This window comes from Vulpes vulpes, chromosome 1 (genome assembly GCF_048418805.1).
Source record: "Vulpes vulpes isolate BD-2025 chromosome 1, VulVul3, whole genome shotgun sequence".
Classification (NCBI taxonomy): domain Eukaryota; kingdom Metazoa; phylum Chordata; class Mammalia; order Carnivora; family Canidae; genus Vulpes; species Vulpes vulpes.
Genome location: NC_132780.1, coordinates 178,425,090 through 178,569,268, shown reverse-complemented (window position 1 = coordinate 178,569,268; position 144,179 = coordinate 178,425,090). Strand labels below are relative to the sequence as shown.

Below are 144,179 nucleotides of genomic sequence, written 5' to 3'. Positions count from 1 at the left end.
ACAATGATGAGGAAAAGCGAGGCTTTGAGACAGTAACTAATTTGCCTATGGTCACATTGAGAGCACATGACAAAGCCAGGATTCAACCCAAACTTGTTTGACTCTAACTCTTATGCTATATCATCTCCAAAACAATACAGGCTTCTTCTGTGCCCTAAGGAAGACCACATTCTCTACAGAGCCCTGGCCTCCGCACTACAAAAGCCTTAAGTTCATTTACCAAGGCAAAATTTATTTGTAAACAGAGATAAACTTGGTTCAACTTAAAGTGTTTGATTCCCTAATTCAATAAATGCTTATTAGAGTGTGTACAGCTTGCCCAGGCCATCTGGTAGACGCCTGGAGTGACACCATGGAAAATGATATGAGCCTGTCATTAAGGGCCCTAGAATCTAATCACAGTGTATGTCACCATTGCTGCTAAAACTACAAAGACGCAGCATCTCTGTGTTTCTGAATCTCTCCTCTATTGTCTTCTGGACACCCAGCACCAGCTCATTTGCACTAAAATTGCTCTCCATGACCATATGACTTACATTTAACACTTGCATCTTCTCTCTTTTTTGGTAATTTTTACATTGTTTGTGATTATTTGTGTTGTTGTTTTTTCCTTCTTTTTTTCTCTTTCTCTCACCACTACCATTTTTATCTGTGGCTGTCAGTATCAGTAGGTGCCACGTAGGATCACCAACAGGACTCAGATTCTCTAAGCCATGCATGGCCTCCCTTCTTCCCTCCACCTACTATGTGTCCTCAGGCTCTCACTGAAGAGATTGCTTAGCAACCTATCTCAGCTTCCCTGGTAACATAAGCAAGAAATGCAGGGTAATTAATGCCCTCTGGGATAGAGGAGAACCAGTGAGAACAAGAGATGAAAGACTCCATTGATAAATCCTTCATCCTTCCTTCCATCAAGACTGTCCTGAACTGACTGGTTCTTCATGACCCCTACAGAGACACAGTATTACCAAGCTGTGTTCCTCCTGAAGCTCAATAATGCACCTCCTCCCACCCAGCCTCATTTCCTCTGCCCCCTCATTCTTGGTGCCTTGGTATTGCATCTCTCTCTCCACAGTACATGTCAGCAATTGCTTTCACCTTAGATGCTTTGTTTTCTAGGAAAGATGACTAAGATAGTTACATATTTCCCAAAAGTTCTATGCAGTCATCTCTAGATCAGTATCTCTTCTCAAAAAATGTTTTCCCAGAGCAATGGTATGCCTAAAAGAGAATTGTCCTCAATATCTCTTTCTCCAGAATCTCTCCAGGTATTTTCATTCCAAAGATGAATTTTGCAGTGAAAATTTTATTCACAACTCATTTAAGCACAAACACTTCTTCTATTTGGCCATCATATTTAGACTTGCTCCTTTGTATAAGCATTTATTGTTTTAAAATTTTAAATATCTTTGAACATTATAGTATTCAACATAGTTCATGTAAATTAAATTATCTGAATCATTTATTATAGTTGAGCTAATCATTGCATTGCAGCCAGCAAAGACCAAGGCAAAGACAGTAGGTATGCCTGGGTAACATAAGAAACCTGTAAAGCTGAGGTGTCAGCAAAGAGGAAAGGTGTGCAGGAAGATAAGATTGTAAATAACAGAGGCAATAACATATCCTTCAAATTTTACCTTGGAACAAAACCTATATTTACAAAAAGATAAGTAGGTTTCATTTCTTCATTCTCAATAACTAGTTTTTTTGAGAGACTTCTGTTGGCTATTTTAAAAATATATTTGTTATAAAACAAATCAAGATTCACAAAAAATGAATTCCTTTGTTGTACCTTCATTGCCATATGGAATACTTGACTGGCCAAGACCTTCTTGGTCTTCACCAGCTGGATCAAGTACAAAACAGGACCAGAGAGCACTTCTAGAACAAGGAGAGGGAGAATCTTCTGTAAGAGACAATGGTACTGTAAACAGTCATTAAATACTCTGTCTATAAATTATAGATCATCATGTGAATAGAACCAAATTTTAGGTCCCATAAATAACAGGGTTATGACTAGGGGGCATGGTAGAAATCTGAGAACATGTAAATGACGATTTACTTGGCATGACTCACAACACATCCACGTGGGCATAAAATTTTAAAAAGATAAATCAAAAAGTGCATCCAATTCAAGATTTCAAAGCCACTCACTATTATAAACATTTAGTTAATCTTCACTGATTTATAACTCCCATATTATTCCCAAACTAGTTATGGTATCCATATATACACTAAGAGAAAGTCTTGGTTTTAGCAAGCAATGTTTCTTTAAAACAAAAAACAAACAAACAAAAAAAAAACCTGTGTATTGTTTCTTTTTGAAACAGCTCTTGAGCCTTCTCTTTTTTGTGTCACTTTTTTATTTTCTCATTCACTTCATTTTAACTAGCCTATATGCTATCATACTCAGACTACTCATTTCTTTTGGCAAAAGAAAGCTATTTAACCTCTTGGTCACGGAACAGCTTTCACATGATACATACTTACTCTTCAACATTTCTTCATGACCCTTCCCTAGAAACCAGCCTTCATTAGTTTTAAGGTATACCTACAGACATAACCTGTTTTGACGCTTTGACTGACTTGGCAGCTCATGTCCCTGGTTCATAGCCTTTCTGCCTTCTGGAATTTCCAGAAAGAATTTTGCTGAGTGTCTTGATTGCATAGAGAGGGGTAGTTTCATTGAGCAGATGTAGAATACATCTGTTTCAGACATAATCATAATACTTTATGTTTGATTTCCTTCTAACTTTTCAAAACACTTTCACATCTATCCTCTCATCTAGTGTCTCATTTGATGTGGGAAAATGAAGGGAAGGCAAGAGTAGAAAGAATGAAAGTTGAGAAACTCAGTGGACCCAGGAGAGGTTAGCTTTACTAGAGTATATGGGAAAAAGAATTTAGAGTCCATAAGGGAACATAAGTAAGGCAGCCATGTGAGGAAACCTACTAGATGACAGGAAATATTTCAATTTGTAGATGGAGGACAATGAGGAACAAATTAATTATATTGGAAAGTGTACTTATTTTATATGGTATGTTTCCATTTAAAAGCCCAAAACCTTTGTTCTATGGTACACAAACTAACACAGGTATTTGGAGCACAGTCTCTGATCCCAAACAAATCAGAGTTTGGGTGCTAACACTACCATTTACAAACTGTTTGACCTAACATATATATTAAGTGATTATTGCATATTAAGTGTTCAGTAAATGGGAACAATTGTTACACAGTAAAAACAAATATTTTAGTATTGTCTTTTCCAAAAGAACCAAGAAAAAGAATGACTAGATTATAGCCGTAGCGAAACAAAAACCTCATGATGAAGAGCTTCTCTTTACTGAGTCTTATTAGTTTTCCCTATGTCTTCAGCAACTCTCCTTTCTCTTTATGGAAATAAAACTAAAAGGTGACAAAGTAGCTAAATTAACTAGATGATTGTAACATGGATGACCAACTCTGGATACCGGGATATACTAACTCTGCAACTAACTCTACCACTGAAGAGCAAGAGGCAGTGACATAGTTGACTCTTCTCACATCAAAAATTGGTGATGAATCCCGAAAGGATTATTTATGTATAAATTAAAATTTTCATCCTATAGAAACTTTCTGCTCTTTCCTCACTCCATCTGACCTCCTTCAAAATATAACCCATGCTTTTCATGAGACAAGTTGATGTTTAATTAGCACTGTAAATTTGCTAAGAACTGTTCCCTCATGTGCTTGAACAGCTTGCAGAGTTGATCGATACCCAGCAGCAGCTACCTGACTCTATAGGCTTCTGCTCAGTCTATCTCTTGGATGTTCCCTTTAGCAAATAGGTGCAGTACTACGTACGGATTTGTATTATACGTACTAATCATGGTCACTCTTACAAAATTTGACCCTTTCTTCATTTAAAAATAAACTGCTATTGGGGGTCAGGGAACAGAGAAGACAATGCTATGTCTCTGTGCATTCTAGACTGGGGCTCATCTGCAGAATTCAAAGCCTTTCTTTCTTTTTTTTTTTTTTTTCTCCTTAAACAACTTAGTTACAAATAGAAACAGCTCTGTACTTATTTCATTAAAAGAATCCAGCCTCCAAAGAAACTTTATGTTTCCTCATCCTACAAAGACAGGCTTGGTGCTTGAGTCTAATTTATAATTAACACTGCCCAAAGACTAAATTGGTCTTCTATTTCCAGATAAAGAAAGCTTACAAAATAGTATGTAAAATGAGATCAGGCTTAATGCATGCATTTCTCTATCTGAAACTAAGTGCAACCATAAGAAGTAAAGTGCCAGATGTAGGGTTAGGATTAACTTTTCAGTTACTAATTTCAAATATGACTAATTCTATTCTGAGGATGAGGAGGTTGGATTTAAGTTAGCTTAGGACCAAATTTTTTAATTGCTTCTGAAATGAAATCTTCCTTATAAATTAACATTTGTAATTTTAGCAGGCACAATGTCAGAAGCTAAACAATAATTTGGCCTATAATACCAAAAGCTTGGCCTGGACTTTTTTTTTCTAAAGATCTTATTTATTTATTCATGAGAGACACAGAGAGAGAAGCAGTCTCCCTACAGGGAGCCTGATATGGGACTTGATCCCAGGATCCCAGGATCAGGACCTGAGCCAAAGGCAGATGCTCAACCACTGAGCTACCCAGGTGCCCCTGCTTGGCCTGTACTTTATTTTTTTTTCTAAGATTTATTTATTTACTTATTTATGAGAGAGAGAGAGAGAGGCAGAGACACAGGAGGAGGGAGAAGCAGGCTCCATGCCGGAAGCCCAACACGGGACCCGATCCTGGGACTCCAGGACCGCACCCTGGGCCAAAGGCAGGCGCCAAACCCCTGAGCCACCCAGGGATCCCCTTGGCCTGTACTTTACAAAGCTTCTTATTTATGTTGTATTTCCAGTAATCATTGAAAATGTTAACTATAAATAAATAAATAAATAAATAAACAAATAAACAAATAAATAAATGTTATTGTCAGATGCAATAGTAGTATGCCCAAGAAACTATTAATTTCTGTGTTAAATGGAATGGAAGCAAAGAGATTGATGTGATTTAAAAATGTCAGTGTTAGAGGCCAAACCACCTGCGTTAAGGAAAATTCCTATTAAATACAGATGGGACCAATCTATTCCACTGTATCAGTTTACGGGTTTTATCGACCAAGCCTTTCTTTAAAAAAAAAAAAAAAAAAAGTATTTATTTAGGGACTCCTGGGTGGCTCAGCGGTTGAGCGTCTGCCTTTGACTCAGGACGTGATCCCGGGGCCCGAGATTGAGTCCCATAACCGGCTCCTTCAGGGAGCCTGCTTCTGCCTCTCTCTCTCTCTCTCTCTCTCTCTCTTTCTCTCTCTCTCTCATAAATAAATAAAATCTTTTTTAAAAATTTATTTATTGGAGAGTGTGGAGGGAGAGGCAGAGGAAAGAGAGTCTTAAGCAGACTCCACACTGAGCACAGACCCTGATGTAAGGCTCAGTCCCTCTCTCAGACCAAGAGATCACAACCTGAGATGAAACCAGAAGTGGAACTCGTAATAGACTGTGCCACCCAAGTACCCCTCGACAAAACTCTTCTAACCATAGATTCCCCTCAACCTCTTCAGCTTGCCTGTTTTCCAAGCATGGCTTTCTTTCAGACAAAACAACAATCATTTCTCTATGCTATCTTCTGGAAGCTGCCTTTCTACTCATATCTCCTATCTCCTCCTTCTATCTTCCCTGGCTCTCTCCTCACCTCTCTCTCCCTACCCATACTGCTTGGTGGCTGGCTCCATGAAGGTGCTCTCAAACTTGCCCATTTCCAAATCCCTGGTATCACAGGCTGACTGTTCTTACCTCCCTTTCCCTGTCTTGATTCTATGAATGCTCACAAGCACTCACTCACTCACCTGGACCATCCTGCTTAGCATCACTTCTCTTCACCACACCATCCCCAATCTACATTCACATCACTGGCATAGTGCTAAGGTCTCACCTGTCCTGGACCAGGTCTGACCCTTTCTTTAATGTCAATCAGCCTCATACTCCTCAAATTTTAATATGCATACAAATCTTCAGGATCCTGTTAAAAAGCATATTCTGACTCAGTGTATCTGAGATGGAACCTGAGGCTCTGCATTTCTAATAAGCACTCAGGTGATGCTAATGCTAGTACAGGAAGCACACTTCGAGTATCAGGGATTTAGCATTCAAGGCAATGTTGGCATGTAGACCAGACTGCCTCTAATTGTGTCCACCTCTTGAGCCACATACCTCTGGATTTACATGAATCCTTCTCTTTATAAAACAAGTATAACATTGAACCTCGATAGATTTTGCTCCAGTAATTTCAGTTTTCAAAAAGCATACTCAAAATAGCTCACTATACCCACAAGCACCCTTCAGTCCCTTAACTCGCTCCAAGACTTGTGGAATCTATCACTGCTGTAGGGGGAAAAGCTTTTGAAATGGAATTGAACATAGGGTGCTGCCTGGCATATCAATGAATCTAGTAAGGGCTTTTCCCTCCTTTTTTGTTAGCCACTGAATTTTTTTTTTGAGGTAAAAACAGACTAGAAATAAAATAAAATTTCCAGGTGCTCTTAACCACAGCCATTTGCTTTTTAAGGTGCTGCCTCTGAGCCTCAGTTTCTCCAAACAAAAAAATAGAATATTTTCCATTCAGCTCTGTTAGAGTAGGATTTTACAGTCTCCAGTGAAACCTAGTATGGAAAGATGCTATAAAAAATGTAGAGTGTTCTTTTGATTGTAGATCACATCTGCACTAAGACCAGAAACTTTTTTTTAACAGAAGAAGGACTTAGTGTTCTCCATTCTCCACATTTTTTCCCTCTAATGAGGTATGGAACTATGTAGACCATAATGCCTACAGCCTAAGGTTTAGGTTGAGTTACTATGTAATTTCATAAATCTCTCTTAGCTATAAGTAACAGCTAACCTCTACTTCCTCTGATATTTTATTTACCCTGTAAATCAGCTCTATTCTTTCACTTCACACAAAGGAAGCTGGGAACCCCAGCTCTCTCAGGAATGTGGAGGCAGACAAACCACTTGTGTATGCCCCTAATACAGGAACCCCCCCACCCCTAGGGCGGGCCACCCCCCAGATACAGGGCATGGAGTCCCATCAATCACTAAGGACAGTTATGCCAGTGGGGTCCTGAAAGGTGAGGAAAATACTTAGCTAAAAACTGCAGCTGCCTGAATTTCAGCAGCACAACCAGCCAGAACAGAGAATAGAATTACAGAAGGGAAAACATTAGCAAAAAACAGTTGTTGGGCATCAAAGTGTGTCTTACTCTCTTTCCCTTTGATTTCAGTTAACTTCAGTCACACAGGTACCTGTGTGGACACAATGTGAGCAAACGTGTATTTTTCTCCTTTTGTGCAGTTTTGCTCCCTCATTGGAGACTAGCTGGAGCGAGCTACTGTGGCTTCCTCCTTCTCTGGAGCAAGATACCCAGCAGCTAGAACTGACGACCTGCTTGATAGAGCAAGTGAGAAGGTTTGATGCCCCTTCATTTGTCTTTCTTCACCTTCTGCCCTACTCCAAGCATAAGATACAGAAAGGTATGACATTTTTGGAATTCTAAGAAGAAACACTTAAGGTGAACCTATTTGTTAGGAACACACAGACAAGTTTGATTTTAGTCTATTGATGGAAGGCAAAATCTCCCCTAATCAATTTAAAGGAGTATCTTTTGGGCACCAGTATAATGAAATCCAGTACCCTTTAATTTCTTACAGGTCATTTAGTGTCCAATTTCACAGACTTCAAAGGCACTTTAATCACACAATGAAGAGAAAGGTTTATAATAAAATGATTTACATGACTCCTCCCTGCTGCAACTATGCAGAGGTGAATAGAGAAGATAAAAAGCAGGAAAACAAATTAAAGAGGAAAATTAAAGGTGAAGATGAATAGTAGCTGAGGTCAAAGGTGATTGTGAGGTCAAAGACAATATAGAACAAGTCTCAAGATGTATGGGATCTGGAGCTGGGTTTTGAATTAGAACCAAAATGAACCTGGAAGTTAGCCATAGGAGCTCAAAATTAAATTTATCAACAGAAAAAGGAAAAAAAAAAAAAAAAGACTGATCTTCTTAGCACACTTTCTTTAGATGCTCTAAGTTTTAAGCAAACTTTGCCTATAGTATTAAGGTCCCCAGAATGTTTATTGTATGCTTGTGTGTGCACATGATGGTTTTGGAGAGATAAAACTCTGATGTTCCCATAAGTTTAAATCACTGACTCGTGCTATTCCTACATGGATAATTTCTAAACGGCATTTTCTAAAGACCAAAACAAACATAACTGTACTCTGCAAAAAGCATCCCAGATCACTTGCAGCCTACTTATCTTCTACTAAGGTAAGAAAATTCCACTTTGTTTGTCCATATCACACAACCTTGTATGCTGTGAGCTGACTCACAGATGCCAGCTTCTCTCTGCTTCTATGATCTATACTGCATAGTACACTAGAACATACTGAGTATACTTTCAAATCTACTATGATGTATCTTTTCAATTGCCTACAAATTGAAGAAAACCCAGCTTTGCACTATTGAACTGAGATTTGAACCACTGTATCAGACCCTTCTTTTAAAAGTCACAATTCCATGTCTCTTTTCTAACCCCAACATCCTTTGTGTATAAGCCAATTTAAAGAGGCTTTTATGCTTTTCCCACCTTTTCTGTGTTTAAATGAATTATTTCTTATGCAGTCTTTGCATAATTTTTTAGCTTTGGGAACACTTAATCTTTCTTCATGGGAAAGGGGTAAAATGCTAGTAAAAATACAGATACAGATTGTCTTACCTGATACCAGTATTCATTCATTCAACACACATTTTTTTCTTTGCTGAGTGTCTGTAGACACTTGATACTGATGAGTATACAAAAATAGGGAATGAATTGCAATATTGCAATATAGTTATATTAGATGTCACCATTGGAAGAAGCTGGGGGAGGAGTATATGGGATTCTGTACTATTTTTTTTTCAATTTCCTGTGAGCCTATAATTATTTCAAAATATATACAGCTAACCCTTGAACAATGTGGGCATTGGGGTACCAACCACCCACACAATTTAAAATCCACATATAACTTTTTTTAAGATTTTATTCATTTATTCATGAGAGAGAGAGAGAGAGAGAGGCAGAGACACAGGTAGATGGAGAAGCAGTCTCCATGAAAAGAGCCCGATGTGGGACTCAATCCCGGGTCTCCAGGATCACGCCCTGGGCTGAAGGCAGGCACCAAACCACTAAGCCCACCCAGGGATCCCCCACATATAACTTCTGACTCCCCAAAAACATAACTACTTTAACCTACTCTTGACCAGAAGCCTTGCTAATAACATAAACAGTAGATTAACACATATTTTGTATATGCATTATACAGTGCATTTTACAATAAAATATCCAGAGAAAAGAAAATTTATTAAGAAAATCATAAGGAGGGATGCCTGAGTGGCTCAGCAGTTGAGCACCTGCCCCTGGCTCAGGACGTAATCCACGGTCTCAGGATGGAGTCCCACATTAGGTTCCCTGCCTGGAGCCTGCTTCACGCTCTGCCTACGTCTCTGCCTTTCTCTCTGGTGTCTTTCATGAATAAATAAATAAAATCTTTTTTAAAAATCATAAGGAGAAGGGAGGAGTGGGTGGTTCAATGGTTAAGCATCTGCCTTTGGCTCTCAGGGCATGATCCTGGAGTCCTGGAATCAAGTCCCACATCGTCCTCCCTGCACGGAGCCTGCTTCTCCCTCTGCCTGTGTCTCTGCCTCTCTCTCTCTCTCTGTCATAAATAAATAAAGAAAATTTTTTAAAAAATCAAAAGGAGGAACAGCGATGGCTCAGCAGTTGAGCATCTGCCTTCGGTTCAGGGTGTGATCCTGGGATCCAGGATCGAGTCCCACATTGGGCTCCTTGCAGGGAGCCTGCTTCTCTCTCTGCCTGTGTCTCTGGCTCTGTGTGTGTGTGTGTATGTGTGTGTGTGTGTCTCATGAATAAATAAGTAAAATCTTTAAAAAACATCATAAGGAAGAGAAAATACATTTAGAGTACTGTACTATATTCATTTTTTAAAAAAAAACACATAGAAGTGAATCCATGCATCATAAATCCATGTTCTGAAGAATCAGCTATAAAAAATAGAATGATGGTTGAATCACTTTATTGTACACCCAAAACTAATATTATGCTTAATATTATGTTAACTAATTGGAATTTTTGAATAAAAACTTTAAAACTTTTTAAATAATTTTTAAAAAGAATATTTAGAGCTCTCTCCCCTGAAAACAAACAAACAAACAAACAAACAAAATATAGGGTTACCAATTGTCTAAGATTCTATCTATTTTAGCACTGAAATTCCCACATCCTGGAAAACCCCTCAAACCTTAAACAAACCAGGACAATGATCACTCTATAAAATGAAGTAAGCATTGTTTCTGTCTCCAATGATTTCATATGTAATGAGAACATTATAAATTAGTAGGGGGAAAAAAACACTAGTTAGCGGAGGAATGAAAGGCACATGGGTGAGCATGCCCAAATCTTTCACCCATAGGAGACAGTGTTAATAGATCACAGCCTTCTTTCCCAAGCTCTGACATAGCCTCAGAATCCTTCTCAACACAGTGCTTTTCCAGATAGCAACTATTAATGAACTGGAGTTGGCAACAGAATTCAAACTCATTTGCTATCATTGCAGTATTCCCTCACGCCAAATAATTTTTCAGTCATTTTACTGAATAGACAAGCTTCAAAAAAAGCTCCAATTTCTAGACAATGCTCTACCCTTGACTGCAAAAAATAAACATGTTAAGAGTTGCTATGCATGGTTTTGCATTTCTTGTTCAAGGTCCTCTCAATATTGTACAAGGCAACCAAAACTAGTGTAGCCATTTATTGTCAATCCTAAAATCACAACATTTTTTGGAGATAACCTATAAACTCCAAGGTATTTCTATATGATATATAAAGACAGCAGTACTTTTTTTTTTCAGTGAAAGAGGTGCTATAATTTAATAACACGTGGTTCATAAAACAAATTTATAAAATAAGTACGCCCCCCCAACAGCATCTGTGTACTTTTAAGAGTAAAACTACATACAGACTCATAGAGACATTGTTTCTGTACCCGCCCTTCCTCTTACCCATCTTTTAGGCAAATGAGTGGGCAAATAACATCTACTCTAACTTATTAAATATACTTGTGCTTAATAATAAAAGTGAAAGCTTTCATTCGGATATATGTCATGCTCCAGGCTGGAATCTACCTCTGTAATATCTGTCAACATTTAACACAGGAGAGCACTAAAAAGGTTTTAGAGTCATACTGGGTTGAGTTCAAGGCATGTCCCTGCCAATTTCTAGTTAAGTGATACTACTCTTTCTAGTATTTGGCTTCATTGCCTAAAAAAAATCACCTCTGATTCATTAGGTTACTATACGCATAACTCATAAGACAACGTGCATAAAATACAACATATAGTAAATAATAGCATTCATTTATTTTGTTATATTATTATTACTGCAGTAAATTTCTTTTTTGTTGTTTTTAGTAACAAAATCAAAACTGCTTACATTACTAGGCCATCAAAAATTATTTCGGAATTTTAATTTCTTTTTATTTATTTCTATTATAATTAGTTTGGTTATACAGTACATCTAGGACTAGTGCTTACATGCCATACAAATATAAACCATTATATATTTTTAAAAGATTTTATATATTTATTTGAGAGAAAGAGACCACACAAGCAAGAGGAGGGACAGGGACTAGCAGACTCCACACTGAGAATGAAGTCTGACTCAAGGCTTGATCTCACAACTGAGATGACCTGAACTGAAATCAAAAGTCAGGCGCTTAATTGACTGAGCCACCCAGGCACCCCTAAATCATTATCTTTTAATGAATATTTCTAAATGTCTACTCAACTGTCAGACTGTGTATATGGCACTAACACACTGTTAAGAAGATGCATACCACTTCGCATGATTGTACCACCTTAGAAATAAACTCAAATTTTAATAAAAGGTAATATTCTAAACTACCAAAGTTTGAACTAATATCTTAGCAACACTTAAGTTGGGTGGTTGCATTTATTTTCTACTTTTAAGTCTTTTTGTTAAACAAGCAACAATTATTTCAAAAAGAAAGAAAAAAAGACAGACTAAAGGATTGGGATTTTTCCTTCTTCACTCTTTACTTTTGTCTAAGACACAGAAGATTTTCCATAAATGCTGTTGCCAACTGGCTGAAAAGCAAATATCATCGTATGAAAATTGTACCACTTATGTATATTTGGTAAATGTTATAATTTCTAAGTTACTTGATTCATTTAATCACCAAACATTCAGTAGTGTGATAGCAATACTCTTATTACAAATAGTGTACTATTTGAGCCTAGTTTCCTTTGATCTTATAGAGTATTTGAATTTCTTGACTAATATACATATATTTTTAAACTGGATTTATATTCCCAATATGCTGTTTGGCCTAATTAAGAATCTTGAAATGTGGGGGCACCTGGTGGCTCAGTGGTTGAGCATCTGTCTTCGACTCAGGGCACAATCCGAGTCCTGCATTGGGCTCCTTGCAGGGACCTTGCTTCTCCCTCTGCCTATGTCTCTGCCTCTCTCTCTTTCTGTGTCTCTCATGAATAAATAAACAAAATATTTTTTAAAAAAAGAATTTTGAAATGTGAACTATAGAAAGGTTCTAAAAATAAGAGTTAGTCTATATTATTAATTTAAATATGGTCTCAAGTAGCACATACACAAAGGTTAAAAGGATAATGTACAAACAGACAAACTTAGTCAATCTGATCATGTAGGCATTAAAGGTTCCCTCTGACTTGCCCTCCAGTTGAAAAGATCAAAGTGAGGCCTGGAATTATCATGTATTGGTTTCAGTCATCCCAGTTTCACAGCATCCCGTCATTTTGTGTGTGCTATATTCAGTGCAGCTGTTGTTGTGGCTCTTGATAGGTTAGACTCACTAATAAGTTATTTTCCAGTCTTTTGGCAAGAATGGAGCTATAAGAGAAATGGCTTGTCTTGATGTGTTCCAGCTGGAAGCAAATATGTTCTCCCATTGAAAAACAGGTCGTTGCCTGGAGGTTTCCAAGTTTTGCCTAACTGAGAACTGGATTAGGACTTGCTAAGGAACCCAATGGGTATACGTGATTAAGAAAATAAAGGGACATAGTGACCCAAGCCCCAGGAAGAGGCTAAGAACTCTTAATTTCAATCCCAGGTTTCCTTGCTAACATGTTTTACAACCTTGAAAACTCCACTCAGCCTTTGGCTGTGCTTCCATAGCTATAACCCTAATTACTTAATATTTATTGAATACTCATAAAGAACTGGTTCCTGTTAAGAGAACATAAAGGAAAAAAAACTAGTTCTGTTACTCCAGTGTTTATTTTATAAGGGCCATATTAGCAGTATTTCACAATCTACCACTTTGAAAATGCATTCTGCACTAGATTAGATAACGAGCACTCAATATTTAGAGAATACAGACAGTCTTCCTATTTAACATGGTTTGAATTCTGACTTTTTACTTTACGAAGCTGTAAAAGTGATACACATTCAGCAGAAACCATACTTTGAATTTTGCATTTTGATCTTTTCCCACACTAGCAATATGCAGTATTATACTCTCATGATGCTGGGCAGCAACCGAAAGCTGCAGCTCCCAGTCAGCCACATGATCACAAGGGTAAACAACCAATTCACAATCCTTCTGTACTCACATAATCATTCTGTTTTTCACTTTTAGTACAGTGCTCAATAAATTACATTTACTATTTAATACTTTATTGATATTCAATACTTTGTTAAAAGTATTCAATACTTTCAATACTTTATCATAAAATAGTCTCTGTGTTAGATGATTTTGCCCAACTGTATGCTAAACATTCTGAGCATGTTTAAGGTAGGCTGGGCTAAACTAAGATTCTTGGTAGGTTAGGTATATTAAATGCATTTTTGACTTACAATATTTTCAAGTTACAACGGGCTTATTAGGATGTAACCCCATCATAAGACAAGAAAGACCAGTATTGATTAGCAATTTTCAACAAGACGAAAGACAGTAGGTGGAATCACCTGCATTTTTGACCCAGGACACGGGCCCAAGTCCTTGGTTTGGAACAAAGTAAGGCTTTCATTCTGATAATAAAATCTGGACTATGAAGATGGACCAAAGGAACAGCCAAAATATGGGGGCAGTAGTGAGGTTTTATTTCTCTGGCTCTGACTTAGTTGGGATTTGAAGTTCTTTTGGTTGTTTTGTTAAAGACAAGTTTGTGCTGAAGCCAAATAAAAATAGTGTTCTAGACAGTGTGGTACTGGCACAAAAACAGACACATAGATCAATGGAACAGAATAGAGAACCCAGAAGTGGACCCTGAAATGTATGGTCATCTAATATTCGATAAAGGAGGAAAGACTATCCATTGGAAGAAAGACAGTCTCTTCAATAAATGGTGTTGGGAAAATTGGACATCCACATGCAGAAGAATGAAACTGGACCACTCTCTTTCACCATACACAAGGATAAACTCAAAATGGACGAGAGATCTAAATGTGAGACAAGAGTCCATCAAAATCATAGAAGAGAACACAGGCAACACCCTTTTTGAACTCGGCCACAGTAACTTCTTGCAAGATACATCCACAAAGGCAAAAGAAACAAAAGCAAAAATGAACTATTGGGACTTCATCAAGATAAGAAGCTTTTGCACAGCAAAGGATACAGTCAACAAAACTAAAAGACAACCTACAGAATGGGAGAAGATATTTGCAAATGACCTATCAGATAAAGGGCTAGTTTCCAAAATCTATAAAGAACTTATTAAACTCAACACCAAAGAAACAAACAATCCAATCATGAAATGGGCAAAAGACATGAAGAGAAATCTCACAGAGGAAGACATGGACATGGCCAACATGCACTTGAGAAAATGCTCTGCATCACTTGCCATCAGGGAAATACAAATCAAAACCACAATGAGATACCACCTCACACCAGTGAGAATGGGGAAAATTAACAAGGCAGGAAACAACAAATGTTGGAGAGGATGCGGAGAAAAGGGAACCCTCTTACACTGTTGGTGGGAATGTGAACTGGTGCAGCCACTCTGGAAAACTGTGGGGAGGTTCCTCAAAGAGTTAAAAATAGACCTGCCCTACGACCCAGCAATTGCACTGCTGGGGATTTACCCCAAAGATTCAGATGCAATGAAACGTCGGGACACCTGCACCCCGATGTTTCTATCAGCAATGGCCACAATAGCCAAACTGTGGAAGGAGCCTCGGTGTCCATCGAAAGATGAATGGATAAAGAAGATGTGGTTTATGTATACAATGGAATATTACTCAGCAATTAGAAACGACAAATACCCACTATTTGCTTCAACGTGGATGGAACTGGAGGGTATTATGCTGAGTGAAATAAGTCAATCGGAGAAGGACAAACAGTGTATGTTCTCATTCATCTGGGGAATATAAATAATAGTGAAAGGGAATATAAAGGAAGGGAGAAGAAATGTTGGGAAATATCAGGAAGGGAGACAGAACATAAAGACTCCTAACTCGGGGAAACGAACTAGGGGTGGTGGAAGGGGGGAGGAGGGCGGGTGTTGGAGGGGAATGGGTGATGGGCACTGAGGTGGACACTTGACGGGATGAGCACTGGGTGTTTTTCTGTATGTTGGTAAATTGAACACCAACAAAAATTAATTTAAAAAAATAAAAAATAAAAAATAAAAATAGTGTTCTCCTTTGTAATGGTCTAGAAAAGGCTCCCTTGTGTTAGAATGCACACCCTATTTCTCTTGACCCATGTCACTAACACACTTTGTCCTAATCTAACAAATTGTTTGCATAGATACCATAAGAGTTACTAGGAACTATTTGGAATTGCCACTGTGAATTGTCACTAATGGTCACTTGCTGTATTCAAACATGATACCATGATGCTACAGCTTATTTATGGATATGTATGGCTGTTTGGTTTTCCTTGCAGTAAGGAACTGCAGATCATACAGACCAGGGTCTTTAAAATAACTACTTTACTGCCTACCACTTTGAAATGCATTCTGCACTAGATTAGATAACGATCACTCAATATTTAGAGAATACAGACAGTATTCTGCTAAAGTGCAGAGTGGGGCATTTTTTTCTATTTTGCTTTGAATCCTTGTTTCAAAATGAAGTGCCAAGACCTAAAAATCCTTGGAAAATGTCACATCTGAAAGAGATGACAGAAGTTGGAAATCACTTAACCAGCTAGGAGAATCATTCTTAACCTCTTTTTTTAATTCAATGTATAAGTACAGTATAGAAGAAGATATTTGTCTCTCATTTTCTGGGCACACTTTGAATTTTTAAAAGAAATCTGCCATGTAAAGATGGAATTGATAAAGATAGGAAACAGTTAAAATATCTCAAGCCATCTAACTACTTTTGTTTTCAAAATTATCAATTTAGTTCCTACTACTTTAAGATTATTTGTGTAAGAGCTATCTTAAAGTTTACTTTAGGGTTATCTGTGAAAAAATAATAGTAATAATAGACTGCAAAGTCAAAAAATTTATCCAGTGTTATTAGAGAATAAGAAGTTCTACACAGATATATTCACTCTCTTAAAATCCCTAATTTTTACTGAACACTATTTCACATGTCCATGATGACTCTGTGTTAACATTGTAGAAATAATTATTGTGCTATGCTTTAATATAGTTGTAACCTCATGACTACTAGATGTTCAGGCCATTTACCCCTACACTAAATGGCCCCGGGCTGCTTCATAATGGGAAATCCTATAGCATCAGACTTCTCTACCTTTCACTGTGAGCTGTCATTTTACAGTATTTGGATTCTCACACCCCTACCTCAAAGCCACCTTTGCTTCAAAGGTAGAGATGGGGAAGTAAGCAGATTCCTTAGAAGTTTGGGCTACCATCTGGCTTGATTTCCATTTGAAGAAAGCTTACCAGAAAGCATGCTAAATTATGAAATGATGGAACAACAGAACAGAAAATAGTGTGCAAATTGTTTTCTGCTGATAGTGTATACCAGCTGTTATTTCCTATCCAATCTTTGTACAAATTGTTTTCTCTACAGATTTAATAGTATGATCATGCCTTTACCAGACCTCTTCTGCTTTATTCTATTTCTACAGTTTACCAATAAGATTTTTTTAAGACTTTACTTATTTATTCATGAGAGACACAGAGAGGAAGAAACATAGGCAGAGGGAGAAGCAGACTCCCTGTGGGGAGCCTGATGTAGGACTTGATCCCAGGACTCTGGGATCATGACCTGAGCCAAAGGCAGACAACCAACTATTGAGCCACCCAGGTGCTCCTACCAATAATATTTTAAAACCTAAGGCTGCCCTCAAAGTTCTGCCCACTATCCTATTGACATCTGGTAGTGGAATGGGTTTGATTTTATATTCTAGTCCTACAGGTCTTGGATGAAATTGTAATAGTTTCACTGGGTTCAAGCCTAGTTCATTTGGAATAGTTAAAACTAGTAGCTATAGCTTCTAATGTTAAAACTGATCCTTTGCAAACATCATTAGAGAAAACTTCATGATTTATCTATAAGGCCCTGCGATGGCAGAGAATTCAATTCTTAGCCTCTCATTTAGTCAAATGAGCCAAGACAGGCTACCCCTGATGAACATTACCACCACCTCAGCACACAGTATAACAGAGCCAAGGAAATTCCAAATTGCTATTCATCACATATGTGAGAGAAATACTTTATGACCTTTAAAGTGGGCCTTTGTACATTAATACAGCTTTCTGACAATGCTCAACACATTTACTCATGGTAGATTTGACTCTTGGCTCAATGAGATCTAAAGGAAGTTAACTAAAAATACAGAAGGGCAATTTTTATCACTTATTTCTTTGAGAGTGTAGAGAATTTGCTTAGGAATCCAAGTCCTATGGCCTGAAGTACTCAAACTGTCACTAACACACATAGTAAGTTCAGAGAGTGGCAGAGACTACACAGACCTCTCAGCTTCCCCCTGGGGGAATCAAATCTGTTTGCCCTACAGCTGTGCTGAGATATATTTTAATAGAAGCACTATTCTTTAAAATTAGTGTCTGTTTCATGACTAATTTTACAGGATTATGTGTGACCATTAAATCAATACACTCGTTTGCAGCATGTGGTATTCACTTCACTTTCAAAAGTTAAAGTTCTTTAAAATGTATTAGTTTTCTCTTACAGAATAACCAGTCAGTTAGAATTGTTAGAATCATTCTCAAACGATTATATTTTATAATGTGTTTTCACAGTGAGCAAAAGCAGAAGTGGAGAAATGAGCCAAAACTCTCCATCCATATAAAACATGAAGAAACCTAATTGAAGAGGTCATATATCCAGAAGCCAAAGTTGCTTCAGAGGGCTTAGATCAGAGCCCATCCTTTGGTCAACTATCGAGTGGGCTCTGTCTTCACCGGGGGTCAGGGTGTGCGAGGGGTCAAACCTGAAACTGAAAAGTAGAATAATTATCCATTCAGTACCCGACTTCACATGGTGAAATGTCCCACTAAATTATGACTGGGTAAACTGAAACCATATCCAGGTGCCCCCAGGGCTGCTCTGCTCAATACCTTCCTATCCACCTGCCTCTCTCCGAAGCCCTGCGCAGTCCATGGAATGGACTAGTTCGGCTCTATCTCTTCACTTACCTGTCAGTTATTCTGTCTCTACAGAATGGAAAGTCTTGTTTTCAACTCTAACACTCGCTCCCCACTTCCCTGTCCTTTTTCTTCGAAGCAATGTAATTTGAGCTGAAATACAGAGTTACTCACTCTTTTTTTGCCCCTGTTGCATAAAAACTGAAAGGGGGAAACAAAGGCTCATGTGAACTTTGGAGATTAATACTTCTGGTCCCAGCTGTCAGATTTATTTCTTCTTTGTAGCTAAATCGGGTTATTATACTACAAATCTTTATTCTAGATGCAAGATTTAAATCTCCACAGAATTTGAGGAGTTGGGGGTGCAGTGGGGGGGAGGGTGTGCATAATAACCCATACACAGTAATTGGCTGTAGTTTTATCTGGATGCTTGTATGGAGGCTGCTATCAAATTCTGATAAACTTTTACTGACCCCTTTCACTTTCCAGAGTCCCTGGGAATCCCAGCAACCAACTGCATTGTCCTGGCATTCAGACTTTTGTGCTCAATTATAAACTCTCTTCACATCTAAGACGTCATGTTTCGACAGAGCTACTTTAAGGAATCAAAGAAATTAAAAGAACTTTTGGGTTGCTTTGTAATAATAGTAATAATAAAAAGAAGTTTCTATAACTCAAGCATTTGTCCTTGACGTGTTCTGAATTATTTCTTCAGAATTAAAAAAAAAAAAAAAGAGGCAGACATAATGGAAGGCTTAGAGATTCCATTCAGCTGCTTTAAAACCAAAACCAAAGAACAGCAGTGGCAGCAAAAGTCTGAAAAGGCATTAAGTCATCAAAATCACCATTCAATGGAACAGCTTTGAAACAGATGTCTCTCCCATCATCTTTATCCAAAGAACCAGGGAGGGGACATTGAATATATTAATAAAGATAATAAATTAACCAGCCTTAAGTCAGTGCCCCTTTCATACAGGTATTCCTTAGGCAAATTTGTTAAATGGTCCCGAAGCACCCCTTGTAGATTTTGCTTCATGTAGCAACCTCTTATTTTCTCAGTATTTCAAAGGGTAAAAGGATGATACTGGGCACTGAGTCCTAAATCAGGATACCTACTTGCACTTACAGAAAATGGGAGAGTAAAAACTTATCTGTAGCCCTGATTAGGCTGAGTAGAACTCACTTGTGTTTAGGAGTCCCAAGCACAAATCAGGATTTCTGAAGAGCCTTTCATGTTCCAATCTCCAGGTGACAGTGATCATTGTGATTCTATGTGGATAGTCCCCTGGCGCTACGCAATGCAGAGGCCCTGGATTAAAGGCCTTTTGAAAATGTCCATTTGCCACATTTTTACTCACGTTTCCTTCCGAACAGCTAGAGAGGTTCTGTTTCCAATTGTTTCAAGAACAGTATACTCCTCTGAAGGAGGAAAGGTGGAGCCTGTCAAGGAGCAGGGGGAAATGTTCTTGGGTCAAAGTACTTATGTCAAAAGTCCTATGAAAACTGTTGGGATCCTGCCATAAATGTTTGAAATCCTGACTGAGAGAAAGGCTAGAAACTAGGGCTGCCCCTGCTCATAACCTCAAGGCCCCATCTGACAAAATTATCTTTGACCTGGTCCTGTCATAATGTCTGAAATTGCTCCCTCTGAAGACCTCTTCCTTGTTAAGTGCATCTCCTCCAGAAGGTCCCTATTTAAATGCTAATGTTTTGCTCATCCAATATCAGTCATTACTTTATCACATTAGCCTCAATCACCCTGGGAAAATGGAACTCAGTCAGGTAAACACTAATGAAAGACAAGGTGAAAGGGATGTTCCAGAACATGTGTGGGGAGCAAAGATGTGAGTGGTAGTGGTTAAACAGAGTATACTAGGGTCATCAGCTAGAGTGACAGGCAATAAACCAGTACTCCCCCTCACAAGTGGGGTACATAACAAGCTTCCTGGAGGAGAATGCCAAAAGAAGATTAGGGGATACTTTAAACAAGCCTTATCTCCTTCATAGTTTTATCTAAAGTTGGTCCTAGTTGGGTATAAGTAAATCCAATAAACAAGACAGAAAATACTAACACTAATCTTAACTAAAGCAATGGTCAAACAGTCCATATGCCGCCAGAAGAAATAACTCAAATGGGAATTTAAAATACGCATTTGGCCTTTGCCATTTAAGATGATCCACTGCAAAGTAGGCCAACTCTATTTGACAGAATGACAGCTATTCCCACAGTGGCTTTGGGATGTTATTTGAAAATCAGATTATTTATTTTTTAAAGGCAACATCCATTGTGAGGCTTGTTTTTCTTTCAGTTAATCTAAATGGGAACATCCTTATCTGCAAGGACACAGATACCTTTTTGTGGAGCCTTCTGCAAGATACAAATGTGTTGCATGGTAATGATCTTTCTGGTTAAATTAAGATGTTCTGTACTACAAAAGCCTATATGTACAAACAGCAAAGGTTGGATGTAGTAAAGAACAATTCATTGGGTGTCTAAAAGCATTAGACAAATAGCACAAGATGGCATAATATTTGTGCGAACCTATTTTTGAAACATATTTAAAATCCAACTTGTTTTATTAATATTTTAAATGATGCTTATTCTTAACATGCTTAAATGTCTCCCAGAGGGAAAAGTGGTCTGCAAAAAAGCTTTTGATCTTCATTTAGTTTCAAGCATCTGCAAATTAAAAGACCTGTTGGGGAGATATTTCACTCATTTGTTGGCTGAGAGGCACATTTGTTTTCAAAGGGAAGAAAGATGTTCATTTAAATTTGAAGGAATCTCCTTAAGTTTAGGAAATAGCAGTGTCTCCATGAAAGAATATATGACTTCTCAGGTATTTTTCAGTGGCTTTCTACTGTTCTCTATTGGAAGAGAAATTTCAGGATACTCAATTAATAGGGCAAGAATATATGTCCTTTAAAGTATATCTGTGTTAAAGAAAACATCTTTGCACTTATGACACCACCTGCTGAAGGTGAGGGAATTTGTTCCTAGCCAGAAAGAAGATGAGCTGGTGATATAAAATTGTATAGTGTTGGTGAAGACAAAGTTTTTTGGTCAATCTGACGTGGATTTGAGTTCTAGTTCTAACACTTCTTAATTTGAGGCTGGAGAAGTCATGCAATCCTAATGCCTCAGCTGCATTATCTACGAAATGGACACAAAAATAGAACATCCTTCATAAGACTATTGTTGAATATTAAAATAAGATAATGCCTATAAATGGTAATGAACATATAATGCACAGCACCTGGCACACAACAAGTATCCAACAAATAATAACAATCTGTCACATCATTATTCATCAATGAAACTTTAATTTTAGGCTATGTCTATATCAATTTGATAATAGAAACATTTTTGGTCAAAAAATTTTTGTGTAGTGAGGAAGGTTTAAGGTAGAGAATCATTTAGCAATAATACCATCATTCTCAGATACTAGTGTATACTTTTATAGATGAGTTCTTATAGCCACACATAAAATATTTGAGTTGGCCACTGCCCTAAACTCTGGGAAAGGGCTGGGGATATACACCCTTTCACATCAGATCTAGAAAATAGTCATCAAGTCTTTTTACTAATAGTTACTCCAGAGGTCTCTGAAATACCTGTGAACTACCTATGAAATGAAATCGCTTTGTCAGCAAGAGGGGCAGAGACAATTTGAAAAGGTTACTGTTATGTGTGGCTAGCATATTGGGAACATCTAAACATTCCACTTTCTATTGTCATGTGTAGCTAGCATATTGAGAACATCTCAACATTCCTCTTCCTACCAGAAGAGACATAATTTCAGTACAGTTTGTTCAGCATTGACAAAGATATGAAAAGTCTTTGATGTTCTTGTTATTCATTCATAAAGTAAGTCAAAGAACTTTCCAAACGGATACAGAAATCCATCAGTGTATCTTATTCAGATCTTATGGATTTTCAGGCATATTTAAATCATATAGAAAGATCATAAATTCCATCCTCTGTAATTGTATATATTAAAAAATCAAGTTGCTGAAAAGTTAAGGACTCTCCCTGAAGTCAGAGGGCTCATTACGGGCAAAGTTGTATTGGAAGGCATGGCTCATGATAGTTCATCCAGGCCTCTTTTCACTACCCACTTATGGCTTATAAGGAATACAAGAGGTTTGCATCTCTCCTAACTCCAAAGTACATGAGTCAAAAGGAAGGTTTTCATGGGGAGTTGCAAATCAGGTCACTCTAGTGAAACTAACAATTTTATCCAATATTTATTAAAACAAATTAGGGGGCATTTGGGTGGCTCAGTTGATAAAGCATCTGTCTTCAGCTCCGGTCATGATCCTGGGGGAAGCTTTGTGTTCTGCTTACTGCTCAGTGGGAAGTCTGCTTCTCCCTCTCCCTCTGACCCTCCCTCCTGCTTGTGTTCTCTCTCTCTCTCTCAAATAAAGAAAAAAAAAATCAAGTCATGCTACTCTATTAACTTTGCTTAGAATTCTCAATATACTATGAGCTAATAGTAACATATAGACTAGGAAATTGTTTAAGCAACAAGACAAGCTAAACCATGCAGCATCAGTGATTAATGCACAATTTAAGCGTTAAGGAACCTGAGTTGAATTCCACTGATGCGTTCAATGTAGCCATTAACTGGTACACTACAATGTTAACAGTCCTGTTGAAGATATAAAAGTTTTCCCTTAATAAATTGATAGACCCAGAATGAGTTTTATTTTTAACTATAAAGCCCCTATAACATTTTTTTTAAAAAATGACTTATTTGTAGTTTTCTACAGTTAGCCTAGTTCCTTCCTTAATCACTTTTGTGAGGTCTACACATGCACACACACACACACACACACACACACTCCCATTCCACTCCCCCATTCCACTCTCATTTCTGCCAGAAATTGTATACTGCACTAATTACTATAACAATTCCACAACAAGGATGGCTGGTTGTTTGTTTACAATTCTGATTTATTGTAAAAAAGGGAGAAGTCAGAAGCCTCTCTAGGTAAAGAACTACTCAGCTACTTCTCAGAGCTGGAAAGGTGTGTCTGTAGGAAGCTGAAGAGAATTGAAACATCAAGAAAGAATTTCCGTGTTCTCATTCAGTCTGAAACCAATATAGAATTGGAAATCTTGCTTCACGCTTCCTTACCCCAGTACCTGCAAAGCTCACATAGCACCCTATAATTCAAACAGAGAATGAGATGGCCTGGGGGCATTGTGTGAACGAGTCAGGAGCCAGCAAGGCAGACTGAATTCAAACTTCCCTGGTACTGATGACAACCGTTAGCTTCCACTATCTCTGACTTTTCTATGCTTGCTATCTAATTATGTCACATCTTGAAAATGTAGCAAGAGAAAATTCCATTTCAGCTCTAATAATAGAAATGGGTAATATTTACCACTTTAACAGATTGTGCTATGTTGTGAATGAAGGCTGACTCTTCAGTCACATTATATAGATGAAGTTGCTTTGGCAATAGTGGAGCAGATGGGAATTAGAAAACTAAGTAGACTATGGGAGTGATGTGATTTTAAGAAAGTAATTTAATCTAAATCATGGTGTTAAATGGAAATCTTATCCATAAAAAATTGTATGTTGGAAAAGCAACTAAATGTCCTAGTAGGGCGAAAAAGGCAATTTTAAAATGTTATTTTAAAGTATATTAATGGCACTGAATCCTCCACTCTTGAAAATCAGATCATTTTCCCAAACAAAAGCTTAGACTATAAACTTAGTAATAGCAATATGCAGCATTAGTGGACAATAGCAGGAAATGCCAAGATGTTCTTGAGCCACATATGAAAACAAAATGACTAAATAAACCATCTATATAAACCAATATAGGAGAGAATGAGGGACACTTGATGAAGATTCAAATAATAATGTGCGAAAAAAAAATGGTTCATACTCTCTATGTGGGGTTCCTCCTTATTTTAATTCCACTGGTCCTGAAATTCCAGATTTCCACCATGGTCAGCAATGACCATCGCTGGCAAACCCCATCAGTGTTTCACTAGCTGCAAGTAGATACTCCCCTAGAGAAAATTAGGGATGCTTTCAGCACATTTAAAACTTTTCCCTGGGGATCCCTGGGTGGCGCAGCGGTTTGGCACCTGCCTTTGGCCCAGGGCGCGATCCTGGAGACCCGGGATCGAATCCCACATCGGGCTCCCGGTGCATAGAGCCTGCTTCTTCCTCCACCTTTCTCTGCCTCTCTCTCTCTCTCTCTCTGTGACTATCTTAAATAAAAAAAAAAAAAAAAAAAAAAAACTTTTCCCTGGGTCACACTTAAAGACAAACAAAAACAACAAAGTCAACTAGTACAAAATACAACAGTTTCTGCTGAGGGGAGTGGGGTGGGAATGAGCCTAATAAGTGTGATAAAAGTTGCAGTCAATTTGCAGAGAATAAACCTCCTATGATGCCAGCAGACCTTAAGAATTGATAGAATATTTTCTAAGAAGCAAAGCAATACATTAAGTTCTGCGTTAATATTCAACAAACCTTTATTGTGCCTAACAGTTGGGTGGAGGCTAGCTAGGTAGCATATGCTTTGCCAAGACCTGAGGTCAATTAAATTAAGCGTTAGGTCCTGCTAGCTATCCTCAGTGGCTCTCTTATAAGATATGTGGGGTAAGTTCGATAACAGAGGATGGTGCACCTACACTAAAAAGTGCTCGCAACTTATCTTGGACTGGGATCCACTGCAGCCTTTTATAGATCCTCCTTCAGTCACTGAAGCCTCCCTGGATCTCTGGGACATAATACAGGCAATACCTTATTTTATCATATTTCACCTTATTGAATTTTGCAGATATTATGATTTTTACAAATTGAAGATTTGTGGCAAACCTGCATCAAACAAGTCTACTGGCACCATTTGTCTAGGAATATTTGCTCACTTTGTGCTATGTCACATTTCAGTAATTCTCACAATATTTCAAACTATTTCACTATTATATTTCACTGTGATCTGTGATTAGTGATCTCTAATGTTACTATTGTCATTGTTTTTGGGTGCTATGAACCATGCCATGTAAGAAGGCAAACTTAATCCATAAATGTATATATTCCAACTGCTCCACTGACTGTCTCTCTCCCTCTTCTCAGGCCTCCCTATTCCTTAAAACACAACAACATTGAAATCAGGCCAGTTAACAACCCTACAATGGCCTCTAAATGTTCCAGTGAATAGTTCCATGTCTCTCACTTTAAATCAGAACTAGAAATGATTACAAGCTAAGGAAGGCATGTTAAAAAATCAAGATGGGATAAAAGCTAAGTCTTTTGAACCAAACAGCCAAGTTGTGAATGCAAAGCAAAAGCTCTTTTAAAAATTTTTTTTTTAAAAATTTATTTATTTATTCATGAGAGACACAGAGAGAAAGGCAGAGACACAGGCAGAGGGAGAAACAGGCTCTATGCAGGGAGCCCGATGCGGGACTCGATCCAGGCGTCCTGGGATCACACCCTGAGCCGAAGGCAGACGCCCAACCGCTAAGCCACCAAGGCGTCCCAAAGCAAAAGTTCTTGAAGGAAATTACAAGTGCTACTCTAGTATACACCCAAGTGATAAGAAAGCAAAACAGCCTTATTGATGACATGGAGAAAATTTTAGTGGTCTAGATAACGTATCAAACCAACCACAACATTTCCTCCAACTAAAACCCAATCCAGGGCAAGGCCCTAAGTTTCATCAATTCTATGAGGGCTAAGAGAGGTGAGGAAGCTGCACAAGAAAAGTGTGAAGCCAGTAAAGGATAGTTTGTGAAGCTTGAGGAAAGAAGCCGCCTCCATAATATAAAACTGCAAGATGAAGAAGCAGAAAGTGCTGGCGTGAAAAGTACAACAACTTATCCGGAGATCTAGCTAAGATAATGAATAAAGGTGGCTACACTAAACAACACATTTTCAAGGTAGATGAAAAGGGAGAAGAAGGCTCTCATAGGCATCTAAGGCTCTCATAGCTGGAGAGGAGAAGTCAATGCCTGGCTTCAAAGTTTCAAAGAGCAGGTTGACTCTCTTGTTAGGGGTTAATGGAGCTGGTGATTTGAAGTTGATGTCAATACTCATTTACTATTCCAAAAATCCTAAGGGGCCCTTAAGAGTAATGCTAAATCTACTCTCCCTGTACTCTAGAAATAGAATAACAAAGCCTGGATGACAGCACATCTGGTTACAATACAGTTTCCTGAATATTTAAAACCCACTCTTGAGACCTACTGCTCAGAAAAAAATATTTCTTTCAAAATATTATGGCTTCTTAACAACGCACCAAGTCACCCAAGAGCTCCAATAGAGAATGACAACAGATTAATGTTGTTTTCATGGCTGCTAACACAACATCCATTCTGCAGAACATGGATAAAGAGTAATCCTGACCTTCAAGTCTTATTATTTAAGAAATAAATTTTGTAAGTCCATAGCTGCCATGGATAGTGATTCCTCTGATGGATATGGGAAAAGTCAAGTGAAAATCTTCTGGAAAGGAGAAACCATGCTAGATACTACTAAGAACATTCATGATTCATGGGAAGAGGTCAAAGTATCAACAGGAGTTTGGAAGAAGTTGATTCCAATCCTCATGGATGACTTTGAGGAGTTCAAGATTTCAGTGGAGGAAGTAACTGAAGATGTGGTGAAAACAGCAAGAGAACTAGAATTAGAACTGGAGCCTGGAGATATGACTAAATTACTTCAATCTCATGAAAAAAACTTGAAAGGATGAGGAGTTGCTTTTTATGGATGAGCAAAGAAAGTAGTTTTTTGAGACAGAATCTACTCCTGGTGAAAATGCTGTGAAAACTTTCGAAATGACATCAAAGGATTTAGAATATTACATAAATTTAGTTGATAAAGCAGTGGCACGATTGAGAGGATTGACTTCAATTTTGAAAGACATTCTACTGCGGATAAAATGCTGTCAAACAGCATCACATGCTACAAAGAAATGATTTGTGAATATAGGAGCCAATCTGTGTGGCAAACTTTACCATTGTTTTCTTTTAGGAAACAGCCCCAGCCACCTCAACCTTCAGCAACCACCACCCTGACTAGTTAACCTTTCACCAGCAAAAAGATAATAGAGAACTCACTGAAAGCTCACATGAAAGTTAGCATTTTTTAGCAATAAATTACTTTTTAATTAAGGTATATACTTTTTTAGACATAATATAATTGCATACATAATAGACTACAATATAGTGTAAATATAACTTTTATATGCACTGGGAAGTGACAAAATGCATTTAACATGCTTCACTGCCATATTCACTTTATTACAGTGCTCTAGAACCAAACTCATATCTCTAAGTTATTTCTGTATAGTGAGCAATAAAACTGTGCCTCATTATGAAATCTTAGGGAAAAGTGTTGCCACCATGATACCCAAAGGTATTTCAGGAGAAAATTTATAGATGTCTAAATCAAAATTTGTGAATGCTATTATCTTGCATGTTTTATTTTCTTTTATCACTGTAGCATAGCTCACACATAATGTTACATAGTTTCAGGTGTACAACATAGTGATTTGACAACTCTATTTTATGCTACACTTACAAGTATAGCTAACATCTGTTACCACACAACACTATCACAACCATTGACTATAATCCCTGTGCTATACCTTGCATCATCATGACTTATTCATTCCATAACTAGAAGCTTGTATCTCTTACTTAGTTTACTTATTTTACCCATCCCACCAACCACCATCACCTGCCCTCTGGTAACCACCAGTTTGTTCCCTGTATTTATGGGTCTGTTTTGGCTTTTTGTTTATCTATTTGTTTATTTGTTTTGTTAGTTTCCACATATAAGTAAAATCACATAGCATTGGTCTAGGTCTGACTTATTTCAGTTAGCATAATACCCTCTAGGTCCACCCACATTGTCATAAATGGCAAATGGTAAGATCTCATTCCCTTTTATGGCTGAGTAATATTTCAGTGTGTGTGGGTGGGCTATTTATATCTCACGTCTTCTTTATCCATTCATCTATTGATGGATGTTTAAGTTGTTTCAAAAGTTGGGCATTGCAAATAATGCTGCAATAAACATATGGATGCATATACCTTTTTGATTTAGTGTCTTCATTTTCTTTGCATAAACAATCAGTAGTGGAATTACTGTGTAATATGATATATTTTTTAAATTTTTTTAAGGAACCTCCATACTGTTTTCCACAGTGGCTGTACCAATATATATTTCCCCCAAAAGGCACAAAGGTTCCTTTTGCTCCACAGCCTTACTAACACTTGTTATTTCTTTCTTGGTAGTCATTCTGACAGATATAAGGTGATATCTCATAGTGGTTTTAACTTGTATTTCCATGATAATTAATGATTTTCAGCATCTTTTTATATGTCTATTGGCCATCTGTATATCTTCTTTGAAAAAAATATATTCAGATAATCTGCCTATTTTTAATCAGATTGTTCTGATGCCAAGTTGCATAAATTCTTTATAGATTTTGAATATTAACTCCTTATCAAAAATATCATTTACAAATATCTTCTCCCATTTGGCAGGTTGCCTGTTCATTTTGCTGATGGTTTCCTTCATTGTGAAAAAGCTTTTTATTTTGGTGTAGTCCTGATAGTTTATTTTTGCTTTTGTCTCCCTTGCCTGATGAAACATATCTAGAAAAATGTTGCTACAGTCAATGCCCAAGAAATTACTGCCTATGTTTTCTTCTAGGAGATTTGTGGTTTCAGGTTTCACATGTAGATTTTTAATCAGTTTTGAGTTTATTTTTGTGCATGGTGTAAGAAAGTGGTCCAGTTTCATTCTTTTGCTTGTCACTGTCCAGTTTTTCCAGCACCATTTAGTAAAGAGACTCTCTTTTCCCCATTGTATATAGTCTTGTCTCCTTTGTTGTAGATTAATTGACCATATAAGTATGGGTTTATTTCTGGGTTCTCTATTCTATTCCATTGATTTACATGTCTATTTTTGTGCCAATAACATACAGTTTTCATTACTATAGTTCTGCAATATATCTTGAAGACTCGGATTGTGAAATTACAGCTTTGTTCTTCTTTCTCAAGATTGCTTTGGATATCCAGGTTCCTTTGTTGTTCCACACAAATTTTAGGATTGTTTCAGTTCCATAAAAAATACAATTGCTCTTTTTATAGGGATTGCACTACAGCTTTAGATTGCTTTGAGTAGTATAGATATTTTTAATTTTTTTAATTTAAATTCAACTTAGTTAACATATATAGTATTATTAGTTTCAGGGGTAGAATTTAGTGATTCATTAGTTGCATATAATACCCAATGCTCATTACATCTAGTGCCTTCCTTAATGTCCATCACTCATTTACCATTCCCCCACCCATTTCCCCTCCATCCACCCTCAGTTTGTTCTCTATAGTTAAGAATCTCTTGGGATCCCTGGGTGGCGCAGCGGTTTGGCGCCTGCCTTTGGCCCAGGGCGCGATCCTGGAGACCCGGGATCGAATCCCACGTCGGGCTCCCGGTGCATGGAGCCTGCTTCTCCCTCTGCCTGTGTCTCTGCCTCTCTCTCTCACTGTGTGCCTATCATAAATAAATAAATTTAAAAAAAAATTAAAAAAAAAAAGAATCTCTTATAGTTTGCCTCCCTCTCTGTTTTCATCTTACTTTATTTTTCCTTCCCTTCCCTATGTTTTGTTTCTTAAATTCCACATATAAGTGAAATCATATGGTATTTGTCTTTCTCTGACTTCTTTGCTTAGCATCATACCCTCTAGTTCCATCCACATCATTACAAACGGCAAGATTTCATTCCTTTTGATGCCTAAGTAACAAAACTAATGCTTCCAATCTAAGAGCATGATAAAAACTTTCCATTTGTGTCATTTTTAATTTCTTTCATCAATGTTTTATGGTTTTCAGGGTACAGGTCTTTTGCTTCCTTGGTTAAATTTATTTCTAGGTATTTTATTTTAGTGTAATTGTAAATGGAATTACATTTCTGCTACTTCATTATTAGCATATAGAACATATAGCATATAGAACATATTACATCTTGCAACTTTACTAAATTCATTTATTAATTATAATAGTTGTGTGTGTGTGTGTTGAATCTTTAGCTATTCTATATACAGTACAACATCATCTGTAAATACTGACAGTGTTACTTCTTCCTTCCTAATTCAAATACCTTTTACTTATTTTTCTTTCCTGATTGCTATAGCTAGGACTTCCAGTTCTGTGTTGAATAAATGTGGTAAGAGTGGACATCCTTGTCTTGTTAAAGCTCTCAGTTTTTCACCATTGAGTAATTAGCTGTGGGTTTGTCATATATGGCCTTTCTTATGTTGATGTATGTTCCATCTAAACCTACTTTGCGGCATCCCCGGGTGGCGCAGCGGTTTGGCGCCTGCCTTTGGCCCGGGGCGCGATCCTGGAGACCCGGGATCGGGTCCCACGTCGGGCTCCCGGTGCATGGAGCCTGCTTCTTCCTCTGCCTGTGTCTCTGCCTCTCTCTCTCTCTCTCTGTGACTATCATAAATAAAAAATAAAAATAAAAAATAAAAAAAAAATAAACCTACTTTGCTTTTATCATAAACAGATGTTGAATTTTGTCAATGCTTTCTCTGCATCTATTAAGATGATCATGTTGTTTTTATCCTTCATTCTGTTAATATGACATATATCACACTGATAGAATTTGCAAATATCGAACCATCCTTGTATCGGTGGAATAAACCCCACCTGATCTGATCCTTTTAATATATTTTTGAATGTGGTTTAACATTTTGTTAAGGATTTTTGCATCTATATTCATCAGGGATTTGGGCCTGTGGTTTACTTTTTTTGTAGTGTCTGTCTGGTTTTGGAATCAACACAATGCTGACCTTGTACAATATATTTGAAAGCTTTCCTCCTCTTTTACTTTCTGGAATAATTTAAGGAAAGTAGATTTTAATGTTTGGCAGAATTTTCCAGTGAATCCATCTGGTAGGAGTTTTTTATTACCAATTCAATTTCACTACTAGTAAATGATCTATTCAGATTTTCTATTTCTTTCTAATTCGGTTTTAAAATATTGCATGTTTCTATGCACTTCTAGGTTGTCCAATTTGTTGGCATATGATATTTTTGTAGTACTCTTGTATCTTTTGTATTTCTGGGGTGGTGATTGTTATTTCTTTTCTCTTTCATTTCTCGTTTTATCTATTTGGGTCCTCTCTCTTTTTTTCTTCATGAGTCTGGCTAAAAGTTTATCAATTTAGTTGATCTTTTCAAAGAACCAGCTGGTTTTATTGAATTTTTCTATTGTTCTTTTTTACTATTTCCACCCCAATATTTATAATTTCCTTCTTTCTACCAACTTTGGGCTTTGTTTATTCTTTTTCTGGTTCCTTTAGGTGTAAGTTTAGATTGTTTATTTGAAATTTTTGTTGTTTCTTGAGGTAGGCCTGTATTGCTATAAATATCTCTCTTATAAATGCTTTCACTATATCTCAGAGATTTGGGACCATTCGGTTTCATTTTCATTTGTTTTTATGCATTTTTTAAATTTCCTCCTTGATTTCTTCATTGACCTACTGGTTGCTTAATAGCATGTTATTTAGCCTCCATGTGTTTTAATTTTTTCTAGTTTTTTTCTTGTGATTTTGTTGTTGTTGTTTCATACCATGGTTGGAAATGATGCTTGATATGATCTCAACCTTCTTAAAATTACTGAGACTGATTTTGTGACCTAATATGTGATCTGGAGAATATTCCATGTGCACTTGAAAAGAATGTGTTCTGTTGTTTTTGGAGGGAATGTTATGAATATATCTATTAAGTCCACCTGGTCTAATGTGTCATTTAATGACACTGTTTCCTTATTGATTGCCTCAATGATCTATCCATTGATGCAAAGTGTTATAGTCCCATGATATTATTGTATTACTGTCAATTTCTATCTTTATGTCTGTTAATATTTATGAATTTAGTGCTCCAATGTTGGGTGCATAGATATTTACAACTGTTATAGCCTCTTGTTGGATTGATCTCTTTATTATTATGTAATGCCCATCTTTGTCTCTTATTACAGTCTTTGTTTTAAAATCTTTTTTGTTTGAACACAATAGAGAACCTAGAAATGGACTCACAATTATTTGGTCAACTAATCTTCAACAAAGCAGGAAAGACTATCAAATGGAAAAAAAAAAACCAGTTTCTCCAGTGTTGGGAAAACTGGACAGCAACATGCAGGAGAATGAAACTGGACCACTTTCTTATACCATATATACAAAAAATTCAACGTGGATGAAAGAAAGAAATATGAGACAGGAAACCATAAAAACCCTAGAGAAGAACACAGGCAGCAACCTCTTTGACATCAGCCAGTATAACTTCTTACTAGACATGTCTCCAGAGGCAAGGGAAACAAAAGCAAAAATGAATTTTTGGGACTTCCTCAAGATAGAAATCGTCTGCACAACAATGGAAATAATCAACAAAACTAATAGGCAACCTACAGAATGGGAGAAGATATATACAAATGACATATTGGATAAAGGGCTAGTATCCAAAACCTATAAAGAACTTACCAAATTCAACACCCCCCAAAAAAACAATTCAGTTAAGAAATGGGCAGAAGACATGAACAGACATTTCTTCAAAAAAGTCATACAAATGGCTAATAGACACATGAAAAAATGCTCAACATCACTCATCATCGGGGAAATACAAATCAAAACTACAATGAGATACCACCTCACACCTGTCAGAATGGCCAAAATTAACAATTCAGGAAACAACAGATATGGCAAGGATGCAGAAAAGAAGGCACCCTCTTATACTGTTGGTGGGAATACAAACTGGAAAATAGTATAGAGGTTCCTCAAAGAGTTCAAAATAGAACTATTCTGTGATCCAGCAATTCACTCCTAGGTGTATCCAAAGTCTACAAAAATACGGATTCAGAGGGGACATGTACCCCAATGTTTATAGCAGCACTATTAACAATAGTCAAGTTATGAAATTGTGGAAAAATCCCACATGTCCATTAACTGATGAATGGATAAAGAAGATGTGGTATGCATATTACACACACACACACACACGGAACATTACTCGGCCACCAAAAGAATGAAATCTTGCCATTTATAAGACTTGGATGGAACTAGAGGGTACGATGCTAAGTGAAATAAGTCAGTCAGAGAAAGACAAATATCAGATCATTTCACTCACATATGGAACTTAAAAAACAAAACAAATGAACATAGGGAAGGGAAGGAAAAATAAAATAAGATGAAAACAGAGAGGGAGGTAAACTATAAGAGATTCTTAAGTTGGTTAGGCAAGTGGGAAAGAGGGTACTGGGAATCTCCATGATGGGATGCAGGGATGCCTGCTAACTCATTTATAGCCAAAGTGGTATCAGCCCGGAGTGTTCCAGGGTGCTTTCTGCCAGTGTCATCTTGACATCTTGGCTAGACCTGTAGTGAGTACTCAACAGGGGTGCCCCAGTTCTGCACTGTTCTGCACTGAGGCCACCTTGGTGGGATGGCTTGTGCTGGTGTGGGCTAGGGACTTGCAGCTCAATGAGGCAGTAGGCCAACTAGTGTGCTCACAACCTACTTCCATCTACACTATCAAGGTGGAGGAGGAACACAAAAACCAACACACTCCCCATCCCCCTACAACCTGGAGAGAGTTCCAGCAGTTCCCCTGCCATTTGACAGAGTTCTGAGCCTGGAAACCTTATGTTCATTCTAGTTGCTCTCTTAAACTGTGGAGGGGGGCGGTTTCTGTGCCCCACAGATGACAAATTTTCTGACAGTCCCTCAATAATATCCCTCCCCATTGCAGTTTGCAGCATTGGGTATAGGGGTTCCCTTAATTACCTTGTTTCTGTCTCTCTTGCCATTCTCTATGTGGCCTTCCTCTCTTTCATTGTGCAGAAACTGTTCACTCAGTCCTCAGTTCTTCTTCAGGAGGTACTGCCCTATAAATAGGTACAGATTTGGTATATTAGTGGAAGAGACAAGTTCAGGGTCTTCCCACGTTTCTATCTTGGATACTCTCCTATCTTGCCTATTTTAAATGCACCATAGTTGGAATTTAAATCCCAAATTGTCTAGGCATCACATACTGCCAAACATGCCTTTAAATAGACAAGAACTATACTATTTATAATCTACAGAACACCATGAAAAACCTAATTTTCCTAAGTATAAAATGTGGAAGCTAGGATGAGAGTTTCACTTGATTTATAAGCTTTAATAAGGACTTCCAAACCAAGAATTTGTGCGTGAGTGCCTCATTTTTTTACTCTTTTAGGAGATAAAAAAGCAAAATATTTAAAGAACATGGAATTTTGCTCTACTGTGAATATCAGATCTTTTCTAGGAACAAACTATTTTCCAGAAGTGGAAGATATTTCAAAGGCTTTAACTGAGTGTCCAAGAGGAGTAGGAAAGAAGCAACATTTTACAAAGGAAAAGAGATGTGGTGAAGAAAGAAAGATGGAGAGAATGCAGATTAAATTGTCTGTTTCATCATTTTGCCCATAATTTTGGTTTGATGTAGCAGCCATTCATGATGCAGATAGTGTATTAGTGAAATTGATCCGGGGCCCCAGCTGCTGGTCTATGAAATCCTTCTGAGCCTTTGCCCCAAGGCTGTAACTCCCACATGTGCAGCAGGGCTACTCAAGCAGATGGGTTCCTGGTCCCTGGGAGGTATAAGACTCAAGGCCTTGATGAACCTTCCCCAGACTGCACAGCAGTTCTACCAAGCTTTTCATTCTCTTTAACTCAAAGTCAGGTTTACTTCATGATCTAATGATTCTCTCGGCCTTTTCCAACACTCTCTTATTTTCTTTCATAGCCACCTCCCCTAATAAAATCACTGCATATTAATTTCCATCTTGCTCTCTGCCTGAAAAAAAGTACACAGTGACCTGATAGGCTGAAAGGATTTCTGTGCTTCCTTTAAGCCCTTATTTTGCCTCATATACACATCCTTGAGAGGATCTCTCCATTTTCTTTTTTTTTTTTTTACTTTTTTTTTGGTTCTCTCCATTTTTATCCAGAAAAACTGTGTGAACTTTTAAAAATTTATTTTGGTGAATTTCACTACCTTGTATACGACTCACACCTACTTGGAAGACAATTTTTTAGAACACTTTGAAAAAAATGTTTTAACTAGAATGAGGCAGTTCATGCAGAGAGAGAGTTTATGCAGTCAAATAAATACTCATCAAAAGTTGGAAGCCAGGTCTTGGTTTGGGGTTCCTTATTTATAACATTTTAAAGCTTATAAATCAAGTGAAAATCTTTCTTTCATCCTAGCTTCCACACTTTACACTTAGGAAAATGAGGTTTTTCACGGTGTTCTATAGGTTATAAATAGCATAGTCCTTGTCTATGTAAGGCATATTTGGCAATATGTGATATCTAGACAATTTGGCATTTAAATTTCAACTATGGTGCATTTAAAATATGCAAGATGACATAAGCCATAAGCTGGGCTTCTAAACTCTGGCTTTTTTATGACTGATATTTAAAATAATGTATCAAGAGGTTAATACCCCATTGAAATTGTCGCTGTGTCTCTTTTACACACAATTGGTTTGACTGTTATGACTGTCAAAATAAATTAGAAAAGAATTGAGCCAATGGTACCTTAGACACAGCTTTAAATATCTTTACAATAGATGAAAAATGAAAAGGTTAAACTAGAAAACGTCTAAGGTTTCTTCCAGCTTTAGTAACATAGGATTCTATAATTCTGTAGTTTATTGCAGTCAGGTGTATTTAGAGTTCTCCCTCCCTGATCATTAAGTTCCTTTTACATTATGTACCTTTACATAAGTTTAGAGAATTTCCTTCTCTAAACATTTTCAGCAACCATAACAATTCCAGGTCTAATATGTGGGCATTGCTGGGCCATTTCTGTAACTAGCATCAATCAGATGATCAAGAACCATAGCATTGTCTCTGAGAAAGCACAGATCTCTCTTGCCTTTATTCTCCTTTTTCTGTTGCTACTTTAGGGGAATAATGATGGAAAATTACTCTAAAAATATCCAGCTTTAGCATTTTAGCATACACTAAAAGCAACCCAACACAACTTTCCCTAAAGATCACACTTTCCACAACCAAAAGTTACTTGCAGTATCTTCTGACGGGTTCTAAGCCATTGAACAGGGCCAGTTAGTCATGCTTAGCCATTAAAATCTCTCAAAGCCACAAATACACAATTAAGTTCAACTTGAACTTGAATGATGAGAGAGTAAAAAACCATGGTTTGAGTAGGAGAAGCTAGCTCCCCCCCCCTTTTCCAATCAAAAATAAAGGAGAACCAATTAGATATTTGCTGTTATTACTTAAAGAAACTATAAATAATTCATTAATATTCTTGTTATCTAGTGTACCTGCATTTTATATATAAGTATCATTTAAATTATATATGTTTATATGTATAAATACATGCTCAGATGCATATATATATCTAAGCTTTGACACATCTACTCTCTATTATCCTTCCTATCTTGTATTTAAGTACCATGACCAAGAAATAAATAAAACTTTAGGAAACCCCTGCCATGAGAATTTTAGAAACCTAACCCTTACAGATGAAACAGGATTTCTGAATTGTAAATACCTATAAATTCAGAAAAGTGATTTTTTCATCTTTTCAAAGCCCTCAAATTCTTTTTTTTTAAGATTTTATTTATTTATTCATGACAGACACACACACACAGAGAGAGAGAGAGAGAGAGAGAGAGAGGCAGAGGGAGAAGCAGACTCCATGCAGGGAGCCTGACGTGGGACTCGATCCCAGGTCCCCAGGATCAGGCCCTGGGCTAAAGGCGGCGCTAAACCGCTGGGCCACCAGGGCTGCCCTCAAAGCCCTCAAATTCTGTTCAAAGTTACTGTTTTTCAAGTCTACGCACATAGTTGTTTTATAAAAATTAAATTTAAAAAAAGCAATGCTTACTATTCTCTTAATAAAAATTGCAACTAAAAAATTAATTCAATTACATTTGATAGCAAGATGTTAATAGTCCAAATGTTTTATAATGTGTAACATTATCTAAGATGGCAGAGGAGTAGGAGACCTTAGTTTTGTCTAGTGCCAGGAATTCAGCTGGATAGCTGTCAAATCTTTCTAACCACTGGTGAACTCAACCAGAGATCTAAGAAAAAAATTACTGCAATTCTACAAATAGAAAAGTGACCACTTTCTGCAAGGTAGGAGATGCGGAGAAGTAAATCCAAGGTGACATATCAGAAAACAAATCCCAAGCAGAAGGAGCCTCTCTAAACTGGCCACTGGGAAGTGATACAAAAGCAGAGCACAAAATCCCAACTTTAGAAGTCTGCTTCAGTGAAGGATGTCTCTGCCTGAAAGGCACTTAGGTGGCGAAGTGCAGCAGAATCCTAGGTGGTCTCAGGATCCACTGGGTCACAGAAAGAACAGGGGTGCCGGAGTGTGGCGGAGTCCCCAAGCATCAGAGCCAGGAAGCCAGCTGCAATCAGTGCACCCAAGGAGTGGGCTTTCAGCTTGGTGTTGCTATAAACCACAAATCAAGGCAGTCAGGTGACAGCTCTCCAAGCAGGGGCTCAGCAAGCAGTAGAACCACAGCAAGACCCCTCTTCCTCCCCAGGGAGGAGCGGCAGAAGAGTATGCTGCAGGAGTCTGCACGGTTTGGAGACTCAAAGCAAGTCACTGCCTGAGATGGAAATGCTCCTCACAGGCTAGGTGAGCATGGACTGACTGAAGACAAAGACCAGGAAGCAAGGAAAAGGGGAGTCATTGACTGCTTTTCCCTGAGGGCACACTGAGGAAGGGGAATCTGAGCTTTCAGCTCTGGCTTTGGAGATTGAGAGGCTGACATTTTCACTCTCATCCTCTAAAGCTGCAGGGAAATCCTCACAAAATAAAAGCCACCTAGAGCAAACTGGAGTAGATTATGTAGCCTGGCCCCCTGGCAAGGGCAGTGCAATTCCACCCTGGGGTGAGGACACATGAGAATCAGCATAACAGGCCCCTTCCCCAGCAGTCCAGCAAGAACATCCACTAAGACCAAGTTTACCAATGACACAGAACTGCAAAACTCAAGTGTTAGGGGAAAATAGTATATTGAATTCATGTTCTTTTTCTCATAATTCTTTAGTCTTTCACTTTAATTTCTTTCTCTTTCCTTTTCAATTTATCAACTCTTAAAAATCTTTTTCAATTTTCATTTTTACAGTTACATTCTATCCTTTCATTGTATTTAATTTTATTTTATATATAAATTTTACCTTTTTTGCAATTTTGGGATGCAATTAACAAACTGACCAAAATTCACCCAGAATCTGGTGTATTGCTCTGTTCCCTTCACCTGTCTGATTACATTCTTTCTTTTTTTAGAAGACTTAAATTTTTTATCTTTACAGTTACATTCTCCCCTTTCATTTTTAATTTTATTTTTGTATATATATAAGTTTTCTTTCTTTATAATTTCTTTAACAGATAAAGGTATGCCCAGGATATAGTGTATTGATTGCTCCGTTCTGTTCACTTATTTATATTCTTTCCTTTCTTTTCTTTCTTTTTTATCTTTTAATTTTCATTTTTATAGTTACATTCTATCCTCTCATTGTATTTAATGTTATTTTATACCCATATAAGTTTTTATTCCTTTACAATTTTCAGATCTAATTTTCTTTAAAAAAAAAAGATCTTATTTATTTATTCATGAGAGACACAGAGACGGAGGCAGAGATATCAGAGGGAGAAGCAGGCTCCCTGCAGGGAGCCCTATGTGGGACTCAATCCCAGGACCCTGGGAAAACAACCTGAGACCTGAACCAAAGGCAGACACTCAAATACTGAGTCACTCTGGTGCCCCTGGGATCTAATTTTCCAACAAACAGACCAAAATACACACAGGAGCCAGTGAATTGCTCTGTTCTGTTCATCTGTCTGATTATATTCTCTCTCTCTCTCTCTGGTTTTTTTTTTTTTTTTCCTGGTTTTGAGTCTCTTCTGATTTGCTTAGTATATGTTTCTCTGGTGTTATTGTTGCCATTTTATTGTTTTGTTCTTTCATATACCTATTCTTCTCTGGACAGAATAACAAGATGGAAAAACTCACATCAAAGAAAGGGTACAAGAGGCAGTATTGACAGCCAGGGACCTAATCAGTATGGACATAAGTAAAATGTTGAAACTAGAGTTCAAATAATGATTATAAAGATATTAGCTGGGCTTGAAAAAAGCACAGAAGACACTAGAGAATCCCTTTCTGGAGAAATAAAATGTAATCAAGTCAAAATAAAAAAGGCTACTGATGAGATGCAATAAAAAATGGAGGCTCTGCTAGGATAAATGAGGCAGAAGAGAGAATTGGTGATATAGGAGACAAAATGATGGGGAATAAAGAAGTTGAGAAAAAAGATAACTACTGGATCATGAGGGGAGAATTCAAGAGATAAGTGATACCATAAAGCAAAACAATATTAGAATAATTTGGGATCCCAGAAGAAGAAGAAAGATTGGGGGTGGAGTTCAGAAGGTATATTGGAGCAAATTATAGCTGAAAATTTTCCTAATCTGGGGAAGGAAACAGGCATTCAAGTTCAAGAGGCACAGAGAACCCCCTTCAAAATCAATAAAAACAGGTCTACACCTTGACACATTATTGTGAAGCTTGCAAATCTCAGAGACAAAAAGAAAACCCTAAATGAGCTTGAGACAAAAGATCCATAACCTATAAGAGTAGAAACATTAGACTGGCAGCAGACCTATCCACAGAGACATGGCAGGCCAGAAATGAATGGCATGATATATTCAGGGTGTTAAGGAGAAAAATATGCAGCCAAGAATACTTCATGCAGTAAAGCTATCATTCAAAATAAAAGGAGAGATAAAAATCTTCCAGGACAAAGAGAAACTAACAGAATTTGTGATCACTAAAACAGCCCCATAAGAAATATTAAAGGAGGTCCCTTAAGGAAAGAGAGAGTCCAAAAGTAACATAGACCAGAAAGGAAGGAAAAGAAATAATATAGAGAAACAGTGACTTTACAGGTAATACAAAATACTAAATTCATATCTTTCAGTAGTTACTCTGATGTAAATGGCCTAAATGCTCCAATCAAAAGATATAGGGTATCAGAAAGGATAAAAAAGCAATATCCATCAATATGCTGTCTGCAAAAGATTCACTTTACAACCAAAGACACCTTCAAAGTGAATGTAAGAGGGTGGAAAACTATTTATCATGCTAATAGACATCAAAGAAACCTTAGGTAGAAATCCTTATATCAAACAAATTAGATTTTAAACCAAAGACTGTAATAAGAGATGAGGAAGGACACTGTATCATAATTAAAGGGTCTATCCAACAAGAAGATATTTACAATTGTAAATATTTATGCCCCTAATGTGGGAGTAGCCAATTATATAAACCAATTAGTAACAAAATTAAAGAAATACATTGATAAAAATACAATAATAGAAGGAGACTTTAACACTCCATTCACTGCAATGGTCAGATCATCTACACGGAAGATCTACAAAGAAACAAGGGCTTTGAATGACACATTGGACCAGATGGACTTCACAGATACATTCAGAGCATTTTATCCTAAAGCAACAAAATACATATTCTTCTTGAGTGCACAGAACGTTCTCCAGAATAGATCACATACCAGGTCACAAATCAGGTCACAATCACTACCAAAAGACTGAGATCATGCCCTGCATATTTTCAAACCACAATGCATTGAAGCTTGAATGCAATCACAAGAGGAAACTTGGAAAGAACTCAAATACATGGAGGTTAAAGAGTATCCTACTAAAGAATGAATGGGTCAACCAAGAAATTAAAGAAGAATTTTTTAAAATTCATGGAAACAAATTAAAACCAAAATGCAACTATTCAAAACCTTTGGGAATGCATCTAAGAAGGGTCCTAAGAAAGAAGCATTTAACAATATAAAACCTTTCTCAAATAAACAAGAAAGTCCTGAAATATAAACCTAACCTTACACCTAAAGGAGCTGGAGAAAGAACAGAAAATAAAGCCTAAACCCAGGAGGAGAAGAGAATTAACAAGATTAAAGCAGAAATCAGTGAAATAGAAGCCAAAAGAACAGAAGAATAGATCAACAAAACTAGGAACTGCCTCATTGAAAGAATTAATAAGATCGATAAACCCCTGGCCAGACCTATCAAAAAGAAAAGAGAAAGGACCCAACTAAATAAAATTATGAATGAGATAGGAGAGATCACAACCAACACAACAGAAATACAACTAATTATAAGAACATATTATCAGCAATACATGTCAAAAACTTAGGAAATCTGGAAGAAATGGATGCATTCCTAGAAATGTATAAACTACCAAAACTGAAACAGAAAGAAATAGGAAACCTGAACAGACCATAACCAGCAAGGAAATTGAAGCAGTAAACAAAAATCTCCCAACAAACAAGAGTCCAGGACCAGATGGCCTCCTAGTGGAATTCTACCAAACATTTAAGGAAGAATTAACACCTATTCTTCTGAAGCTGTTTCAAACAATAGAAGTGGAAGGAAAACTTCCAAACTTATTCTATGAGTTCAGCCTTACTTTGATCTCAAAACCAGGCAGAGACCCCACCAAAAAGGAGAATTACAGACCAATATCCCTGATAAACATGGATGCAAAAATTCCCAACCTAAATACTAGCCAATAGAACCCAACAGCACATTAAAAGGATTATTCACCATAGCCAAGTGGGATTTGTTCCTGGACTGCAAGGGTAGGTAGTTCAAAATCTGCAAATCAATCAATGTGATACACCATATTAATAAAAGAAAAGAGGGCAACCCTGGTGGTGCAGCTGTTTAGCGCCGCCTGCAGCCCAGGGCATGATCCTGGAGACCCTGGATCGAGTCCCATGTCAGGCTCTCTGCATGGAGCCTGCTTCTCCCTCTGCTTATGTCTCTGCCTCTCATTCTCTCTCTGTGTTTCTATGAATAAATAAAATCTTAAAAAAAAAACAAAAAATAGTAAATAATAAAAGACAAGAACTATATGATCTCAATAGATGCAGAACAATCATTTGACAAAGTACAGCATCCTTTATTGATTAAAACTCTTTCAGTGTAGGGACAGAGGGAACCTCAATATCATAAAAGGTATATACAAAAAGCCCACAACAACTATTGTTCTCAATTGGGAAGAACTGAGAGCTTTCCCTTAAGGTCAGAACCATGACAGGGATATCCACTCTCACCACTACTATTCAGCATAGGACTAGAAGTCCTAGCCTCAGCAATCAGACAACAAAAAAGAAATAAAAGGCATCCAAATAGGCAAAGAAGAAGTCAAACTCTCATTCTTCACAAATGACATGATACTCTATGTGGAAAACCCAAGACTCCACCCCAAAATTGCTAGAACTCATACAGGAATTCAGCAAAGTGGCAGGATATAAAATATAAAATCAATTGATATATAAAATCAATCAAAAACACACAAATCAGTTGCATTTCTATACACTAGCAATGAGAGAAGAAAGAGATATTAAGAAGTTGATCCCATTTACAATGCACCAAAAATCATAAGATACCTAGGGATAAACCTAACCAAAGAGGCAAAGGATCTGTACTCAGAAAACTATAGAACACTCATAAAAGAAATTAAGGCAGACACAAAGAAATGGAGAAACCTTCCATGTTCATGTACTGGAAGAACAAATATTGTTAAAATGTCTATGCTACCTACAGCAATCTATACATTCAATAAAATCCCTATCAAAATACCATCAACTTTTTTCACAGAGCTGGAACAAATAATCTTAAAATGTGTATGCAACCAGAAAAGAACCGGAAAAGAACCCGAATAGCCAAAGGAAGGTTGAAAACCAAAGCTGGGGGTAGGGTATCACAATTCTGGACTTCAAGCTCTATTATAAAGCTGTAATCATGAAGACAGTATGGTACTGGCACAAAAGCAGACACATAAATCAATAAAACAGAATAGAGAATCCAGAAATGGACCCTCAACTCTATGGTCAACTAATCTTCAACAAAGCAGGAAAGAATATCCTAATGGAAAAAAGACAGTCTCTTCAACAAATGGTTTTGGGAAAACTGGACAGCCACATGCAGAAAAATGAAACTAGACAATCTCCTCACACCATACACAAAAATAGACTCAAAATGGATGAAAGACCTAAATGTGAGACAGAAATCCATCAAAATCCTAGAGAAGAACACAGGCAGCAACCTCTTTGATCTTGGCTACAGCAACATCTTGCCTAGACACTTGTCTCCAAAGACAAGGAAAACAAAGACAAAAATGAACTATTGGGACTTCATCAAGATGAAAAGCGTTTGCACACCAAAGAAACAGTCAACAAAACTAAAAGGCAACTTACAGAATGGGAGAAGATATTTGCAAATGTCTTATCAGATAAAGGCTGGTATCCAAAGTCTATAAAGAACTTAACAGGGGATCCCTGGATGGCTCAGAAGTTTAGCCCCTGTCTTCAGCCCAGGGCGTGATCCTGGGTCCCAGGATAGGGTCTCACATGGAGCTCCTGCATGGAGCCTGCTTCTTCCTCTGCCTGTGTCTCTCCCTCTGTGTGTCTCTCATGAATAAATACATAAAATCTTTAAAAAAAAAAAAAAACTTAAACTCAACACCCAAAGAATAAATAATTCAATCAAGAAATGAGCAGAAGACATGAATAGACATTTCCCCAAAGAAGACATACAGATAGCCAACAGACACATAAAAAAAAAATGCTCAATATCACTTGGCATCAGGAAAATACAAAGGAAACCACAATGAGATACTACCTTATACTGGTGAGAGTGGCTAAATTAACAAGTCAGGAAACAGATGTTGGCAAGGGTGTGGAGAAAGGGGAATGCTCTTACACTGTTGGTGGGAATGGAAGCTAGCGCAGCCACTCTGGAAAACAGAGTGGAGGTTCCTCAGGGATTTGAAAATAGAGCTACCCTCCAACCTAGCAACTGCACTACTGGGTATTTACCACAAAGATACAAAGTGGTGATCCGAAGGGGTATCTGAACCCCAATGTTTATAGCAGCAGTGTCCACAAGAGTCAAACTATGATAAAAGCCCAGATGTCTATCAACAGATGAATGGATAAAGAAAATGAAATACAACTCAGCCAACAGAAAAAGAAATCTGCATTTGCAATGATGTGGCTGGAACTAGAGACTATTATGCTGAGTGAAATAAGTGAATCAGATTAAGATAAGTATCATATGATCCCACCAATATGTGGAATCTAAGAAACAAAACAGAGGATCAAAGGGAAGGGAGGGAAAAATACATCAAAACAAAATCAGAGAGGGAGACAAACCATAAGAGATTCTTAATAATAGGAAACAAACTAAGGGTTGCTGAATAGGGGAGGGATGGGGTAACTGGGCGATGGACATTAAGGAGGGCACGTGTAATAATGAGCATTGGATATTATATAAGACTGATTAATCACTGAACTCTACATCTGAAACTAATAATACATAATATGTTAATTAACTACATTTAAATTTAAAAATATGTAACATTTTTATGTCAGATTGATTAGCAAAGTTAACAGTATCTGATTGCTCTAGTGTGCACAAGCAGTACAGCTAGTCCTTATCTTAATCATGCGACTATGTGCTAACTCATCAAGGAAAGTCTTTTGTTTATAAATGTTGTCACCTGTGGACAGTTAGTTTAGTGGATTAGAGCACAGCTCCAATGAAACCAAGGTTAAGAATCCCTTCTTTTATGATTATTAGCCAGATAGCTTCTTTTAGTTCTAAGACATAAGAATCATAGCCATGGTCTCAAATTTATACAGTGGTTCAAAACAAGGAATAGGTAAACACTTAAACATTTTTACTATTGCCTTCACTTAAGTAAATATGTTAGTTTTAACTATGAACTATTTCAAAAATATAGAAAAGTACAGATAATACAGTTGACCCTTGAAACATGCAGGGTTTAAGAGTAGCAACCCCTGCACAGTCAAAAATCCATGTATAACTTTTTATTCCCCCAAAGCTTAACTACTTTAGCCTACTTCTGACCAGAAGCCTTATGGATAACATAAATAGATAATTAACACATATTTTGCATGCATATGCATTATATACTGTATCTTACAAGCTAGAGAAAAGAAATGTTATTAAAATCATAAGGAAGATAAAATACACACTTTTAGTGCTGTACTATATTTATTGAAAAAAATCTGCATAAAGGCGGACCCACACAGTTCAAAACTGTGCTGTTCAAGGGTCAACTGTTTAACAAAACAAAATCACCCTTCCCTCCAATTTAACAAATGTTGATATTTGGCAATATTTGCCTCAGATATTTATAAATAAAATGTAGCATAAAGATACAAATAAGGCGTTAGACATACCATTCCTTAACTCCCTAGGATAATTACAAATACTGACATGTACCCTTCCAGTCTATTTTTTTTATTTTAAGTATTCTATTAAATCCTGTTTAATTTATTCACCTCCTTATTCTTGAACAATTACATTGCTTCCATTTTTTTCTAATACAACAAGGCTGCAATGACACTTTTGAGAATGCCTCTTCATTTGAGAATTGAACCACAATATGTAACTTAAAAGTAGAATTGCTATCTTGTAGTGTATAAACATTATCAAGACCATAGACCTTATTAACATTCTCTCCAAAGTAAATGCACCAAACACAGCCATTGCAGTACATTGAGCTCCACAGAGACAGTGCCAGGGCAAATGAGAGCCAGATAGGCACTGGGTGACTCTGTGCCTCCCGGAGAAAAATAATTACACATGTGCAGAGGAGATCCGAAGAAGCTTAGAGGCAAAATGTCATTATGTGCATTCTTTGTGCAAACTTGCCAGGAGGGAAACAAGCACCCAGATGCTTCCATCAATTTCTCAGAGTTTTCTAAGAAATGCTCAGAGAGGTAGGAAACCATGTCTGCTAAAGAGAAAGGGAAATTTGAAGATATGGCAAAGGTGAACAAGAAGAGAAAGAGAAAACTTAAATCCTTCCTAAAGGGGAAACAAAAAAGTTGTTCAAGGATCCCAGTGTACCCGAGGCCTCCTTCAGCCTTTTACTTGTTTTGTTCTGAGTATCACCCAAAAATCAGAGAACACCTTGGCCTATCCATTGGTGATATTGCAAAGAAATTGGGAAAGATGTGGAATAACACTGCTGCAGATGATAAGCAGCCTTATAAAAAGGCTGCTCAGCTGAAGGAAAAATATGAAAAGGATATTGTCGCATATCGAGCTAAAGGAAAGCTTGATGTGATAAAAAAAAAAAGGGGGGGGGAGCTGTCAACACTGAAAAAAAGCAAGAAGAAGGAAGAGGAGGAAGATGAGGAAAATGAAGATGATGATGAATAAGTTGGTTCTAGTAGTTTTTTTTTAATCTATAAAGCATTTAATCTCCTTACACAACTCACTCCTTTTAAAGAAAAAAAAAATTGAAATGTAAAAACAAAACAAAATAGCTTCACCAATGTATCCTAAGACCAACAGTTTTTGAAAATTCTTATGTTCTGGTATTATTGCCAAAATATCATATGATCAGAGTCCTTAAATTTTAGCAATCTACTTGTTATGAAATGTCCCATTTCCTTTTAAATTTCATCTACCCTAATGATCAGTGAGACTTTGCAACTTTTTATATATCTATTAGTCTTAAAATTTTCTTCTGTTAATTGACTCCACATCCTTCATCACTCTCTATTGAAGTATTTCCCTTTTATTGGTTTTAGGGTTTTACTTAACATCTATTTTGTTTATCAATATTTTATTGGTGGTTGCTTGGATTACAGATCTTTTCATCCAGTATGGGGCTTATTTTTTTTATTTTATGGGCTTTTTTGTACAGATCTTTTTATTTTAAATAGCTAAAGTTATCAATCTTAAAAAAGCTTTGTGCTTCTCAATCTCGTGGAAGAGTTCTTTTCCAAACTTCCAATATCATAGTTATTTTTGTTACTTGTTTTTACATTTTTCACTTTGTCTTTGTTTTTAATCCATTTAGGATTTATTTTTGTGTATGGTGGGAGGCAGGCTTACAAATTAATTTTTCCCATATGAATAGTCAATTGTCTCACCATCATCTATTATATTATCTTTCAGCAATGACTTGAAAGCCACTGCTCCCATACATTAATTTTTCATTTACACACATGGCTGTTTCTAGGCTCTCTGTTCTTTTTACACTGATATATTTGTGTATCCTTCTGCCAGTACAACACGTTTTAATTACTGTATCTTTATAATAATTCTTAATAAATGAGATCGTAAGTTAATTCTCTTTTATCTTCTTCAATGTTTTCCTTTAGTTATTCTTGGCCCTATATTCATCCATATAAATGTTTGAAACAACTTCACAAGTTCTGAGAAAATTTAAGATTTAAGTTGAACTAGCTTTGCTTTAGTGGATTATTTTGGCAAGAATCAAAATCTTAAAAAATTGAGACTTCCTGTCCAAAACCATGGTATTATTCTCCATTTATTTAGATCTTCATATATATTTTTTAATTATATTTTATAAATTTTTCTATAAAAGTCCTATGTATATAATGTTAAATTTAATCTCACGTATTTTATAGTTTTGTGGCTAGAAGAATAGAGTTTGTGTGTTTGTTTGTTTTAATTTTAAGCAGGCTCCACACCCAGTGTAGAGCCCAATGTAGGGCTTGAATTTCAACCCTGAGATCAAGACTTGAGCCAAAATTAAGAGTCAAATGTTTAGCTGACTGAACCATCCAGGCACCCTACAGGAAGTTTTGAAATTACATTTCTGAACCAGTTGAATCTGATATATTCAAATACTACTAATTTTTAGATGCAATTTTGTAGACAACATCCTTGATAAATTCTTCAATTACTTCTAATAATTTAAAAGTAAATTCTTTTAAATTTCATATGTGTATAATCATATCTGTGACACTGGCAATTTGCTTTCCTATATTTCCATTCCCATACCTCTTATTTATTTTCCATGTCATATTGAGCTAGCTAGGACTTCCAGTACGATGCTAAATACAAATGGTAAGAACAAGCATCTTAAATTAATTTCTGACTTTAAGAGAGTGCTTCTAATTCATTCATCATTAAATGTGAAGTTCACATTAACTTTTATACAGACATCCTTTTTTATTCTTTTTTAATATTTGTTAACCTGAAATGAACATACTTTTTTTTCTCTGTTGATATGTTAACATGGTAAATTACATGTGATTTTATAAAGCTAAACCATCTCTGTAATCCTAGAATAAACCTTACTGGTATTTATTCAATTCTGAAAAGTTTTCAGCTAGTCTCTATTCAAATATTGCCTCTTCTCCCATTCTTTCTATTTTATCTTTCTGGAAATACATAAAATATGTACATTTATAGATGATATATTTATAGATACATAGAAATATATGTAGATATAGATGACATAGAAAGAAAAAGAAAGAGAATTCCTCTTAGGTGTATGTTGAATCACATAATTAGATTGCATCTATTCTATTGTAATTTCTTTTTAGTATTTCATTTCCTATCTCTTTGCTACATCCTAGACAATTTCCTCAGGGCTACCTTTAAAGTGTTCGACTGTCTCTTAATCAGAACCTAAGCAGATATTTGATCCATTCATTTAAGTCTTAATTAATAACTACATTTTGTAATTTCTAAACATTTTTTTCAATCTGCATATCATATTCTTTTTTCATAGAGGCCTACTATTTCTTTGTGGTTTTTAATACTTCTTTTAATACTTTGTTTATTTTAATCACTTTCAGATTATTTATTCACCTCATACTCTTGGGATGCTTATTTTTCTGCTTATTGTTCTATGTTAATATATCATTCAGGGTCTACTCTGGAGCCAGAAACCATATCAGTAATTTGAATTGAGAATTTAATATTAATAATTATTAATTAGTAAAGGCAGTTAACAGTAATACAAGATAAGAGAAGACTCTAAGAATACACAAATAGCAAGTATAGAGAAGAGCTATTACCTCTAAAGTTGAGGGTAGGTACCTAAGGAAGAAGCAACTTTGGGAAAGGATCCCAACGACCCGTACCCCCACCCCTTGAAAGCTGAGATTCACACCTCAGCCTTGGAGAGGGTGTAATTAGAGCCTACTGGGTGGCAGACATTTCTGGTATACCATTGATTAGAACTCTTTCACAGGAAGTTGTCCACTGAGATTCCAGCAACATTTGCTGGATACCATGGGCCAAAGCTGGTCTAATGGAAGCTGCCTGCTAGAGTATGGGCAGGTCTATGATGGTATATAGAAAACTGCATATTAGGGTGCCAGAAAAACTCACTGGAGGGTAAATTCTACTGGGTCTTCCACATACCACTAATAGGTGGGCCTTAGGAGTAAAAAAAGGGCCCAAAACTGTGAAGAAAAGCTTCATCCTCTATTATGCCTTGCAGGACCCCTCCAGCACCCTCTATCAACAAAACCTATCATTGCATTAGCTGGCAAAAGGTCCAGTTCCATTATCAAAAATTACGACAAGAGGTAGATTTGGGTCTGAGAATCAATAAGTTCACAACTGGCTGCCTTCATCAAGTTTATTAACTCCTAATTTAATATAAACCCTATACCAATTCTATGAAATCAGTACTAGCCTCATTATACAGGAAAGAAAACTAAGGTTTACAGAGATTTCTACAGACATCTAGAAAGTAATCAAAATAAGACTCTAATAATTTGACTCCAGAACCCTCTCTTAACCCACTGCACACTCTGCCTTCAGGTTCACCTGAGTAATGTCATTTAGGAGACTGTTATGGTTGTCCTGGACTGGGCTGAAAAGGCAGCCATGAAAATGACTAAGAGAGACATTTCAGAATAAGATTTGACACTTCGTAGATCAATTAAATATAATAGTTACCCCAGGATAATCTCAACTTCAAATGTTCTATCCTATGACCCATAAGGGCATTTTCATTTTACAGAAATAAATTCAGAAAATAAGGCCCTTCTAAACCTAAGGTATAGATAAAAGTCAAAAACAAATCCTAAGAGTAGCATAGAACAAACTCTAGCATTCATCTAATATGATTTTACATAAGATTTATAGCCAATAATTAAGTTTATATGGAACAATTACACAGATACACATACACATACATGTATACGCCTTCCAGCACAATATTCTTAGGTCTCAGTTTGTTTTTACATATGCCATAAATATTAACTGAAACAGGACATGCGCACAACATTATATAAATGTGGACTCTTGTTCAAGTTGTTCTTTGCTTAGCTTTTCTCAGCCCGTTTTTGGCTTCTAGTGTCAAAAGATCAATATACAATAATAAAAGCATTTGAGAGGATGTCTAATTAGAGTTTGTTTATACTCTAGACATCCTCTCAATCACTTTTATTATTGTATATTGATCTTTTGACAGTAAAAGAAAGAACAAACTCAAGACATTACCTCTCCCAAGGTATCCACATCTTAATCCCCAGAATTTGTGAATATATTATGTTACATGGCAAGGGGGAATTAAGGTTCCAGATGGAATTAAGATTGTTAATCATCTACCTTGAGATGGGGAGATTATTCTGAACTATTCAGGCGAGCTCAATGTAATTACAAGGGTCCTTATAAGTAAAAGAGGGAGAGTCAGTCAGAGTGTTACAATGTGAGAAAGACAAGTTCTCCCCTGAAGCCTCTAAAAAGGAACACGCCTTGCATATACCTTGATTTTAGTCTGAGACTCATTTTAAATTTCTGACCTCCAGATCTATAGATAATAAATATGTTGTTGTAGCCACTAACTTTGTAGTCATTTGTAATAGCAACCATAGGAAACTAACATATCTTGCCCCATCATCTGAATCAAAGGAAATTTTGGATTTAAAATCCTGAAATTGGGACGCCTGGGTGGCTCAGTGGTTGCGTGCCTGCCTTCAGCCCAGGGCATGATCTTGGGGTCCTGAGGTCCAGTCCCACATCAGGCTCCCTGCATGGAGTCTGCCTCTCCCTCTGCCTATGTCTCTGCCTCTCTCTGTGTGTCTCTCATGAATAAATAAATAAAATCTTTAAATAAATAAATTAATTAATTAATTAATTAATTAATTAAAATTCTGAAATCCCTGTTCAAATAATATTCAGAAGAATGAATTAATTAAGCTTTCTTATTGGGCCATACATCCACAGTCTGCTCATATTCTAAGGCCTCCTCTTTGAATTTTCTTGTGTCTGTATGCAAATTGATCCCCAGGTCTAAGCCCTGCAACTTCACATTCAGAATTGCTATTTTAAGATAATAATGTCTTATTCACTCATTCAGTTATTCAGTCAACAAACATTTATACCTCTAGCTGTACCTCAGATGCCAGTATCTAATTCATGTCCAACAGAAGTTTCAACTTAATATGTACAAAACCAAATTTCTCATTTTCCTACCCAATCGACAGCTTCCAGGGTCTTCACTTCAGTTGATGGAAAGTCCATTCTTCAGGCCAAAATGCTTGGAGTCATTCTTGACTCCCCTCTTTCCCTCACACTTCCCATCCTATCTATCAGCACTGCCTACTGTGCATTCAAAATGTGTACACTACTCACTACGTCATGATCATCACCAATTCCCATCTATTCCCATCTCACTTGGGGTAACAGAAGTCCCACTCCTTCCTCTGCTGCCCACTGTCGTTTCTATGATGTTCTGCAGTACTCACTCAGTTCTAGGAACACCAGCCTCTTTCTTGTCCCTGGAACAAGTTACACTGCTGCCTCAGGGACACTGTCTCCTGCTCCTTCTACATGACTCATTTCCTCATTGAGGCCCTTCTTGCCCATCTTATGTAAAAAAGTAACCCATTTACCCCTCAACCCTTGTCCTGCTATTTCATATGTAACTTAACCTGCTTTATTTTTCTCCATAGTACTCATTACTCCCTAATAGATTATATATTTCCTTGTTGATTGCCCAATTCCCCTCAACACTGCTAAAAAATAAGCTCCACAAAAATAGAAACTATTTTTTCACTGCCTTACCCTTGGTACCTAGAATTATACCACATAACAGGCACACACACAAATATTTTTTTAATAAATAAATGAATTGATCAATCCACCAATATTGAGCTTCTGCTATATAAATATAACTGTTTCAGGTCCTAGGGATATGAAGATGAATGAAACATAATATTTGATTGAGGAATTCACAGTCTAGAGAAGCACAGTTCAACAGAACCTTCTGTGATGATGCACTGTTCAATATGGCAGCCACTAGCAAATGTGGCTACTGAGCACTTGAAATGTGGCTACTGTGACTGAGGAAATGAATTTTTATTGTATTTTATTTTAATTACTTTAAACTTAAAAGGTCACATGTGCCTGGTGGCTACCATATCAGATAATACAGGTGTAGAAGAGATAGATATATTAACTTATAATACTGGTAAGAATGCAATGTAATTAGTGTTACAGTAGAGATGTGCAATAAAATGCTGTCTGAACTCAGAGAAGAGAGCCACTAATTCTGCCTGAGTTTAGTTCCGCCAGTAGACACTCCAAAAGCACTCAGTGATTTTCTCTCATATTTGGCATTGTTGTAATTCTTATTTATTTATAATTATTTACTTGATGTCAATCTTCTTTACTAAGGTAGGAGAGCTAGAGCTGTGACCATCCTTGGCTACTGACAGAATTCTTTGCACATAGTAAGTAAACAATAAGTATTAGTTTTACTGACAAGATAGTTATGGGAGCAAGATGGTTATAGGAGCCTTCTTGAGGGGGTGACATTTGAGTTGGATCTTAAAGTATGAGTAGGAGTTTACTAGGCTAGAGCCAAAATAAAGTAGAAAGGATGGTAGGCAGGGAAAAGAACATGTTCAAAGGCTGATAAACATTGGAGTTCCAGCACTTTCGTTAGTGTAACAGGGAGTTCAGTGTAAAGATAGATGCATACGTAATGATAGATGTACTCACTTCTTACAGCTTGACAGTTCAATTTAACAATTTTGTAAGTAAGAAAATCCAAAATCCAGTATGAAATTAAGAGTTGGACAATTGTTTAGTGAACTGTTACAGACTTAGACTTCTTCAAATCTTTAGCCAATAACACCCCTGTAATAAGTATAGACTAAAAATTCTCTAACTTTAACTTTTTCATGATCTAGAATATTAAGATATTTCAGTTTATGAGGACCTTAGAGATTATTTAACTGAAGCCTTCTTTAGTCAGATGAGGAAATTAAGACTCAGAACACAGTTAATTAATGCAGAGGTGGGACCATAATCCAGATGTTTTAGCTTCCAATCTGGAGTCATTACCAACACATGGCAATTACACAATTACATTTCATCTTCTCACTCTGACACAAAGCAAGATACTGGTCCCACAATATGTCCATTAATAATCTCTGATCACTTTTTTAAACATACAAGGAAAAGACTAAGTCATAAGTTCTATGTATGAGAACTATCAGGGCTGCCCAATACAAACAAATAACCATTTTAAGTCTCAAGAAATAGTAACAAACTTTGAAAGAGTTATTTTAGGAGTGCAGTGTGAAATGAATTACTATTTTTGGAAGCACAATAGGGTGAAAGTTCTGTGCAATATGTTAAAATGAAAATTGTACTACAAGTCTGGTTTCCCATCCTGAATCAGCCATTCTCTAGCTGGGTTACCTAGAACAACTTGTTCAATCCCTAGAGCCCTTATTTCTTAATTTCTAAAATGTGGGTGTTTGATTTCCAACGTCCTTTCCAACTCTGGTTTTCATGTGATTTTGCTGAGTTGGAAAGAGAAAAAAAGCAGCAGAATAAATTCCCACTTGGACACACAGTTTCATTTATGCTGTTTCTCTGCAGACAAATCAACAATCTTAACAATATTTGATATCATTGATATTTCTGTCAATCTATAAATCTATCAGACTCTACATAAGTCACATGCTCCAAAACAGGCACCAATATTACATCCTTTTCATTATTCTGCACTTGATATATGATCCAGAAATGCTGTTGACTCTGCTGTCCCAGAAACTTACCCACTGAGTACCAACACTCCAATGTTCAAGATTCATCCTGAGTTTTCTGGGAGCTTTCCTTTGCAAGATATGATGTCTTTACTACCAAGCTACCACCAATTTTTTACATTAAAAATATACTGACTTCCCCAGGTACAGGTTGAATAGAGGATATGCTTTGTTAATCTCTGTCTTATCTTCTTTTAACATCTCTGAAGGTCCTGGAAAACAACAATGCCTAATTTATAACAAATAATAAAAAAGAATAGTTTATTGTTATAGAAGCAGTTTTGCCTTACTACATGATATGCATATATGTGGGTCTCCAAACAGAATCACCCCAGTTTTACCTTTGTTTCTACCCCTGCAATAGGAAATTTATTTATTTTTCATTTCAGTTTCATCTTTCATGCACAAATACAGGTAGAATTTTTCCTTTGACTAATTTCTTTTAACACACATGATGTTGATCCCCACTTTCTTGAGCTCTCTTAGATATATACCTAAGCATTCACAGTGTGTCTCTTAGAATATGAGAATAATATCCTGCAAGCACAATTAAGAACAGATGGTTAAAAACTTTAAGGTAGTATTTGCATAAAAAGATCATCTTACTTCGACACTGTAGAGTTTTATATGACTTTTAATTGCTTTCCCTGAAAAGAATACCTCCTCCCTTAACCAAAAGATAACAAGAAGATTCCACATTTTTTTTTTTTTTTTTTTTACTGAAAAGGAAACAATACCTAAGCAAAGGCACTGTGGGGAAGAAAGTAACACATAAAGGAATATGATACACTTTAAATAAAGGTGTCACATCTGCTCAAATGTATGAGAAACTAACACTAAATCTGATAGACTTTAGCCATCTCATTTTCCCAGAACCAAGAACAAACCTGAAGTAATCCAAAAGCCTTTGCACTAATATAATGGGCTCATTAAAAAAAAAAAAAATTATCCCAAAGCTGAGTTAATTCATTGACTTATTCTTTTCTATAAATCATGGTAAATCAAGTTTGCTAGTTTGGTTATCTTAGTTCCCACCTCATTTCCATCCTGTTCCAATTTACAGATAGAAAGTTGGATAACAGACTAGTAGCTTGTGAACAAACAAGGTGATAGAAACAAAAAGAAACTATTTAAAGTAGACATAAGCACTAAAGGAGAAGTCAATCTTCAACTAGAAAAATCAACAATCTTGTTATTACAAAAGTGATTCATAAATTCAAAAAAATACAAATGGCCCCTTCCTTAGAGGCAGCCCTCAATGATCCCGTTTTGTTCCACACAGAAATCTGCCACCCGCCCCCCCCCAAAAAAGAAATCTGCTACCCAGACCAGAGTTGATTAGACTATAGCTGATAATGTGATGCAACCAAAAGTCAGCTGAGCTTCAAGATGACCTGGTATGAAAAGATTTGCTAAAAACAAAGAAAGGTCCAGTAAGACTCTTAACATAAACAAAGTTCCAATCAGATTATATTTCTAATAATTTGATTTGAATAAATGAAGAAATATCAGGCTATTAGCCATAGGAAATGAGGCTTAAAAATGCTCTAAGATCCATGAGCAAACACAAGTAAACTGGAGTCATAAAGAAATCAAAGATATTAGGAAGCACAAACCAAACCAGTGAATAAAAGCTGTGTTGTTGATAAGATGGATAAAGGAGTGAAGCAATGATTTATTAGATGAGAAGAAATGAGATAGGGATTAAATAACAGAAGATAAATGGAGAATCTACCATCAGAATCCCTAAAACAACCTTAGATCCATTTCTAATCTTGTGCTATTTTCCCATCCTTGGATTTCTGTGACACTTTCTCTCATTTATTCTTCAAAAAGTCCTTAATCACTTAACATAGCCTAGAAATGTCTTCATTCCTTAAAATTGGAAATGCCTAATATGTCCTTTGTCGATAAACTCTGGGGATTTTATTTTTTCACTGATCTTTTAAAAATTCTTTACATATAAAGTCTATAAATAGATAATATATGTTTATCATTTGGCTTTTAATATAATAGTAGACAGGGGCCAGTTTTTTTGGGCGGTTACTATGTTCCATGCACCATAAAAACCACTTAAAAGGAATTATCTCATTGAGTCCTCAAAATGACCATATGATAATAAAAGTTTGACACTGAGAGTTTCACAAATTTGCTTAAAGTCATTGAGCTAATAAAAGGAAAGAAGAGTAGGAATAAAATTCAAGTAAGCTGCATCATTCTTCATTATTATTATTTTTTATTTTTACTTTTGTTAAAATACACATAAAATTTACCATCTTAATCATTTTTAAGTGTACAATTTGGTGACATTAAGAACATTCACACTGTTGTGCAACCATCAGTACCATACATCTCCATAACTCTTCTATCTTACAAAACTGAAACTGTGCCCATTAAACAGTAACTCCCCATTCCCCTCATCTCCACCCAGCCCCTATCAACCATTCTATTTTCTGTGAATTTCACTACTCTGGCTATCTCATAATGTATACAGTATTGTGCTTTTGTAACTGACTTATTTCACCTACATACATAATATTATCAGTGTTCATCCAATTGTAGCATGTGTCAGAATTTCCTTCCATTTTAAGGATAAATAATATTCCATAGTATACACCACACTTTGTTTATCTGTTCATCTCAGTGGATACTTGGATTGCTTCCACCCCTTGGATATTGTACATAATGCTGCTAAATATACATATATCTCTACAAGTCTTTGCTTTCAATTCTTTTGGATATATTCGAGAAGAAAAATTGTGAGATCATATGGCAATTATATTTTTAATTTTGGGAGGAACTGCCATACTGTTTTTCATAGCAGTTGCAACACTTTTAATCTACAATTGGTTGTAGATCTACAATCTACAAAGGTTCTAATTTCTTTACATACTCACCAACATTTGTTATTTCCTGTTCTTTTTTTTTTCATACAACAGCCATCCATTCTTTTAATTTATGTGTTTGGGGTGCATTTAAAATTCAGAAGTTTTAAATTTTTATGTAGATAAGTTATCAATCTTTAAGGCTTTAATATCTTGCTTCAAAACTTTTCCCTATCCCAAGATTATTTAAATACCAATTTCTACTACATTTTCCAGACTTCTTCAACCCACCTGGGATTAATAATGTGAAATAGAAGCTAAACATTAATTCTTGGATCTTAATGATTAGATAATTGTCCCAATGTCATTTTTAATAATCTATTCTTTCTCAACTGGTTTGAAATTCTACATCTATTATATGTTAAATAATTATATGCAGAAATAAATTTCTAAACTTCTTATTCTGTTTCAATACAATAAAAACACTCTGATTATTATAGCTTTATGATGCATTAAAGTACCTGCTAGGACTAATCTCTCTTCATTACTCTTGTTTATCTAAAGTATTCCAGGCTATTCTCACATGAGAGGTTTATACAAGTGTAAAACAGCACCACCTAACTTAATTTCACACCAAAGATATCACCACAACATAATATAATTAATGTTCACAACAGTGGTTCCAAAAATATCACAAAAATTAAATGTGCTTAACAGCATTGACAGAAATAAAGCAAAAAAGAACATGATGCATTTTAGTGAGATTTATGTAAAACAATAGTATTACAAAATATAATTTCAGATCTTCAAAAACTAAGAAACAGAGAGATTACTAATATTACACATGTGCAATAAAAAAAAAAAATCCTTTAGGTACAGGGATGCACCGATGCATATCAAGCCAAAATGTAATTAGCACTTAGGGGTCATTAATACATCCTTTCCCAAGACATGAGATCTTCAAACTGTTGCATTTCCTTTCTCATCAAATCATCTGGAGTCATTATATTCTTCCAACTATGGTTTCTCCCCACTCTCATTCATATGATTATTAATTAGTTCTCCCAGGTTGATAGCTATGATGCCTTTCCTCATTTCAAAGAACATCCCCCTCACCCATTTATAGCCTCTCTTTCCTGAATCATTTCCTGAAGATGACTGAAACTTGCATTATAACATCCAACAAGACATTCTTCCTTTGCCTCTTTGCTACAGGTCTAGCATTACTATTTGCACATCATTTGCCAACCATGATGAGTCAAAAAAATGTTTTCCAAAACACAGATGGCATAAAGAGAGGCCGCAGAGGAAACTACACATATTGTAGACACATTTATCTCAAGAAAGCATGGTGGAAGGCTCATTAACTAAGAACATTTGCAGTACAAGGCACTAACATCTATTTGCAGTGCATTCAGCAAAGAATCGAACACAGTAGGTTTCATTGACAAAAAAGCTAAAGAAGCACTTTGAGCACAGAAATATATATTTTAACAACATGTTATGGCCTGAAGAGAGCAAGACTGACAGCAGGAAGACAGCAACATTTCAAAAAGGAATGGCAACCTGAATCAAGCCAATGGCAGCAGAAATGTAGAGGTAGGCATGATGTCTGATTGAATATGAAGAGTAAGGCAGAAGTACTCCCAAGATTATTATTTTCTTCTACATATTAGTTTAGTAAATGTTTATTAAATTAATGAGTGAATGAGTGGTTTGTTTATAACCATATTTAATGCTATTCAAAGGTGGCGCATCTACAGACCAGATGTCAAACTATAGTTTGTTACTGATCCGTAACAAGATAAAGAGTTCACTCCAGAAGTTAAGTCAGTTAGGTTTAATCAATGGTTTAATTTAGCAGATATTTTTATTGTGTCTATTTAGGATACAGTACATTGATTCACATTCTGGCATAACCTTTCAATATCATTAGGAATTAGCACTTCCAAATACATATGATTTTGACAAAGCAGGAAAGAATACCTAATAGAAAAAAGTCTCTTCAACAAATGGTTTTGGGAAAATTGGACAGCCACATGCAGAAAAATGAAACTAGACAATCTCCTCACACCATACACAAAAATAGACTCAAAATGGATGAAAGACCTAAATGTGAAACAGAAATCCATCAAAATCCTTGAAAACACAGGCAGCAACCTCTTTGATCTTGGCCAGCAACGGCTTGCTAGACACTTGTCTCCAAAGGCAAGGGAAACAAAGACAAAAATGAACTATTGGGACTTCATCAAGATAAAAAGCTTTTGCACAGCAAAGGAAGAAATCAACAAAATTAAAAGACAACCTACAGGATGGGAAAAGATATTTGCAAATGTCTTATCAGATAAAGGGCTGGTATCCAAAGTCTATAAAGAACTTATCAAATTCAACACCCAAAGAACAAATAATCCAATCAAGAAATGGCAGAAGACATGGACATTTCTCCAAAGAAGACATACAAATGGCCAACGGACACATAAAAAAGAAATGCTCAATATCGCTTGACATCAGGAAAATACAAATGAAAACCACGATGAGATACTACCTCATATTGGTCAGAGTGCCTAAATTAACAAGTTAGGAAACAGATATTGGCAAGGATGCGAAGAAAGGGGAACACTCTTACCCATTGGTAGGAATGGAAGCTGGTGCAGCCATTCTGGAAAAGAGTATGGAGGTTCCTCAGGGATTTAAAAATAGAGCTACCCTCTGACCTAGCAATTGCACTACTGGGTATTTACTGCAAAGATACAAAGAATGATCCGAAGGGGTACCTGGAATGTTTATAGCAGCAATCTCCATAAGAGTCAAACTATGGTGAGAGCCCAGATGTCTATCAACAGATGAGTAGATAAAGAAGATGTGGTACATATAGACAATGGACTACTACTCAGCCATAGGGGGAAAAAAAAGAAATCTTGCATTTTGCAATGACATGGATAGAATTAAAGGATTTTATGCTAAGCAAAATAAGTCAATCAGACCAAGATAATTGTCATATGGTCTCACTTATATGTGGAATTTAAGGGGAAAAAAAAAACAGGATCATAGAGGAAGGGAGGGAAAAATACAACAAAACAAAATCAGAGAGGGAGACAAACCATAAGAGACTCCTAATGATAAGAAACAAACTGAATATCTCTGGAGGGGAAGAGGTTGAGGGATGGGATAACTGGGTGATGGGCATTAAGGATGGCATGAAATGTAATGAGCACTGGGTATTATATAAGACTGAGGAATCACAGACCTCTACTTTTGAAACCAATAATACATTATATGTTAATTGAGTTTAAATAAAAAATATATATATAATTCTGAATCCTACAAAACAGGAAACTAAATTTGAATCATCTGGGGACCTACAGTTGGTAAAATCTTCTAACAATGTCTGTGGGATCAGTGTTAAACAAAGAAGCTCTGAGTGCCAGGGAGGGGTCTAGGACACATTTCTGGAGATTACTATGATTGTTCTGAGGAACGATTCATTTGACTGATGATATACAGGCATACTTGCAGAAAAATTCTTCCCTTGAGCTCAGAGAAATGGCTATGCTGATATTTCTGTGACCTATGGCTGGATTAATAACTATATAGTAATTGTTAAAAAAAAAAAAAAAAAAAAGGTAAATTAGACCCCCAAAAAATTGGTTTGGCCATCTGGAGAATTTTTCTTGGTAGTTTGTGAATATGTATTGGATTTCAGAAAGTCATCTTTTAATTAGTATGCTTCCAGCTGCATGTACCTCAAAAACCTAAATCAAACTGTTTCCCCTAAAAAGGAACTTTTTTGCTCATATAAATGAATGTCTGGAGGTAAGCTAGGCTTATGCCTTGACTTAATACAATGACTCCAGCCCCAATCCCCTGTATTGTTGTAAATTCTTCTCTCCTCCATGAGGACTTCACCCTTAGATTGGCAGAAGTGGTTACGACCATTCTGACCTCACATCCTTACTACTTCCATGGTTCCCTCTAAAAAGTGGGGAAACTTTTCCCCTGAAGTGTCCCTCCCTCAAATCTCCCTTAATGTCCCATTTGCCCAAATTGGAATATGCACAAATTCTCGGACCAATCCCTCTAGCTGAGGAAATGGCATGCCAGCTTAAGTCTGGCATCCTAAAAAAGCCACTGACTCTGGCTTGGGAATAAGGCTTTACTGTGATTTTCTTAGACTAATTAGGGCTCATCCTTCTAGTTGAGGTCAGTGCCCCAAACCTCCTGCCTGCTGTGAAATGGATGACTCAACCCCTACATCCAATACAAGGTCCAACACAAACCTCATTAAGGAATAGACAACCTACAGTGTAAACTAATAAAGACAAACAGTAATTTAGAATGTTATAACATGAAGAATGTCACAAGGGATGTTTTTGATAATAGATATTTCCAAAAGAAAAATACTGCCTAAAGAGAATTGGGAGACTGTTAGTGTGTCTGAGTCTAACAGTGACCAAGGAAAATTATGTTGTGATTCTAGAAGATGGATTCCAGTAATTTAGGCAGAAATAACCGTAGGGCAAAGAAGGATTAACTCCAAGTTATATTAGCCTGAGGAGACTTCCCTTGGGCAAAACCTAATCTCTTTGCTGTAAATCCAATGTTCACCAAGCAACCTTCTGAAATATTATTTCTCCTTCTGAGTGACTGACCCTCACAGAAAGGGAGTGCCTGTTGAGGAAATGCTTCTCATTTAAAAAATCAGTTCTATTTCCCATGGTAAGTGGGCACTGTGGCTTATAAGTTATTCTCTTTTGTATTTTGTTAGTGAGACTCTATCCTGCAGAGCCTGATTACCCTGACAAAATAACAGAAGTGAGATCTCAAAAAGGAAAAGCTGAGGGCCAGACCCAGGACTACAATGTCTCCATCAAGGTGTAATCCCCACAAGGCCTGGCCTACATCTGCCCCTAACATCTCCCTTATATGGGAACTCTAATATCTGAGTGGCCCACCAAAAATCCACCAAGCAGTCCTCTGTCCTTTAATTGAACAGAGGGCTCTGAGATAGGGACTTAAGTATAGAGGTTATGAGCCAAGTCTTCAGAATAAATGAGATCTGGAGATACCTTTGGTTCCTCCTACCAACTATATGACCTTGAGCAAGTCATTTAACCTCTAAGACCCAGTAGTCTCAATTATGGATGGTGACTATTTCAGAGTTGTTATAATGATTAAAGGAGATAAAATTCACAAAGTGCCTGGTGCATAATTAATAGGTTTTGTTATTGCTGCTTTTTTAAGTATTGTAGCCCTTGTGTCAATATTATGACCTCTGGATTTGACTAAAAGGTATATGCAAACCTTACTCAATACAATGCTCCACAATAAAAGTTCACTAAATGTGGCTGACTGACCTAACTAGAGAAAATGGGAGAGAAATGTAATCTGAGACATCAAAGTAATTTGTAACTTCACATCTTGACCCAGATTAAATCAGTGTGAAGCCCCAGTATGGGTAAAGTCTAATTGTTGTCTGGTTCCTAATCAACTGGTATTAAAGTATCTATCTTATTTATTTCTGAATTCTTTTTTTAAAAACAACCAGAAAATACCACAGAACATTAATTTAAAAGAATAACCTGGAGACTGTGTTATATGAGGAATAAAGAAATTAGAGTATATTTAACCTAGAAACCAAGAAAAAAGTGGGAAATGTCAGTCAGCCTTCCTCAAAGATTTGAAAGACTGTCATGTAGAAGAGGGAATAGAGAAAGTCTATGTACTTTTTACTTGTCTGTCTTCCTCATTAGACTAGCAAATTTGAGAGAAGAGAATGCATTTCATCAATTACTGCATTCCCAGAAATTTGCTTGGTTCTGGCAACATAAGTAAGTGTTTGTTGACTGAATGAGAAGATAGATGGATGGAAGGATGATAAGATGAATGGATGATGGGATAGAGAGAGGGACAGATGGATATTTAAATCATTATAAGATATTAATGTCAGAATGAACATTAAAGAAAAGGAAGCTAAGGCTCTAAAATAATAAAGGATTTTCTCAAGGTTACTCAGGTGATTTGTAGGAATGCTGACTACACCACAGCAGCCATGATATCTAGTGCAGCATTCTTTCTACTTTGTATCCTTTCAACTTCCTTTTATTCAAATCTGGTAGAACTAAGAGTATCGTGATGAAAATATAATCCTGGTGTAGGACTCTGTTGTGGGCTGAATTACTCCCCCCACACCAAGCTTATATGTGTAAATACTAACCTCTACTACTTCAGAATGCAGCTGCATTTTTAGATAGGGCCTTTAAAGAGGTAATTAAGTTCAAAAGACTAAAGATGGCTCTAATCCAACATGACTGATGCCCTCATAAGAGGAAATTAGAACACAGATACATAAAGAGGTAAGACCATGTGGAGACTATTCAAGCTAACAAGAGGGAGTGAGTAAAAGGGGTAAAGGTGCTCAAAGGTACAAACTTCCACTTATAAGATAAAGTAAGTTCTGAAGATATAATGTACAGCATGGTGATCACAGTTAATAAACTGTATTGTATATTTTAAAACTGCTAAGAGAATAATCATAAAAGTCCTCATTATAAGAAAATAATTGTAATTACATGAAGTGATGGAGGTTGACTAAACTTATTATGGTGATCATTTATCAATTCATACATATATCAAATCACTATATTATATACCTAAAATTAATACAATGTTGCATATCAATCATATCTCAATAAAACTGGAGGAAAAAGCAATAATTTTGTCACATACATATCTGTAATTATCTCTTCCTGCATCTCATTGCCTCTCTAAATGAGAACGCAGAGATATACACACACATGTATATAACAAGCAGTCATCAGCAATCATGATAAATCTTTTAAAACTAAATAAATAGATGATTGATGATTATACTCCATTCTAGAGCCATCAAAACTCTACAGGATATTATTTTTTTGATATGCACAAGCTTTTTTAGGTCCTCAGTAAGGTTACTGCAATATTTTTTGCACCCTAAGGAAAATTGAAACTCAACTTATAAGTCAGAAATCTGACCTCTATATATTCATCTTCAGCATCTATACCAATTTAATTCATAAATTTTCTTTTAAAAATGAGAGTGGTCCACAGAAGAAAAAGTCCTGCTGACACCTTTATCTTGGATTTCTAGACTCCGGAACAGTGAAGAAATAAATTTCTGTTAAGCCACCCAGTCTGTGATATACTTGTATGGCAACCATAGCAAACTCAAGGCCCTTTCCTCATGTAAGTTCAATCTATTTAATTCAGCAGTTTTATATTACAGCACTGAAGAATGTACTTTGCTTGCTTTGCATATAGAGGCTTAGAGCTACTGCTGCCACAGACATTATAGACACTTTGGTATGTCCTCATTGCAACACTGCATCTCTGTCACTTAACTCTCAAAATAATCCCTGTAACATCAAGATAACTTAGGACTTATACAAAACTTAGACTGATTTAGTGACCCATTTAAAGACACGAAACTAATATGTGGTACAATAGCCAAACTATGGAAAGAGCCCAGATGTCCATCAACAGATGAATGGATAAAGAAAATGTGGTATAGATAGATAGATAGATAGATAGATAGATTATCATGGAATAATATATATAATATGTATTATATATATATATACATATATAATGGAATAATAGCCATCTAAAAGAATGAAATCTTGCCATTTGCAATGACATGGATGGAACTAGAGGATATTATGCTAAGAGAAATAAGTCAGTCCGAGCAAGGCAAATACCATATGATTTCACTCATATGTGGAATTTAAGAAACAAAATAGATTAACATAGGGGAAGATAAGTAAAAATAAAATAAGATAAAAATAGAGGAAGGCAAACCATAGGAGATTCTTAACTGTAGGGATCAACTGAAAGTTGCTGGAGGGGCAGTGGGTGGGAGGATGGGATAATTGGGTGATGGGCATTAAGGAGGGCACCTTATGTACTGAGCACTGGGTGTTATATGCAACTGATAAATCACTAAATTCTACCCCCTGAAATTAATAATATACTGTATGTTAACTAAATTGAATTTAAATTTAAAGAAATTTTTTTCAAAAACTAGTATGTGACAAAGCCACACAATTCAAAGGCAAGTCTTCAGAACCCCTCACTCTAAGAATAGCAGCAAATGCTTATCAAGCACATACTATGTTCCAGCACTATGCTACGTGCTTTACATTCATTACCTTATTTAGTCCCTATAACAAACACATGAGCTAAGTGCTATCCTCAATCTCCATTCTGTAGATAAGTGAATTGAGAATCTAAGTAACTTTCCCATGATCAGATATATGTAAGTGGTAAGCTTGAGCTTTGAACCCAAGCCACCTCCTTCCAGAGCCTGTATATTTAACCACTGCACTTTACCACCTCTAATTCATATCAGTCTTCTCTTCATGAACCTCCTCCACATGTCGGCCTGGCATAATGCTTGCTCTCTTCAGCAAATGCCCAGCTGTTGCTAAAATATCCATCTTCCATGCCTCCTACTTTGAGAGCAGGTGCACAGGGCCCACCTCTGGAGTAAGGAACTCCTTGCCTCCTAAATGCAGTGAGTGACCTGGGGCTTGACATTTGATGTCAATGACTGACAGTCTCCAATTAAACCATTTTAGAGGCAGGAGGGGTTTGATACTACTGTATTTTTTTCGTCTGAGCATTCGGTGGCTTTCCTCCTTGATTCGGGATCACAGCCAATGTAAAAACTGAAATCCTTTCTGACAACGTTTGCTGAATTGCCACAGTGTATTAGTCCAGATCCCCGTGGACTGCCTTTCTCTTTGTGCCAGCTTGTCACAGTAGCAGCAGCAAGGAGAGTGACCTAGTGCTTTTAGTCTAGACATATAGTCATCAGAGGCCCTCAGGTCTCTGGGCAAATTTACAAGCTTTTGAGACAAGGGCTTGTCTGATAACAAAACCAACACCTGATAATTGACACCATAAAGATAGAGAGCTCTGCAAAGAAATGTAGAATTGACAGTCTTCTCAGCATGTCATACTATTTCACCCTGTCTACTTTTGTTTGGTTTGATATCAGCCTCATATCCAGAGCCCTCTTTCTAAAAGATGTAGATTCTCCTCTTTGGCTCCAGAAGTGCCCTCACAGGACTCTCCCCCAAACACAAAAAGGTGTGCTCCCTTCCTCCTTTTCTCCACTGCCTTTTGGAACTATAGCTGTTCACATCAGCAACCCCTACAAGGCTGGTAGGAAGATCCTGCAGGTCTCCCCACCAAGACTCACCATACTCAGAACAAACATGTCTAGGAAAAGATCTGCAAAAGGAACTGGCAGTCAAATATGCATCTCTGCTTCTGAGATCTGTATGTCCAGATTTCCATTTAGGGACAGAACGGACTGCTACAAAGGGGGAAGGGATGGAGTAGGGCATGAACTCGAGTTTAATAAATGAGTTTAATATTCTACTTCCCAAAATAAGCAAACCAAAGCTAAATGAAATTCAAGATTCCTTCTTTCTGTGTCTGTCTGTCTCTCTCTCTCACACACACACACACACACACGTACACACACACACATACACAGCCTCTGAAACCACTCATTTTATTTATGGAGTTCCTGGAATGCCGGATGATGTGGCAAGGTGTGAATTCCTTATAAAACGCAAGCAGCATGTGCAAGAAACAGTTGCAGACCATTCTATCCAGTCACTCTGGCTGCACTGCAAGCCCGGGCTCGAGAACTAAAAATCTATCTCAGATAATTGACATTTATTTGATTGAAACAGCAGGGTGCCCTCCATCACCATGGGAGGAGACCATATGGAAGAACAGTGCGAGTGGAGATAATGTTTGTCTACTGAGTGTGCCAATGTGTTTAGAGATTATTCACAGGGCTCTGGGGACTCCAGTATGATAATGTTTCAGCCAAATTAGAATCAGATTAATTGCTCTAATCTAATGGAAAGACAATGTTTATCAAATTATTGCTCTTTTCACCACATGATATTGCAGTGTCATTATTCTTTGGGTTTAAGAAAGGAAATGAAAAGACTCTTGTAGCACATCTGCTCAAGAGTTATATGATAGTGCTTTTCCCACTACACACAGGACTGTAATGCAGTTGGCAATTCTGTGAAGTAACCAATAAATTAAAGTTAAAGATCTGTAGTGGATAAATCTGCTGGAGTCCTATGATATCAGTTCATATTTTGATAAGACAATCTAAAGTCAATTAACTTTTTCCAGATTTGAGAGATTTTGTTCTTCATATTATATAAGGAGTGTTTTCTTCCATAAATGGGGAAGTGCTTTTTTGAAAAACCCTAAGAGGCACTTACAACAAAATTCTAACACTCCTTTTTAAAATATCAAAATCAGCCCAATTTCTCAACACCCATAGAGGAAATGGGGCTCTTATCAACTCCTAGCTTGTAACTCTCTATGAATGTGGAGGAGAGGGTACAATCATCTATGGCCCTAAGTCACAAAGGACCATCAACCCTTCAGTACTAAAGGAGTTGCCCATCTTATTGTCCCACTATGGCCCATCATTTGCATCCCTGGGAATTCTTAGAGACTTCAAACACCAATCAGGGGTCACTTCAGAGAATTAGAGAGAGTCACACATGAACCAGGGGCCTCAAAGAAAGGCAATGGTGATCAGTCAGTGCTTCCCAACACCTCGTAGGCTGCACGCCCAGCTCCAACAGGGAATTTGGGAGGAGTTACAGAAGGATTTTTCTGCCATCCATATCTCCATAGGGGACCATGTTGGTCCCTGCAGAGCAGAGAGGAAGGATCAACCGGCACAATTTGTATGTTCACTCTTGTGTGCACTCTGATTATTTCAAAATAATAGCAGCACAAAGCTCTCAAATGTTCATGAAGGCTGTAGGGAGGTAACTGTCAGGTTTCTGCTGGGCCATGTGCCAAGTCCAATCCATTGCCTTTTTTTTTTTTTTTTTGGAGCTAGTGCCCTTTGCAGAAGGATCTTAGCAAATGGGACCAGACAGGGCAAAAGATGGAGAATATTTTCTTTATCAGTAATTCTACATTTATGTGATACTTCTAATAAGAGGCAGAAATCTTAACTTCACCTCCCTTTTGTGGTTGGCTCATCCTATTTAGTGCTCACAAAACATTGATATCATTAAGATTGAGGTCCTTTTAGTTATCTATTTCCCTTCCCAAAATAGTTTGTTATACTCTCCAATTCAAAATGATACAATCATAAAATGATATCACAAGGGCTGAACCAAGATTCAGGTTGAGATTTTAATTTATGCCATTGTTAACTTCTCACTCATATTAAAGTCATTCTTAGGACTTGAAAATTTTTTAAAAAGCATGATTAGACTATCATTACTGAATTGGTCTAAACAATGTCCCATATGTCATTATAGACCACATTTATGGGGTGTCAAGACAAGGTTAGGTATATGTGAATAGAGTCAATTGCTCTCTGATCTGTCCAAGCTCAAACCTTGCTGTGATTTTCATGTTCCTGCCTCAACAATGGGCTTCCCTGGGCTAAAAGGAGTTATTCTTGAGAAATAAATGAAGAATATAGTAGTTGTATTGATGCCTATGAAAACAATGTATGCTTTCCAAGACAAAGCACAGAGCTGTAGATCTTCATTAATTACAATGTACTGGAACAAAAGCAAATGCAACCACTATAATTAACAATGCAATGCCTATAACCCCTGTCTAAATGCTTTCATTTCACTATAATTTAACAGTAAGAGCCTGAGAAATTATTTTAATCCTTATTTTTGCAATTCATTTTGAGAAGGTTGTGGGACTCAGTCTGAAGCATATTCATACATTCATTTACATTTTTATTTTAAATGCCTTCATTATCAAACTTCTTTAAACCCTACCCTATAATTTAGAACTGAATTCCAAAACTTTTATTGTAAACCAAGTATTTGTAGTAACATCTGTGGGATTCACAAAAATATTGTTAATATGATGGGTATATATTTTATCTCTTTAGGTGGGAAAAATAATTTCATTCCTAACTGGACCAAAGGAATTACTGCAGCAATATATTCAAGTAGTCATCAGTTTGGATCAACTTATAAAAAACATGGAAGAATAAGTTGCCAATGCACAAATATTTATCTAATGCTTATAATGTGTACATGGCTAAGACATTTAAGATGTCACCCTGGCTCACAAGTTAGAAAGGTAAAATAAATAATGAAAGTAATGAAAAAATTTAGAGAATAGTTAGTTATATGTTGATTTAAGTAGTTCTGACAGTCACCACAATAGCAACTCAAGGAAGAGAACATCGATGTTAGAAAAAGTGAAAAAATACCTTTATAGAGAAAGTAGCACTGACACTACCTTAACAAATAAATATGATTCCAATGGATGAAGAGTAAAAAGAATAACAAAAGCAAAGTACAAGGAAGAGAAAGAGTGAAAAGCCCACTTGCTGAGAGAGGAAATACTTAATAATAATCAAGAAAAACATTGAAAAAATAGTGGGAGAGAATAGTCCATAGGAAATGTCAAAAGTCAAAAACAAGCAAATGGACCTAACCTGGTACAGTAGGCAATGTTGGAAGCAATGAGGGAGAGTGATTGATAGCTGTGGGAACTTGGTAGCTAGATTATTTGAAGTAAAGAGACCCTGGGATTAAAGAGGTAAAACAAGGAGTCAACAAGATTAGGACTTCAGCAGTGGACTTCCACAGAATGGTGGAGTAGGAAGATCCTAAACCTAAACCACAACTTATCCCACAGAAACACCTAGATAACACCCATAACAGCATACATAATCCAGAAAAGAAAACAACCTGAAAATTGACAGAACAGACTCTCCACAGCTAAATGTAGAGAAAAGGCCATGTCAAAAAGGGTAGGAAGGGCAGAGACATAGTTGAGAACCAGGCTAAACCTCAGGAAAGTCTGCAGAGTGGGGGGACACTGAAGGCACAAAAAACGGAGAGGAACAAATGCCACACCAGGCACCCCAGATAGTGAGGACCTGGAATGAGATGAATCCCCATAACATTTGCTTTGAAAACCAAAGGAGTTTAACTTCACGAGTTCCTCACAATCAGTGGGGCTTAACACCTGGAACTTTAAGAATTGGTACACTCCAATATGGGAGAGCCAGCAGGGCAGGCTCTCTTAAAGAGACAACATAACAAACTGGACCACTAGGATACAGCACAGAAGCAGCAGTTTGAAAACACCTAGTATATATGGCAGGAAGATTTATGTACTAATCTCTGAGCATGTGCTGGACGGGAAGGATTTTTGGAAGACTTCTCCAAGAACAAAAGAGCCTGCTGTGCCATTTCTCTTCCTGTCCCCCCTAGTCTAGATACATAGACATGTGTGGGAATCAGCGCAGCACAAATACTCTTCACCTAGGTTGCTAGCAGCACCACCTACCCCTCACAATCTTCTGCAGAGTCACCTTCCCCAACCTGCCCTCCACAAGAGTTCTCCAGAGTTGCTCCAGGTCTTCTCCCACAGCAGAACAGCACAAACCTTGCTAACATCCCACACCATGTTCTCCTGCCAACCTGTCCTCTCCACATCTGCCTAGGCAGGTGTCCATCCAAAGCAGCACCACAAGTGTGGCAGTGTGCAAACAGCCCAACAGGGGTTAGCACCACTCCAAAGTGACTCCTGTCTCAGGGAGAGGGGAAGGTAACCACATCTACCAGTTCAACTGTGGCCCCAGCAGTGAACTAGGGGTAGATATCTGGTCTGACTTCAGGTTCTGTCCACTAATGAAAGTTTCTCAGGGGACAACACACAGAGTGCACTCTGCAGTTCTGAGTAACTGCAGTTCTAGCAAATGCCTGGTCTGAACCAACTAAAGCCCAAGGTGGCCACAAACTCACCAAAAATAACTCAGGAACCAAACCCTGCACACAACAGGCAAAAAGGGCCATGGCAGACAATTGGACTGAAGGCAAATGCTGCTCAGCCACAGCAGTAGGGTACACATAACACTCATAAGAGATACCCCTGAAACACCAGGTTCTAGTGAATGGGGAACACTACAATGCAGGGCACCACAGGACCTTTTCTTCATAAGGCCACTACTTTCAAAAGCATGGGATGTAACTGATTCTCCTAACACATAGAAACAGACACAGAGAATTAGAAAAAGTGAGGAAACAGGAATATGTCCCAAATGAAAGCACAGAACAGAGAGAAACAAATCAAGAAACAGACTCTTAATTATAGAGAACAAACTGATGTTTACCAGAGGGGACGGAGTGAAGGGAAGGGTTAAATAGATGATGGGGATTAAGGAATACCCTTGTCCTGATGAGCACTGGGTGACATAAAGAAGTGTTGAATCACTATATTGTACACATGAAATTAATATAACACTGTATGTCAACTAACTGGAATTAAAATAAAAACTTAAAATTTTAAAAAGTAAGAAAGAAAGAACAGGACAAAATCACAGTAAGATGATAAACACATAAAAGTAATATCCTTAATAGAGACTTAAAGTAACGGTCATAAAGATACTCACTTGACTTGAGAAAAGAGTAGAGTATCTCAGTGAGAGCCTCAATAAGAAGCTAGATAGAAAATATAAAAAGAGGGATCCCTGGGTGGCTCAGTGGTTTAGCCCTTGCCTTCAGCCTAGGGCATGATCCTGGAATCCTGGAATTGAGTCCCACATCAGGCTCCCTGCATGCAGCCTACTTCTCCTTCTGCCTATGTCTCTGCCTCTCTCTCTCTCTGTGTCTCTCATGAATAAATAAATAAAATCTTTAAAAAGAAAAAAAAGAAAAAGAAAATATAGAAACAGAAAAATATTTTTAAAAAAAGAACTAATCAGAGATGAAGAACTCAACAGCTGAAATTAAAAATACACTGGAGGGAGTAAACAGTAGACTAGAGGAAGCAGAAGAGCACATCAGTGACTGGTGGATAGAGTAATGGAAAGCAATCAAGCTGAACAGGAGAAAAAATAATAATAAATGAGACTAGATTAAGAGAATTCAGAAACACTATCAAGCATAATAAATTCAAATTATAGAGACCTCAGAAGGAAAAGTGAGAGAAAAGGGGGAAGATATTTTATTTGAAGAAATACTAGCTGAAAAATTTCTGAATCTGAGGAATAAAACAGAATTCTAAATTCAGGAAGCAGAGAACCCCCAACAAAATCAACCTAAGTAGATCCACACCAAGATACACAGTGATAAAGAGAGAATTTTAAAACCAGAAAGAGAAAGGAAAACAGTTACATACAAGGGAAACATCATAAGGTTATCAGCTGACTTTGCAGGCCAGAAGGGAGTACCATGATATATTCAAAACACCTGCAGCCAAGAATACTTTACCCAGCAAGACTATTATTCAGAATAGGAGAGATACAGTTTCCCAGACAAAAAAAAAAAAAAAAAAAAAAAAAGTTAAATTCATCACCACTAAACCAGCCTTATAAGAAAAGTTAGAAAGGATTCTTTTAGTGGAAAGGAAAGAGTGTAAGCAGGAGTAAAAAAAAAAAAAGTAGGAACAACAAAAGCAATAAAATTAAGCATATCTATAAAAAGAGCAGTTAAGGGATTCAGAAAATAAAAGGTTTAATGTAAAGTACAACACCACCTACCTAAGATGTGTGTGTGGGAGTAAAACTAGCACTTTTAGAATGAGTTCAAACTTAAGCAACCATCAGGTTAGCATAGACTACTATATGCCTAAAATGTTATCTATATATGTATATCAAATGGTAATCACAAATCAAAACCCATTAATAGATATGCAAAAAATAAAGAGAAAGGTATCCAAAACAGTGAGAGGAGAGTAAGAGAAGAAAGGAATAGAGAAGGACTAAAAAACAACCATAGGGGATCCCTGGGTGGCGCAGCGGTTTGGCGCCTGCCTTTGGCCCAGGGCGCAATCCTGGAGACCAGGGATCGAGTCCCACGTCAGGCTCCCGGTGCATGGAGCCTGCTTCTCCCTCTGCCTGTGTCTTTGCCTCTCTCTCTCTCTCTCTCTCTCTCTGTGTGACTATCATAAATAAATCTAAAAAAAAAATTTAAAAACAACCATAAAACCAGTAACAAAATGGCAATAAGTACATACCTATCAATAATTACTTTGAATATAAATGAATTGCTACAATCAAAAGACAAAGGTGACAGAATGGTTAAAAAATAAGACCCATATATAAACTGACTACAAGGGACTCATTTTAGATCTAAAGACATGCAAATTAAAAGTGAATGGATCGAAAAACATTTATCATGCAAATGGAAGTGAAAAGAAAGACAGAGTAGCAACACATATATTGGACAAAAGAGACTTTAAAACAAAGACTGTAACAAGGGAAAAAGAAGGACACTACATAATCATAAAGGGAACAATCCAACAAGAAGATATAACAATTATAAATATGCACCCAACTTGGGAGCACCCAAATACATAAAACAGTTAATAATAAATATAAAGGAAGTCATCAATAGTAACACAAATAATAGGAGATTTTAACACCACTTACATCAATGGACAGATCACCAAACTCAACAAGGAAAGAATTGCTTTGAATGACACATTGGACCAGATGGCTCTAACAGATTCATTCAGAATTTTCCATCTTAAAACAGCAGAATACACATTCTTTTAAAGCACGCATAGAACATTCTCCAGAATAGATTACCTGTTAAGCCACAAAAAAAAATCTCAGCAAATTCAAAAAGATTGAAGTCATAACATGCATCTTTTTTGAACACTATGAAACTAAAAATCAGCCACAAGAAAAAAATCTAGAAAGAACATAAATAGATGAAAGTTAAACAACATGCTACTAAAAAAAAAAAAAAAAACAACATGCTACTTAACAATGAATGGATCAGTCAAGAAATCAAGGAAGAAATAAAAAAAATACATAAAGATAAATGAAAATGAAAACACAACTGCCCAAAATATTTGAGATGCAGCAAATGTGGTTCTAAGAGGGAAGTTTATAGCTATGCAGGCCTATCTCAAGAAACAAACAAACAAACAAAAAGTCTCAAATAAACAATTCAACAAAACCTAAAAGAGTTAGAAAAGAACAAAGTCCAAATCCAGTAGAAAGAAGGAAATAATAAGGATTAGATTGGAATGAAAAAACAATAGAACAGGTCAAAGAAACTAGGAGCTGGTTCTTTGGAAAAAAATCAACAAAATTGATAAACTTTTAGCACGACTCATCAAAAGAAACAAGAGAAGACTCAAATAAACAAAATCAGAAACAAAAGAGGAGAAGAAACAACTAACACCACAGAAATACAAAAAAATTATAAATAGAATATTATGAAAGATTATATGCCAACAAACTGGACAACCTAGAAGAAATAGATAAATTTCTAGGAACATATAACCTTCCAAAACTGAATCAGGAAGAAACAGAATATTTGAACAGATTGCCAGCAATGAAATTGAATCAATAATCGAAAAACTCCCAACAAACAAAAGCCCAGGAAAAGATGACTTCACAGGTAAATTTTACCAAATATTTAAAAAGAGTTAATGTCTAATCTTCTCAAACTATTCCAAAAAAATAAAAAAGGAAGGATATATTCCAAATTCATTCTATGAGTCAACATTACCCTGACATCAAAACCAGATAAAGATACCACAAAAATAAGAGAACTACAGGCGATATCTCTGATAAACAGAGATACAAAAATCCTCAACAAACTATTAGCAAACCAAATCAAACTATATATATATATTTTTTTTTTAATCATTCACCAGGATTAAGTGAGATTTATTCCCAGGATGCAAGAGTGATTCAGTACTCACAAACCAATTAATGTCATACATCACAACAATAAGAGAAAGAATAAAAACCACATGACCATTTCAATAGATACAAAAAAAAAAAAAATTTAGGGACACTTACGTGGCTCAGTGGTTGAGCTTCTGCCTCTGGCTCAGGGCATGATCACAGGGTCCCAGGATCAAGTCCCACATCAGGTTTTCTGCATGGAGCCTGCTTCTCCCTCTTCCTATGTCTCTGCCTCTCTTTCTCTGTGTCTCTCATGAATAAATAAATAAATTCTTTAAAAAAAATTTAACCAAGTACAACACTCATTCATGATAAAAATTCTCAACTACGTTCATTTAGAGGGAACATATTTCAACATAATAAAGGCCATTTATGAAAAATCCATAGCTATAATCATATTCCATGGGGAAAAACTGAGAGTTTTTCCCATAGGTCAGGAACAATACAAGGGTGTCCACTTTCATCACTTTTAATAATAGTAACCTTAGAAGTCCTAGCCACAGCAATCAGACAACAAAAAAGAATAAAAAAGCATTCAAATCCATAAGGAAGAAGTAAAACTTCCACTATTTGCAGATGACAAAATACTTTATGGAGAAAACCCCAAAGACACTAGCAAAAAAATGCTAGAATTCATATATGAATTCAGTAAAGTTGTAGGATACAAAATAAACATACAGAAATCTGTGGCATTTCTATATACCAGTAATGAAACAGCAGAAAGAGAAATCAGGAAATCAAACCTATTTGCAATTGTACCCAAAACCATAAGACACCTGGGAATAAATCTAATGAAAGAGGTAGATGATCTATACTCTGAAAACTATAGAACACTAATGAAAGAAATTGAAGAGGACACAAAGAAATGGAAAAACATTTCATGCTCATGAGTTGGAAGAACAAATAACGTTTAAAATGACTGTACTATCCAAAGCAATCTACACATTTAATGCAACTACATCACAATACCACTGGCATTCTTCACAGAACTAGAACAAACAACCCTAAAATTTGTATGGACCCACAAAAGATCCTGAATAGCCAAAGCAATATTGAAAAAGAAAAGTAAAGCTAAAGTTATCACAATTCCAGACTTCAAGTTATATTACAAAGCTGTAGTGATCAAGACAGTATGATATTGGCACAAAAATAGACAGATAGGGACGCATGGGTGGCTCAGTGGTTAAGCATCTGCCTTCAGCTCAGGGTATGATCCCAGAGTCCTGGGATCAAGTTCCATATCATGCTCTCTGCAGGGAGCCTGTTTCTCCTCCCTCTGCCTATGTCTCTGCCCCTCTCTCTCTGTATCTCTCATGAATAAATAAATAAAATCTTTAAAAAAAATAGACACATAGATCAAAGGAACAGAATAGAAAACCCAGAAATGGACCCAAATTATATGGTCAGCTAATCTTTGACAAAAGGAGAGAATATCCAATGGGAAAGAAGTCAATCTCTTCAAAAATGGTGTGGGGAAAACTGGACAGCAATATGCAAAAAAATAAAATTAGACCATACACAAAAATAAATTCAAAATGGATGAAAGACCTTAATGTGAGGCAGGAAACCATCAAAATTCTAGAGGGGAGTATAGGCAGCAATCTCTTTGATCTCAGCTATAGCAACTTCTTAGATATGTCTCTAGAATCAAAGGAAACAATTGCAAAAATGAACTATTGGTACTTCATCAAAATTAAAAGCTTCTGCATAGTAAAGGAAACAACTAACAAAACTAAAAGGCGATCTTCAGAATGGGAAAAGGTATTTACAAGTGACATATTGAATAAAGGGTTAAACATAACCAAAATCTATAAAGAACTCATCAAACTCAACACTCAGAAAACAAATAATCCAGTTAAGAAATTGACAGAAGACATGAATAGATATTTTTCCAAAGAAGACATCTTGATGGCTAACAGACACATGAAAAGATGCTCAACATCACTCATCATCAAGGAAATACAAATCAAAACTACAATGAGATACCATCTCACACCTGTCAGAATGGCTAAAATTAACTAGAAACAAGTATTGGTGAGGATGCAGAGAAAGGAGAACCCTCTTACACTTTTGGTGAGAACACAAACTGGTGCAGCCTCTGGGTAAACAGTATGGTGGTCCCTTGAAAAGTTAAAAATAGAACTACCCTATGATCCAACAATTGCACTACTAGATATTTACCCAAAGGATACAAAAGTACTGATTTGAAGTACACATGCACCTTGATATTTGTAACAGAATTATCAACAATAGTCGAGTTATGGAAAGAGTCCAACTCTCCATGGACTTGATGGACTGATGAATGAATAAATAAGATGTGGTGTGTGTGTGTGTGTGTGTGTGTGTGTGTGTGTGTGTGTGTGATATAATGGAATATCATTCAGCCATCAAAAAGAATGAAAGCTTGCCATTTGTATTGATGTGGATGGAGCTAGAGTATATTATGCTAAGCAAAATAAGTCAGTCTGAGAAAGACAATTACCATATGGATTTCACTCACATGTGGAATTTAAGAAATGAAACAGATGAACATGTGGGGAAAAAAGAGCAAGCAAACCATAATAGACTCCTAACTACAGAGAACAAAGGGAGGGTTGCTGTTGGGGGGGTGGGTAGAGTGATGGGTTAAATGGGTGATGGATATTAAGAAGGGCACTTGCTGTGATGAGCACTGGGTGTTGTATGTAAGTGATGAATCACAAAATTTTGAAACTAATATTATACTGTATTTAACTAACTGGAATTTAAGCAAAAACTTAGAAATAAAAAAAAAAAACAGAAATAAAGCAGATATAAGAACCCATTTTAGAAGTAAGTGAAAGCCTTTGATTTTCCTAATATTGCAGATGGTTGACAATGTGTAATTGTAGCAAGGGAAAAAACAAGATGACTAATGCAGATCTGAAAGCCATTCAACATAGAAGTGCTAGCTGAAGTCAAGAGATGTACATTGGGGAACCGAAAGCAGAGAACATGGCTTTGGCTTTCGCTTTACTTTGGCAAACAGGAACAGGAATGAAATTAAAGAGTGGTATAGTGCTAGCAAAGGATATAGCAAAGGAACTAGCAAAGGATATAGAAACTAGCAAAGGATATAGGAAAAGGGCAGGGAAAGAAAACAGGAAAGCACATTGCTATAGAAGTCAGCGAGAAGAGGGTTTTTAAAAAATCGGTAGTCAGAATTATCAAATGTCTAAAGGAGTCAATGTGGATAAGAACTGAGAAAAGTTCATAGATCTGGAAAGAAAGAAATCATGAGTAATCTTTGAGAAACTTAATGTACTGGGATGATACAAATATAAAACAGATATCAAGTGATATCATGTTAAGATGTCATGGAAAAGAATTATCTGGGCGGAAGAGAAACAAAGAGAAATGGTAAGTAATGATGTCCTAGTGTACAAAGGAGGCTATAATCAGAGCTAAGAATCTGCTGACTTTCATTTCAAATGTAGAATGAGAGGGGAAGGAGGGTGAGCAATGAGACACTTATGTCAAAAAAATGAAAACCTAGAGTTCAAGATCTCAGTGGTTTCATTTTGTTAAAATTGATCAGGGATCATAGTAAAATCCTGAGGAGTAGACAATAATAGAAAACACAAGGACTGCAGGAATAGGTAAGAATTTGCCCTAACCTCATGTTTCCTGGGCTAATTGGCTATGTTTAATACAAGTACTATGTCTGTGCAAGGTACTATATTGTCTATGTCTGTGAAAGAAGCAAAAGTGATGGCCACATGGAGGCTACCCAGTATACTCCCTATGTTCCTTCCTCCAGCCTTTAGAACCTGTCCTCAGTAACACAGACAAAAGCCACAGAGCATCCCACAGTGTTTGATGCCACACTACTTAACGGATGGCTTCATGGGAGGAAATATGCTGGTTTGGGAGAACTGGCAGGGCAGAGGGAATGAAAGTAAAGAACTACTGAAGGTATCTAACAATCTGATACACAGATAGTGGTTTGTGAGCTCTCTCCAAAACATTGCTGGGACAGGGTCAGGTTGGGGGAAAGATCAGAATAAAAATAGTCATTTATTATCCATTGAGAGATGTTTAGTTGTTAACTACCCTAGGCCAACATTTCCAGAAGAGGCTTCCATTAAAAGTTAGTTCAATTTGACATTAATAGAAAAAAGTTCCAAGGTCAGACAATTTTAAGAACCACTAAATTAAATAAAGTTCAATGGGTTTCTTTACTGCAGGATTTCTCAGAGCCTTTAATATGTTAATGCTGTACTGTAAATCTCCAAGACAGATCCCTCATTTCCCAGATCTCTGTGGCCATAAAATGCTTTTTTTTTCATGGAGCATCTAGAGGAGACAGTGAAAATTCTGCAGTAGAGCCCATCAATAATAACTCTGGTGCTTGCAGTCTCACAGCTGGTGCCCTCATCTACCCTTGAGGGATGAAAATCAATAGGAATAGATCCAGTACAGGCAGTGGGGAGTTTTTATTCTCTTCTTGGGACAGATATACAGGGTAATATTGAGGACCTGCCAAAATATATCAGACTTACTGATCACCACACATTCCTATGGATCCATGAAGGGGTGAAGGATCAGCAAAAAGAAGACTCAGGAAGCATTCTTGGAACAGATAGCAACTACACTACCACTCATCCAACTGTGAACATTTTGGCACCCTTCACTCCTTCAAATCCTCACACAATCTTAGGAGATCCAGGATGAGAACTAATAATCCTATTTACAATTTTTTTAAAAAACAAAAACAACTGAAGTTCATAAAAGTTAAGATAATTTTTCAAGTTCATTAAGCTTGCAATTAGAAAAACTAGAACTCAAACCAAAGTCTTCTAATTTTGAGGGCAATGGTTTTCTACTACACTAGGAAAACAAACAGCTTGAGGACACAGTAGTGTTTTTTAAGTTTTTTACAAGTAACAGAATTTTGGAAGAGGAGAATATTAGTAATAGAATATTTTGCTTTGCAGATGATGGCAAAGGGTAGAAGTTTCCTCTCTGGGCCCTGGCATCAAATTCCAGAACAACATAACCTTGAATATTGATAGGTATTTTCTCAAGGAGAGGGAATAATTTGTTATCTAGAGACTAATAGACTAAGACTCAAAATAAAGAGGGATTTAAAAAATGCAAATCAGTTGTTACATTAAGTTACTGCGATAACTTACTACAGTGGTAATAAGTAGTTACATTGAAGAATAGAAAGCCTAAGAGAGGGAGAAAAAAAAAAGGAACAATGTTGGAACCAACCAGTCATTCTCAAGATTGGTATCTCATTGTCTGAATACCAAGGCCCAGTGTATTGGATAATAAAGTATTTATCTATGAGAAGTTTAAAAGCTTACACATTTGCGGAAGACACAAAATTCAAAAGGATAACTGCTTAAAAGAATCATGATCTAAGAAGTTCTTGAGAAGCTAAAAAGGGATTACTACATCTAAAAAATAAAACCTAACAGGGAAAAATGTGATATATTGGGCTTCAGTCCAAAAGAATCAGCAAGTCCATGATAGGAATATGTATCTAAGTGACAATCTGTATTAAAAAGAACAGTGGGGGTGCCTAGGTGGCTCACAGGGTTAAGCAGTTGACTCTTGGTTTCAGGTCAGGTCAAGATTTTGCAGTTAGTGGGATCAAGGCCCCAGTTGGCCTCTGCACTCACCACAAAATCTGTTTCAGATTCTTTCTTCTTCCCCTCTTCCTCCAGCTGTCTCTCTCTCTCTCTCTCTCTGTGTCTCTCTCAAATAAAAAAATAAGATCTTTTTTAAAAAATAAAATTTAAAAAATAACAATGGATTTTAGCTTATAGTATATTCTGTGGGCATCAAAAGCACAATATTGGCCACAAAAAAAATTATAGATTATATTTGTCACTGTATTTAACACTTTAAACTGCCAAAAATCTTACTGTTTAACATAATAAAATTGTATTTCACAGTCATGCTAAGTTTGATAATGGGCTGAATGGTTCTTCCATACAGCTCTCAACAGTGTGGTGACTCAGGACTTAGGGCTGCTTCCATTGTGTGGCAATGTCATCTGAATCACACAACTCCTGAGGTGAGGCTTTAGGAGGCCTTGGATCAGACTTGGAGGTGGTTTATATCATTTCCATTCATACCCCATAGGGAAGAATTAGTCACATGACCACATCTGGATGCACAGGGCAAGGAAATGTTCATAAATGTATATTTATTGCATGAGCACTATTGCATTTCTTGCAGAGCACTAACAACCTCTGTCACATAAACTCTAAAATTGTGTATCAAAATATAGCATGTGGAATGAGAAAAGTAATTGTCAGTTTTCTCTGGGACTATGATCAGGCCTCACCTGGCACTCAGATACTCGGCTTTAGTCATGGGCCTCATATTCTAAAAAAGATTCTAAGATTCTAAAACACTGAACCATGTTCCAAGAAGGACAACAGAATAGTGAGGGCAGTCAAAGTATTATTGTTTGGGGAATAGCTATAGGAAATAGAGATAGCTAATCTACTGATAGGTCCAAGGAGACACAGTAGCTGTCTTCCAGCATATAAATGAGTGTCATTTAAAAGAAATGTTAAAGTTCTACTTCAAGGTCCCATGGGGTAGAATTTGGCAAGTTTTATAAAACTGATCTGGCCAAGGACAGAATGAATTGTATCTGTATATCATTCTCCCTTTGCTAGAGATGTTCAAGCAGACCTTGAATCATCAGTTGCTTATTGCCCAGATACAGTTGATCTTCATTATTCATAGATTCTATATTTGTGAGTTTGCCTACTTAATAAAAGTTATTTGTAACCCCAAAATCAATATTGTTGTGCTTCTGCAGTAATTCACAGACATAAGCAGAGAAGCAAAAATTTGAGTTGCTCAACATGCACATTCCCAGCTGGGGTCAAACAAACAAGCTGGGACACTGCCTTCTTGTTTCAGCTCTCATATTATATTTTTTTAAGATTTTATTCATTTATTTGACAGGGAGAGATACAGAGAGAGCATGCACATAAGTAGAGGGAGAGGGAGAAGCAGGCTCCTGGCTGAACAGGAAACCCAATGCAGGACTCAGTCCCAGGACCTCAGGATCATGACCTGAGCTAAAGGCAATCACTTAACTGCCTGAGTCACCCAGGTAAACCCTTGGATCTTGTATTATAAGCTAGACTACTTCTGCAGTCTAGTTAATGACATATGTTTTTGACATTTGTGTGCTTTTTCTTGGTGATTTCACTGTTTAAAATAGCCCCCAAATGTAGTGCTGAAGCACTGTCTGGTATTCCTAAGGACAATAATGTTCCTTACAGAGAAAATAGGTGCATTAGATAATTTTCATTCAGACATGAGTTATCCAGGAGTTTAATATTAATGAGTCAATAGTATATATTAAATAAGGTGTCTTTAAACAGAAACACATAAAACAAAGTTTATATTGGTCAGTTAATGAAATTACTGTGAATAGAGGCTCACAGGAACCTAACCCTTTATTTCACCTAGGAGCAATGGTTTAATAGTTACTAATTCAATGTTCATGATGACTGTATAGAACATAACTACCTCAAACAGTGAGAATTAACTTTAATATTAAAAATAATAATAATCTTAACTGACAATTACCTCACACTTACCAAGTAACAGGAACTACAGCAGGCACTCTTTAAGGAGATCTTCTTTAATTTCTATAATAATCCCATGAAATCAGCAGTTTATCCCTTTAACAAATGAGAAAATAGAGACTTAGACTTATTATGTCCCAGAATTCAAACTCTGACAGCCTGACTCCAAAACTTGTAATCTTAATCCCTGCACTGTATGGAGTCTCACTACTTTTCTCATCCTGAGCTAGTAAGATGCTGTGACTTTTGCCTGAATCACAAACAACTCATTCCTGAATCCTTCAGTGTTTACTATCTCATTTCCTCATCTCCTTTTGTAAAAAAAAAAAAAAAAAAAAAAAAAAAATCACATAATAATACTATGAGAGGTTATTTTTGCATTAGACATATATGAAAGCTAGGAGCCTATACACATTGCATTGCTTTCTAAGCCTCAGGAGTACAACACCCAACAGCCCTTCAATAGCTCTTTAGCGAGGAGACCAAGTGATGCTGCCAAATATCTCTCCTTGCAGACCAAAAGAAATAGCACTCATTGCTTACACCATAACATTATCTCCCTCTACTCCTAGTCCTGCTGCTGCAGCCAGAAGGAAAAAGAAAGGGACTGAAACATAGCATATAAACCCTGCTTCCAGGTCCCTAAATCACTGAGGGCAGGGCTTTCCCTATGTCCTATTATTTCATTGTTCTGGGAACCCTGAGTAAGGATAAATATGTAACCAGGACATTGAACAGGAAGGATTCATGAAATATAATTAGCTAGTATCTAAGCTAGTATCTATCTTTGCTTTCTATTAAATGTTTAAACTTTATTCAGTAAAGGAAAGTTCTTCTGTCCCTAGATGCAACCTTGGGCAGTGCCATACATTTTCAGTTGCAAAATGCCCCCAGAGATATTAGGTCACAAGAACAAGCTCAATTTGGCAATCAGAACATCTGATCCTATCTTTCCCTTCTTGTCCCTGCCTTATGCTTCCAAAACCTCATCTTACTCTACTGCCACAGCTATTGTAGGGGAAGGCAAGAAAAGGAAGGGAAAAAGAAAAGTTTTATTTGATAACATTACAAGACAGCTTCACATTCTCTGCATCTGTTGAGTGCTTAAAGCACTTATTTTTGAGGCACATTTGAGAGTTCCTTGGGGATTCTCAAGCATTGTAATCCTCTGTTGCTACTTCTCAGACTCAGGCAATGCATCTTCAATCTGACTGGTCACTGTTTCCTTCTACAGCTGCAAAGACTCCATCAGTGACCAAAAGCTTGTTCTGTTTGTGAGGATGCCATCACTCCTGAAATTAGCACTATTGAACAAGACTAAAGATGACCACCACAACAACTCTCTCTCATGCATGATTCACAACATGAGAAATTCCTGCAAATTCAGGGTATATAGGCTAATCCCAGTGTATCAGAAACAACTCAATCTTCCAGTGCCAAGGTAGCTGGGCAGCCCATCTATCATATTCCAGATTCCCCTTGCAAAAGACAGACATTTGTCCATGGTACATGTCTAACTGCAGGGAATACACTTTAAAATCTCCAAGTAGTCTTGTTGAGGGCCAGAAGCAAGAGACAGGTATCTTCTGACCCTCTCCCTTGATAATAGAAGGGTAAAAACTCACAACTCATCCAGCACCTTTCTCCAAGGAAGTTCTTTACAAAAAAATCCCTACAAACAACAACTTTCTCAATTCTTTTCAATACTCAAAGTGAGTCAAGGATTGAAAAGTCATAAAACCAGGTTATAAACACCTACTTTGAAATTCCAAACAGATGCTCTGTCTCACAACTCATTCTGGTGTCTGATATTCATATCATGGTACCTTAGTTAAGATTCCAATTGAACATTTTGTATACATATATATTTCTTTCTCAAGAAAAAGACTTCTAACCATTCAAGAATTTGGAAGGCATGATTCTACGTGGATGCCATGTTGTAAGCCATTTGCAGCTACACAGAGTAGTCTTTAAATTTTTAAATTTGTTTTGTCTTCTAAACTCACACAATTACAGTAATTGGAAATAAAGCAATAAACTTTCTATATAAGTATTTCCTAAAGAGATAATGAAAATTCTTCTCTCAAAAGTAAACCTGCAGGCTTAACAAGGGATGAAGTCCCTTATGTATTGGGTACATGGTCTGCAAAATAAACTAGCACAGCACTTTTATCCAAAATGACTATTAAATTTCGCCTAGGTAGGTATTGTTTTGACAACTTCTATTTCTCAGGGACCAAATCCATTTTTTTCTCTCCTTGTTTCAAGGTCAGTGGTTAGTTCTTTATCTTCATATGCTTATATTAAAAAATTCATTAAGGCTTAAAAAGGGCATAACTCCTCAAGCAACTCTTAACCTAGAGTCATTTCTCATTTTTTAATTTTTCTTCCACTTTTTTTTAATATGGAGTCAGAGTTAATAATTCTTCCTCTTAAATCTTCAGTTTTAATAGGGTCACAAAAAGCATTTGCCCTGACTCCTGCAGAATACAACTATTCTTCTTTCTATATTGAGGTGCTTAAGTCACCTCAGTCCTCTCCTTGTATCTAAAGCATATTATTCTCCAACCTAAAGGGTAAAGCCCCAGGAGTTATCAAAGAACTTCAGGGGGCATCTAGATACTAATGAGACTGGACAAGATTTCATGAGGCTTAGAGTGGCTGCATATTATGAAGACGTTTGGATAGTATTATTTAAATCCAGCTAAGTTATTAATTTGAATACATAAAATGTCTAGACACAAAGCCACAAAATATAATCCCAAAGATGAATTGAACTTGATCATGTCAACTGCCTCCCATTTAGTAGTTTGTGATTTGCTTTCCAGTACTCAGAGCAGTGGTCTCCAAAATAAGGTACGTGAGCCCAGGGGATAAACAAGTTGAACCATCAGGGTGTGGAAGTAAAATGTTACAACTTCTATTTTTAGGTACCTAAAATATAAGAAAGTCATTAAGGATTTCTAATATTTAAAATATTTACTGATTTCCAGTATTTTACAGTGGAGCCCTCAATCATCGATTTACCAAAGCACTTTACATCACACTTCAATTTACATGTTTCATGCAAAATGGATTTACAGGTTTTATGGAATACTTTTACTAGAGTAACTATCACAAGCTGGACAAATGGTACATAGGTCTCTCAAAGAAGCTGTGGATAATCAGAAAATCACAAGACAAACATTTCTCCCATTCCCAGTTTGAACTCTGAGTCATGCACAATAGGAGGTGAAAGCAAAAATGAGATAATCAGAACCATTACTGACATGCCTTAACTTACAAGACTAAGTACAAAATCTGTTTCTTCTAGGTAAATGGATGGTGTGAGAAAGAGAGAGGAAACAACTCCTTACCAGGAGAAATCTGGCTTTGGAGAAGGCATTTTGAAAACAAATGTTTAGAATATTTTCTTTTGTTATATGATTTTTTACTGGAAATGGCATGTATCATCTTTAAGAACTGCCATATTTAAACTCACAATTTCCTAAACTGGTTAAAAAAATCCAGGTGAACAGTTTCAGTGGCATGAACATATTGTGAACACATTGTGTAAAATATGAAAACAAAGCACTCAAATTCATATTGACAATCAATTGACAGCAGGGAAGGGATAAACATACCAGATGAATTAAAAGAAACTTTTGCATAATTGGTGGATAGTTTTGAAAAATAATTATCATAATTTGTAAGTGAAACCAACAATGTACTTCTTTCATTTGAATCCATGTATCTTTGTAAGTTATCATTTTCAACTGTGATACTGTTAAAACTGCATATTAAAGAAAGCTAATTTTGAAATGATAACTTCAAACAGCAGTATCAATGCTAAGCCAAGATTTTCAAATATAATTAAGTGTATTCATTAACATCACTCTCATTAAACATCATCATTACTATAAGACAGCCAAAAGGTATTATGAATCATCAATAACTAAAATAAAAACTATTCTAAATATTCATTTTATTTTCAGTTACCTTTTTTAAATTTTCATATTCGTACATTTTATAATGCATATGATATAGTACTAATTGTGTTACATGTAGATAATTTATGGAAAATAAATGTATTTAGAAGAAATGCTCAAATTATTTTGCTGATAGAGAAGATGTACAAGCAAAGCAGAAATCACAGGCTTGGGAGATAAAAGTTCAGGCTTCCAGATTTGTGATTAGTTCCTCTCATTCAAACTGCCTCCTTTCCTGTCAGTTTCCCCCCACTGTTCCCATGATCACCAGCACTATGTTTTGGGCAATCTGACTAGCTATCTCCTAAACATACCAAGCTCCGTCATACCTTTGTGTCTCAGCCTAGAATATTTTGTCCTCTCTTGTCCATTACAGAATTCCAACTTTTTCTTTAAGATCTAGACCAGGTGTCACCTCTCCTACAGAAATTTGCTCTACTCCCCTAAGCATATGTCAGCAAAGACATCTAGTTTGTGGGAAAAGACAATAAGGGTGTGTGTGATGGTTTTGACTCTCAGTTCTGTCACTTGAAATCTAGATATGAGGAAGTTACTAAAACTTCATTGATCTTCAATTTCCTCTTCTGTGAAATAGAGATCCTGCATAGCCTTATAGCAAGGGTTGCCAGACATTTACTGTAGTAGGCCAGAGAATAAATACTTTTGGCTTTGCAGACAAAAGAGTCCATCTTGTGACTACTCAATGCTGCCCTCATAGCACAAAAGTTGGTGTGGACAATACATAAACAAATTGGTATGGCTGTTTTCTAATAAAACATTACCGACAAAAATGTTAATGGACCAGATTTGGTTCATGGACTATAGTTTGTTAATCTCTGCTTATAGAACTGAGGTAGAGATAAAAGGTAACACAGAATGTAAGTGGATATTTAGTTTATTTTGTTCTGGGCCTGGGGAAACATCAATGTACAAAAACAGACATGATCCCTGCAGTCATGTAGTAGGGGGGAGATGGATATTAATCACACAAGTTATACAAATAAACCTACCCCACCCACAACTCCCACCAAACCTCACGTACTTAGACTTACGTTGATCACTATCATCAAAAGCTTCCTCAGTTGCCTTCTTTTATTTGTCATCATTCTATGAAGAAAATATAGACGGTGGTATGAGAGTGTAAAGCATGCTCTGTGAAAATGACACTACAGTCTCAGAAATGAGTTACCTATGTGAAGGAAGAGAAGAAAGAGAGAAGTTCCAGGGCTTTGCATGTGCAAAGGCCCTGAGGAGGAAAACAGCTCGGTCCATTTTGCAAAACAAGAGGAAGGCGGAGTTGAGGGCAGCGGGGAGAGTTCGCAGATCAAGCTGGACAGATTCTAGGGATCAAGGGACCTCATAGGACATGTGAAGCTTTGGGGATTTAATTCTAAGTCACAAAAAGAAGAGTTGAGTATTCTTCAATGATCACATTTGTATACCCAACACATAGAAGTTAGTGTGATTACTGTTATTATGTAACTATTAATGAGGCAGCAAAAATATTATGTGAACCATTAACAGCTAAAAACACCTTTGAAAGTAATCCCTCCTTCAAAGTCTCCCCCAAAACCCCTTTTGATTGTGCTCTCTCAACTATTTGATTCAGGCCACTAAGAAAGTTGCGTCAGTCCCAAGTGAAATGTATGGCCCAAGATGGAGCATAGGACACTTTCTCTACTTCTGAGGACACAGCATGGCAGCAGTCAGAAGGAGTGTGTGTCACTCAGTGACTCACAGCCTCTAGAGAACGAAGAGCCTGACCCTGGCCCCTGTGCCATGGGCAGCACTAGTAGTGGCATTCTGTACCACATGACTTCACAAGTAAGCAGTAAAGCTCAAGTGGGGCCCAGCACTAGGAACACAGAGTGCTGCATGTGAGCCCAGTGAGGCACCTTCCCTGTCCCCTCCAAACCAGGTATTTACAGAAACAATTGGCTAGGTCTGTGAAGTGGGGAACAAGGAATCTTGCAGAAGCAGGTAAAATGCAGCAAGCACATGAAAATGTGGTTAATTGTACCAGCTGTACTTCAGTTCTATTGGTGGGAAAAAAGTAAATATTGGGGTTAAGGCATAGGAGGAGATGAAGAAAGAAAAGTAAATGGAAAAGATGAGAAAGAAAGGGAAAGGGATTAACAAACATAAACAGGAGGAGCGCTTATGGTCCTGTCTGCATGAGTGTTACTAAGAGGGAAGAAGAGTAACAAAGGGGACAGGACAGTGGCATGGTATACCAAAAAAAGCAAAACCCCAAATGGGACTGAAACAGAAACTGAAAGGGGCAAATAAAGATGGGCAGACAGAGCCCAAGGGAGACAAAATAAGCTCAATATGTTTCTGAGGTGCTTTTTCAAGATAAATTTCTTTTGTCACTTCTTGCTGTTCATGAACATGAGTGAGTTGTTGCCTGTTATCACTGACCTTTATAATTCTGATTGTCTACCCAGCAATTAACTAGTATTCCCCAGACTCTTAACTCTGCACTAGAGGAGAGATAGCCACAACAGGTCCCTGGGTGGAGGAAGAGGGGAGAGAACCTGCCGAAGAGAAAATTACCATCCTGCTACAGAACAATGATGCCTCATAGGCTTCCTGCCTGTGGTTCTAAAAAGTAATAATCATACCATATATCTATTAAATTTAAAAAACTCTCTCATTTGCAACACAGCAACTGCTTTCATCTACTTACCATCCTACAAACTTCTGGCAGATTTGGGCAAAGTTACATACCAAACAGTACTCAGGCACAGAAGTGGAAGGTGAATGCCCTTGGCCTGGCCAAGCCACAGGCTCATTCTTGCCCACCTAATCTCCTCAGTAACAAGGTAGAAGGTCTGATGCCTTGCAGGACATCAGCCTGGAAACATTTGTTCTTCTGAACCCTCATTTCAGAAAGTCTTTGAATTCGGTTTCAGGCAATGAGATTAGCAGATGGTTTCTCCAACACAAAGCTAAGATCTTGGCAACCCTTTCAAACACTATTTTTAGGTTCTTCTCCACCAGCCCCTCCCCCCACACACACTCAAGAGCAAGAGAAATTTGAGGCAGAGAGTGTAGCCTAAACAAAAAAACTTCAATGAAGAAAACTTTCTCCTCTGACTCAATCATACTTAAAACATCCAATACTGAGCCCCCAGGCCATCATGCTCCTCATCCCTCAGAGAATGAAATAGCTCCACCTATGATGAGAACAATGTAGTTCCAGGTTCATGATATATAAATGTCCTAAGTGTGGAGTCATCACATAATTATCCAAATTATGAATTCAGATAAATTATCAATTTATCCTATCAATAACAAGAGAAACTTGCATTTTTATCTTTATGCACTATGCACATAGATGCATAGTGTCTTTTTATATTTCTTTAAGGGATAAAAAAGTAAGAAATTAAGGCTATGGTCAATATTTGTTCATACGAAGCAATGATGTTAATACAATTGCTCTGAAACTGGGATAGCTCTGGTATGAATTTCTTGGAACCTCAATAGAAAATGTGAATGGACTTAGGGCCCAAGTGAGAGGTATGTTGATGTAAGCTGATACCAGAGAATCAAACTAGGTCACAGGCCTCTTGACAGACAACAATTTAATGCAGCTCCAATTGGCATTCAGTCTGGGTAAGATGAGTGTCAAAATGTACCCCTGCACACACACACACCACCAAAAATGTCACTGGTTACTATCTATCATTCCTAAAAAGTATTTAAAATCTTGTTTTTTGTCTTCATTTCCATGGGAGTGGGAATGCAAATGAGCTCATGTAAATGAAAACTATATTTGGCAAAGCCTGGTTGAGCCAGGAAGCTTAATCACTAGCCCTCAATGCCAGATGCCAAAGCCAAACAGCAAACACTAGGTACCAGAGATACCATAAGACATTTTCCTGGCCCTCTTAACCTAGGCAAGGATGAAACTGATGTCTAAAGGTAGAGGTGAAAACTACAGTACAAAACATATAGAAGATTCTTAAAATACACAGCAAGGGAGGGGTGTGTATATGAAGGGAGTAGAGGTAAACATAGCTCTTCTTACATATCTGTTCACTTAAATATAGCATCGGGAGACTTCCCCCAGCTTCCTGAAGAAAAAAAAAAAAATGGCCAGATGGATCATTTGTTCCTTGGCCCTGTCATAAGTAGAAAGCAGATTACAGGAATGAGTGAGTCACAGATCTCCCTTCTGCATGGGAGTGCCACAGGACTTACATATTAGCTCATTTACTCCTCAGTAACAACTGCATGAGGTAAGCACTATCAATAGCCCAATTGTACAGAATGGGAAACACAGGCTTCAAGAAAGTAAGCGGCTTAGGGACGCCTGGGTGGTTCAATGGTTGAGTGTCTGCCTTTGGCTCAGGTCTTGATCCCAGGGTCCTGGGATTGAGTCCTGCATCAGGCTCCTCTCAGGGAGCCTGCTTCTTTCTCTGCTTATGTCTCTCCCTCTCTCTGTGTGTGTCTCTCATGAATAAATAAATAAAATCTTTAAAAAAAAAAAAAAAGAAAGAAGCGGCTTACCCAACTCATTCAGCTATTAAGTGGCAGGTAGCAGACCAGAATGCAGATGTTTCTGATTTCAGAACCATTGTTTCTTAACTTCTGTCTATACTGCAACACAGAAGCCATCCTGAAATGAGGGAACAGCAATTAAGATACATTAGTATCACTGAACTTTGATGAGTATGAGACCTAGAGTGTTCCTGGATTACAATAACACTGTTAAATTCTGTCATAACAGAGAATTACTTTTTATTTCTAAATGAGAAAACTCTCTTCTCTTCCTCTACTCACCTCATCACTTCTAACACCAAATGTATGGGTTTTCCACACCAACCAATTCTGACACTAACTTCCTAGAATTAGTACAGATCCCACAAGTTAAGAGCTCAGTCCCAGGAAATTGCCTCTCTTGCTACTTCAAATATCAGTTGCAAGTCCAGGTTGACACCTGTGCTTCTAATTGATCAGCTATAAATTGGAGTTTCCCACACCCCCTCCTCAGGTTTGAAAATTTGCCAGAACAACTCAGAGAACTCAGAAAGGCACTCTACTTGCTATTACCTGTTTATTATACTCAGGAAGAGCCAAATAGAAGAGATGCATAGAGCAGGGTCTTGGCGGGTGGGTGCAAAAAGATTCCGTGCCCTCTGGGTGCACCACCCTCCCAGCACCCCTGTATGTTCCCCAACCTGGAAGGTCTCTAAGCCCTTCAGTTAGGATATTTATGGAAGCTTCATTACATAGGCATGATTGATTAAATCACTGGCCATTTGTATTTACTCAAACTCCAGCCTCTCTCCCCTTCTCACAGGTAGAGTGGGGCTGAAATTTCCAACCTTTTATTTTTTTATATTATTTTATTTATTTTTTTTTGGTATATATTTTTATTGGACTTTGATTTGCCAACATACACTGTAACACCCAGTGCTCATTCCGTCAAGCGCCCCCCTAGGTGCCCGTCACCCAGTTACCCCATCCCCCTGCCCACCTCCCCTTCCACTACCTCATTGTTCGTTTCCCAGAGTTAGGAGTCTCTCTTGTTCTGTCTCCCTCTCTGATATTTCCCACTCATTTTCTCTCCTTTCCCCTATAATCCCTTTCACTATTTTTTATATTTCCCATATGAATGAAACCATATAATGATTGTCCTTTTCAGATTGATTTACTTCACTCAGCATAATACCCTCCAGTTCTATCCACGTTGAAGCAAATGGTGAGTATTTGTCATTTCTAATGGCTTAGTAATTTCCAACCTTTTAAAGATTTGGTTGGTTCCCCCTGGCATCCAGCCTCCATCCTGATGTTATCCAGAAGCCCTGCCTCCCCTCCCCCCAGCCACCAGTCATCTCATTAGCATACAAAAAGATACTTGTCACTTCAGAGATTCCAATGGTTTTAGAAACTATAGGCCAGGAAATGGGGACAGAGAGCAAATACATATTTTTTATTATGTCACAGTTTGTTTTGCAGAAAAATCCATGGTGCTGGTGTAGGTTAATATGTATTAAATTCTTTTTAAAAGTTAAGTCCTTGACCTAAAAAGAGCCTCATGTTAATACATAATGGGTTTAAGCTGAGAGTTGTGTTCATGTTTAAGATTCCCTTTGCAAAAAAACAAAAAACAAAACAAAAAAAAGATTCCCTTTGCAAGAAACTAAGCCTGAACACAGAAGTTGTTGTTACTAAAAGTCATATCGCTAACAGTTTTATGAGTCCTCTGAAAATGATCAAGTTGACTTAGAAGATAAAGATTTGCCAGAGAGATGTTCCTGGCAATGCACAATTCCTTGTCAAAATGAGATACAACAGGAAATATGAAAATGCAAAGTTCATGGATATATAATTTATTTAGAGGACAAGACCAACTTACGGGATAACAAAGTTAAAAGAATGTGTTTCCAGGCAGTGGCTCCCTGTTACATGCTATTACAGAGGGAATTGTTATAGTTACCAGACAAACCTCCTGGAAAAGAAAAGAGTCAGTATGCTCTCCCAGAATTATTGACATAACCTCAGCTTTAACAGTCCACATATATGGTTTCTATTCACAATTACAGACTCTCAGAGACACCCCTGTACTCCACATCTATGTCTCTGGAAGAAAAAAAAAAAAACTTTTATTAAATTGATTTGCCCTTTGTCACTGTCACAGATATGTTTTCCCTGTTTTGACAGGTAGTTGTAATTCTATTAGCAGACCATCGACTTCCCTGTGAAATCGATCTGTGTTGGGCTGGCTGGATCTTCTTAAACTAGCTGATTTATTGCTTCTGCATGTTTTTAGAAAAAAAAAGAGCACGTGCATGCTCACAAGTGAGCTAAAGAGTCAAGGAGCAGGAGAGGAAGAAGGGGAGAAAAAGAGACACTCCTCTGTCACCACAGAGTATAAAGTATCTAAACAATATTTGAAAACAAATCATTTTAAGCTTCACTGTTGGCTGTCTCTGTGATAGGTAAGCTGTGACCTTTTGTCAGCAGCCTAGCTGAGATGTGTGCTGATGTTGGTCATATAAATGACTATTAATTTCCCTTATTAATTTATCTTGCTGTCTCATGTACAAACTAGAAGAAATCACTCACTTTGAATGCCCTTGATGTTGATCTATCATGTTTACCTAATTTTGATCTTGTACATCACATCTCACAATAACCAGAAAACAAGTAGCTGCTTCCAGGTGCCCCTGTCTCTGCTTCAGGCTCTCCTGTTTATTGAAAGGAAAGCACTCAAGCCAGTTTGCAGGAGATCACAGTTTGCCAGAGGTCAGAGCCAGAAATCACCACTGCATTTTATTTAAAGAACCACATTAGAAAAAAAGGAAAGGAGGAGGGAGTGGGGGAGCGAGGAGGGGAATTGAGAGGAGAGGAGGGTTCCCTCCCAAGATTTATAACGGAATCCAGAAACACTAAATTAAAATAGTATGTGTAAAGACCAAGCAAGGTGAAAATAAACTGATATTCCTGGTACTAAAGAAAAAAATTATTGCACAGTTACATTCCATTTCAAACTGAAAATTATTCTGAATATTCTAGTGTTAACTTCATGAGCATAGAATATTAGCATCTCACGAGTACCATTTGTAATTTCATTCTTGAGCAATATAGTGAAGAGGCTAATTCTAAGCAGAATTATTACTAGAAAACACAGTTAAGCAGGAAAATTCCACTTTTGCACATTTTCTTCTCCATATATGTATCCTCTATATGTTTAGGGGCTTTCAACTGAGATACTCCATTCACTTACCTTCTAGGATAATACTGGAGCTTTCTCCATCTTCTTTATCCAAACCTTTTCAGATGTTAGGCCAGCAAAGCGATAAAGTAATGTTTATATAAATTATAAGCTAACAAAATTTAGTGTATTAACTCTCCCAGATTTTGCATTTTTACTGGAAATTATTATAAGCACAATACTTTAATCAAAAATTGAGACTAATGATGAGAACCCTCAGCACCACTTAAGATAGATCAGTGGATAGCAGGATACTTGTCAGTAGGTGTACCTTCAACAACCTTCAGATGACACTTTTATAATGTGCTGTTTCTAAAACATAAACAATAACTCTTCTGTCCTACAGAACCTTGCAGACGCTGGCAGTGCCATGTTGTGCTTTGATGTCAGCTTGGTTAAGCTGAGACACCCTGAAACTTCCAGACTGGGACACCTGGGTGGCTTAGCAGTTTAGAGCCTGCCTTCGGCCCAGGGCATGATCCTGGAGCCCCGGGATAGAGTCCCACATTGGGCTGCCTGCATGGAGCCTCCTTCTCTCTCTGCCTGTGTCTCTGCCTCTCTCTGTCTCTCTGTGTCTCCCATGAACAAATAAATAAAATCTTTAAAAAAAAAAAAAAAACGTCCAGATTAAAGGTGGCCAAAAGAGGAATTTGTGTAAGATTGGAAGACAGAAGTGAAGCAGCAAATTTTACTCTTGGAAAGTGGTTACAGTTAGACATGGGAGCACTTATCCTCACTCTCCTCTGCTCTGCGCCCAGCTTTCCTTGACAACAGATGGCTCTGCTAGCCAATAGTGGCCCCAAGCTCAGCTTTAGACCCTCAGAGGTAATAGCCACACAGAAGCAACAGATTCCCAAAGACTTTTCCATGGTCTCACTTTGGCAGCTTGATGATCCAGGCTTCTGAGATCTGGCAACACAAACTTCCCTGCAAGCTCTGACTTGCCCATCTTGGATAGTACTTCAGGCATACTGGCTAGTAACTCCTCAGATCCTCTAACTCTTCAGAACTGTATTTCCCTGGCTCCTCCCACATTTGTGTCAGGTCTAATCCCTATAAAAATCTCCTATTTCCATAATGCTCATACCACCCCTGCTTCCTGACTAATCCAGTCCCCTGCAAAGGATCTTTATAGAGGCCTATGCTGTACATGCAAGGCTGTGGACATATGCATGATTCACAGCCACAAGGTATTATCTGTTACCAAGTACCATAATCAAACTTAAACCTATATTATGTGTGAATCTCTAATTTGTGCTGTGTGAGATAAAATTTATAATTCGTCTTTTAAAATTGTTTATCTTTTTTAAAGCTGAGCCTGATTTTCAATATGTACTCTCGATGTATCAGCTAAATTAAGGAGATTACAGACTCAAGTTTCAAAAAAAATTATTAATGGAGTGATTATCAACAACCATCTTGAAACCCCAAGCTAAGTAGGTTGTATTATACCATTTATCCTCTTAAGTAGGGTCCTAGGTCATGAATATTTATAGTTTCTGACCAATATTAGTCCTAAGTCAGAGGCTGAAATACTTTAGATCTCAGGACACAGAGTACATAGAACAAATACAGAACCTAGTATGTCCTATCTAAAATTTTGAACAAGTTGGGAGAGAAGGGTCACTTTGTTTTGCTTTATTGTGATAAGAATACTTAACATGATATTTATCATCTTAACAGATTTTTAAGTGTGTAATACAGTATTATTATCTATAGGTACCATGTTGTACAGCAGATCTCTACAACTTATTTATCTTGCATAACTAAAGAAGCACAGGCCACTAAGTTCTGATCACATCCCCAAGAAACCAGTGTTTAACTTACGGCCTCCATGTATTTTGATAACAGAGTTGACTTCAGTTGGAGTTATATTTAATAATTATGTGCCAAGCAGAGATGCTATCCATTCACAATTTCTATTAAAATTTAAAATGACATTCAGGAGATCCCTGGGTGGCTCAGCGGTTGAGCATCTGCCTTTGGCCAGGGCACTATCCTGGAGTCCCAGGATCGGGATCGAGTCCCGCATCGGGCTCCCTTGGAGCCTGCTTCTCCCTCTGCCTTTGTCTCTGCCTCTCTCTCTTTGTGTCTCTCATGAATAAATAAATAAAATTTTTTAAAGAATAAAAATTGTATCTTTAAATAAAATAAAATAAAATGACTTTCATAGATACTAATTTCTAATTATTTATTTTAAACTTGGATACACTTGTGATGCAGAAAGAAGGGCAGGAAGGAGATTAATGCACTATGAACAATGGGAGATTCACAAAGAAAAGTAAAAAATCATGCATTGAAGAGTAAATAGATGGAATGGAGGTACAAAAAGTTAATAGAGAAGGCCTGAAGACTAGGAAAAGTAAGGGGGGAATTTACATGCACACATGTATACATATGCTGATTATAAACTATAAGGGCTAAGGGAATTGGGAGGTAAACATAGGAAGGGACTGGTTAGCCTATAAATGTTGCCTTTGGTTCTGATGCTCACAACTGGGCCAATCAGATTTGATCAGGGCCAGGCTCACAAACTGCAATGGAAAGGTGACCTATGAAAGTGAGGGCTGCTCTAAGACTCCTCTTAAAGGGAACTGCTTCTGACACTTCACATTCATAATAACAAAGTAGACTTCAGAAGGGAAAAACACAAACGTCTTCCATGAATTTTACCCCCATTTACTGTAGAGATTGAAAAAAAAAATCAAAGAACTGCACCAAATATACCACAATCAGAGAACCCTATCTACAAAATTTTCTGTCATACTGGACTAACTTTTAAAATCCTATCTTTAAAATCATTGAGGCCAGAAAAATAACTATAATATGCAGAAATTTTCTTGTTTGCCATTAATATCAAGTGCTGATAGAGTGCTCAAAATAGTGCTGATAGAGTGTAAGCCATATGGACAAGCACAATACCTGCCTCTGAAAAGAGCATTTTTTTCAAACGTCACAAAATAGCACAAAAAAAGAAGCAAACTTCTCTGAAGTTACTTGGGTGTCAGATTACATCTGCAAAATCAAAATTATATCACAATATTCTTGTCTGATTTTTAATTTGCTTCAAGCCAAATAAACATGAATAATGAGAAAGAAATCTCAGCCTAGGAGCTGATAGCATCATAAACCATATAAAGGACACTTGGTTGGCTTCTGTCATAAAATGCCATCATAAAATCACACCTGCATGAAAAAAGTTTTTGCCAGTTTCTGTCTTTCCCCCTCAAAATAGCCATCTCTGCTAAAGGACATTCAGTTCGATGCCTAGAACTATCAGTTATTAGGGCTTGTCAGCAGTCAGAAATCATTCAGATATATTTCCTGCATCCTTCCGAAGCTATAAATAAAAATTGTACACTAGCACCTACTGAAAAAAGGGATCTGGGTTTAAATGACAGCAGTCAGGATTTAGGTTAGATAGAAATAAATATTTTGTGATGGGGAAAGTTAAGATATTGGAAAGGCTCTAGAAAGACTAGAGCCCCCGTCTCTAAAATTATTTGAAAACCAGATGTATTTTTCTTTCAGATCTCACAAATCAAGGGCTCAAGTATATAATAACAAGAAAAGATTGTATCTACTCATTGCTCTATAGATTATCAAATCCTACAATTCTATGACTAAATCAGAAAAGCAGTGTGGAAAAACTTAGTTCTTATCCTCATTCTCTCATGAAATGTGAATCCTTTCACGTCTCCACCACCATTTTCCCATTAATCAAAATTACTCACAAATGGGGTTTACTAACAGGTTTGATAATGGAAATCCAAAAATAATAGAAAGATCTCTGGACTTTGGGTCAAGAGACCTCAGTTTCAGTTTCAACACCACTCTACTAGCTTTGTGATCTGGTAAAAGAAAAAAAAATCAATTAACTGCTCTGATCCTCAAATTGTTCATGAGTAAAATAACATCTGCCTTACCTACATCATAGGCTTGTCATAAGGATCATATGCAGTAATGTCTATGAAGTGCTTTAAACCATAAAACATAAATCATGTGATGGTGTCACTATCACTATATGACAAGTGGCTGTCCAATCACATCCAAATCACAGAAAAGCAGTTTGTGCTCAATTATTAAGAACGTATAATGCAGATTTAGTGAATAGTAAGCAAACACTAGCAGGATGGGGGCAGGGAACAAAAACCAACTGAAATGTTTACCCAAGTTGCTATTGAACAGATGGAAACCACAAGGTCTCTGACATACCTCATATTTTCTGGGTCTCTAGTGTTTAGGAGACAGATTTGTCCCTTTCAGCTTTTCAATCCTTGATATGGTTTTCCACTACTTTTGCTACACTGAGATTCACTGTGTTAAAGCCTACTGACATCTAGTTCTCAGGAGTCTAGACACTTGCTCAACCTTAGAGAATATAGAATATGAATCATGATTCTCTGTCTTAGGCCCAGAAGGGTTTATACTTAAATTATGAATGTGGGTTGGTCTACCTTTGCTCTGTGGTGCAGTCTTAATCTGGAAGGCTTTAAACTTTATGAAGGCAGTGGCATGGCAAGATAAACTTTCTCAAAATTAGAAGATAACCAAAAACCCAGAGATACCAGAGAAACTTACACAGAAAGTCATATGGAATCACACAGTATTTCTGTAACACACTTGTCATAATAATTAAAATTATTTCAAGGTGTCTTGTGAAATATGAAAGTACTAAATAATAATTGCAAAGCCAGTTAAGTGCTTGATGACAGATATGTAGAAAAGATGAGGTGTGGCAGATAAATTCTCTTTTCTTTTGAAATATAATGTAATAGAAATAAATTGTGCAGTCTAAAGAGGCATTCAAGTTTCAAAACTCTATTAAATATTACCTATATGCATACTCAAGCATTTTACAGCCATTCTGTGGCTGCTTTCTTCACAAAATTCATGGAATCTATTTTAAACTTTGGTAAAACAATATATAACTTGAAACTGCACTGAATGTCTCCAGTAGCCAAAAGTAGCATCCTTAAAATCAAGATGACTTTATGATGTGTACGTGATTCAGTACCTAAATGCACAATTTCTATTGATGATACCTGAACCCATATAGCCCAAATTAGCAACTGCATATAAATATGCCAAAAATAATTCAAGAGTTTATTTTCTATTTAAGAGAATATTTAGGCTCTTCAATTACCCATGTCCATTCTGGTGTATGATTTTTAATCATTTTACAGATTATCCCTCCAACAGAGTTCTGACTTTGTTATTTTTGTCTTGCTATTTCAAACATTGAGGTTATAGTCTGTCCCTTGTTTTGGAAAATGTGTATGCTGCTGAAAGCTAATAAACCAATGTGTATTTACAATGTGTTAGGCTTCATACTCCGTTGGGCAGTAACAGACACAGAAGATGGTCCCCACACAGGAATCAGCCAAAAATCAAGCCAATGGATAATTGAGTGCTAAGTTTCGCCATAAAATACAAATGTTCTTGCATATCAAAGGAGAGAAAAACTCTAAGGAATGGAATTGTTCAGTATAATCTTCCTGGAGGAGAGGATTTGAGCTGATCTTTGGAAAATAATTTAGGATTCAGAGGAAAAGGACTGGTTTTTCAAGTTGGGAAAATTCTCTGAAGAAATCAGTCCAAAGTCCAGACTGACTGGAAATAGGGATGATGTTAGAAGGTAATGAAGGATAAATTTGGGTTGGTAGAAAAATCATTTTACGAAATCTTGATAACTTGACAAAGAAGTCATGCTTGATGCAATAAGCCAAAGAGAGCCATTAGGCCACTTAATGAACAAGGATGCAACATGAAAGATCAGTGTTTAAGGAAGCTTCATATAACAATTATATGCATAGGACTGAATGAATACGACACCAAAAACTGGGGCACCAATTTGGAGGCACTTAGATATACCTAGATAGTAGTATCAGGTTCAGAAAGAAAAGGTACAGGACTGAATACCTACAAGAGAATTCACGGATTATCAGTTTTTTCAGATGTGGAAACTAGGGGTTAGAAAACTGTATGGCTCGTACAAGTCAATCATTTTCCCAGTTAGCAGTAGTCAGGACTGAAACTTAGGTTTCTGAACACCTAGAAAACTGGGGAAATTTTGAAGAAAGAAATTGTAGGACTTGATTATAGGCAAGTTTGGCAAAAACAATAAAGATGGAAAGCATAAAGCTTACCTCAGTGGTTTAAAGTCTAGGGATAAATAGTCTGGTTTAGTAGTGCTACAATTAACCATGAGGGAAATAAGAAAACTAACTTGGGGAAACACTGAGGAGTTAGAATTTTATTATGTCGAATTTTAGATGATGGTAGAATATCTAGATAGACACATCTTACAACAATTGAACATAGGAACTGTTCAGCGCTGACAGTACAGTTCTACAGCTCCTTCCCAGGACTCAACATATACGATACCATCATACATGAACCACTCATCTGACCCTGGCACCTGCGATTTATATTAGCCCAAACTGAATGCAATGCCTTAATTCTCTCTCTTGTTTAGTATCATTATCTATGTTATTCATTCACTGGAAAAATATTTATTGTCACTCAAGTCAGAAAGCTGAGATTGATCTTCATCTACTTCTTTTACCTCACTGACTACAGCTATTCAGTGACCAAATCCTCAGTGATTTTCTCTCCTTCCTATTTGTCCATCTTTACTACATTGCCATTTTGGTTTAGACTCGTGCGAACTCATGCCTGGATTATCGCAATAGTCTCCTGAGATTGGATGGCCTTTGAGAGCAAAAACCATATCCTATTCACCACTACGTCTCCTAAAAGAGTGCCTGGTATGTGCTTTATAAAGGTCTGCATTTATGCATTATGTAAACACCTGAGATATAAATACATTTGAATGAGACTGGAAGTGCAAAATTCCCAAATGGATTGCTTGAGAGACCTATTAAGGTCTAATAACAGCTAAAGAGGTCATAAAAAAAGACAAGAGAAGGAATGATAAGTACTTTCTAAAAAGCCAAGGAAGAAAATAGTTTTAAGGAAAAAAAATGGGAGGAAATAATTTAAAGGTAATTAAAAGTATTAAAAGATTTAGAAGGCCATATTTATGATATTTATTTAAAAAGATTTATGATTAATACAGCAGTTAAAAATAAAACAATCCAAATCTCCAAAAAAAGGGCACACCTGACATACTTATTTGATAGAACATATGATGCCAGTAAAGGGTTAAGTATGAAATACAGGCAGGTAAATGCTCATGTAAAACAATGCTAAATGAAAAGTAGATAATGCTGCACAATTCATTGATTACAAGCATATAAAGATATATGAGTTTCAATTAAACTACTGCAGATGAATTTTTTTTAATTAATTTATTTATTTCAAAGAGAGAGAGAGGGAACATGCCCATGCACATGCACATGCATATGCACAAGTCAGGTAGGGGCAGAGGGAGAGAATCTTCAAGCAGACTCCCCATGGATTCCAACATAGGGCTAATCTCATGATCCATGAGATCATAACCTGAGCAAAACGAAGAGTCCACCACTCAACTGACTGAGTGACCCAGGTGCCCCAACACTGCAGATGAATTAACACAGTTACTGCACTAAAATAAAGGAATTAAGTAAATTTTTTGGATATATTTATGTTTCATTTAAAAGTTTCATTTTTTAAATAATGGGTATTATAAATATTGAATTCAATTTAAAAAGTCAGTTATTTATAAATAAAACCGTGTCTTACCTGAGCTTGATAGTCTCTAGACAAAAGTATATAGCAGTCCTTTTATAAAGAAACAATACATAACAAAAATTATCAAGTCATGATGTCTTTGCCATTTTATAAGCTCAAATTGTAATTTTTTGAAGCAGAGTGTACTTGCCCTAATATAATGTTATTTTATGTTTGTGATGGCCCTCTCTTTAAAACATGAATAACTGAGGTTTGACTTTGTCAGTTCTATTTCCTAGATTAAAGGTTCCAAAAGTTCTTTATAAGTCAATATGCTAAGTCAACCAATAAATATATATGGAAGATCTCATTGTCAGGAGTAAAAGTATTCAGGATACCAAGTCCCTTTATTCCTAACCACCTACCTGAGGCCATCATTACTTCTTTGGGATATCATAAGATAAGGTTTGGGTGTAGATAATAGGTTGAAATAGGAAAGCCAAATTAAAATGCCCCAGGCAGGCAAGGTAAATTAATGAATCAAATCAAGCTTAAGAGCACATGCCTATCCATAAGAGAACAGTAGCTACTCAATTCCATGACAGGTTACTCTAAAGAAATGCTAGCTCAGTGTTGTCACAGCTTCACATTAAGCAAGAGAAGGAAGAAATCCAGATTTATCTGTGAAATCTCCCAATTTAAATGTCTCTTGAGTGAATGATGATATTAGAGAATAATTGGGGCCTACAGTCCTAGCTGGGCCTAATTACTGCAGGTCATACACTGAAGGTCATAGCTTGAAAGTTTTCTTTCACTTATTCAGTGTTTTTTAAAATGTTGAGTTTCTGCTCCATTCCAGGCACTGAGCTAGGCAAATGATTAGCAGGAGTTATTAAGGATATAGTCCTATGGTCACTCTCCTGAAAAAAAATTCACAGAGGAAATCAGGGAGGCCTAGTCAGAAAATCAGAAGGAAAACTAGTGTGTGTTGTGGAATAGTGCCAAGAAACTGTAGAATTCCAGTGATATAAGGACTGCACAATGTTAGAATTGGAAATTAGAAGTTATGGGTGATATTAGAAACATTTTGACAAGTGCTAGGGACACTGATGCAAGAGTATAGAGTGGAGACAAAATGGAATGAAAGAGATTAAAGGCAGCAAATATGAAACACTCTTTTGAGAAGTTTAAATATAAAGGAGAAAAAAATCAATTGAATAGCAGCTGTAGCATAACATGAAGGAAGAGTTTAAGAATTGTTAAGGATGATAAAACTTGAGCCATTTTGCAATCTAAAGAGTAGTAATCATTACAGGGCAAGGGGTTTAAATACAGTGGATGTGTAAGATACAGGAGAGAGAATGGAAGACTGAGAGGAAGTTTCTAGGGGATGCAAAAAGCTCTGCATCAGGGTCCACTGAAAAGAATTGGCCTTGAGCCATATGAGGGAATTTTTATCTGATGAGAATAGGAAAAAGAAATAGGAATTAAGTAAAGATGAAAATAAATATAGGGGCTACATGGTGGGGGCAGGTGGAAGCAATAAAAGCCTTAATTTTTCTCGACATAAACCCCTATCTAGAGAGCTATGTTGGACCACATATTAACCTCAGACTTCTCTTTATCCAAAGGCCCACGCATTCTAGTCAACAATCCCATTCCCCAAACTCAGACTTTGAGGTTGGCATCATAGAGCTTATCATTTTAGTTTAAGAAAGGAAAGAAAAAAAGAATAAACTTTCATTTGTTCTGATCCTTAAGTAAAATTGGTCTGAAATCTAAGCTGAGTTTCCTTTTCTGACTGGCCATCCAAGAGTACCAGCATTTGTACAACTCATCCCCAAACCCCATCTGCTGAGCATGGAAAAGGAAGAGAGCACCTCAAGAAGGACATTTTCAAAGAGATCCAGAAAAAGAAGTATTGTCCATTCCAGCACTTTCCGTATCCTGTATGTTGCTTCTACTAAATAAAGGTCAGGCTGTTAGTAGAAGAGTCTTGGAATTTTATCTTGCCCCTAGCCCATCAGAAGACCTTTTCCCTAGTAATAGGACCAAGTCTTAACATACCTACATGAAATAGTTCATTTCAAAATACCTTCTGAAATAAAATATCTTCCAACTCTAGGAAATCACCACAGTTACTAGGAAATCCAAGCCACTTTGCATATGCTTTTTAAATAAACAACAACATAGGGATGCCTGGGTGGTGGCTGAACATCTGCCTTCAGCTCAGGTTGTGATCCTGGGGTCCTGGGATTCAGTCCCACAGCAGGATCCCTGCAGGGATCTTGCTTCTCCCTCTGCCTATGTCTCTGTCTCTGTCTCTCTCTGTCTCTGTCTCTCATGAATAAAGTCTTTAAAAACAAACAAAAAACTATAAAATCCGCAAAAAGACCATAAATAAAGTCACACATGACCTTTTAACATGACTAAAAGACAAAGAATACCATGAATTTTAAACTACCATAGTTTATGAGAAATAAACACCACATTCCAACAAAAACTCCCACAATCACTGTAAGCTTGTAGATATGAGGAACAGAAAAAGAGGAGGCATAAAAGACTCAGTGAAAAGGAGGAGAGGGGAACAGAAGACAAAGACTAAGTATAAACAAATGATTCCCTAGAGGGCAAAAGTCCAACACTAAGTGTCAAAATTCTGAAAACAGGACTTAGTAGTTCACAGGGCCAGCTACAGGGAAGGACTAAAGAAGGAAGAAGGATAGAAAGTGACAACCAACAAAAAACATTGCTTCTAGGGCAATCATATTAAATAGAGAAAGGATGGTGCCTCTGGGAAGTATGGCATCTCTCTTTTTCTTGAAGTGAAATAAAGAAGAAGGAAATATTAAAAGTCCACAGAAACAAAAGGGAAAAAAGAAACACCAATCCCTCTACCTGCACCAGTACTACTGACATCACTCATTAAAGAGACTGAACTTGAGGAAACAGTGGTCTTAATTTAGAAACCCTATCCAAAAAAATGCCTAAGAATAGAAAAAAAATAAAACAAACTCTATGTAAATCTACTGCACAAAGTAAGCATCCCTCAAAAAAGTCATGAGACAGAAGAAAATAGTAACATAATACTTATAACTAAATTCAATATCATTAAATGAACATTTTGAAAATTAAAAGAAAGATTTAGAAATTAACAAATTAAATCTTTTTTATTTAAAAAAACTGGAAAATATGCATGGGAATTGATTAAACAAAGAAATTGGTGTACATACACAAAAATAAACTAAAAATGAATGAAAGACCTAAATGTGAGACTGGAACCCATCAAAATCCTAGAGGAGAACACAGGCAGTAACCTCTTTGTCCTCTGCCACAGCAACTTCTTGCTAGACATGTCTCCAAAGGCAAGGGAAACAAAGGCAAAAATGAACAATTGGAACTTCATCAGGATAAAAGGATTTGCACAGGGGATCCCTGGGTGGTGCAGCGGTTTGGCGCCTGCCTTTGGCCCAGGACACGATCCTGGAGACCCAGGATCGAATCCCACGTCGGGCTCCCGGTGCATGGAGCCTGCTTCTTCCTCTGCCTGTGTCTCTGCCTCTCTCTCTCTCTCTGTGACTATCATAAATAAATTTAAAAATTAAAAAAAAAAAAGCTTTTGCACAGCAAAGGAAACAATCAACAAAACTAAAAGGCAACCTATGGAATGGGAGAAGATATTCACAAATGACATATCAATAAAGGGCTTTATAGAGTTTGGATATAAAGTCTATAAAGAACTTATCTTTTTTTTTTTTTAATAAAGAACTTATCAAACCCAATGCCCAAAAAACAGAAAATCCAGTCAGGAAATGGGCAAAAGACATGAACACACATTTCTCCAAAAAAGACTTATAAGTGGCTAACACACACATAAAAAAATGTTCAACATCACTCATCATCGGGGAGATAAAAATCAAAACCACAATGAGATGTCCATAAAAAGTGCCTCAAAACAGTTAGAATGGATAAATTAACAACTCAGGAAACAACAGATGTTGATGAAGATGGAGAAAAAGGAGAGTCTTCTTACACTGTTGGCGGGAATGCATACTGGTACAGCCAGTCTGGAAAATAGTATGGAGGTTCATCAAAAAGTTAAAAATAGAACTAACCTATGATCCAGCAATTGCACTTCTAGGTATTATCCAAAGGATACAAAGATAGTGATTCAAAGGGGGCACATGCACCCCAATGTTTATTACATTAATAGCAGATAGCCCAAATATGGAAAAAGTCCAGATGTCTACCACAGAAGAATGGATAAAGAAGATGTGGTATATATATACAATCAAATAGTACTCAACCATCAAAAGGAGTGAAATCTTGCCATTTGCAATGTAGATGGAACTAAAGGGTGTTATGCTAAGTGAAATAAGTCAGTCAGAGAAAGACAAATACCATATGATTTACTCATATGTGGAATTTAAGGAACAAAATAGATGAACAGAGGGAAAAGGAAGGAAAAATAAGATGAAAACAGAGAGGGAGACAAACCATAAGAGACTCTTAACTCTAGGGAAAAACTTAGGGCTGCTGGAGGAGAGATGGGTGGGGGGATGGGGTAACTGGGTGATAGGCATTACGGTAGACACTTGATGTAATGAGCACTAGGTGTTACGTCCAACTAATGAATTACCAAATTCTACCTATGAAACTGATAATATAGTATATGTTAACCAAATTGAATTTAAATTTTTTTAAAAAATTTTAAAATAAGCATCATTGTATATAAATGCTAATATCAGAGATAAATGTGATAAAGTTCACTAAAATATTAAAAATGTAACTTTAAAAAAAAACTTGTTTTTAAGAGGCATGCTCAATAGCAGCATATTTTGTGGATAGTCTCTTAATAAATGAACATAATAAAAAGTTTTTATAAAAAGAAAAAAGAAGTTGGTGTAGGGATTACACAATCTCAGAAAAAAATTAATTAAAAAATACCCCAAACAGAGTAATTTAAGTGAATATTTAATAAAGGATGCTGGAAAAGGCATAATGGGGGGGGGGGGGCATGCCTGGGTGGCTCAGTCAGTTAAAAGTCTGCCTTTGGCTCAGGTCATGATCTCAGGGTCCTGAGATTAAACACCACATCAAGCTCCCCACTCAGCAGGAAGTCTGTTTCTCCTTCTCCGTCTGGTCCTCCTTATTGCTCATTTCTCTATCTTTCTCTCTTTCAAATAAATAAATAAATATTTTTTAAAAAAATAAAAGAAAAATGCAGAATAACAACCAAGAAAATGAAAATAAGATAAAGAAAGAAGTGAAAGACTTCAGAGAAAAATACTTAAAATGGAAAAACAGGAAATGGAGGCCCAACATACATGTAATTGGAATCCCAGAATAAAAAGCCATAAAATAATACAACAGAACTAAAATTTAAAAATATAGTCAAGGAAAATATTCTGTAAATGAGGGATAACAAATTTTACATGTTTAAAGGTACATGAGAAAACTAGATAAAACAGTCCTAGTAAAACTATTAGAGTTCATAAGTGAACAAGAAAAATTCTTAGGACCTGTGGACAAAAAGATCAAATTAGATGTAACGGGAAGAAAAATTTGACTGGTATGAGATTTCTCAAGACCAATATAAAAATCAAGGCAAGAATGAAACAACATTCTCCAGAAATTTTTTAAAAGTAAAGTGTAAGGGATTTTATATCCACCCAAGTTACCCTTTGAAGCTGTAGAAAGCAGTTTTAAATGTGCAGAAACTCAAAGAAGGGCATCCCTGGGTGGCGCAGAGGTTTAGTGCCTACCTTTGGCTCAGAGCGTGATCCTGGAGTCCCAGGATCGAGTCCCATGTCTGGCTCCCTGCAGGAAGCCTGCTTCTCTCTCTGCCTGTGTCTCTGCCTCTCTCTCTCTGTGTGTGTCTCTCATGAATAAATAAATAAAATCTTAAAAAAAAAAAAAAGAAACTCAAAATCGTACACACATGCCATTCTTAAGGAATAAAATAGAGAACAATCTTTATTGAAACAATAGAGAATTGGGGAAACTCTAGCAAAGGCACTCTGGTGAACATTAAATATACTTAATCATGGAGCTCAAACTAAAACAAAGAGCGGGGACATTAGTCAGAAAGTAACATATAAACATTGTATATAACGAAGTAGAATGAATACAAGTAATGAGAGGATAAAGAGAGAAAAAGTGGAAAATAAAGTCATTATACAGGTAATAAGTGGGAGTGAAAGGATACACTTTAAAACTGACAGGAGATTGTAAATAGTTAAGTAAGAAAGGGATTAAATGAACTATAAAAAGTATAAGCACAATGGTAATAAATAGAAAAAATATAAATTTTCTTAAATACTGAAAGAAACTTTTTTAAAATAGCAAACACATGTTAGAGAAAGAAATATAGTACATATGACATAATACAGTAATTATAATATGACACAGTCCACACCAAACATATAAACAATAAAAGTGAATTAACTTGCCTTGCCTATTAAAATTTCAAATTGGTTCAGAAAACAAAACCCAACAACTCTGTATATAAGAGATACATCTAATACAGTAATTCTAAAAGGTTAAACATGAAGGTAAGGACAAAGATGTAGGAGGCAATTGGAAACAATAAGAAAGCAGGTTTGTAATTCTACTATAAAGTACAATTTAAACTAAAAGCAATAAACTAGAAAAATAAAAACAGTATGAAATTTCAAAAGCCAGAATTTGCAAAGAAATTAGAATATTTATGAATGCCTATGGCCCAAGTATGCAAATCAAAAATGATTGATGATGCAGAGAGAAAGAGATGAAAATGTACAAATAATATTTGTATTTGAAAATTTAAAAATACTCTCAGTACAAAACCAGTCAAATGGAAAAACATAAACAAAAACATAGAAGATCTAAACAATATATCTTATAAGTATATATGAAATAGAACAGTAACCCTGAAAATTAAAAACACTTTCTTTCAGGATGCTCATGAAAAATTCACCAAAAGTGGTAATATGTTAGGTGATGAAGAAAACATTATCATGTTTATGACACATATAAACATTATAACATCATAATATTGCATATAGTAGAAACATTATAAATAACACAAACTGATCAGAATACAATAAAATTAGAAGTGAAAAATGCAATGAAAAATCAAAAGGCCTTTCAGGGATGCTTGGTGGCTAAGCAGTTGGGTGCCTGCCTTCAGTCCAGGGCGTGATCCTGGAGACCCAGGATCGAGTCCCACATCTGGTTCCCTGCATGGAGCCTGCTTCTCCCTCTGCCTCTCTCTGTGTGCATCTCCCATGAATAAATAAATAAAATATTTTTTTTAAATAAAAGGCCTTTCAACTTAGATTTTAATTGTATTAAAAAACTCTTTGAAAAAGTGAAAAAAGTATAAACAGAAATTACTAAATTTGTGAATAATATTAAAAATGAAAACACTACATGTCAGAGAGTCTGTTGGGTATATTTATGGCACTGGTCAAGAGAAAATACATAGCCTTAAACATCTATGTTAATTAAAATGAAATAATTAAAATACATAATTTAGATTTCTTTTTTTTTCATAATTTAGATTTCTTTTTTTTTTTTTAATTTTTATTTATTTATGATAGTCACACAGAGAGAGAGAGAGGCAGAGACACAGGCAGAGGGAGAAGCAGGCTCCATGCACCAGGAGCCCGATGTGGGATTCGATCCCGGGTCTCCAGGATCGCGCCCTGGGCCAAAGGCAAGCGCCAAACCACTGCGCCACCCAGGGATCCCCATAATTTAGATTTCTAATTCAAAATGTTATTTTTTAAAAAGCAACAAAGTAAACCAGGAGTAAGCACTAAAAAGGAAGATGAAGATAAAAGTAGATATAAGTAATGTAGAGAATTTTTTAAAAATCAAAATTTAAAAAACAAAATTTTGATTATTTGATAAAAATTAACAAATTACACAAACCACTGTTTAATTTAAAAGGAAAAAAAGCACAGAGGTACCTGAGTGGTGCAGTCAGTTAAGCAGCCAACTGTTGGTTTTCACATCCATCATAATCTCAGGGCTGCCAAGATTGAGCCCCCACTATGCTCCACGTTCAGCATGGAGTCTACTTGAGATTCTTTCTCCCTTTTCCTCTGCCCCTTCCACTAGCTCTCTCTGTCTGTCTGTCTCTATTTATCTCTAAAATAAATAATTAAATCTTTTAAAAAATAGAATATAGCACAAATACACAAACTAAGAAATGAAAAGGAGAGAATAACTATTGATAAAAGAACAGCTTTACATATCCCTGTGTAAATAAATATGCAAACTGGGAAGTTTCTTTTTTTTTAACTGGGAAGTTTCTTAGAAAAATACAGCTTATCATAATTGATTCCAATAGAGATAAAAAGTTTAATACACTTATTTCTATAGAAGAAATAGTTATCTGGTGATTCCATACCAAAAAAAATTTTTAAATAAATAATCATGATAGTTTTACAGGCAATTCTAACAAACTTTTAGAGACCAGATAGTTCCAAAGCTAAATAAATTATTTTTTATTATAAAAAGTAAAAAAAACTTTGAAATTACATTTATAACAAAATCACTAAAAAAGAATATTATAGACCAATACCACCTATCAATATCAATGCAAAATCCTAAGCAAGATATTGCTGCTTAAAGAAAATAACACAGCATGGATAAATGCAATTTATACAAGGAATACAATGATTCCTGATATTAGAAATTCTATTAACATATTTCACCATGTTAATAGTTCTAAGGAGAAAAATATTTTTCTCCCTATAGATGGTTGTTTTCATATCTTGACTATTTTTTTTTTTTATTTCATGAGAGACACACAGAGAGAGGCAGAGGGAGAAGCAGGCTCCATGCAGGGAGCCCAATGCAGGACTCGATCCACTGAGCCACCCAGGCATCTCATATCTTGACTATTATGAATAATACTTGACTGTCATGAATAATTATGAGTAATACTTCCATATCTCAACTATTATGAATAATACTGTATGAGTGACAGAGCAGATATCTTTTCAAGATCCTATTTACATTTCCTTTGAATAGATACCTAGAAGTGGAATTGCAGTATAATATGATAGTTCTATTTTTATTCTTTTTTAATCTCCATAGTATTTTCCACAGTGGCTGCACCAATATACATTCCCACCAAAAGTGTACAAAGGTTCCCTTTTCTCCACATCCTCACCAATACTTGTTATCTCTTGTGTTTTTGATGATAGCCATTCTAATGATGAGTATGAGATGTTACCTTATTATGGTTTTGATTTGTAATTCCCTAATGATTAGGGATGTTGATCACCTTTTTAACATACGTGTTGGCCATTTATACATCCTCTTTGGAAAAAAATGTGTGTTCAGTTCCTCTGCTGATTTTTTTCTTTTTTTCTTTCTTTCTTTTTTTTTTTTTTTTTTTTTTTTTTTACAGGAGTGAGGAGGGAGAGGCAGGGGGAGAGAAAGAAAAGAGAATCTTTAGCAGGCTCCACGTCCAGTGCAGAGCCTGACACAAGACTCATTCTCTCAACCCTGAGATCATGACCTGAGCCAAAATTAAATCAGATGCTAAACTGACTAAGCTGCCCAGGCACCCCTCTCTCCTGATTTTTTTAATCAGATTGTTTGGGTTTTTTGCTACTGAGTTGGTTATTAATCCCTTATCAGATATAAGATTTGCCATATTTTCTCCCATTTCAAAGACCATCTTTTCATTTTGTTGATGATTTCCTTTGCTGTGCAGAAATTTTTTAATTTGATGTAGTCCCACTTTTTTGTTGTTGTTGTTACTTTTGCTTTTGGGGTTAAATCCAAAAACTCATTACCAAGACAGATGTCAAAAGGCTTACTCTTTATGTTTCATTATATGAGTCTTGTGGTTTCAAGTCTATGTTCAAGTCTTTAATATGTTTTGAGTTGATTTTTGTGTATGCTGTAAGATGGGGTCATTTCATTGCTTAGCATGTGGCTATCCAGTCTCCCAGCACCATTTATTGAAGAGACTTTCTTTTTGCCATTGTGTGTTCTTGGCACCCTTGTCAAAAATTAGTTGACCATGTCTGTGTAGATTTATGTCTGGGCTTTCTATTGTTTCATTGATCTATGAGTCTGTTTTAGGTTAAAACCACACTGTTTTGATTATGATAGCTTTGTAATATAGTTTTAATCCCTCTATTGAAGTTTTCAATATAGTTCTATTCTTCAGTTCTGTGATTTCTGTTTGGCACTTTCTTATATTTTCTACCTCTGTTGAAATTTTCACTTTGTTCATGCATTGTTCTCTTGACCTCAGTAGTGAGGAGCTTTATGACCATTATTTTCAACTCTTTATCAGGGACATCACTTGTCTCCATTTTATTAAGGTCTGGAGTTTTATCTTTTTCTTTTGCTTGGAACATATTCCTTTATTCATTTTTCTTGACTTTTTGTGTTGGATTTGGTGCATTACATAAAACTTCTACATTTCTGTCTTGATGGAATGCTGTGTATAATAAAGGAAACTTATATTTCAGCCCAGCCCAAACTATTGGTTGTCTCCGAAACCTCTGAGATTGTCTGAGTTATCTTCTTTGTTCTTAATACCTCCCAGTAGTTGAGGCTATGCCCAAACCTGTCAGTGTAGTAAAAGAAAGGATATCAGTTAGCACCTAGATGCAGGTTGGTGGGAAGCCAGACACTCAGGCAGCAGTTTTTAAAATATGCAAGTAGACCTCTTCTATGTAAAGAAAGACTGGGAGCTGAGTGTTTCTGTCTATTTCCTGTGCACTGAGTCCTAGGGGAATAGCCAGTTAAGAACTGTTTCGTTGTTTGATATAGTCCTATGGGGCCTCACAACATGAGCCCTACTGGCTATCACAGCCAGATGATCAAGGCGTACATCCTCTGGGTGGCAGCCACAAACACTAGGGCATCAGACATGTATATAAGCTCCTTCCAGGGAGATACCAACAACCTGGAGCAGACCAGAGAGAGAACAGGAAGACATAGAGAGGACACCTACCAGCCTCCCAGGTCTCAGGGGAGGATAAGAATCAGCCCCTAAAAGTGTGCTAAATTAGAATATTGACTCTCATACAGCAGCTTTTAAAGTATATAAACAGACCTCTTTCAGAGGAAGATTGGAAGATGAGTGTTTCTATCTGCTCCCTCTGTGTTGCACCCTGAGAGGGAAAGCCACACTGAGTCCTCTTGAGTCCATTAAGAACTGTTTCTTAGCTTACTATAGTCTCGTAGGCCTCATGGATGAAAGCCTTTGAGAACTAGATGTTTTAGGGATGCATCCCCTATGTAGAAGTCTTAAAAACTGGAGTGCTAGATGTTGAGTCCAAACCTTTTGCACCTCAGGGAGAAGCTGGGAGTTGTGAGTTCCTTCCTGACTAAAAGTCACTTTGCTGGAAGTAGGGTTTGTGGTAAGAGTTTGTCTCAGCTTTTACAATTTTAATGTATATATTTTCTTATTTGCCAATATGTAGTATTTATTCCACTAGTCTCTGGATTTCTTTCAGAAGGAGTTCCTCCATTTATAGCTATTGATTTAGTGTATCTGTGGGAAGAGGTGATTTCAGGAGCCTCCTAAATTATCATCTTGAACTGGAACTCACAGAGGACATTTGAATACATCTAGAAACCCCTAGAGAATCAATGATAATACTGTCTCAAGAAACTAAAGATTTAATCAAGATAGGAATATACAGAACTAACATGTAAAAATCAGCAACCTTCATATACACAAATAATAATAGAAGATAGATATGATGGAAATTAAAAGCTCATTTACAAAAGCAACAAGAAAGAAAATTTTCTCTCTCAAATAAATAGATAAAATCTTTTAAAAAGACAAAATATTTAGGAAAAAACATGAAATGTTCAAAATGAATATTTAAGTAAAACTACATGAATAAGCTATAAAAGGGTATACTACTGATACATGAATAGACAGACCAATTAACTAGAATAAAAAGTTCAGGAACATGGAAATTTAGTATACGATAAAGGTAGTATCTCAAATTAGTGGGATGATGATGAATGTTTTAATAAATGGTATTGGGACAACTAACAGCCATTGGTAAAAGACAAAATTAAGCCATTCCTAACAAATACATTAAAACAAAATGAAACGACACAAGCAGTAGAAGAAAACACAAAGATACTCTTTGTTCTTGGTTAGGACATTTCAACATCATCACGATGTCAGTTCTCTCCTCAAGTTAATTTACAAATTTAATGCCATCCCAATAAAAATACCTACAAGTTCCTTTATAGAGCTAAATAAGATAATACTATGGTTCATATGGAAAAGTAAACATGAGCCAACCTATGGAATGGGAGAAAATATTTGCAAGTGACATATCTGATAAAAAGTTAGCATCCAAAATATATAAAGAACTTATAAAATTCAACACCCAAGAAATGAATAATCCAACTTAAAAATGGGCATTAAAGGGGTCCCTGGGTGGCTCAGCTGTTTAGCACCTGCCTTTGGCCCAGGACATGATCCTGGCGTCCCAGGATTGAGTCCCACATCGGGCTCCCTGCATGGAGCCTGCTTCTCCCTCTGCCTGTGTCTTTTCCTCTCTCTCTCTCTCTGTGCCTCTCATGAATAAATAAAATCTTTTTTAAAAATTGGCAAAAAACATGAATAGATATTTTTCCAAAGAAGACACACAGATGGCCAACAGACACATGAAAAGATGCTCAATATCACTGATCATCAGGAAAATGCAAACCAAAACTACAATAAGATATACCTATCAGAATGGTTAAAATCACAACACAAGAAACAACAGGTGTTAGCAAGGATGTGAAGAAAAAGGAACCTTCCTGCATTGTTTTTTGTTTTTAAAGATTTTATTTATTTATTCATAGAGACACACACAGAGAGAAAGAGAGAGGCAGAGACACAGGCAGAGGGAGAAGCAGACTCCATGCAGGGAGCCCGAAACAGGACTCAATCCCGGGTCTCTGGGATCACACCCTGGACCAAAGACAGCGCCAAACTGCTGAGCCATCCAGGCTGCCCACCTTCCTGCATTGTTGATGGGAATGCAAACTCATAGGGCTATTCTGGAAAACAGTATGTAGGTTCAGGTTCCTCAAAAAGTGAAAAATAGGGCTACCCTATGACCCAGCAATTGCACTACTAGATATTTACCCAAAGAATACAAAAATACTAATTCAAAAGGATACATGCACCCCAATGTTTATAGCAGTATTATCTACAATAGCTAATACTGGAAATAGCCCAAGTGTCCATTGACTGATGGATGGGTAAAGAACATGTGGTTTATACAGACAATGGAATATTACTCAGCCATAAAACAGAATGAAATATTTCCATTTGCCACAACATGGGTGGAGCTAGAGAGTATTATACTAAGTGAAATAAGTCAGTCAGAGAAAGACAAATATCATATGATTTCACTTATATGTGGAGTCTAAAAAACAAATGAGCAAAGGGTGGAGAAAAGAGGAAGAGAGAGGCAAACCTCTCTCAAAAAATAGACTCTTAACTATAGAAAACAATCAATGGTTACCAAAAGAGAAGTGGCTGAGGGGATAGGTTAAATAGGTGATGAGGATTAAGGAGTGCACTTGCTGTGATCAGCTCCAGGTGATGAATGGAAGTGTTGAATCACTATATTGTATATCTGAAACTAATATTACACCGTATAGTAACTAACTGGAATTTAAATACAATTTTTTTCAAATTTATTATCTTTTGAGAGAGAGAGAGAGCACGTGTGCATGAGTGGGGGGAAGGGGCTGAGGGAGAGGGAGACACAGAATCTCCCCCAGACTCCCTGCTGAGCTGGAGCCCCACACAGGGCTCAATCTGAGGACCCTGAGACCATGACCTGAGCCAAATTCAAGAGTGAGACACTTAACTGACTGAGCCACCCAGATGCCCCTAAATAAAAACTTTTTAAAAAAGAAAAAGAAACATGAAGGAATACTAGGGAAACACAGAAATAAGAAAGCTATCCCTACCAGATATTAAAATATACCATAGAAGAGTATACTACTGATACATGAATAGACAGACCAATTGACTAGAATAAAAAGTTCAGGAACATGGAAATTTAGTATACGATAAAGGCAGTATCTCAAATTAGTGGGATGATGATGAATGTTTTAATAAATGGTATTGGGACAACTAACAGCCATTGGTAAAAGACAAAATTAAGCCATTCCTAACAAATACATTAAAACAAAATGAAACGACACAAGCGGTCGAAGAAAACACAGTAGTTTCCTTTAAAATCTGGCTATAGGGAAAGACTTATTAATAATTACTCAAAATCTAGATACAATAAAAGAAAATTTGAAAAAGTTTACTACCTAAGAATAAAAAAACACTTGCTTGACATTAGGTGTCACAAGACAAACACAAAAGACAAATGACAGAACAGGAGAAAAATCTGTAACATATATCACAGATAAACAGCAGATATCCCTGACATAAAAACAATGAAGAAAAAAATGAAAAAATCCTTTAAAAAAGTAGACAATTACATGAGCAGTCAATTCACCAAAAAAAAATCTCTAATAACTCTAAACATGATGTTCAACTTCACTCATAATAGATATATTAAAATTACACTGACATACCAATTTTCACCCATCAAACTGGCAAAAATGCAAAAGCTTGACAACATACTCTGTTCATGAAGTTGTGGAGAAAATAACTCATATAAAACCCCTGGGATGTAAAATGATACAACCATTATGAAAGTCAATTTAACAATATATAACAAAACTGCAAACACACTATCTTTCAATCCAATGATTCCAGTTCTAGAATTTTTACCAAGAAGTTATACTTCTAACAATACGAGATTATTCATTTCCACATTATTTGTAACTGAAAAATCCAAAAGCCCAAACAACAGATTGAATGAATGAACAATAGTACACACAACGAAGTATCATGTAGCAGTAAAAAAAGAATGAAGAGAGTATCTAAGAACTGATACGTGATTTTCATATCAATGCAAAAATGCATATACAGTATGCTACCTTTGTCTAAGAAAGAAGAAAAAGTAGGAAATATACAGGAACATGCTTGTTTTTGGAAATGCCATAGAAAAGATAATCTAAAAAATCATGAAATTGGTTACTTATAAAGAGGCGGTGGGAATGGAATAAAAGGGATAGACGAAGGATTGAGGATACCTGGTATATCTTTTAAGATACTTTTGAAAGCATGTTAGTGTTCAATATATTCAAAAAATAAAAGTAAATCAACAAAAATGAGGAAAACTATAAAATTAAATGCAAATAGAAATAAGTAATCCAAACTGTATTTTAAATAAATAATATAAGCATATCATGTGAGAAATAGAGAACTAACCAAAATTACTTTTGAATACTGGCTAGTGAATAAAAGAATTGCAAACAAATCTGGATCTCATCTTAGGTTTGTTTTTGTGGTGGTAAAGGTATATGAATTCTCAAAAAAGTTGATGTGCATCAACGAGATAAGCAAATGGGTAAATGTGTTGATGTGGCCACAGCCAGAGTTCTCTCTCCAGAGAACTCTCCAGGGAGACATGCAAATACAGAAGACAGAAAGGCAATAAAGAACTTTGTGACTTTGGATTGAAATTAGAGTTATCAGTGTGAGCTCATGATTTCTTTTTTTTTTTTAAGATTTTTATTTATTTATTCATGAAGGACGCAGAGAGAGAGAGGCAGGGACATAGGCAGAGGGAGAAGCAGGCTCCATCCAGGAAGCCTGATGTGGGACTCATTCCCGGGACTCCAGGATCATGACCTGACCAGAAGACACTCAACCACTGAGCCACCCAGGCGTCCCATGAGCTCCTGATTTCTAATACACAAACACACATGCACAAGTTATACCCACTAAACAGGCCTCAGAACAATGAGCACATTTAACATCTCATCTTGGTTTCTAAACGCTATTTCCTAGTAATTGGAACAAAAAGTTCCTTGCAGAAATGCTGATTCCAGGTCTGTGGCAGGAAAAGTTTAAGATCAGCCTTAAACATCTTTTTATGCCAGAAAGTAAAAAATCACTCAAAAAAATGATGGAAGCTAATCAGAAAAATACAAGGCTGGCTTAAAGGGCCTCCCACTGCTCAAATCTGGGACAAGTGGAGCAGGAAAATAAATACAGTAAGAATTATAATTCAATGAATAAAATAGGAATCCACAAGTTTGTACTGATACTAGGCGACAACAATGATGATAGACGGTAGGTAGATATATACATACATAAACTTTTCCCATATATCTTGCTTCAATATTAATTTCTTTGCTTACTACTAATAATAAATTTTAGGTCCTTCTATTTCTTCTTTGAAATGTCTGCCCATGTTGTTTCTTTTCATTTTGATTCAAGTTTCAGTATCTTTTGTAAGGCTGTAAGGTCTCTCTCTCTTTCATAAATATATATATATATATATATATATATATATATATATGATGGCAAAACATCATTGTATTTATTGCAACTATCTTTCTTAATTTGTCATTTTAATAAACATTTTAGTCTAAAAACTTCTTCTGACACTATATGCATCTTAAGAAAAATACTTATTGTGTTATATTCCTTCCAACAAATTCCTTAACTTTTTCTCACAAAAATAAAATAAAATGTCACCCAAAATCCCTAGAAGGTACCACTAATGCTGAAAAGGAAGAGGAAAGGAAAGAGACAGAAAAGAGAGAGCCAAACTGTGAGGGTTAATGAGAGAGGAGTCATATTCCTTTCTTTGTGCCTTAAACCATTCAATTGAAATTGGGAAGGACATCAGAAGACAAAAACGTGATCTTCTTCCACAGAGAAATTAATTACTTTCTTAGATTTGAAACCTTTCCAATGAAAAATTTCCTGTTGCCCAGAAGCACCTTTCTAATTAATGATCTTTAGTTTCTCAGGTAAGCTCATGCTGCACAAATCCCTTCTCAGCTTATAAGGGAAGAGGCATTTAAGGAGTGAATGGCAAGCTGAAAGAACAGGAAAGTTACACAGAGGAAATGAACTGACAGCTGGACTCCATGCATCCCACTCTTATGCTTGGAGCCGATGAGGGGCTACAAAGATCTTTGTCCCCTGGCTCGGTGGAGAGGAGTGTGTGCTGACTCAAAGCTCCTGCATATTCTTGAAAAATCACTGCACAGTTAACTTCTAAATTACTGAAGACAATTGTAGAGATCAATAGAAAACACCAACCTCTAAAGACATTTCCTACAGCATAATTTGAAGAAGTAGAATACATGAAGCAGTGAGCCACAGAAAATCAGGTCTTAGCACTAATTAGAAATTTTTCTAAGCTTTCTCTCTCACAAAAATCAGTTCATCGGATAAAGGACCAATTTGAAACATGATTGGTTTACAAATTATCATTTAGGCTGAAAAAAATTACAGCCAGATATTTGAACCAACATTCTAAATAAAATTGTGAGACTGATTAATTACTCACTGTTAATAAAATTGTAATGGAAATTGATTATTCACTAGTAGTTAAAAGCTGTTTTCCACATATCAGAATGAAGACAGCCTATGAAGCAGGAAAAATAAAATACCCACTGGAGTATCTCGTTTAATCACAAAGGGGAGAAAGAAGCTTAATACTATGTCCCCAGCAATATAACTTCTTCCCTTAAACTTTGATTTTGTAACATTTACTTGCAACAACTTAATAAATATTTATCTCATGATTAGCTATTAATCTCATCTAGGAAAGCAATCTTTTTCTTTTATAGCTTGATCCTGCTTAACCTAGAGCCACAGAGATGCCACAAAGCACTATGATGTGTATATCAATGTGTGTGTGTGAATATGTCTGTATGGTTTTTTTTCCAAGTAAATCTTTTAGAAGTCATTTCTCCTCTTCCTACAATAGAAATTCCTGCTTACCTTCTACTTACATCCACCCATCTCATTTGATTTTTCTTTGTGTGGTTCAACTGTTTACACTGATGTGTTGTCAGAATTACAGTACCCTAAGAATACATCTGCCAAAAGCTACTCTCTTAAATAGAAATAAGAAAATAAACTTTCCTTGAGCAGATCAATTGGACCATGTTTTCTCCTCAAAGGGATACAATCTTATTGTATAGCTAGCCTATCATCTTTTTTTAAATGAAAGTCACACCTTCTTTCCTGACTGGTTTGATCAATCATTACCAATAGTTAGTTCTATTATCCTCCTCCCCATGTGCAGATTCAAAATGTAGTATAGTTTGGATCTACTGCCTTTCATTTCATCCTTTCTATATGCCCAGGTCATATCCTATACATTTCCTTCATATTATCTTAAATATTCCCTTCTCCTATATTTGCAAAGCTTAAATTCAGGTCCATTGTTCAATTGTCCTTTTTTTCTAGTTATGAATTCATTCTATCTTCTTATTCATATGAGACCAATTAGGTACCATCCATGATATATTTTCCTAAATCTTTAAGACTTATGATGGTAATATGTTTCTGTGATACAAAAACAGAGGACAAATGAATAAATAGGAATTGTAAATATATGTTAGGACCAACTAAATAGCAGCAAGAGTACACAATTACATCCTAAACTCATATGAAGATTTTCCTGCTAAACATTATGCAGACCAGAATGTTAACATATGATATTAATATATCATAATCTATCACATAATTAAATGTTTGCTGTAGATAAAATAAGGAAAATACAGATATGCCTAATGAAAATTTTTTTAAAAATTAAAATCCCCCACAATTCTACTGCCTGAGATAACCATGGTTAACATTGATATATGTCCTACCGGTTTTCCCCACTCCTACATCTGTTGTTTTTTCTAACACTGATAGGCCTCATACTATATAGCCTGTTTTGTAATATGATTTCTATGTCAATAAATACACACCTGAAAAAAAAAAATACACACCTGAAATACCATTCTTCATGGCTTAATTTTATGAATACCCTAATTGGATATCCAAATCTTAAAATTTTTTAAATTCTATATCTAGATCCATTTTTTGTATATAATTTTTACTTACTAATTGCTTTATAATAGTTAATGCATACTGACCAGGCTCCACTCAAAGCCTACTGTTATATCAAAACGTCAACAAAAATATTTAGCTCTTAGAGGAAACCATGCATCATAATGTAAAATCCAGCAAAATAAATTTTTTATTGAACTACAGGATTTAGTTCCGTGGACTCATCTGCTATCAATTAGGGTGATAAGCAGGCACTCAAAAGCTAGCTTTCAATTATGTTTTCTACCTTTCAACTGAAATGTTCCTGTCAATGCATATCGTGTAGTAATTCTGAAAAGGCTTCATCTTAGCAACCAAGTGATAACTTTAAAATCAAGAATCTGAACCAATTAATTCCTAACATTAATTACTTCTTTTAAAACAAAAGGCACTTTAAAGTAAGTGACTGCAAATATACTTTTTAATCCCACTAACAGTCCTTATCTCTTTTTCCCCCAGCTCACAATTCTGTTGACAACTCATGCTCAGCCTCAAATCATCATTCAAATCATAATTAAAGCATAATTCTGAGCTCTCTTTGTACATGCTAATTCCACAACCACCAGATGTAAAAGCCACACAGAAATTCCTATAGAGTATTATTAGCTTGCAAGGAGCAGAATTAAGATGCATAAAAGTATCTTCTATAGCAAGTAAATATTTTGGTTTTAATTACATTATTACCTTGTTTTATGCAACTAATTACTATGATTTATTGTATAATTGACTCTCAGAAAAAAATATTACCAGAGCAGTGCTGCAGCCTTAAACTGAAGATAGTATATACTAATGATTTTGCCTATACCTCAGTTCCCTTAAAAATATAATGTAAAATATTTTTTGTAATAGGTTGGAAAAATCTCTTTTCTATTCTCCCACTAATATGTAAAGTTATTATATGCTACAGCTATTTGCTGATTTATTTCTCTGTAAATCAAGGGCAATTAAAAAAAAAAAGAAAGCATATTTTCAAGCCAGGAACAACATATTAATCTCTTTATTCCCTTGCACCTAGCCCAGAACTTTAAATTTAGCAAGTGCTCAATTAGCTTTATTAAATAAATTAATAAATTAATCATTTAAAGTATTCCTTTAACTTAACGTCATAAAAGCATTATTATTAAATACTAGCTGGTATCTATTTCAGCTTTACAGATTAAAACCTGCAGCCTTTAGAGCAAAAGACTGAACATTAGAAATAATAACAGTTTGCTGTAGATTGAAAACAAATGAACTCATTCTGAGACTCTACAGTCATTCATAAGCCTCTTGAGCTGCCTGCCCTCTTGGCAGTTTATGACCTCAGCCAAGCCTTTCTAGTAAAATAAAGCCTTTTGTTCACTCTGGGGCATCCATTGTTCTCTCTGTAATTTGTACCAAATTTTAAAGGTTATAAATACTTGCAGTGAAGCATAGTTGCTGAGCTGCATTCATTCACACTTAGGTGCTTTTCTTGTCTTTTTTAACTACAAAACCAGGGACTGGCATTCACTTACTTCATAATAACCTAATCGTATGTAACTTTGAACTCAGGATGTTCTTCAAATGCCATGATTTATTATGTCCTCCTTGGCCACATAATAGTCAACCTTGCCAAATTCAACTAGGCCAACCTTATTCTCCTAGGAGTAGTAGCTAGCAATAAAAAGTGGAGATTTATTTCTCGTATGAAACTATATACACCTGAATTCTTTTCAGAATAAGAAAACCTGGTAAATTATGTTGCAAATGACAATGAGTGAACATAAGCATAGTTAAATACATAATTTTTTCTGCCTACTACTTCTACGTCTATTTCCTTCTTGTTGCTCCGCTTTTTGTTTAATATTTCTTGGACTAACGTGCCCTCTAATGGTTAAAATAAAAATACAATCAGAACCATAAAAGAAGTGCCAACATATTAAATCCAAGGAATAATTCTATTTAAAAGACAGTCCTTTGACTCAAACTTATGTCAAGATTAAAATGGATATGCCTTTAATAAGGAACAAGGCAACTCTACATTTTATCTGTTCTGTACAATAGACAATGCAAATGAGGGGTAGCAAACAGACCTTTGTCAAAGAGATTTAAATGTTAGTTTTCCCATAAAAAGACATCAAGTATTTTGAATAATCTCTATAATTAAGTCTCGCATACACCGAAGTTGAAATATGGATTGGGATTACGCTTCTTCTAATATTATAATTTAAACATTTAATTTAAGAAAGATATTACTCCAAAACAGATTGAGTTCTTCCTTCATTTTTGTTTCTCTAACCTAAAATGAAAGCCTGACTCAATCTCTAAAAAAAATATAAACATAGGGATCCCTGGGTGGCACAGCGGTTTGGCGCCTGCCTTTGGCCCAGGGCGCAATCCTGGAGACCCGGGTTCGAATCCCACGTCAGGCTCCCGGTGCATGGAGCCTGCTTCTCCCTCTGCCTGTGTCTCTGCCTCTCTCTCTCTCTCTCTCTCTCTCTGTGACTATCATAAATAAATAAAAATTTAAATATATATATATATATATATATAAACATACGTACACAAAAAGAGTTAAGTAGTTGTGCTATTTGTTCACAATTTACTCTCTGTATTTGTGCTCTCTTATTTTTGGTTCAGCTATAATGTCAGAGAGTAATGGAAATTCAGTAAATACCCAGTTAATGTGACCAATGGCAATAGTCCCTTGAGCTAAGGCAGGAATTCAGGGAAAAATTATTAGATTTAACTTGGTTTACTAAGTTCAGAAAAGTTATTGTAGTTTTACAACACAACTTATTTCTAAAAAGAATTTGGTCAAGACAGAAAAACATATATACAGAAAAGAATAGAATTGAAATCAAAGGCATAAATAAAGAATAAATAGAAATCAAAGGCATAAATAAAGAATATGAGTAAATACTTTCTGTCTTGCTTAACTATATATTGTTAGTACTTCAAATAATTTGCTTCTTAAAACATGATAGTATGTCCATAATGTGGAATTTCAAGCTCCTTTCCTATTGTCGATGCATTAAAAAAAAAAAGAAGAAGAAGAACAAGACAGCCTTTTTTCCACCTCAGAAAATAAAGACATTATTTTTCCTATTGTGTATATGGGGTAACTGTCATTGAGGTGAAATGACCTACCAAATACTGCACAAAGACAGTGACAAAAGCAAGATTAGAATTTAGAATTATTTATGCAGTTTGCTGATTTTGTACTGATTTAGTGTGCATCACAGGAATGTGTTATTTTGTTAGAGAAAAAAAAAAATACATTTCCCTGAATTAAATTTCTGCCTTTATCTTTTTTTTTTAAATTAATTTTTCTGCCTTTATCTTTTAGCACTAGTTTTATAGAGTATATTCTGTATTCTATTCACATATTAATTTTTTTTATTTTAGGTGGATACAAAATTACTGGAAGGGCTGCAGACCAAGGGACCCTGTTTCTGTTTGTGCTTCCAAGCGAGCTTGAACAAGACCTGAAAAATTCTGATCCTCAGTTGCTCACCCTATGAAGGAGACTGAATTAGATAACCTCTGATCTCCCTTCTAATTTAAAACTAGAGGGTTTTTTTTTAAATAGTGACATGGAAAAAATATACGGGCATTTTATAAATATAATCTAAACTTCAGGATTTTATTTAGTTTAAGATAATTTTTTGTTCATATTTTTATTTTTGTCCTTGACCGTTTTGCAAAAATACTTAATAATATTCAAACAGATTAGGATAGGAGAAAATATCTGGGGAATATCCTTTTAAAGTATAGCCACTGAGAGTTAATATAAGTGATTCTATTATTATCTGCCCTTGTTTATGTGACTTTTGATTACATTGCTTATTGTTTGTTTTGGTTTGCTTTTTGGCTCTTATACTTTGAAGACAGGAATTATTTTCTCCTTGTTGGTATCATTATTCAATAAAAGGATCTTCAATAAGATTGACCAATACAATCAAGATTAAGTTTGGCAGTTTAATGAATAAAACAACTGAGACCAGGTAAGTAAATTATCAATAAAAGAGGTGAATGAATGTATTCTCATATTCTTAAAAGGAAACTTAGAAATAATATGTCAAAGGCTTTAAAAGTTTATGTAATAAATATGTGTTTGCACCAAAATAAATATGATAAATGATTAGAACCAGAGATTTCTTGGTTGATAAAGATGAAAATAACTGTCCAAGAGATCAACACTACCTGGAGCACCTTTGGCTATGGCTCAGTCCATGAAGTGTCCAATTCTTGATTTTGGCTCAGGTCATGATGTCGGGATTGTGAGATCCAGCCTCACATTGAGCTCTAAGACAGGTTCCACACTCCGCAGGGAGTCTGCCTCTCCCTCTCCCTCTGCTCCTCCCCACGATCATGCTGTCTCTCTCTCCCTCCCTCCCTCCCTCTTTTTCTCTAATAAATAAGTAAATAAAACTCTAACAAAAATGTTTTAAAAATTAAAAAAAAAAAAGATCAACACAACCCACATTAGAACTGGCAGTATATTGCTCTTAATGCTTGAATCCCATAATGTCCTATTATAAAGAAAGCTAGAAATCAAGGAATAATGGATCCAGTGGTTTCTCTGTGATTTCTCACACAGACTCAGCATTGTGGAACCTCTGTGTGGTCTCTAGCAGTTTAATGGTAGCCAGGATTGGAGGCTGTGCCAATGAGCCCCAGTGCATTAACTGAAAACCTCCCTTTGTCCCTGTTTCCATGAGCTTTCTCTAATTCTTTTATTCCCTAGAAACAAGAGCAAGTCATTCCCTTCTACAAATAAAAACTGAAGCCAAGGTTGTGTATATAGCTCATGTGTAGACCAAAGAATAGTCATCAGTCTCCATTCCCTGCCTTCATTCCTCATCTAAGTCAGATATTCCTTTTGCCTCTGCTTGCCCTGAACCCACCATGTGGTTATCATTTCTGCTTCCTTGAAGCATGTGTAAGATCCATACGTTAGGAAGCACACCAAGGGTCATCCATAACTGCAGTTTCATTCTATAATTTCTGATTTTTAATACCAGGTATTTTTACTGGTCTCTAAGCATCTACTTCACAACCTCCTACCCTGGATTTCCAAAGTTTTATGGCCCCTAGGATTGCAAACCTTTGAGATCTGTTTAGTCCTTCAAATACTCCTGCTATTCAAGACCTTCCTCCACAACCATCAGTCCTGGATACATGAGAGGAAAAATAAAGTGATGGTTAAGACATAAACTCTGGAGCCAAAATATTTGGCTATGCATCCATCCCACCTCTTTTAGTACTAGCTTTGCAGCTTTGGATAAGGAATTTAATCTCTCTAGACCTCAGTTTCCTCATCTATGAAATAGGGAAGGAATAGCAACCTCAGAGTTATGATGAGGCTTAATCATGGTTTTGGAAAGAAAATACTCATAATATTGCTTGGTACATAATAAGTGATCAAAAATGTTAGCTATAATTAGAATAGCCAATTTAACTTTTCCTTGGTCATAATGGCAGAACAATAAAAAACAGAGTTAAATTAATGTTAATGATTCAACCATTTGGCAATCTTAGCTCCTATTTTTTATAATAAAGGTGGTCATAAATCCTAATTCCCCAGTTTATACCTGTTGTCCTGGGGTAATTATTAATAGCAACTTCTTTTATTTTAAGTGTCCAGATTTGGACAATAAAGTATGTAATCACCCTAATTATAATACAGAATATTCAGTGGTTCTCCTGTACAATTAGGAGAATGATTTAGATGGCCTCTGAAGTTAAGTAAAATATGAGGGTTTTCATTAAAATATATAGGTTATAAATGAAAAGAAATACATGAATGTTTTATAAATAAAGTCTAAAATATTACAAAGTGCTATCAGCCTTGGTTAAGATGACACACTTTGATGGCTTTTTTCTTTTTTAATAGAAAGAGTTTGAACTTACAAGTGGAGAGCTACTTTCATTTCACTTGTTCAAAATGCATGAGAACCCCCTTGGAACTATGCCCTCACTTCTCTTTAATTTTTCTTCTCCTCTTCCCTATTTAATTCACTCCAACTTCTCTCACTAGACATGAGGTGGAATGAGAAGTGGGCAAAAAGAAAGAGAGCTTTACCTCTCTCCTTAAACCCAACTGTTAAATTACAGTTTTCAGAGAAGCTGACCAGCTCCGATCCAAGCCTAAACAAATATTAACTGAACTCCCTTAAATATAGGAAAGAAAAAATAGATTTCTAAGTATCGTCTGTCACTGCATGATATCTACAGTATGACAGTATCGAACCCAGGAAGTAATAACATCTTCATCTAGTTCATTACTAGAATTTTAAAGTCCTGAAAGCCAGAAATATCTTCTGGAGGATGACAGGACTTTTTAAAGATTAGATTAAATACAACATATGAGAATTGCTTTTATTTCTTATCTTGTTTTCATCATACAGAGTAGTTTTTCCAATTTGAATATTATACTATTTATGTCCATCTTTAATGACATTGTTATAAGCCATTGATTGATAAAAAAAAATTAGGCCAAATAGATATTACTTATTATAAAGGATATATTGCAATCAATACTACTTACTTAAAAAGTTGATTGATTATATAAACATAGCTCACAATTATGAAAAATAGAGATTTTTATATATCTCAGTAGACATGCAAAATTTAATCTTAAATATGAATCACACTATAATTGCTTGATTGTTGCAATGAGCTGAAAGAAAAAAAAACACAAGGATCCTGCAGAGAACAAGAAATTGTGAAAGCAATCATAGAGGGAAATAATTGTTACATTTATGATTCTTTCAATTATGGATTATGGAGACGACTGCACGGCAATCTCTTCAGTTTCAAGACAGCATGGTGTTTTATATAATAAGGCTCTGAATAAAGCAACTATTATCAATAGTGTTTGCAATTTAATTGGCTACCTTTGAAGCTAAAGAGGTCTTTTTGCTTTCTAACTTTGATTCCCAGCTATATTTTAAAACATTGGCATTCTGTCCAGCTGTTTAACTTCCATTTATGTTCTTAGATTCTCTAGAGGATAGTGCATATGCATTTTACTAGAGCTGAGAAACATTTTCACTAGGGAGGAATAAGCACAGAATCTGTTAAGCATCCATAAATTTATGTGTTTATCCAACAACATGCCTACACTGCACCTCTACCCTATTATAATTACATTTAATGTTAAAAGGAATATCACCTTAAACCACAAGTAGAATTTATTAAGTTCTCAAATAAAGCCAGCCTCTAATGCAAGGGTATTTACCAGAACAGTATTAAGAAGGCTGCATTCCCTGTTTGTGTAGAAGAGGCCTCGTGTTAAATAGGCTCTGGTCTGATATAAGCTGATGTTCTCAAAAGTATCTGCACCAAGAGAAATGCAAGTTAGTGAGGATGGCAGTTTGAGAAATGACAGTTTCACTGCCCTGGTTTATCCAACCAAAAAAAAAAAAGAAAAAGAGAGAGAGAGAGAGAGTCTTGGTGTAGCCAAAAAAAGGGAAGGCTTATTAATGTAATACTGTAAATCAGGAAGAAAAGAGGGTAAAAATATACATCTCACTATTGTAAGTAGAGATCAAGAAATATATGACCTAAAAACCTTGGAAGGTTAAATCTGAGAGTGAGAAACATTCATCTCAGGCTAATTTCAATGATCCATCCCATTTGATTTTCCTATAGTAAAGTCTCAGCTCTCATATGACAACATCCTCTTTAATTTACACCTTAGAAAATAATTGTTTATTTGATGTCTTTTAAGTGTCATTTGGTCAGTAATTCCAGTGCAGAAAGTGTATGAGAGCATATTATTAGAGATAACAATATTTAAAGAGCAATATACTGATTCACAAAGGGAGCTTTCTACATCATGGTATTACCTCAAATAAGTCAGCATTTTGATTGAGTTCCTCTAAGACTATCTTCTGTTTTTCCTGGATGATCTGTGCTGATACAAAACCATTTGGAAAGAAGTAAATGCAGTGCTAGGCAGTAAGGTCCCGGTCCTGGTTCCCACTCCATCAGTCCCTGCAGGAAAGGAGTCCTTCTGTCCCTCACATATTTACTCCTGGTGTTGGCCATATCCCCCTCTGGCCCTGAACTAGTATTTGTTATAATTTCAGACATTGAAAGGCTCCCAAAGTATCTCTCCATGAAATCCAATACTGATAAATTCCCACTTTTATAGCTTTTCCTGTACCTCGAAGGATTGATTCCAGAAAGCCCTTATTAAAATACAAATATGTAATCAGAAGACCTAACACTTTATCATCCACTATGATAGCAACACCAACTTTGTAATTTCATAAGCTCTTTATTAGAAAAGGCATTGAAAAAAAGGTTAGTATCCATTCATTCAAACGTATATTGTCAATCTACTACAGCTAAACTAACTGTTGGGATTTCAAGATAATAAAATAAAAACGCTAATAAAACAGTATCCCTGGGCAGCCCGGGTGGCTCAGCGGTTTAGCACTGCCTTCAGCCCAGGGTGTGATCCTGGAAACCGGGGACCGAGACCCATGTCAAGCTCCCTGAATGGAGCCTGCTTCTCCCTCTGCTTGTGTTTCTGCCTCTCTCTCTCTCTCTTTCTCAAGAATCATAAATAAAATATTTTTAAAAAATAAAAAATAAAAATAAAACTGTGTCCCTACCATCAGGGAGTTTACTGTCTGATGGAAAAGATGGATATATATATACAATCATTTTATCGCATATATTAGATGAGTCTTTTTTTTTTTTTAAGACTTTATTTATCTGAGAGCAAGAGTGAGAGAGAGAGCCAGCATGGAGGGAGAGCGAGAAGCAGACTCCTTGCTGAGCAGGGAGCCTGATGCAGGGCTCAATTCCAAGAGCCTGAGATCATGACCTGAGCCAAAGACAGATACTTAACCAACTGAGCCACCCAGGCACCCCTTGATAAGTCTTAATAAAAAATCATTTTACAATAAAAAACATAAACTCAACTAGACAAGTTAAATAATGAACATATTAACATAGGGGCCTATGTCTCTGCCTCTCTCTCTCTCTCTGTGTGTGTCTCTTATGAGTAATAAATAAAATATTTTTTTAAAAAGAACATATTAGGGATCCCTGGGTGGCGCAGCGGTTTGGCGCCTGCCTTTGGCCCAGGGCGCGATCCTGGAGACCTGGGATCAAATCCCACATCAGGCTCCCGGTGCATGGAGCCTGCTTCTCCCTCTGCCTGTGTCTCTGCCTCTCTCTCTCTCTCTGTGTGTGACTATCATAAATAAATAAAAATTAAAAAAATTTTTTTAAAATAAAAAATAAATAAAAAGAACATATTAGCATAAGTAGCAAAGAGTTTCTGAAAGGCAACTGCAGTCTCAAGAGGGACTCCAATAAGAATTGATAAACCAATGAGAACCAATTCTTATTAGCAAATCTTTCATATACACTTTTTCCTGCAATTGCTCCATTTTCAACTTTCTTGGCTTGCACATATGACCACATCAACTCTTGAAACCTTAAGACCTTACTCATCCAACATCCATAGCCAACTAATTCACTCCCCATATCAATTCCTAGAAAGAGAATCTGACTTACTCCTAACCCAGTCCAAGGATAGATTCCCCTAAAAAGTAGTGTGGGAATGAGGAGGAAATAATTGCCACCTTCAATTCAATAAGGTAATTTCAAGGTGAGCCTTGAAGGAAAGGCAGGCATCTTTCAGAGAAACAAAGGGAAAAATGCAACCCAAGGAGACAGACTGTCACGTTCAAAGGTATGGATGGAGCAAAGCAGCCCTTTTAAAGACACATGTACGAAGATCCATGGTCAGGTAGCAATTGATGGTGCTGGGAAGATAGCCAGGGACCAGATGACAAAGTACTTTTTATGCTCTGCTAAGGAGTATGATCTTTATCTGAAGGCTGATGGAAGTGGGGTGTCAAAATTTTTAACCAGAGGAGAGACAAAATCAGACCTGTGTTTTAAGAAATAAATAAATAAAACAAAACAAAAACTCTAACATCAGGTGAAGGATGGACTACAAGAAGACCATACTGAATGTACCAGTCAAGAAGCTGTTGTAGTAATTCAGACAAGAGATGGTGCAGTCCCAAAATAAGACTGTGGCAAAGAGGATATAGAGGAGAGGAAAGATTCAAAAACATTATGAAAGCAGAATCCAAAATGAAACAGAGTCAGTTAAGAAAAGCAAAGAATAACAAGCCTTGACCCAGAGAAGAGAATGAAAGTCTAAACTAAACCCAAGGTGCTAGGGGGATCCCTGGGTGGCTCAATGGTTTAGCGCCTGCCTTTGGCCCAGGGTGTGATCCTGGAGTCCCAGGATCGAGTCCCACGTCAGGCTCCCTGCATGGAGCCTGCTTCAACCTCTGCCTGTGTTTCTGCCTTCTCTGTGTGTGTGTGTGTCTCTCATGAATAAATAAATAAATCAAATATAGAAAAAAAAAAAAAGATTCTCTCTTAAAAAAAAAAAAAAGGAACATTTAAAAATAAATAAATAAATAAACCCAAGGTGCTAAAGGGTATAACTGACATTTAAAAAAAAAAAAGGGGGGGGGGATCCCTGGGTGGCGCAGCGGTTTGGCTCCTGCCTTTGGCCCAGGGCGCGATCCTGGAGACCCGGTATCGAATCCCACATCGGGCTCCCAGTGCATGGAGCCTGCTTCTCCCTCTGCCTGTGTCTCTGCCTCTCTCTCTCTCTCTCTCTGTGACTATCATAAATAAAAAAAATTAAAAATTTTTAAAAATTAAAAAAAATTAAAAAAAAAAAAAAAAAGAACATACTGGAAGAAGGGATGGGCATAGAAGACAGACATTGCATTCCTTCCAATCTTCCTTTGGGGGCAGCCTTTCCCATGATCTCTGAATATTTTAACCTAAATAAATAAGTGCAGACTCCAAATCTTCAGGATGTAAGCATAAGGAGCAGAAAAAAAAAAATTGGTAATCAAACCTTAATCAAAAGCATAGTCTAGTTATCCTATCATTTTATTACAATGTCTGTCAATTCAGCCTATCACATAAAAGGACAAGAATTCATTCCTGGTGAAGCCTTAACTCACCGGTGCTGGGCCTTGTTTCATTATGTATTCAATTAGAAGTTTTCACAGTGTTGTTTTCCTTTCAATTCCAAGAATAAAAAGTAAAAAATGAGAAATGGGAACTTCTCAGATGATCCTATGACTTTGAAGCCACATATCTGAGTATATGATCTCTTGCTTTTGCATTTAGAAGCCCTGGGGAGCAACATTATCAGACTGATTATGAATGCGTATATTTTCATAAGAATATGCAATCTTAGCCAGCTCAGCACAGGACACTGAAGTGACTAAGTATCAAATTAAAGATTATTCTTTTTTGTGTGGAATTCACTCCAGCAAGAAATTGAACAAGGGGATTTAAAATCCAAAAACAGTAGGACCACCTCCTGAGACATTATTAATTATTAGTAGGCCCCAGTATTCCAGTTTCTTATCTCCCTATACACCCAATGCTCCCATTGCTTTAAATTATTATCATTATTTGTTAAATGCCTTCAATGTGGTTGGTACCCTGGCAGGCACAGAAAAAAAGGTACCATATCTACCCAGGGGCTTTCTACCTAAATTGCACAGATATAATTTAAGTTTGAAAATGGGTTGTGGTTGTCAGTTACAGTCTTTTCCAAAAGCTTAGAAGCAATAGAACAAAACTAAAAGTATAGAAGTTCCTACCCATCCCTTTCACCCCTTGGGTGTTCTTTATATTCCACAGCCTGGTCTACTAACCCAGAAAACAATATCGTGGAAACGTGCCACAGGTCAGCAATGAGAGGACATCAAAAGCGCAGAGAAAATTATCAACACTTAGAAACAATCTTGCGTTTCTGACTTCTCACCCTGCTCCCTGCTGTCCTGGACTGAGGCTGGGGGGCGGGGTGAGGGAACCCACTAGGAAGCCTGTATTCAGAAGCAGAGGCAAGTGGGGAGAGTGGAGAGTAAAGGCCCAGAACTAACTTTTTCTTCCCTGTCCTTGTCTTAACCCCATCCAGTCCAAGCTGCTACATTGCCAGCAGTGCCCATGCCTGCTCCAAATCTTCACCATCCTCTCAGAAGCCTTGCCCTTCCCTGACATCTACTCCAACTTCTGTGACAAATAATTAAACTGAAGTCTGAAACTTGGCCTCTGATTTAGGTCCTTCTATATATATGTTTGATTCCATAAAAATCTACCTGTGTAAAAGAAGGGAAAAGTGGGATACCCTTACACTTCTATCTGTCCCCTCCTTTCGCATCATTACTAATAAAAACAATCCCTTTTTTAAAAAAAAAATGCTGTATTTGCTTCAAGGTCAGATGACTGATAGGGCAAAAGCAGCGAATCTCTATTCCACCACAGGATGAAGAAAAACCCACACGAAAACCATAGGAAACAGTTGTAGAAAAGGAAAACAGGCAGACCAACCCTTAGGCCAGTAAAGAAAACAATAGTAGGAGGATTAGTGGATGGGAGGGGTATTAGGAAATGGTCTTAAGGTTCTGGAGATTGACTGGAGGTTTACTCTACTAAAAAGTTTCCCACCCTAAAACCCCACTGCCACTACAGCCACCACCAAACTGATAAGATTCCCCCAAGCCTCATCCCAGCTTCCACTAGTGGCCTTGAGATCTACCACCAATAGGTTGACATTAGGGAATTCCCTGCTTCCACCATCCAACAGAGAAGAGAGGAGCTTTTCCTAATTGCACAGAACCATGAGGTACACACTGAAGTTCAATCACGGAACATTATTTCCTAATACATCATTATGCACAGTGGATTATCTAAATTTGAAAACATATGCTATTCCTTTAAAATACATATTCTTTGAAGGCAAAGCTCTTATCTGAGCATGAATAAAGTGATCAGTTCTTATGTATACATTTCCAAAGGTTAAGTACTCATATATCCTCTGCATTATTGCCTACTGGCTTTACCCTCTGCTTTAATTCCTAGAGCAAGTTCCTTAGTCATTGTAACCCAGAAAAGTACCACCAATTACGCCCACTTCTATGACTAACAATGTCCAATTCTACCACCCCACTGGCCTTCTCTTTTCTGTTTCCTATCTGTATTCAAATCTGTCCTACATTACCTCCTGCACACATGTGTTACACAAACACCCATTATTGACGTAAAAATTATTCATTGAATGCCTACTACGTACAAGACACTGTGCTGAGTACAAAGCATTGGAGTATCTGGAGTTTAAGCATTCTATTCATGTCTGCTGTAGCCCACCAATTTCTAAAATGTCAACTAGGTCTTAGTCCACTGGTGCAATATGAACCTAAGTTCTTATTCCTCGTGCTTCTGGCATTTGTCTAGAGATTGTTGAATGCATGCATGGTTCTTTTCTTACTGATCCTTGGTAGTCTTATTATGTAGACCACAAAAACCCTATCCCGTTTTTGTGAGAATGAACCTCAGTTGTTCAATCACTCAAATATATGAAATTGCCTTTGATAGATCTGTGTTTTACAGATATTATGTAAGAGTAACTTTTTAAATGGTTATGTTCAGAGTGATTCTGAGGAGACAGAGGGAGCAAAGGGAGATGAAAACCATAATAAAAGTAAAATAAAATAAAAATAACTGAAATCGTGAAAGTAAGAGGTATAAGTGTGCCATGTTTACTTGAAAATACAGATCTTAAGGGGAAAAAACTGAAGCAGAGGTGAGTTTTCACTTGACAAAAGATTTACAGTATCACTTTCCAATATGAATAAAGTATGATTCAGTTAGTAAAAATAAAATATATATATGCTTTTTTTTGGTATGTGGATATAGCAAATGTGCAGTATTTACTCAATATAAGTTTGTTAAATAATGGATGCCCATCTTCTTAATTTTTAGCTCCCGCTTCATCTTCAAAACTTTGCCATCTGGGAAAAGAACAAAGGGTTGCAGAAGGGGCGGTGGGCGGGGGATTGGGATAACTGGGTGATGGGCACTGAAGAGGGCACTTGATGGGATGAGCACTGGGTGTTATACTGTATGTTGGCAAATCGAACTTCAATAAAAACAAAACAAAAAATTTTTGCCAAATATCTACAATAATAATGTGTTACACAAACATTCATTATTGATGTAAAAATTATTCATTGAATGCCTACTATGTACAAAACATTGTGCTGAGTACAAAGCATTGGTGTATCTGGAGTTTTAGCATTCAATAATAATAATAACCAGGTGAGAGGCATATTTTAAGAACAGGTTAAATGATTTAAGATTGGATTAGTCCTCTGCTTCTTCTTAGCTACCCAGACAAAGACTGGGTAGCTAATGATTGTCAGATCTGGAATCCATAAATGTCATAAGCACAAAGCTGGATAATCCATATCAGTATGCAGGGGTTGGGGGAAGATGTGGAAAACAGGATAGAGAGGGAGACATTACATTTGAAGAAAACATTCTATAACCATAATTTCTAAAGACTGGTTAAAGGAACATTTTATCGTATTTTAATGTATTTTTCCTACTTTCTAAACTGCCCAAATTCTATCTAAATTACTGATTAAATCTTATTTTTCCTTGCTAGTAAATTCCCCCCTTTTTCCATTTTTTCTATAGATCTTTTATGTTTGTCCAGGTTTTCTCATCCTTGCTTCTTTCCCCCTTTTCATTAGTCCACATAATATATTCTTCTCTCAGTTTATTTCTCATTTTTTTCTTATCTTAAATCCAGTATTTGTGCAATCGGATCTACAGATAACGATAGTAGCTAATAGAGGATGCTACATTTGTAGTATAAGAACGAAAGTTATCATTCTAGCTTTAAATCTTTTGTAAATCAGTTTTTTGTTTTTCTCAAAAATTCTACCTATTTTCTTTTTATTGTTATAAGCATCGTTACTCGGTTAAATGTGTAAGTATGAATCACTGTTTCCAACGAGCGCCCAAACCCCAAGCTAGGAACCCAGAAAATTCAGGGTCTGTATAAATTGCCAGTGCCTCCACTTTTTGACGAGAACAGATTTGGGTCTGGATGAAGTCACCGATGTGTCTCTGAAGAAACAAATGTCAGCGCGACCTATTAAAGTCAACCCTGAGCTAGGTAGCAACAATGAGCTGGGGATTAGCATTGACAGCTCCCTTAATGTGATTCTTTTGGACAGGGATTAATTTAATGTGTTGCTGTCAAATGAAACAAAAAACGAGATGGATTTACTAATGACTCTATTCTATACCACACACTTTTCCACCCCTGATCTATGTCAGAATGAATCTGACAGCAAAAGAAAATAATTTTTAAGATGGAAAGGAAGAAGACATTGCCTTCTTGACAAACTTCCAAGAAGGGGGTTTTTAGTGGGCTCCCAAGAGGAAGGATGAGCATAGGGTGGGGGGCCAAGTGAAGGGAGACAAGGGCAACAGCTGACCACTACTCCAACAAACAAGCAGAGCACGAGGGTGGGGACCTGGTGTTGGTCCCACGCTTTGGCACAAACTTGCAAGGTGACCTTGACTTCTGCAGGCCTCTTTTCCCTCCTGCGTGAAAGTAAGAGGTAGAATGTGCTCGGCGGCTTCTGAATCTCCTCTTACTTCTAAACTGCTCAAACTCTGAAGGAGAGGGGCCCCCAAACCAACGGGGAGCGTTAGCCTTGCTGCGCAGACAAGCCAGCACTGCGGCTGCGACAGGGAGGGGGCGAATCAGACAGCGAAACGGCTCGCCAAGTCAGATGCTAAAGCCTCCTTAAAATAGTCTGGTTCTTCTTTGTTCTCCCTAACAAAGAAACTTTAATTCGCAGTTCTCTGCGAAGAAAGACGACGGAGACAAGCCATCTTCAGGTGAAGGGTGTGTCGCCAGTTAATAATCATGGAACCATCACCAAGAGCCGGCAGGAGCCCTCCGTCGCACGGGCCCGCAGCCGGGGCATCTTCCTCCCGGTGGCTGCTTAGTTTCTACCTCCCGTGAGGCGCGCACGTCCCTGCCCTCACGTACCCGTGTACACTCGCCCAAGTCGCCGGGAGGTCCGTGGTACCCTCGGCTTCCCCGCGCCGATTCCGGGCTCCGGGCGGGTACGCTCCGCCGCAGAGCTCCAGCCCCGCCCGCGGCGCGCGGTGAACCGGGCACCTGCCCCGTGCGGCGCGTCCGCAGGCGGGGGCGGGGGCGGGGGCGGGGGCGACGGCGCTCGCCGCCCAGGGGCAGCGGGGGCACCGCGGCGCCCCGAGCCGCCCTCCAGTCGGGCGGGTCCCGCCTCTGCCCGCCCCGCAGCCCCCCGCCCTGGGCGGCTGGCGCGACCCCGCCGGACCCGGGTCGGGGTCAGCAGGGGCGGGAATCCCGGCCCTGGAACTTAGCCCGGTGACCTTGGGCTGTTCTCTAACCCCTCAGGGTCGACGCTTCCCCCCGGTCCAACGGGACCCACGACGCCGTCTCCGCCGGCTCCCCGTGGGGCGTGGGGCGACAGGAGAGGACGCGAGCCCAGCCCCGAGCCCCAGGGCCCTGCCCCGTCCTCGTCCAGTCGTGCTTCTCCCTCCCCTATGTTGTCCTCTCTTCCCTGGCTTCTGTGCTCGTTTCTGATCCTGGGTTTTCCCCTGGGTTTTGTCTCCCCAATCTCTCCCAGAATCCTTTTACTTCTTTTTTTTTTTTTTTTTTTTTTTTTTTTTGGTCCATTTCGCCGTTTTCTTTCCACGTGCATTACTGTAAGCCAACAAACCCATCAAAGCTGTGTTCCCACTCCCTAGACTCCAGGACCGCCAAGGCAAACCCCTACCACAGCCGTGGGCCGCTTCCCGGGCCACCCCAGTCAGCCTAGAAGAGCTCTGCGTACTATGTAAACGCGGTGGCTAGACACACGGGCCCCCGCCCCACTTCCGACCGTAATTTTCTGCTATGCAGGACCCCTGAGACTCCCGCTACCCTAAAGGCAGCGGCCGCTGTCACCTTTGTCGTTGTGTCCCCTGGGCCAGGCCCTGACTTCTAGGCAAGCGCCCAGGCGTCGCAAGCTACCAGCCGGCAGAACCCAGAAACGGATCGTGGAACCCAGTCTTGCGACGATTCGCCTTGATTTCCTACTACAGAGAAAAACGAACTTGTATGTGATGTTCCATATTCACATGTGAACAAATTTTTCAAATCTTCAAATAAGCTGAAAGATAAAGTGTAAGAAGAAATAGCGCGGGGACGCCAGGGTGGCTCAGCGGATTAGCGCCCGCCTTCCGCCCTGGGCATCACTGATCCTGGAAGCCTGCAGCTTCCTGCCTAGGTCTCTGCCTCTCTGTGTCTCTCATGAATAAATAAATAAAATCTTAAAAAAAAAAAAATAGCACAAGATCTACTCAAGTGTTTTGTTGTCTTTTTCTAAGCCATGCTGTGTAATTTTTACCTATAGAACTGAGGTTTAGATCAAGTTCTTCACTGAGATTGATTAGAAGAGGGAGAAAGTTGAATAGCCTAAAAATGAGAAGTTACATTTGTGCTCATTTATTGAAACATTTTAAAGATGTCTGATAATGCTATTTTTTGTAACAACAAAAGCTGCTACTACATACACATAGTATAGATACTATAAAAAGTATAAATAAAATACCAAAAACTGCAACCAAAGTTTGTATATAAAAAGAAGCAAAAAGTTAAGGGGGAAAAAAAAACTCTTCTAAAAAGGTCTAAATAGAGAATTTTTAGTTGCTTGCCATTTACCTCAATCCTAAAAGTATCAAGTTTCCCTTGAAATTATTTCTCATTTTCATTAGAATCTAATTGTAGATCACCTGTAAAATGTTGGGGGGAAGGAAGACAAGTGGAGAAATACCAATTCTGTGCTTAGATTTTTGAAAGAGTGAAAGAACCACAGTACCACCTTGTGGGGAACTGAGTTTTTTTCATCTGTATTATGGCTGTTTTATTTCCTTCCACTAGCTGGTCATGCATGCTTGCGGCACGCACACACACACACATTTTAAATAAAAATAAAACCATTTAAGGCAGAGAAGAAAAACTTGGGTCTATGTGAATAAATTATGATAATACGCCTTCTCTATTTTAAACACATAAGCATATTTATGTCAAAACAAGTTTTATTAACTATCCTAACAATATACGGCATTAAGAAATTTTGCTTCTAATACTCATCCCAAAAATCAAATGTTAGGCATGAAACACTAAATATAAAATTATGTACACATCCCAAAAGAAAAGCAATTCCTTCAAAATTGGTTTAAATTTCACTATTAGTGTTTATGCCTTTTAAATTTAATTTCTTTGTTCAGTTGCTTGGACTTGAAAGATGAATATTTTTAGACAAATACAAAACAATATTTTACTTTTTAAAGCTGTTTGTTTCATTACATTTAAGATTGGCAGAGAAGCCAGGCATGTATAGATGTGTATAGAACCTATATTTGTTAGTTTAACAACTGTTCTAGTCATTTTGTGAATATAAAAAGGGCACAGATCATAAAGCTTGCATTTTAAGATTATAAGACTCCAAAGCCAAGAAATGAAAAATAAAAACTGTGCCTCTGCTATTGTACATCTGGAACTATCTTACATGACATGAATGTCTCTTGCTTTTAAATGTGTTTTCTGCAAGGCAAGAGAGAATTCTGGGGTTACCTGTAGGCATTCTTTATTCTCTGTGCTTTAGAATCACAGAGCTGGTATATCCCTCTGACCTTCAGGAAGGACTAAATCAAAAGCATCCTGGGAAGAGAACAGTGTATTTCAAACTGTGTTCGGCAAGCCCTAGGGTCTGTCAAAAGATTATAAGGGGAGGGGAACACCAACAGAGGCCCCTCACTCCCAGGTTCCACCAACTGACTGATTTCATCAGTTTCAGATACAGTAATCCCACTAGTATTGAGTTTAAACAACAGGTTCCATGGCTTTAAAAATGTTAGAAAACCACTAATCTAACCTAGCCTATTTTGTAAAAGATTAGTAAAGAATTGCCACAAAAAATGTCTTGATGCTTCCTATGTACTTATTAACAAATGCATTTTAGGAGCAGCCCACCATGTTTCCATATAAAACATTCTTTTTCTTTAAAAAATAGTCCATTACAAAATGTACACAGTTTGGCTGTTTAAAAAATAAAAAAAAAAAACTCAGGACGCTTGGGTGGCTCAGCGGTTGAGCATCTGCCTTCGGCTAAGCATGTGATCCAGGGATCCAGGATCGAGTCCCACAATAGGCTCCTTGCAGGGAGCCTGCTTCTCCCTCTGCCTCTCTCTCTCTCTCTCTCTCTCTCTGTCTCTCTCATGAATAAATAAATAAAATCTTTTAAAATTAATTAAAAATTGAAAAAATTAAAACATAAGTATATTAAATTTAAAAAAAATCTTTGTATCACTGCCATGACCCACTCACTTCCCAGGAATAACACAATTAACAATTTGGTTTGTACTCTCCCAGAACTTTGTTTCTGTGAGCACAGATACAAATGTATGTGGATACACACACAGACACACACATAGTTTGTTTAAAAAACAAACAGGATTTTATCATCTGTATTTTCTCCCTAAATAATATAATAAAGAATATCTTTGTGTCAGTACCTACAGAACCACTTCATTTCTTATAATTGACTCCATATTATCATCCAAGGTATGGATGTATATAATGTACTTAATTTCATCTCAAATGTTGAATATTTGGATTTTTGTTTGTATATATTGTATTTGCACTTGCTTGTCCCTGTATCCAAAATACATTGCCTACTCTCCACCCAGCCAACACCTACACATACAAGTTTCAGGTTTTTGTTACCCCAGAGTAACCATACTACCAAACTCTAAGAAACAACAATTTCAAAATTTTAAAACATAGTTTCTCAATCCAATATACTTCTCTACCTGAACATTTTAAACACAATAATATAGGATTTTTAAAAGCACATTAAATTCTTCACATGAAAACAATAAACCTACATCCTTTTTGGATTTTCCTACTACCTCAAGAATGGGATTGAGCAATTTGGCTGCATCTATCAATATTTAAAATGTGCATATCTTTCAACCTAACAGCACAGTAGCTTTTCTATAGGAATATTCACACAAATTTGTTAATTCCTGCAACATTTATTAAACCCATGTAAGTGCTAGTCATTTGCTAGGTTCTCATGAAAGAATGGTTAAAAGAGGAAGGGGAAAAAATCCAGGGAGATTATAGGATATTGGGATAAATCTACACTGGGTAAATAATGACATATATGTTTGTCATTATTAATTTCAATAAATACTAATATGAAAATTACATTATGATAAACTATTTTCACATTGGGTTTTCTTCTCAAAAAGCTGCAAAATGTTATAAAACCTCTCATTCTTCTTTACCTTTTAAACCCAATCTTTAAAAAAAAAAATAAATAAACCCAATCTTTGGTGGTATATTTCTAAAGCATCCCACATATGTTTTCTTTTTAAAAAAATATATCTGAACATGCAGAAAAGCCACTCTTAAGTCTAATGGACTTTTGATTGAAATTGATGTCACTGCTTTCAGCACATTTAATGATTGTAGTCCTTGTCCTAAATTTATTATTAAGATACTTTGTCCTTTATTTCCCACTAGCCCATTCATTTTTCTACTATTCATTTTTCAAATAAGGATAAAATACAATTGGATATTCAACTATTAAATAAATACTGCTACTTGGATAAAGCCAAGGAGATAGGTGAAGCTAATGATTTGGTTGCATGATTTCTAAATCATTGCTAATAAGATGGTGTATAGGAGCCCAAATTCAATGTGCAGAAGGCTGTGCAGGTGTGTCAATGTTTAAATGTATTAAGTCTTCACTTTAAGACATGAAAAGGAATGTATGAAAGCTAAAGGCCAACAGAAAACAAAGTGTTTCCCATGGTATTGGAGGAGTAACAGCTAGAAAAAAGGAATGGCCCTCATCAGTGGTTTAGTTCTCTTTTTTTTTAAATAGATTTTATTTATTTATTCATGAGAGACAGAGAGAGAGGCAGACACAGGCAGAGGGAGAAGCAGGCTCCGTGCAAGGAGCCCAACGCGGAACTCAATTCTGAGACTCCAGGATCACGCCCTGAGCCGAAGGCAGACACTCAACTGCTGAGCAACCCAGGCGTCCCAGTGGTTTAGTTTTCAAGGATGTCATTTGTAATAGTAGCAACAGACACCAATATGAAGCTAAGCTACAAACCCACAGAAAATTCAGACATATCTGAGTGTATTTCTAAAAGAGACCAAGGATGTTCCTGGGAAACACATCCTTAGGTTAGCAGAGACTTTAGGAGTACCAATTTAACCCAAGTAAGGGTAACAAGCTAGTGTTAACACAGAGGGATGATTTTGATCATGTTAGCAAGATTATATGATAGCATGACTTCTTAAAAGCACTGGTAAGAATTTAAGACACCAGAATGAGCTTAGAGTGGCCTGGAAGGGGCGGTAAGATAAGGAGGGGGGGGGGGTTGATAACCATAGAAATACTGTTTCCTTCCTGTTAAAGTGAACTTGTAATCTCTGATCCTATCTTTATTCTATTCTTAGTGCACCCTAAGAAAATGTGAGTGAGATAATACAACACTAGGCTCTACCTAACTTCAGAAATTCATTACGAAGCGGACCCTGTGCCAAGTTCTACCTTTTAAATTTTGATTGATTTTTAATTTTGGAAGCAGTTTTTATTTGAATCATGAGAAGAACAATTACCAAAAAAAAAGGCTATTTAAGGGCTTATTAATGACCTTAACTTGTATAAATTGATGTCTTCAAACTAAATAGGGAAAAAATAAAAAACAAACAAAACCCAAAAAACAGAACAGCCCTGGCCTTTGAGGATTGAGGCAGAAATCAACTGGTAAGGAGTATAAGGGAATTTATACAGATGATGCCAATGTTTCATACCTTAATAGTTTGGATTATATAGGGGTATCCACTTGCCAAAACCTAGCAAATGGATACTAAAGATTTGTACATTTATGATGTGTAAAACTTACTAGAAAGAAAAAAATGTAAAAAATGCTGAACTTTTGTAAATGATATGAATGATGAAGCACTTAAAGAAAAATGTAGCAATGTCTACAACTACCTTCAATGAATACATCAAAAGTTTATATTAAGAGGTGGATAAAGAGCTAAATAGATGGAGAAGTAATAAAACAAGGAAAATAAAAATGTTAATGTTAGACTCTAGGTAGTAAATATTTGGGTTTCACAGTAAAATACTGTCAATTTTGCTGTACATTTGAAAACTTCATAATGAAACATCTGGGAGAAAAATTAATACCTTGGCTCTAAGAAGGCTTGAAATCTAAAAGGGATCAGAGTAGGCAGATAGGATCTGTTTACACCCCCATCTAAAACAAATAAAGAACCAGTATGGGATGGGAATAGGAAAGAGCAGTATGTTGATTCATCTCATTTCCACGGCCTCCAATTCCCCCACCACCTCAGATTATGTTGATTCTCCCACCTGGAGGGTCTACCTTTGCCTGGTAATCCAGCTTTTCTGTGTGTCAGGCAGTTAGTAGGTAAATAGTTATAGCTGTCCACTATACCACCCACTTCCAACTCACACAAACATCACACTCCAAACAAACTTAGAAGCTGACATACTTGCCCATATTCCCAGTCTCATCACTGGCTTCCATGTTTTGCCTGAGCCTCTTTAGCCCACAGTTAGGTTTGGGATTCTATGTTCCCATAATGACCAACGGGTTTTCGGGATTACCCTGCTCCTTTCAATTCCAGCTCTGAAAAGCTCTAGTTCAAAGGGCAGAGTTTCTGTTTTGGTTTCAGTTAGCTCATCAGGTTTCTGTGGTCACTCTCCCAGTTTGGTGCCTGCAGCCCAGCCTATCACATAAATAGACGATGACTGCTGTACCAGAATGACCTCTAGGATAAGCAGCTTAAAGAAGAGGTAAATACAGGGTCCTTGACTTAGAAAGCATGAAGCTCAAAAAAAAGGTTAAGACAGTAAAAGCTACATCTAAAAAGGTTGAGGTCAAGCCACATATTTATGCAAAAATATATTTAAGTCCCTACAATGTGTTAGGCACTATGCCAGGCACTGAGTAATTCAGCGGTGAACAAAACAAATATAGTCGCTGACCTCACAGAGAGGGAGAGGTAGTAAATAAACATTAAAAAACAATATAAATAAATATATATGCATATTAAATTTACTATAAGTACTATGGAAAAAAAGAGATCAAATATTAAGGAGATCCACTTTAGGCTGGGTGGGGAGGGAATGTCTCT

General features: G+C 36.7%; 1 long non-coding RNA gene and 1 pseudogene across 1 annotated transcript; one reads left to right on the top strand and one right to left on the bottom strand.

Annotated features, from left to right (window-relative positions):
- The first annotated feature begins 46,454 nt into the window (after positions 1 to 46,454).
- Positions 46,455 to 47,036, top strand: LOC112923125 (high mobility group protein B1 pseudogene; annotated as a pseudogene).
- A 35,770-nt stretch (positions 47,037 to 82,806) lies between these two features.
- LOC140595477 (uncharacterized) lies at positions 82,807 to 139,598 on the bottom strand. Its single transcript, XR_011997118.1, has 3 exons — positions 139,563 to 139,598; positions 91,278 to 91,386; positions 82,807 to 82,890 (listed from the first exon to the last, which is right to left on the bottom strand). It is a non-coding gene; the product is annotated as an uncharacterized lncRNA (long non-coding RNA).
- Positions 139,599 to 144,179: the final 4,581 nt, after the last annotated feature.